The following is a 144,179-nucleotide window of genomic DNA, read 5'->3' as shown; positions in this document are numbered from 1 at the left end:
AAAACGGGGAAGAAGATAAAGAGGGGGAGGCGTAGAGAGAGAGGAAGGAGGTGAGAGAAAATTATATGGAAATGACAAACAGAGCACATTGAACAGGCAACATCATCAAATTCATTATCTTCAGAGTGTCTGAGTGCAAGAGAGGGTGCGTGTGTGATTAGTGCGTGCATGCGTGTGTGTGTGTGTGTGTGTGTAACTGTGGTGGGGCTGACTCTGGAAACAGTGTCGCACCGTTATGGAGGACTTCCCAGAAGTGTTTCCCTGTTTGAGTAGAGCTTTGGTCAGTTTCCTCTGAGAGACGATCTGAAAGAAACAGAAACGAAGAGTCCACAAAAATCAGTGTTTCTCCTCAGAGGGACAAGCTCGCCCTGTTCGTGTCACCCTGGTGTTACCTCACACTTCTCCTTAATACTAGCATACAACTGCTTACTTTACACATCCACTGGACAGAAAACGGCACGGCAGAGTCACCTTTCTCGCCACCTGTCTAATGTAATTTTCTCACTTGTCGTATCCCTGATCTGCCAGCTCCTGGGCTCTTTTCAACAATTGCTATTTTGGGCCGGCCAGGTGTTACACAAGCTATAAGTGACCGCTCAAGTTCACACGGGGAGGTCGGTGAGTGGGTGCATCAACCAGATAGGCGAACTAAAACAATGAGCTTGATTCTAGGTAGGATCTGCAGTGCCATCAATGATTTCAAATTACAGGGAGTTACAGGGAGTCATTTGATTCAGTGTTAATCCAAAGTGCTAAAGGGAGATTTGTTTTGGGGGCTAATTACTGGAATGTCTACTTCTTTCATTTGAGTGTATCTTTATGTGTTCAGGTTTGATATACAAATATAAAAAAGGCGTGAGATATTTTTTATTTTGAAATGAAATATTACAGTTGACTCCAACTTTATTATTTATAAAATACATTCTCGGCCACTTGGGGACAGTAAAAGCAAGCTTGTAGACACAATGCTGACATATTATTTTTCAGTTGATATGGCGTGTTAGAAACAGTAGCCTTTTTATCATTAATATTCATTTGGTACAGTATTTCTGGACAACAAATACATTTATTCACTTTCTTTTCGACTCTGTTTTTGGTCTCCACCAATATGTGGCTCTTAAGATTGTTGAAAGATTCTATAACGAGGCCCACTGCTGGGATGGGCAATAATTCTCAGCAGTTTTATCACATTAGTAGTAATGTGATCCATTGCTAAACTCTAAATATTGATTGAGATGCATTAAGGACCATATGTCTTGTATAACCGCTCACATGCTGTCTGTGGCGATATCACTGACACAATGACACAACGCATCTGTGACATGGCTTCCCCCTGGCTAGTGATGACACCAGCAAATAAACACTCAATTTTCACAACTTGGATTTCTATAAACAGATCAGTTACTACTTCTGAATCTATCATATGTGCTCCAGGTGCTTCTTATTGCATTTATATAATGCTGGCTTTTCTTAACAACACTTTGGATCGATAGCAGCATCCAGAATGTTGTTGTTTGGATGTTGGCGGCATGTTATCCTATTTCAATAAACCTCGCAGGCTCTCGCCTTCAAAATCCCTTTTGTCCGAGTCAGTTATCTCAGTTCTCCCAACTATTGTAATTCCACCAGCTTTATGCTGCTGACAGCGTCTCTGACAATGGGAGGTGGACACAAACACTTTAATACTTTTTGGAACTCTTTTGCTCTCTATTTCCTTTTTCTCAGCGTGACTCAGCTGGTGATATCCTGAAATCAACTTGATAATAAGGACTACTGCAGTTGCAATATTTTTTCTTAAATGCTCTTGGATGTTAAAAGAAACACTTGAACAACACAAATCTTTATATTGAGTACGACTAGATTATAAAGAAAGGCAACAACACCATTACATGAGAGACAACACCCTATGTATTAGCGTATGCACATATAAACACTTTGAAAAACTAGTTATCAGGGCTTTACGTAACTAAGGACTCAAGGACATCGAAAGATCAGTGAAAATACAGATAGTGACAGTAGCCGACCTCAAGTGAAAAGATCACATTAGGATTCCATCCACGTCTAAAGTTAGCCTCTCTAATCATAAAGTTGCTCTCTCGCCTTCATTGAAGTTCACATTACCTGATGCAGGCATTTAAAATCCCAACAAGCTCAGTCAACTTTACAAAGGATTATAAGCATGAGCCTGACGTTTTTACACTCTGCATTTATGCCTGCATAGGTCTCACAGAGATGTCCATGCTCTGCACTGGTAAACAAAACACTCATACTGTCAGGGATATACTGGTGAAATGCAATTTGCTGGTTGTGAATGCATTCACCGATGCACATAAATGCACTCTTGTCATGCATTCACCTGCAGAAGCGTGCTCTCATCGTTCACAGTTTAGATGAGACCTCCATACTCCCCACACCACTTAGCTTGTGCAGCGACCTGGCTAACATGCTGTTTCACATACATTTAAATAAGCCTGGCTTCTAGGAGATGTTTGTTTTGTTGAGAATTGGTAGAGTGGAGGGAGACAGTAATAGCAAGTTAACATGGTGAGATTACAGTAAGTGTCCAGAACTCTGCTAAAGCTTCACCTACTCACCTTTGTGTGCACTTATCTGTCATATCATGCACTGTTTCACATTAGCTCCCCATCTAGTCAAGCACTGACCAGTCAAAAAGACACACTGACCTGTCCCAAGGTGCACTCCATGGCTCCCAGGAAGTCAGCGTCGCGGAGGCCATTGTTGCCAGAGCTGATGTCATGAAGTTCAAAGCGGAGCCTCTGGACCTCCTCAAAGTAGTAATCCACCAGGAGGATCTTGGAGAAGACGGGGCTGCTACTGCTGCGAATCACCTCTGTACGGTCCACCTGCAATCGCACATGTGCATGCAAGTGCACAGAGGCAGGGGTGCATGGACACACACACACAGCTCCGGGTTAACCTATAGTTCGTCCACGGAATTATTGGAATCTAAAAGAAGACAGCTTCTTGTGGATTTACATTTTCTCAAAATCACAGGGCTTTGACGGCCAAACCCCAAGAGGATCATGTGAATGACAGCAGAGTTGGTCAATGAAAAAAGCATCTGGTAGGTCCAAATGCAGTTAATACAATACTAAACTGTCAAATTGATTTATATTATTATTTCCATATGCATCCGTTTCATTGTTTTATTACTTTCTATGTCCAATTAAACATAAATGAGTGAAGAGTGTTATAATGTAATTTATTTGATATGTCAACTCTATTATTAATCACAGTTTTTATTGCCTAATTAAATATAAATGAACTGCTTTATAACCATTTTAAAGACAAGGGACATCTTTCATACAGAACACCTAATTACAAACAACTAAATATTTTATTATTATTCTGTTATATACATATATATTCTGCACAGTTTCTAATATTTTTCATAGAGTAAAAGTCTTTGTGGAGTTTCATAAAACTGTGCTACTTTATTGTTGGTAGTTTCACTTTAAAATTGACTTTTTATGGTCTTTCAAAAGTAGACTGGAGTATGAAGATTTCATTCAACATCCAACAGTCACTCTGTATTGATTGTGAACGTCAGAAGATTTTTTTGCAATGAAGCAATTACAACAAATAGCTATTACCACATTGTTTACACGTATCAACTTGAGGACTGGGAATATGGATTTTGTTTTTGATGGCTAACATCGCACAAGCTGTTTGAGAACACAAAGAAGCGACTATCGTTGGAACATTGATCTCCCATTTTCTTCTCTCTAACAGCCTGATGCAGAGAGAGGAATAGAAAGCCAAACAAAAGTCTGGCTCAGCGCCTATCATCCTATCCAAGACTAGCAGCAACAACTGGGTCCCTTCTATTGTTGATAACCCTTTGACACACACACGCACGCACACACACATACACGCATGCAGACACAAAAGTGAATGGCACACAAGCAGACCCAAAAAACACACACACACAAACAGATTTGGCCTTTTTCTCACACTAACCTCAATAGGCTGGCATTGTATCAAAGCAAAAAGAATCATGAACATATATATATATATACACACACACACACACACACACACGCACACACACATACATACATACATACATACATACATACATACATACATACATACACACAGCCCAGTAGCTTGAACACTCTCAGCAATTATCCAATTACTGCCCATCAGACTGATTCTGATGGACAGTGATACCATTTGTCCATTCCCACACTCCCACTAAGGAGCTTATTGTAACACACACACACACACACACACAAACACCAGTGCGCTGTACAAAGTAGCTTTTTGTGGAGTCTCCAAAGACAGAATAATGCTGCACTACTTTCTGAGCGCTAGTGGAAATCCATGTATGTGTGTTAGAGTGGGTCACTAGCAGTTCATGTGTGAGGATGTGTGTTGCATGCGTGGGTGTATGTATCTACATATTTCAAAAGGAAGACAGTGCACTCAGCATACGTCTGTCTCCCGCAGACATAAGGGAAAGGGAGGAAAGCCGCACAAAGATCCACTTCATCCTGAAATTCCTCTAGATTTATCTTTTCCCTCATGCTGTGTTCTCACAAAGTTCAGCCAATACGGGTGCTACTGCCAGCGGTGAGACTGCAGTGGGAATAAGATGTTTCTTAAAGAAGAAGGTTCCATCAAAAGTCCCTGAAAGGGCAAGATGGGTCTTTGAGACAAAAGGAGGAGAAGGGGAACACTACGAGCAAAAAGCATCGTCAGTTTTCCATTTCTTTTCCAATTTCAAGTACTAAACAATCTATGTTGTCTCCATCTATTTGAGACCTTTTATGTGTAAAGTGAGCCAAAAATAATTGCCCATGATTCCAGGAAAAATCAGTTTGGTACATTATCATATACATCATTATTTTCAATATCAAAAATGATATGATACGATATTTTTAATACCAGACAATTTGTTTTGGAGAGCTAATATCAGAGGAGAAACAAAACCAGCACACTTTTCATTTCAAGGTGACAATAAAAGCATTGGGATAGATAAATACAGTCTGCACAACAATCTCCAAATGTTATGATTTCCGTTGCCTTCTGTGAGAATCAGCATCCATCATTTATTAGAATCAAGCATACCCCGTAGCGCAGTGTGAGAAGGTTCGCAATGCAATCACAGCTCTGCTTGACAGCGTCGGTCCTTAATTGCACACGATCATTTAGTCAAACATGAATTCTATGATGTGCCTGATTAATTTCAAGTGTTGTCTTCAGAGAAATCCATAAGGAACACAACACTGAGAGCTGATGCGTAGAGTATGTCTGGTACATCAGGTCACGGCCGATGGCGCAGATTGTGAAAATCTTGAAAACATTTCCTTTCACTGAAACTGACGTTCGAGGTTTGTAGTGGAAGCAACATGCCCTTCATAATTTAAAGATAAATGGTGTATGAAAAGCTTCAAAGGCAAGAATATTATATCAGGGGACTGTTGGAAAGCTTTTATGCCAATCAGTTCTATGGGCTCTACAGCAAATGGCTAAATGAGTGTTACAAGCAAGGACACTTTGACTGATGTAACCATTTTACTTTCATTTGGGTGTTTATGAAACTGTGTCATAAAAACAAGTTTTTCTGGACTGGAGACACACTTACTCCCACTTTATCCCACCCCATTACTGTACCTCAAACCACTGCCCGTGCGACTGCATCTTCAGCACCACGCAAGGGTCTGGTTTGGAGAGAGCGTCGCGGTCCGAGATCCCCCGGCAGGCCACTCTCAGCTCCACTTTGGCCAGGCATGGGGAGCTGATGAAGCCCAGCGTGGCCTCTGCAGACTCATAGATGTTACTCATGCTGAACACACAATCACACACTGAAAGGAAGGAAAGAGAGAAAGAAAGGGAAAGAGAGAGAGAGAGAGAGGATAAAAGACAGGGTTACTTTCTAAAGATAGATTGACAGACAGATAGATGAACTGTTGTTTGCTTTCACATGAGCAGATGCAGTGGCCCTGACTAAGCAGAAAGCACTCAAACTGTTCAAGGTCAGGACTCTGGAGCTACTGAATATCAAGCAAGGTCCCCAAATACACACCAATGCACACACATACCCTACAGGATGAACACCATTAACACGATTAAGCATATGCATGTTAATGCAAACTCGCATTCGGATGTATGTACACATTCTGTATACACATGCACGCACACACACACACACACACACATGCAGATACAAGCTCTGCTGAGTAACCAGAACAAATTGGCAGGGTTTCTTCTCAGGTTTCCACACAGTGTATAATGTTCACAGTCCCCAAATAGAATACTGTCAGCATCTAATCGAACCCGACAGACGTTTTTCCCCGCGATAATAGGAAATGAATAGTTAATCATGGAATTAGTTCAAATCACATTTTACAGTAAAAGCTGCAAAGACAGTGAGCCCCATAATCACAATGAGGGCTGAAAATATCTGCTGCTTTTTATTTGTTCAAGGTGAGAGCTGTTGTCGGCCGATTCCAACACAAAATCCAAATACTCCTCTAGGTGTTAAACTATACAACACTTGTTAATTAAAGGAGTTTTTGTATACAGCAGTGACGATCAATATGACACACGCGTGTCAATAAAGTTTCATGTGTTACAAGGGACAACGCTCTTGATCTGAAAGGCCCTGCACATCCATCAACCTCCTACACAGGTGATTTCAATTATTCTGCTTAATTAGGCCTGTGTGGGCATGTGCGGACTCAGCTTGATTGTCATCTCCCTCCCTCTCCTTTTAGTTTTGCTGCACCTGTTCGAGTGAAGCGAACACCTTTATAGTTCTTAATAATACAGGGACTCTTGTGCCTTGATGTAATTCCCAGCATAATTCCACCCACCTGCAACCTGACCAGAGATATTAAGAAGTACTGAAAACACCAGTGTGGGTGTGCAGGACCTTCAAACAGCGTGCCTAGCTTGATCTAAAGTCTAAAGTGTTTCGTTTTGTTAAACATTTATTTACACTTTATACCTCATCATTCATCTTTTGTGCAGACACTTTTGAGTGAGCTTTAGGTGGAATTTGTTACCTTTAGAAAAAGCCAGGCTATCTGTTTCCCTGTTTTCAGTCTTCATGCTTAGCTGAGCCACGCATCTCCTGACTGTAGCTCCATAGTTAATGGAAAGATATGACACTACTATCAATCTGTACAGTACAGAACACTTTGTACGGGACAGTAGATAGTACACCTAAAAATGCATCAAAGCATAATCAATAACACTTTAATGACCTTCCAACATGTGCTCTTTACTCAAAAGCCTGCCCAGTATGCAGCATGATCCAGTTGACACCACCTATAACTCTATTACTATTACATTGGAAATTATACATTGCATATATAATTAATCTCAAAATGCATGGCTCCATTTTCCCAGCCCCGTAATGTACATGGAGAACTGGGCTGAAACATCGGGTAGCCTCAAGTCCAGTTAGTTCAAATTAAAGGATAACCGCAGGTCGGATGTGCTAGAATGGTACAAACTGAATATTAATGCAGCGGTCTAGTAGTATCATCCTTAGGGAGCAAAGCTCTTGGAACTGGGTCTGACTCTGACCTGAATGTCTCTCCCTCTCTCTCTCTCTCTCTCTCTCTCTCTCTCTCTCTCTCTCTCTCTTGCGCTCTCTGTCTTCCATAATTCATGTTCCATGTGTGTCTTGGCTGCGGTGATTATTTTTAGCTAAGCTCACTGAGTGGCCGGTATACAGACAAACAAGCGTGGACAGAGCCACAGGGCAGGTGTGTGGCATACAGCAGAGACCTGTGTGTAGGTGGCAAGCCGCTAGTTTGTTTTCTGCATGTGCCTCGATGCGTGGTGGTGACATGTCTGCATGTGTGTGTGTGTGTGTCTGTGTGTGTGTGTGTGTGTGTGTGTGTGCGAGAAGCAGCAGATGCCTGTCTGTTCGGGTGACAGCAGATGACATTGATAAGTGAAGGAGGATGTGGACAATTTCTACAGCTACTGTAATCTGGGAGAGCGGTGTGCCGGATCTGCCATCACAGTACAGCAAAGCATCAGCTGTCACATGTGTTGCACATTGCCAGAGGTGACAATGAATTTTCAAATCACACTTCGTCACAGGATCTTGCAATAGCTTTGTGACGAGAAAAGGTGTTTTGGAAAGCTGACAGCTGTTTTATTTTACATATTTACTGTAATACAAATCAAATGCATTGGTAAGGAAGGATTACGTATTTTGGTGTTTTTCCCTGATTTGTTCAAAATTATAAACTTATTGAATAACAGGCCATTTCTCAAATGTTTGAGAAGAAACATGGCTGCAGAAAATTGCAATTGTTCACTGCGTTACTGTCGATAGAAGCTACAATCACCGGCATAAACATGCAAATTTCAGATTGAAAGGCTGAACGATTTGTAACGAAGTGTTTTGTGTGCTCTGAAATTTGTGTGTAAATCAAAATAATACCCAAACAAAAACCAGAATAGTAATGATTGATTGGTGGGCGGTGTAAGATGTCTAAAAGTCATTCGAAGGATCCTCACTGTCAGCTTCTCCACTCTGTGACAATCAATCATGCTTTGGAGCTTGATTGCCATGACCCTGGCCTAGTGTGTATTTGTGCAAATGTGTGTGACCATTCACCTTCGTGTGTGCACGTGTTTAGATTGACTGTGGCAAAAGTGACATTAATGATTTATCCAAAGGAGGGTTTATAACATTACATTACTAGAATTGCTCGGTCACATATTGAATATCAGACAAAGGGGAGTAACATCACCATCAAGACACAACACAGGCAGCAAAAACTAAAGAACTATATGTGGCATGTAATGCAAACCCTATATGGAATATTCATCAGTCGACACCAACATGCTCAGCTGAAAGAGTGCACAGAGGAAAGGCGGCTGGGAGTGAGAAAAGACAGAGTATACTATCAGAAGTGAAGCAGTCTGGTGCTGCGAACTCGCAGTGTTATTAGAGCTGACACAGAGAGAGAAGCAATGAGAGTGAGGGAGACAGAGGTTGTGAGAGGGGGGGATTAGAGGGATGGAGTGAGAGAAGGAACTGGAGAAAGGAAGGCAAGTGAGAGTGAATGAAGCAGAGGGGCGAGAGGAAAAGATAGACAGAGAATGAAGCAGATCTTCCTCTCCCATAGGGCTTATCTTGTTTTGTAGCTCTCCAGCAAAGATAAATGAAAGCAGAGGCTTTCTAAGAGTAGCCTACGAGGTATTTTACAGTATTTTCCCAAAGAAAGAATCTCTCAAGTCACTGTGGATTTCATTAGAATATGCTGTTGCCTGATACGTTGTAAAAATTATAGTTTTAAGATTTATTTTATTCTACAGAAGAATTTGCCTTAAAAAATCCACAAAGTCTCACAAGCTGTTAAACAATAAATATGACACATCGGGCAATAATCGTCTGGTTTCATTATATACGCCTTTTACTTATAAGACAATCCAGAAAAAAAATGTCTAGTGCAAATGTTTGGAAATAACCTCCACAAATCTCATGCATCGGGTGAGCCATGCACTATCCCTGCTGCCTGCTCCTATCTCCTGCAGAGAGAAAACTCACCTCAACGACCTGGAGAAAAGATCCGAGCAGAGCCGATGAACTTCACTGCCGTTTAGCCTACTTGACAATCACGGATGCCTCACCGCCTCCGGACCCATCTCCTTCTCCTCACTCTTTTGTCTATATGTTCTCCTCAGTCCCCCTATACACTGCAGAGCTCGGCCGGTTTTTGCCGCTGACAGTCAGAGAGCTGCTTTCTAATTCCCACAGGGCGAGCACGGTGAGGATGCACTCCGCGCGCCTGGGTTTGCTGTGGGTAAAAGATGAAGAGGAGGAGGAGGACGGTGCGCCACTTAACTAGAGTTTGTAATCCGCTGGCTCCATCGGGGGCCGCAGAGAGCGCACCGTGCCCAGGGACCAGCGGCCTCGGAGCACAGTGTATCGGCGCCATCTCGTGGTTGTTGCGGCGAACTGACACGTGCAAAACGGATTTTCCGGTTCTCAGTTTTGATTGGCTGCGATGTGCTTCAGCGGTTTTATAATAGGCGATGACCGCACACCTGAGACCACTTGGTACTTATTAAAGTTCACGCTGTGCCCACCAGATTCATTGGTTCAGATCAATTTAAGTCGTCTGAACGTATGAAGCTTTTTTTGCTGCTGTAATTAAAAATGAGAGGTTCTCTCAGTGCTATTTTTAATGATATTGTTGGTTTTATCATTACTAGTTTCATGTGTATTAGTTTCGAATTGTTTTGCTGATTAGATTGGTTGGCTACTGTTTTATCATCAGATTATCACCCACAAGGGTTACATGCAAATAGATGTTGATTGATCTTCAATCTGTGCTGAATGTGCACTGACTTCTGATACTCTCTAAATGATAGTAGCTGCTTAACTGCAAAACTACGCTACTTTAGATTAATATGGCTGCATTACTTTGGATTGAATAATTTATTTTACTCGTTATTGTCTAAACCTGTTGTAAAATCACTGGTGCTCTTAATTTCAACTTTTAATATAGTCTATGCATAATAGTCAATTTGAAGAGCATCCAATTCCTACACGGTATTACAGCTTTATCTCAATCCTGAAGGCTTAGGCCCGTTGCCATATTCTCCAAACATTGATTTATGAGGCAGCGATTTTAAGAGGATATTTAGTCTGAATCGGATTTGTGCGGCTCCTATGAAAGCCCATTTATCCTGATTTATTCTGATAAATCGGCAGGGACAAGCATAGGGCACACTGTGGCAAAACTATTTTATAATAGCTTATAATTGACATAAAATCCTGGGCTTTATACCACCAGACTGTTGTGTTCATTAGGCTGCGTATTTCCCAGTCCCAATTTACACAAACATTAGCCTATATGATGTTAATACATTAATTCCCCCCTTAGCCTATTCATCACATACTTATTTTAGATAAATTAATAATGTACTGTGGACTCTCTTCCTGTATAGTGGTGTGTGTGGGGGGGGAGTCGGTCCAGATCTGTCACTTTGCGGGTGAGATCATTTTATGTCTGGAGTGAAGGACCCCAGCTTTGTGCGGGCGGACCACGCCCCGGCCCCGGCGAGCGGTGCACCACCAGGCTAGGGTTAGCACGCAGCGGCTACATCCGGGCGCTCTGCTCGATATACAACAAGCCCTGCGAAGATGGCGACTTCAGGGAGGAGTGCATTATTATCCTCCGCCTCAACTGGATCTAAGAGCACACTGGAGAACTCCAACCCAGAGGAGGATGACGGACAGGACTTATGGTGGGCGATACGTTATTTAAGACGGGTTATCATGAGCAGCGTTTGCGGGCGAGCAGGGGTCCATTGTGCTGGGGATGAGGATGGTTTTGACAGCTAGCGTGCTAACGAGGCTAGCTTAGCATCAGCACCAGACTGTACTGGTGACACCGCAGCACCTAGCTCGCTAAAGCTACTCGCTGTCAGTCGTTGTGTGTTAATCAATGAAGAAGCTTTGTTTTGCCGTGTTGTAACGGGACTGTTGTGTCTGCAGGTCCACCATCCTGAGTGAAGTGTCAACCCATTCAAGATCTAAGCTACCGTCGGGGAAGAATGTCCTGGTCATGGGTGGGTATCTGTGAATGTCTGCAGTCTCCTGTGCTAGCCAATGAGCGTCGTTAGCTTCGTCTCAACCTGTTAGACTTAATTCTGCTCCATAGCAAAGCTAGCTTGCTGTGGACTGATGGTGCTTTTGTGTTCAAACCCTGGTAGCGCCTGAGTCGCCTAGCAGAGAGAGAGAGAGAGACAGACAGGTGTGTGTTTTGTTCTGCCTGCACAGACACACACACGCGCACACGCACGCACTCCCCCATCATCTTATGAGAGAGAATCGGGCCGCTTTGAAACACTGCAAGTCATTCTAGCATCCACTGATGCATCCAGTGATGCTAGTAGCAGCTAGGTGGAGATGATGCTGAGGGGATCAGATACACCATCAGCCTGTGTGTGTGTGTGTGTGTGTGTGTGTGTGTGTGTGTGTGTGTTGAACGAGGCCACGGGGCTCTATGTGACCGAAGCACGAGAGGGTCCATCACCGTCTCGCTCTGTCCTCGTGTCCACACGCTGCATACACTACACACCCGACAGGGATAATCCGCAGCCTGCTACTCATTCCAGCTAATCAGCGATTTGGTTGCCGTCGTGTGGCTTTACAGCCATTTGTCTGTTTTGCTCTCCGTGTCAACATCAGCGAGCTCTGCTTCATGATGCAGCGAGTCCTCCTGTCGACATGATACGGCCCAGTGCAAGGATTGATGAAGCCTTGACCTTTACTACATACACAGTAACAATAACAATGTCATGTTGCCAGCGTTGAGGTTAGTAATGATGGCAGGAAAAATGCAGCTACAGTCCCTTGTTAATAAATATATAAATACAGGATATTATGGCTGTTTGAGCCTCCATGAAAACAGAAAACTCTCCATAATGAAGCTGTGTGGCTCTAGTCAAGTGGATTGTTTACTGTATATATATGCTCCACACATGTGTTCAGTTCTCAAGCGATGAGTTAATTAATCAAATAGGTAATTGACAGAAAATAATCCTGCAAATATGTTGCTAATTAATTAATCGCTTAAGAAAAAAATGGTAAGGATCTGATGCATTCTTTTGTCCCTTTTGCTGGTTGGGGTTTAGGAAATTGTCACTATTTTCAGGCGTTTTGTAAACCTAGTGATAAATGAATCAAGAAAGTAATGTGCAGATTAATCATCAATGAAAATAATCTCTAGTTGCAGCCCTATAATTGTGCAGTTGTGTGCAATGCTAGTTATGGATGGTGTTTGGTGCACACTACATCCTTTCTCTTAACCCTGCAGTATGTAACTACAGCTCAGAGCATGATAGCGGCAGCAGGATGCATAGACAAAGGGTACACCTTCAGCACTGGTGTGGTGTGTTGGCTTCAGCTAATATGCCACTTAACATGCTTTTACATGTTCCTCTCTTTTAAACTGAAAGATGTTTATGGTATAAGTGCTTAACTGCAATGTTATTATCACTATAGTAGTGGAGGCCGGCATGGACGAGGCTACAACCCATCATTTCTCTACTACCCATTGTTCTGCTTTGTACTGATTTTATGTGTGTGTGTGTGTGTGTGTGTGTGTGTGTGTGTGTGTGTGTGTGTGTGTGTGTGTGTGTGTTTAGGTGAGGTGGGTTCGGGGAAGACCGCCTTGGTTGCAAAGCTGCAGGGGGTTGAAGAGTTCATGAAAGGGCGTGGCCTGGAATACCTCTACTTCAGTGTCCATGATGACGACATTGATGGTAACCAGCAGTGGCTTGCAGTTCATTGACCAATAAATGTCTGAAGTCCACCACAGAGTACGTCTGAAGTAATGTATTTATATTGATGTGTCCTGTGTGTGTGTGTGTAGACCACACTAGGTGTAACGCCTGGGTGTTAGACGGAGACCTTTACCACAAAGGTCTGCAGGGAGTAGCCGTGCCAGTGGACTCGATCGGCAACACGTTGCTGCTGATGACGGTTGACATGTCGCGGCCGTGGAATGCTCTGGACTCGCTCCAGAAGTGGGCGGCCGTTGCTAGGGAACACATCGACAAACTCCGGGTCGCCCCAGAAACACTGCGGGAGCTGGAGCACAGACGTGAGTCACACTGACCGATGAATTTGAAAACAAATTGTGTATATATATATATCAAGGGTTTTGTCCCATTTATGACAACGATATGCCACATGTTTAAAATTATAACCCACGTTAATGTTGTTTTTTGTGTGTGTGTGTGTGTGTGTGTGTGTGTAGTTGTAAAACAGTTCCAGGAGTACACAGAGCCAGGAAGTGGAGAGGATGGCACCCCACAGAGGAGGAGTGATGAGGAGGAGAGTGTGCTGCTGCCGTTAGGAGACAACACACTCACACACAACCTGGGAATACCAGTGGTGGTGGTCTGCACCAAGGTACACACTCACGTACTCACTGCTGGCTATGAAACATATTTAACTTTTACCTTAAAATCCTAATTGGACTCTGTGTGCTGGTCATTATTCTGGGATTAATGAAACCTGTGTGGAAATGTTCAATCATTTCCAAACGCAATGGCCCTTGTGTATATATATATATATTTTTGAATTGCATTGCATCTACGTACACACATTCACCTGTCTCTGTCCTCTACTTATCTGACCTCAGTGTGACGCCATCAGCACGTTGGAGAAGGAGCACGACTACAGAGACGAACACCTGGACCTCATCCAGTCTCACATCAGACGTTTCTGTCTGCAGTGTATCCTTCACTGAACATTTCTGCTGTGAGCCAATAAGTGCACAAACAAAAGTTTATAGTGTCGGGGGGGGAAGGGGGGGGGGGGGGACTAAATGAATCTATTGGTCTCGGAACAGTCCACGCAGGGGTTTTAATGGGGCTGTTGATCAATACCGCTGACTGAAATACGAGGCCTTCGTTCACATTTTGGCCTGTTCTCTCCTCACGTCCAACTCCTCAGAGATGAAGGATGGCGATACAACTGAGTGACTCGCACTACAAGGTGTTTTTTTTTTTTTTTTTTTTAAAGGCCAACGGCAAAGTTCCCAGCAGTATTGTTATTGCAGTACTTTGACCATTGTCCGCTGTATCTGAAACATTGTTGGTATTGCTTTGTTGCAAAGAGAATTCCATAAAAGGCATGCGGTAGATTACCTAGTACTGCATGAAATAGTTTGTTTTTCAGAGTCTCCAGTCCATGCTGAATGAAAGCGGTATTCGATTTTCAAGTGTTATTGTGTTTAAAATGAGCCAAGATTACACAGCGCCTTCGTTCTTTCAACTTTTGTGTGCTGCTCGCCAATTAGTCTAAGCTAGAATATGTATTTCTGTAGTGCTACTGTTATTAAGAGATGCAGGTTTTCTGTCTCTATGCTGTTTAGTTTTTGCTCCTGTATTTAGAAATGGTGGAGTTCAAAATATCCTTGACGGCCTTGTCAGACGGGGCATCTCTGGTTTACACATCAGTGAAGGAGATGAAAAACCTGGACATCCTGTACAAATATCTGGTCCACCGACTCTACGGCTTTCCCTTCCACTGCCCGGCACAAGTGGTGGAAAGAGATGCCGTCTTCATGTAAGCCTGCCTTTGTGTGTGTGTGTGTGTGTGTGTGTGTGTGTGTGTGTGTGTGTGTGTGTGTGTGTGTGTGTGTGTGTGTGTGTGTGTGTGTGTGTGTGTGTGTGTGTGTGTGTGTGTGTGTGTGTGTGTGTACTAGGACTGTGGGGCCACCTGTATTTGGTTTGTAACCCTTCCTCTGCCCTCTCTCAGTCCATCAGGTTGGGACAATGAGAAGAAGATCGCCATTCTTCACGAGAACTTCCAGACAGTAAAAGCAGACGACAGCTTCGAGGAAGTAATAGTCAAACCGCCAGTCAGAAAGGTACAGCTCCTGCTAAAAACAGCGAACTTTGAAAGATCCTCTGAGGCGAGCTAAGCTTACAGCGCTACAGATTGATTACCGCTGTAATAGCATGTATCATTACCTTCTGCATCATTTTCACAGCCAATGCGCCAAGCAAGTTCCCTGCAAGAATGATGAAAGTTTTATCCAATCTAGTTTAATAGATGTTGTAGAGCTATAAGGAAGGACTGGTATTTTTTTTTTTTAAACTCTTGTCTTTTTTTCTTGCTTGTCACCAGATTGTACATGAAAAGGAGATTCAGGCCGAAGATGACCAAGTGTTTCTGGTAAAACTCCAGGTCAGAAAACGTTTTGGTTGTGTTTATGCCAGGTGTTTAGCAGCTTGTCTGTACTCAATAAATCAAATCTCACTTGAGGGTCCTGATATGTTAATTAAATACTAATTAGAGTGAATGTGCATATTGTGCTCTAATTTGCAGTCGCTGCTCGCCAAACAGCCCGCTGTGACAGCAGGGCGACCAGTGGTGAGTGCTCCTTTTTTTTTTTTTCTTCTCTAGTTTTGGCTCGTAAGATAAAGGAACGCTCCCGCCGATGTCCGTATGTGTGAAACAATCTGTCGTCGTTCACAGGACACCACCAGTCGAGCACCCACCGGCTCACCCAGGACGAGTAATCGCTCCGCAGCGGCCAACGTAGCAAACGCAATGCCACAGTCGGGTACGTCATGCATTTCATCACTGCAGTGCGCGTGTGTGTGTGTGTGTGTCTGTGTGTGTTGTGTTTAAACTCTGGTGTCTCTATGCTGCAGGTCAGACCAGTGAAGGTGTGTTGGCCAACTTCTTCAACAGTCTACTGACAAAGAAAGCTGGTACAGGGGGGCCCGGGACGCCAGGTGGCGGTAACAACACTCCAGGAACAGTACGCAAGTCAGGTGAGAATACACACGAGGCTGTTATATAGCGCTGGTGTTCAAACGTTTGTCATTCAGCATTATCGTTTAATGCCATTTTCAGTTACCTCTCATTACTTGGCTTCTTTTTGGTTTCAACCTGCCATCCTTCATTTTCTCTTTAACTCTCCTGTCCTCTGCTCCAGACATGAACACAACACATGGTAAAGAAAATCATAAAAGGGTCTTGAGTCTAAGCAAACACCCATCATCGTTATGCCTGTCTGTAGCTCTGTGTGACTGTCTTTTCATTCCTAACTGTGTTGTGCAATCTCACTGGTAACATCACTCCTAATGTGTGTGTGTGTGTGCACTAGTCAGAGGATGTTGGCCACGTTAAGGTGTGTGTGAGAGAGATATTCCTCGTTTATTATTGCTTGTGTATGCCATTGTTCATTCTCAGAAGCATCCCTATATTTCCTTTGACCCTTTCGCTCCCCATGAGCCTCCAACTTTCTCCAGCAACCGAGGAGGAACATTGCCAGGCTCAGGCTTCCTGTATCACCCATGTACTTCTTGTACAAAAACACATGGACTTTACTGTGGGCTGTAAATTACTGTCTTTGTCTCGTTGCATTGTGGGTGGTATGTGCTAATGAACGACGCTCTGTGTTACCGCCGCCCGAAGCTCCCCGCTCACCCACTGGCAATAGTCCGCAAAATGAGGCCGAACAGCCTTCATTTGGACATGCCACCCACATTGCGACGATACAAAGAAGGTTGAAAATTGCCACAATTTCCCTTTTTAACTTGTTTATTAAGATTACTAGATTATGTGACAGTCACAAACTTCTGACAACTGACATGTTGGTTCATGAGATGATCCTATGGCTAATGAATTACTTCTGCATTTTAAAACCAACGAAGTGTTTCAGTTTGTTTTTTTTGTGACTGAATAGGTGTTTTAATTTCATATTAGTGGCATCTTCCAGAACTATGTAAAAAATCAGAGCTGCACTCTTTTCTTTTCACGAATTTGGCCGGGGCGGGGAAAAGTACCAGTCATGTCAGGATCATTTGATTGACTGATGATTTAAAGGCAATTGCACCCCTAATGTTTCTCCTCCTAGTGCCCTGTCACCATTCTGATCCTTCACTTTTTTTTTTGGCATGCTGCATTGCATTTCTCATCACTAACATCTGCCACAGACATTGCACATGATTCTAACTAAGACTGGGCGATATGGGAAAAATATATAGCTTGATACTTTTCAACATATTAGCCACATGCTATGTACTGTATACCCAATATTCAGTTATTCTCTGTGAAATGATGTAAGGTTTTCAGTTAACAATGCAACTATCAGACATGCTCAATATTACAGTAACTACAAGAATAGATGCAGTAGATCACATTTGTACTAACGTATGAAACATACAGCTGAGAAAAATTGCAGGCCTGTCATAACATTTGTCTCTTGCATTAAAGGAATGTTTGACATATTTTTAGTGCAATAAGAACTATTGTTTGTACAAGATGGGGTAGAATATGATCTCATTTGTATCATTACAATAGGAAATCAACTTAATTGCAATGAATTTGGATGTAATCAATTTATTTCATACTATCTAAACATCAAAGGAATTACATAAATAACTATTTATAAAAACTAATCCAATTGCTGAGGTAAAGTCTTTTACCAGCTCTCTATCACAGTATGCAATCATCCGTCCGTTATCATACTGGCCTTGCACCTCAGATTGCTGAAACCAGTCGAGTCTTCTGAAATATTAGTATTAGATTAGAAAAATAGCCTAATTAACAACACTAAATCAATACTTCACCCAGGTCTTATTTTAACCATGTGTAATTGCCTTTGTGCTTATTGCATTGTGACTTAACCACGCAACACTGTGTCTAAAATGTTTGCTGTGAAATAGCACCAATTCGTATGAGTCTACCCACACTTGATGCAGGTTCGAAGCTGGGCCTGAGCGACGTACAGGCAGAGCTGGACCGCATATCCAGCAGGGAGACTGACTCGGACTTGCCCAATGCCAACGACACCCCTGCCGCCGACGGCCAGGACACATGAAGACCAACACACGTCACCCTGCTCTCCTTCTCCCCGCCCCACCTCAGTCACCTTCCGCCTCCGTTGTTCTTCCTCCCTCCACTCCATTACAGAGATGCGGGGAGAAAGAGGGATGTAGGCACACAACTTTCCCCCTCCATCGTCTTTCACTTTCTCCTCAAGGAGAATAACTCACTCTCTCTTCACCCCAAACCGCTTTTCCAGCACCTTGTTCTCCTTCCCCTCCTCTCTCCTCTCCACCTGGCTGTTGCGCTGAGGGCGAGCATTTGTCACTGTTACATACAAGACTGTCTGTTACATGAGAGTAAATGGGTATGGGTATGGGGGGGGGGGGACCAGTTGGGCTGTGGAGGTCGGGATGAGAGGAAGTGGGAGGTGGGTTGAAAAAGATTGATTGCAGGAATGAATAAGAGGGAGTTTTATCCATCCATTTCTTGAGATGGTTGGTGTTTTTACTGTAGGAACTGCTGAAGGGTGCATGTTGAAGAAACTGCATTTTGGTTTATCATAGGGATAATTGTGTGTTTAATGTATGTGGGGCAAGTCACACTTGGCCAGAGGAAGAGACTGAGAACAACAACAACAACAAAATGCCTGAAACTAAATTGCAAACAGTCATGTTTTTTAAGATGAAGGGACGTACATACCAGTATTCGTGTGAATGTGTGTGTGTGACAGTGAGTGTGTGTGTGTGTGTGTGTGTGAGTGAGAGAGAGAGAGATGCTGAGGCAGATGGAGAGAAGGAAGGGAAGTCATTCAACCTAGACCTGTATGTCGAGAGATTTTTGGCTGTTTGCATTACAACCAAAAGGCAAAAACATGACTATGCTCTTACACTACAAGCTCTTAAAACAGTGCATACACTATTATTATTACAGCAGCACTGTCTTGATAGACTACTCGAGCCAAACATGACGACAACAAACAAAAAAATACTTCAGATCAAAGTTCAAACTCAAGCATTAGTCCTGTGTAGAGAGGGTACCCGGGTCCATCATGCCAACCCAGTTCTACGATTGGCCAAACTTCCCCTCGTGGTAGATACTGCTCAAACCTGTAGATAACAGACAGTGCACTGAAAGGGGAGGGTGGTAGAGGGTAGGTGGGGTAGCTGAGCTTTACATGTACAGAAAGAAGCACTAGTGATTCAGTTCCATAGTTACTGCGGGCGGGCGGGCGGGTCGGTGGTGGGTGGGCGGGCAAGGGAGTCAGAACAACGGAGGGTCACACCAAGAATGTACAGTCATTGTCTCGCTGATTGGTCCTGTTATTTCAGAGCTCTGTGTTGGCGTTTGTATAATCAGTCAAATAAAAGGTGTATTTATTCGGATTCATCCACCTGGCTTCTCTTTGTTTTTATTTTACCAGTCATTCCTCTTCTCCTCACGCTGAATGAAATGTAATATTTTGTGATGGTGAAGTGTTAGAAAGGGCTGATTTATATTCAGTATATTTACACGATCCTCTAGTGTCTTGTATCAGAATAATTCCTCTTGATATCTTTATAAGAATACTGTTTATGTACAGCTCACGTCAATGTGTCAGTATTTTAATGAGCTCTAAGCAGATAAATATGATACATTTCAGATTAGTATCATTAGAAGACTGGAAATAAACTTGCATGACTGATTGCAAGGAATAACAGACTAATTTTGCCTGATAGATCAAAAATGTGTTAGAAAGTGTTTGCATGACTATCATTACCAGGAGATGTTGGACTGTCTAATTTTCTGACGGTGTCTTGCCGGCATGCAGTCGTGCTTTCTATTATCTTTTGTGCTTACTCTGCAGCATCTGTTATGACTTGGGTAAATGAAATCGACTTGCTCCTCTCTCTGCCACAGCTGGAGACAGTGGGTGAGCTTAATTTAGTTTTATCCTGAGGGTTTGATGTTGGTCCCACATACTGACAAAAGAAGCAGAAACTAATGAAAATCCATAAGCACTCGCTGAAATAAATCACGTCACACTTCCATTCGCTCTGGCAGCATGTGGTCTGCGTTATTTCTCTTACTCTGATATTATTCATACCCCTTGCAGGCGTGTGACTGAATATTTGTATCAGCCTACTACACATTTCTGTCACTGTTTGAATGATATAAATAGAAAATATTCCAACTGATTGTGATATAACATAAATGATTGTAACTTTCCGTTTCTATTTCATGCGGTATCAGTGATACTGATATGCTTCCCTATACACTTTGGACTGTGACCTGTTCTACTCCATGACACGCATCAGACACATGAACATGCGCTCGACTTTGTGTGACACTTTCTCTTTTGTTCGTTTTTGTTTAATATCAACACATTATCTTTTCATATAGCTATACAAATATTTCAAAACATGTTTTCCTATTGGTTCTGTGTACTTAATGCAGCTGAAGTAGATGCACAAGATGCATGTTATTCATTTAAGTGGACTGATGTTACACAGTAAGGTGCATTGCAATTTCATTACAGCTAGTCTGTGAATAATTGCCCAAAATGGAGATGCATAAATAAGCAATGTTATACAATTTCAAGAATAAACATATAGGCAATGTGTTTTACCCTTTTAAAACCACATGTAGCCTATACACCCAAGTATGTCTATGTTTTACTGTCCGCCTTCAATCAGTTAGTGATAGATTGAAGTTTTGCAGTTCATGTCACCACAAAAGCAATTGTAGAGACAATGGATACAATGGAGGAGTATCATGTTATTGTGGCCATTGCAGGTCCCCCCCCCCCCCCCCCCCCCCCCCCCCCCTACAATCAATGATTAGTTTTTAAGATGGGCTCTTTGTGTTTAATGGGATTGGATTATGGCTTTCTATCGAAAAATGAGATTCAATCATCGTATTTTACAACTTGATATCTGGTTTAACCATGTGGTCTATGATTGTTCCTCCCCATTTAACCGCTGCAGTTTATCATTAGCAAAATGTCCTTTGGTTTAACTGTGAAGTAAAAGTATGAGAAACGTGGATGATGGTTGACAAGCACCTTTCATGTTTGAATTGAATGTGATATATGGATGAATGATATAGCCCTGTTTGTGTCTCTGAGTAAACTGCATGTTAATTAACTCCATCTATAACATCACAGCAGCTCATGAATCACATTCCATTCCAATGAATGCTCCTCGCCCTCCCCTATCACACATCTTTCATTTACGTGATTCAAAAATGTAAAAACTGACAAAGGCCGAATTCCTTTTAACATTACATGACATCAATATCTGCCAACAGCTGTGAAATATCAGTTTCTATGCTAAAACTTTTAGTTAAAATGGCGCTCTATTTTTCCGAGTGCGGCAGAATACTGTATTTTTTCGCCCCCTCGCCATCTTGATGTGCGATCGCACAGGCGGAAGCAACATCTTCGGCGGAGCAACAGCGGGTGTGGTTCGGACTTCTACGGGTGGTTCACCTAGCAGCCCTTTTCCTATTTCCAGCCAAGAGAAAGGACAAAAATTCCCCAAAAAGAACCACGGAGGAGCCGCTTGACTCTGGTAAAGACACTATGTTTTCTACAGCTATTATGTAACGTATTCACCGCGCGTCAATGTTTGCCTCACCAAAGAAAATCATCTTTGGCTTGGGAGGGGGCTCCGGTGGGGTTTTCTGATTTGGCTGGCAGCACAGCAGGTTTTGTACGGTGGCGCTTTGGATCTACTTTTCATACGTCCTGGTTAGCTAAGCTAATCAAACCAGAACTAAAAAAATCGGAGGGTTCTCTTGAAAGTCACGATTTGTGCAATGAACCGATTTGTAAGGACGATGACTTAGAACATCGGATGCTTCTCGTGACAAGTCGGTACAATTTATGCGTTTGTGAGTGAAGCCCTAAACTGTTTGTTTATGTTAGCTAGTTAGCTAACTAGCGGTTAGCTACGCACGTTAGCTTAGCTTAGCGAGCTCTCAAGGTAAACTAACCAACCTGTTAGCTATAGCATTGGTGGCCAATACACGCTAGCGCTCCTGTCTTGAATCATGTCCTTTTTAAAAAAAATGTGTTTATTGGTTGATGTAACCTGTACAGTTAGATGGGGTTTTAGTTTTGATTAGGTAGCTTCCTACTGAGACACCCCACGAGAGGAGGAGTCATGGAAGTGATTGCGGGTAGTTTCTCTCGCTGGAAACCCAAGCTGCGAGGTCGGAACTTGGCCGTGGTAGTAGGGGGAGGGGGAGAAATATGCCTTTGATGTTCTTTGCCGCTGAATGGTGAATTGTGTTCGTGCTGGCCTGGAAATACCCACCACTTTGCTCTCTCGGCTGGAGGTGGAGGCTCGGCATTTCCCCTCCTTAGCTATACGTTAGCAAGACAAACAAGCGTCTGAATCACAGGTAACGCTAGCGCGGAAGACAGCGGACTTATTATTGAGACCACGTAGGAGAAAACGCATGAACATTACGATTAGGTTTGGCTCTAGCAAACAAGAACTCAAGGTTGTGAGTTGTCTCATTTCCCCCCCTGTGCACTTGTTTCCTTTTACGCAGACATATCTGCTGTGCGGGCTGAGGGCAGGCAAGAACAATGGCTACCCAGTGTAAGTATGAAAAACTTTCACATAAAGTATTTCCATGTTGATGTGAACAGAGTCCGTTAACACTTTATTTTGTATGTACACAAGAGTTTACACAAGAGCGTCTCTGTAGATAATTACATGAAATAACGTAATCCTTGTGGAAGTTGGAAAAATGGGAGCTAGGCGAGCACATGTCACAGTATCCCAAGAAATGTATATCGTGTTTCATCTGAGTTTATTCTCCAAGAAAAAAACTTGGGAATTAAAAGAGGAATTCGATTTTTACATACTTTTAAATTACGATCAGTACCTGAGGGCATCTGGCATGGAGGAGCTCAAGCTTTTTCTTTCCTTGTTGTTCCACTTTTTTCCTGTTTGCCTCAACAGAAATAGCGTGAACTAACCTCCTTTTAATTCTTACAACTCCTAGTTGCATTAACTCAAGATTACAAATGTTAAATTACTAAAACAGTTCACACTACTTTAAAAAAGTATTTGCATAAAACAGGCAACTGTTTAAGGTAAAGATGACTCGTACTCAGTCATACCCTTTGTTTCACCGAATTTCTCCCCTTTGTGTAGCTGATCTGATGGAGTTGGACATGGCAATGGGAGACAGCAAGGCTGCAGTGAGCCAGTGGCAGCAGCAGTCCTACCTGGATTCAGGCATTCAGTCTGGAGTAACGACCACAGCACCATCTCTGAGTGGCAAGGGAAACCCTGATGCTGAGGAGGATGATCCATCTCTCTATGACTGGGAGTTCAACCAGCCCTTCACTCCTGAGCCTACAGGTATACGAGATTATGCATATATCATGATGGCTGCTACGGCATAAATGGTATAAATCTATGATCGACATTGTCACGATATTCATCGCCGTCTCGCATTACTTTCAGACATGGAGGGCTATGCCATGACCCGGGCCCAGCGTGTGCGTGCTGCCATGTTCCCAGAGACTTTGGAGGAGGGCATTCAGATCCCACCTACCCAGCTGGATGCTGCCCACCCCACAGCAGTGCAGCGCCTGGCAGAGCCCTCCCAGATGCTGAAGCATGCTGTGGTCAACCTCATTAACTATCAAGACGATGCCGAGCTGGCCACTCGTGCCATCCCTGAGCTTACCAAACTGCTCAATGATGAGGACCAGGTATGTGTCCTAAGGAGTGAATCATCACATGAAAACACTCAAAAAGGCAAAAATGGTGCCTGCTGTGTTACATCCTGTTCTAAAACATGCACCCCTGTCTGTCCTAGGTCGTCGTGAATAAAGCTGCTGTAATGGTGCATCAGTTGTCAAAGAAGGAGGCGTCGCGTCACGCCCTGATGCGCTCCCCGCAAATGGTTTCGGCCGTTGTTCGTGCCATGCAGAACACCGGTGATGTAGAGACGGCTCGCTGCTCTGCTGGCACCCTGCACAACCTTTCCCACCATCGCGAGGGGCTCCTTGCAATCTTCAAGTCCGGAGGCATTCCTGCCCTGGTCAAGATGCTCGGGTAAGAAACTGGAGGAATTGTGGCGCTCTTCACGGCATATGTGCCGTATCAGTATCCACCCGCCCAAATGGTCAATAACTAGCAACCGGAATGCAAAGAAGCTGCCTTTAAAGTGGTTTGTGTTGTTTCTTCTTAGCACTGAATCAATGAATGGCAGCTATTGTGTGCTCGAACACCATTTTACAGACTTTGACTTTTTAGTTCGTCCCATTGGCCACTAATTGGCATCACATGTTTGTTTTAGGCTCAGATGTTATGTTAATCACATAGGCCTTTTTAAGACAATGCCAAAAATGTGTTCATTTTCTGACTCGTTCTCTCTAGCTCTTTCTGGGGACGACTGGAAACAGTTAAAAAAACCAATGTACTAAGAGCCCATCAATCATGATTAAGCACATAATGAGTCAAGTGCAAAAGAAGACAAACGGTGTTAACGTTATACCTTTCACTGAGCATTAGTCTGATTCACCAACTATCAGCTTCAACTAACTAGCAAGTAGACTAACAATGTCAAATCTAAGCTGACTCATCACTTTGCTTGGATGTGAGAAAATCACCGTCAAATAGTGGCTACCCTCTAAAATAACTTGCTCAAAATCATCACCCACCAGCGACATTCTCAAAGAATTCTCTCCAGCGTGACCCATTTGAAGCGGTTAAAATGTCCTCCGTTCTAACTTTTCTCTTTGTAATCCCCATGAAAAGCCAGAACATACAGCCACAACACTGAGTTGGCTGGCAAGTTCCAACCTGTTGGATGTCACATGTGTGTGTTTGAATTTGCACCTGGGATCCTATTACCACACTTCAAATGGAGGATGGAACAGTGGTGAAAGCCTGATTTTTTTTTTTTTTTTATTTTAATTTTTTTTTTTAAATAAGACTACAAAAATGTTTCTCTTTTCCTTTTTCAGCTCGCCGGTGGACAGTGTGTTGTTCTACGCCATCACCACGCTGCACAATCTGTTGTTGCACCAGGAAGGGGCAAAGATGGCGGTGCGCCTGGCTGGAGGACTCCAGAAGATGGTGGCCCTGTTGTCTAACACCAATGTCAAGTTCCTGGCAATCACTACTGACTGCCTGCAGATCCTTGCATATGGAAACCAGGAAAGCAAGGTATTGGAAGATAAACATTCATTCTGTTCGGGTTTAGATGCCCCCTGACGTGTGTGCTGACTGACAGCAGTTCGTAGCACATCTAAACATAAACCTGTATGTGTTTTTAGCTGATCATTCTGGCCAGTGGTGGTCCTCAGGCCCTGGTCAACATCATGAGGACCTTCACATATGAGAAACTGCTGTGGACCACAAGCAGAGTGCTCAAGGTGCTCTCTGTTTGCTCAAGCAACAAGCCTGCTATCGTAGAGGCTGGTATGTACAGACAATGGAAACAATACAATGAAAAATACATGAACGTCCTGGTCTACATTTTCTAATTGTGGTTTGCTACCATGGTGAACTTTGCCTGATGTAATTGTTTGTTGTGCTTTGGCTTGTGTGTGTGTGTGTGTGTGTGTGTGTGTGTGTGTGTGTGTGTGTATAGGAGGCATGCAGGCCTTGGGGCTTCACCTGACTGACCCCAGCCAGCGTCTGGTCCAGAACTGCCTCTGGACTCTGAGGAATCTTTCAGATGCTGCAACTAAACAGGTACAACTCACACAGATGCTAATGTACATTCAATATGTATGAACAGAATGACCGGAGCCTCTATTTGGACAGTTGGCCCACTCATAGAATTCCATTTAATATAAAGTATTAGATAAAACAAAATGCTAAATTATTTAGGATGTATTCATTCCTCACCCCTCATTTGCTTTCTTTTGTCCCGTCCAACCCGTCCTCTGCTCTCTCCAGGAGGGAATGGAGGGTCTTCTGGGAACCCTGGTCCAGCTGCTGGGCAGTGATGACATCAATGTCGTGACATGTGCTGCTGGCATCCTCTCCAACCTGACCTGCAACAACTATAGTAACAAACTCATGGTCTGCCAGGTGCGTATTATACACACATTAGGCCGCAAGTCTGCATGTCTGTGGGGTGTAGAGGGTTTATTCTTAGTCTTATTTTACTAACCTGCTTTCCACCGACTGATCCTATGACGTGCTAGGTTGGCGGCATTGAGGCTCTGGTGCGAACCGTGCTTAGGGCCGGCGACAGAGAAGACATCACAGAGCCAGCCGTCTGTGCCCTGCGTCACCTGACCTCCCGCCACCAGGATGCTGAGATGGCCCAGAATGCTGTGCGCCTTCATTACGGCCTGCCTGTGGTGGTCAAACTACTGCACCCTCCGTCCCACTGGCCACTAATCAAGGTCACTAGCCATCTCAGTTTCTCTGCACCTAGACATTCTTTTAGATAAACATTTCATATCCTGACATTGATTGATTGACATGATTTAATTCCAGCTAACTAATATAGATTTAAATCCCCCCCTATCTAGGCTACAGTTGGTCTGATCCGCAACCTGGCTCTTTGCCCAGCCAACCACAGCGCTCTGCGGGAGCAGGGGGCCATCCCCCGACTGGTCCAACTGCTCGTCAGGGCTCACCAGGACACCCAGAGGCGCACCAGCATGGGAGGCAACCAGCAGCAGTTTGTGGTGTGTAACCAAGCCAACAACCCTTTAAAGCTTTCTTTATTTGAACATATAGAGTTTTTTACATATTTGACTTCAATCTTTCCCGCTCCCAACACACACAGGAGGGTGTGCGTATGGAGGAAATAGTGGAAGGCTGCACAGGAGCTCTGCACATCCTGGCCCGGGACGTCCACAACAGAATTGTCATCAGAGGGCTCAACACCATTCCACTCTTTGTCCAGGTGAAACATTAACCCCAATCTTACTACAGACAAACATTTCTCTTGATTTATTTTTCCGCTACATGTACGTCAACAACTCTTTCTTGCCTTTTATCAAACCTCTAATCTTTCTCTCTGCTATTCACTGTCTGTAGTTGCTGTATTCTCCAGTGGAGAACATCCAGCGTGTGGCAGCAGGTGTGCTGTGTGAACTGGCTCAGGACAAGGAAGCCGCTGAGGCGATTGAAGCTGAAGGAGCCACCGCACCCCTCACTGAGCTGCTGCACTCCCGTAACGAGGGCGTTGGTAAGTATACGTGCACGCATTTTTGATTGTCTGTGTACTTGTGTAGACTACGTGTGCTTGACTTGTGTTGCTGTGTGTTGCCTCCTGTAGCGACCTATGCTGCAGCTGTCCTGTTCCGCATGTCTGAGGACAAGCCCCAGGACTACAAGAAACGTCTGTCAGTGGAGCTGACCAGCTCTTTGTTCAGAACTGAGCCCATGGCCTGGAACGAGGTACACGCATGTGTATAAATACACACACGCAAATATATAAACTCAACAATATCAGTATTCTATAGTAAACACTATATACATATTGTAAGACCTCCACTCGCTGACATAGGCTGCCTTATGTCAAACTTTACTCATGACTCGGTTTCCTTTTATAGACCGGAGACCTGGGACTGGATATGGGAGCTCAGGGAGACCCCCTGGCTTACAGGCAGGATGGTAAGTGCCTGTATTCTCCCAAATAGTTCATGGAATATGAAACTTAATTATATCTATATGTTGTTTAATGCCACCCAGCGATGACGGCTGGTCACGAGGCATTTGTTTAGAATACAACAACGTGTATCCTATTCACTAATTTAATGTTTTTTTTGTCTTTCCAGATGGAGCCTACCGGGCCTACCCAGCAGCCTACGGCCAGGACTCTCTTTTGGACCCCATGATGGAAGGTGCTGACTATCATACTGACACTCTGCCCGACCTGGGCCACCACACTGATCCGTTGCCAGACCTTGGCCACACCCAGGACCTGATGGACAGCAACCAGCTGGCCTGGTTTGACACAGACCTGTAGGATTGGTAAGACAGACTTCCAGAGAAAACGTAACTTGCAATATTTGATATAAATAGCAACACACTAATTACAAACTGTGTCCTGTGCTCTTTTGCAGTTGAATTCGGACAGAACCTCCATTGTGATTGGCCTGTATTGTCTGAAGCAGCATTATGATTGGCCTGGAGAGTGGTCGCAGGTAAAGAGAGGAATCAGAGGTCATGGAAAGTGCCACACACAAGAAAAAAAAAAAAAAAAGATGGTTTCCATTGGAATGTTAAAGCAAGTTGAAGTGGGAGGAAAAGAAGGGGTTAAAGTATCAGAGTGGAGTCACACAATGGAGCAGGTTTACCTATATGGATGAGTGCACATGAGATGGATCTTAAAAGTTTGAAACACATGTTTTAGCCTTGCCTGTATTCTTATCAGTTCTTTGTTTCTATTTTTCTTATTCTATTTTTTTATTTCTTTTTGTATTACTCATTCTCTGTTATGGTACTGACCCAGCTTGCCTTCGCACTAGCCATCTTCATTTTATCTTCAATGCTAATCATTTGTAATTTTTCTTTCTTTTTTTTTTTAAACGTATATTACATGTAGTGTTAAGTTATAGTGATATTATACAATGTTCCTTTGGTTTTTGGCCGAATGTGTAGAACACTAATAATCAGTTGAAATGTACTCTGACTTAAAGTGTAACATTGTGTAGTTTTTTTTATAATCTCAAAAATGGAGAGTTATGCATTCTTAATATGTGCTTGTTTAAGCATAAAATATGTCAGTGTCACAAATGTTCTAAAGAGGGAGATGGGAGAAATTGAGGGTGGGATGGGGATAAATCTAGAGACAAGTGTTTTATATACAGTATCACTGGTAGGTTAACAACTATTTTGTATGCTATCATTGGATGTCTGATAGAAAAGTCTTTAACGCTATCATTGGTGGTCTAATAAAACCCAGTTTTATGTGCTATCAAGGGTAGCTAGGTTGATGAACCAGTTGTAGTCCTGCTGTGCTTATTTTGGAGACGAGGTTATGACACGGCTGATCAATAAAATGGCATTTTATTTCATATAGTCTGCCCTGTGTCTTCTGTCCTTCCATGTGGTGATGTGATTGTTTGATAGACAGGCCTGTGTTTTTATGAAGGGGAGATTAATCTTGACATGAATTCAACTATTTCTTAATACGCCAAGTTAAAATGTTTTTGTTCACGGTTGCCACTCAACTTAAAGTCACTATCTTCTCAATCAAATATTAGTAAAGCAGACCTAGAGGGAACATCCAATAAATATGAGAGGATTTCAGCAAAATGTTAAAATACCAAAACCTGTTGAGCTTAGTGAGCTAAAAGAAAACAGCCTGGATTTCAAATATGAAATTCAATATGCCTCAAAGTAAACTCTGGATGCTAGTTAAGACATTTGTTTCATTATCGTTTCACCTCCAGTCAATAGACATTTGTATAATAGACGGTTCTGGTTGTGAAGTAAGGAAAACAGCAACTCGGACAAGCAGCCTGAAGGTACTTGATGTGTTTAAAGGATGGAGAGCATATTTTAAATCGCCTCAAATACTCGTCTAAAGGGCAGACACAAAGCTTTTCCAAACTCTAAAGGAGCTTTCACATTCGTTCAAGGTAAAGTATCTGGTGGGTAATTACAATAATATACCCCAGACACTGTATGAGCTCAAGTGTTTGATATTTAGCCGACACTCTGAAACAAGTGGAGATGAAATCAAATATTCAGATTGCTACAACTCCAGTCAGTAAGGAGCAAGAGTCATGGCTACACAGCTTCAACAATATCAGTGTTTTTAATAAGAGTTGAGACACGCTCAAGAAAAAGTTTGAAGTGGTCTATGAGAGCAACTCAAGGAGGAAAAGATTAAAGTTAATTTCATGCTATAGTGGAAGTTGTGACTTGTATTGCAATAACAAGAGCAGCTTTCTTTTGAGTGAAGGGAAATTATTTTTTCCTCAACATTTTTAAATTAAGAGTTCTCCGGGATGTTATATATATATAACAGTCTGTTTCAGTTACATGTCCATATTTGTTAAAGATTAATTATTCCATGTCCTTCAAAAGGTTTAACACAGAAACACACACAAAAAAACCCGGCTAAAGTACAGATTCTCACAGCTTCTTTGGAAGGAATCCTTCACTGCAGGCCTTTTATGCAAAGTGTGTATTCCATGTTAATGAGGTCTTTTCCTGAGTGAACGAGGCCTGCATTCTCAGGTAGGGTTGTGTGCACGATAGATCTTGTCCAATGTGTCCCCCGGATGTTCAATAGTTTAGTGATTGTAACCGTTTGTATTTGATTCATATATCTACAGATATAAATTACACTTTGTGGGCCAACCTTCATACCAGCATGATGACTAATATTAATAATAGTATTGAAAACAACAAAAAGCTTCAATTGTTTTTTATTTTTTATTCGAAAACATGTTATAAAACAACACAGTGCTGCAGAAAGCTGGTATGTCAGGTACCAAAGACTTTACAGCCAGAAACAGAGAGCATCATGGGTAACTGTGGGTACAGAGTAAGTGATGTAACGGCTTTGTGGGCTGGTGAGATAAGGAGCAGCACTGGCTCTTGTGTAGACAGGGAATGAGGACTGAGTGCACACATTCATCCTGTTGATGGGCTGAGCAACTCCATTAGCAGTGAGTCCGTGGTGTGTGCTGCCTCCTGCTGAGCAGATGGGGAAACTTCCAGATGAAGCTTGAAGGAGGAGAGGCTCCTCAGAGTCCCATCTGAAGCTCCTCGTTGTCCCAACTAGTCTGTGTGTGGACGGAGGCTGCTGCTCCACTCTGACCGGCACAGTGGACAGAGGAGAAGCTCTGGAGGCCCGAGCAGAGGGACTGTCTCTCTTCAGGAGGGATTCAATGGAGAAAGGACTGCTGAACTTCACCTCACATTTGATCTGAACGTCTCTGCAGGCTGCAGGTTCAGGAGATTGGAGAGCTGAGCAGTGCTCCGATGGTCTGCTTGTGTTCTCCGTTTCCACTTTGGAGGCCAACTCAGGGAAGAGCTGCAGGATTCCTTTGAAGTGACGACGCACCATCTTTGCTGTGATCTGACTGGGTTCTAGTTTCCAGTAGTTTCTCTTACTGTTCAGTGAACCAGGAACCACTGGAATCTGAAATATACAGAACAGGGTTATAGAGACAGAGGTTAAGTTGTTTAATGAAATAATTCAAATGTTAATTTGAAATATCAACAGTTTGGGAATGAAAACTTACCTTGACAAAACATTTGTTGGTTGATAAACAAGCTCTGATGTTGTTCTCAACAGATTTTCTGTCTTCGGAGATTAATGATGTTAATGGTGTCAGTCTGTCCATCAGCTGAAAAACATCAGGTGGAAATTAAGTTTTTGAAATCAGCTTCTGTGTTTCATAGCATAGTATTCTTGTTTATTTATTGTAAAACGTCTGGACTCTTTCTTACCTGACTAAAAGTGAGCATCTTGCCTGGAGCGCCTTGGAGGATGACAGCGATCTTAGCCAGGGAGGTGGTGCTCTTCCTGAACAGATCTGCCTGAGAGCTGCTGGCTGGAACAAAGAGAGGCCGCTGAGCTCCAAACTTCTCAGTCATTTTCTGCATCTTCTTTGTTGGAGTATCAGAGGAGTCAGGTCCCACACAGAGTAGTGTGATCACGACCTCAGGTAGAGCACTAGTGGACCTGAAGTGGTCAGGTCTGGATATAAGTCCTCTTGGGACAATAAGACATTAGAGGGTGTGCACTGCAGCTTAATGGGGACCTTTTGTTACTTTAATGAGGTGTAAATATTGGGGCGGGACCGAAGGTATTCAACTATGCAAGTATAATTTCTACTTTTGAACTATTCAACTACTACCAATTTAACTATCATCTAAATAATTTTATTTGTGTATAAGTTCCACCTTCTTTACTGATATTAACACAATTATTTAGTATTATTTCAGTACATTCAAACTAATATGACTTATCTTTAGTAAAGAGAGAAAATAGTTGTTTAAGAAATATTCTACTCTGTTCCTATTTCATGCAATGTCATCAGAACATCCATGGAGTTAAGGCTGTTATAATTCATTGAATGCTGGTATGAAGGTTGGCCCACAAAGTGTAATTTATATCTGTAGATATATGAATCAAATACAAACGGTTACAATCACAAAACTATTGAACATCCGGGGGACACATTGGACAAGATCTATCATGCACGCAGACCTCGTTCACTCGTGAAAAGACCTCATTAACATGGAATACACACTTTGCATAAAAGGCCTGCAGTGAAGGATTCCTTCCAAAGAAGCTGTGAGAATCTGCACTTTAGCCGTTTTTTTTTGTGTGTGTTTCTGTGTTAAACCTTTTGAAGGACATGGAATAATTAATCTTTAACAACTATGGACATGTAACTGAAAAAGACTGTTATATATATATATATATATATATATATATATATATATATATATATATATATATATAACATACCAGAGAACTCTTAATTTAAAAATGCTGAGGCAAAAAATAATTTCCCTTCACTCAAAAGAAAGCTGCTCTTGTTATTGCAATACAAGTCACAACTTCCACTATAGCATGAAATTAACTTTAATCTTTTCCTCCTTGTGTTGCTCTCATAGACCACTTCAAACTTTTTCTTGAGCGTGTCTCAACTCTTATTAAAAACACTGATATTGTTGAAGCTGTGTAGCCATGACTCTTGCTCCTTACTGACTGGAGTTGTAGCAATCTGAATATTTGATTTCATCTCCACTTGTTTCAGAGTGTCGGCTAAATATCAAACACGCAAGCTCATACAGTGTCTGGGGTATATTATTGTAATTGCCCACCAGATATTTTACCTTAAAACGAATGTGAAAGCTCCTGTAGAGTTTGGAAAAGCTTTGTGTCTGCCCTTTAGATGAGTATTTGAGGCAGGGGTCGGCAACCTTTACTATCCAAAGAGCCATTTTGCCCTATTTTCCACCAAATAAAATTCGTCTGGAGCTGCAAAAGCTGTTTGATGTCACAGTTTATAAAGTTTTATATATAGTTATAATATATATACAACAACTATAGTTTGTTGTATTTATGAAATTATAGAACAAGAATAAAGACACTTGTTGACATTGTATTGCTATTTTACCTGTTATAACAATAACAAACTCTTATGAAGAGGAGAGTTTGCTGCAGCAGTTGAGGAATCGCTCTTTTTCGCTCATCTCCAGCGTGATACTTTCCAGCAAATGCTGTGTGCTCGTTCTGGAAGCGTCTTTCAACATTACACTTTTTGTTGCTTGCACATTTAGAAATTATACTTGCATAGTTGAATACCTTCGGTCAGTGGTCCATTGGCCCCGCCCCAATATTTACACCTCATTAAAGTAACAAAAGGTCCCCATTAAGCTGCAGTGCACACCCTCTAATGTCTTATTGTCCCAAGAGGACTTATATCCAGACCTGACCACTTCAGGTCCACTAGTGCTCTACCTGAAGCCGTGATCACACTACTCTGTGTGTGACCTGACTCCTCTGATACTTCAACAAACAAGATGCAGAAAATGACTGAGAAGTTTGGAGCTCAGCGGCCTCTCTTTGTTCCAGCCAGCAGCTCTCAGGCAGATCTGTTCAGGAAGAGCACCACCTCCCTGGCTAAGATCGCTGTCGTCCTCCAAGGCGCTCCAGGCAAGATGCTCACTTTTAGTCAGGTAAGAAAGAGTCCAGACGTTTTACAATGAATGTTTAAGAATACTATGCTATGAAACACAGATGGTGATTTCAAAAACTTAATTTCCACCTGATGTTTTTCAGCTGATGGACAGACTGACACCATTAACACCATTAATCTCCGAAGACAGAAAATCTGAGAACAACATCAGAGTTTGTTTATCAACCAACAAATGTTTTGTCAAGGTAAGTTTTCATTCCCAAACTGTTGATATTTCAAATTAACATTTATATTATTTTATTAAACAACTTAACTTCTGTCTCTATAACCCTGTTCTGTATATTTCAGATTCCAGTGGTTCCTGGTTCACTGGACAGTAAGAGAAACTACTGGAAACTAGAACCCAGTCAGGTCACAGCAAAGATGGTGCGTCGTCACTTCAAAGGAATCCTGCAGCTCTTCCCTGAGTTGGCCTCCAAAGTGGAAACGGAGAACACGAGCAGACCATCGGAGCAATGCTCAGCTCTCCAATCTCCTGAACCTGCAGCCTGCAGAGACGTTCAGATCAAATGTGAGGTGAAGTTCAGCAGTCCTTTCTCCATTGAATCCCTCCTGAAGAGAGACAGTCCCTCTGCTCGGGCCTCCAGAGCTTCTCCTCTGTCCACTGTGCCGGTCAGAGTGGAGCAGCAGCCTCCGTCCACACACAGACTAGTTGGGACAACGAGGAGCTTCAGATGGGACTCTGAGGAGCCTCTCCTCCTTCAAGCTTCATCTGGAAGTTCCCCCATCTGCTCAGCAGGAGGCAGCACACACCACGGACCCACTGCTAATGGAGCTGCTCAGCCCATCAACAGGATGAATGTGTGCACTCAGTCCTCATTCCCTGTGTACACAAGAGCCAGTGCTGCTCCTTATTTCACCAGCCCACAAAGCCGTTACATCACTTACTCTGTACCCACAGTTACCCATGATGCTCTCTGTTTCTGGCTGTAAAGTCTTTGGTACCTGACATACCAGCTTTCTGCAGCACTGTGTTGTTTTATAACATGTTTTACAATAAAAAAGTAAAAAAACAATTGAAGCTTTTTGTTGTTTTCAATATGATTAGTAATATTAGTCATCAAGAGGATTAGTCCGTGTTAACAGCACACATTTTGACTTGTCTAGTGGAAAAGCACAGCAGTTACTAATAATCATGCCAATGATGGCTCTGTTCTATTCAAATGCTCCAGTAAGTTGTGACAGTAACTCAGTGAGTCAGTATACACAGTAAACTGTCACGAAGGTCCTAAAATATAAAGTAAATGTTATTTTGACAGACTTGGGCTTTCTGTTCTGAAATGACACATTTCCTGTCTTCACCACAGCCTGTGACTGTTTGGTCAATTTGTATTTAGAGAATAAAGAAGCTAGAAGAAAATAAGAATGCACCATCTCCCACAAACCGATCACAAGCTGTTTAATGTAAAACGTCTGTTAAGTATCCAGTATAGTGGTCAGATAACTGTCGTTGGGTAAAATGTCCAATATTTCCCTCTGAGATGGAGTCTATGTATGAAGTAGTTAAAAATGTAGCTCAAGTAAAGTACAAATACCTCCAAACTGTTTTCAAGCCCTGTATTTGAGTACATGAATCACACAACACAATGTCAAACATGTTTACTGTGTGTGTGGTCACCACACTGAATAACACAGTGGAGCTCAGATGAGGTGAAAATCACTCAAATGATGCCATAAGCTTTCAATTTAAAAGCAGCATTGTTCTTGTCGGAATCACCCACATTCCAGTGTTTTTCACCTTATTACAGTTGATGCCTCTGATGGTAATTTCTTTGTGGGGGGACAAACTGGTTTTGCATCCACTAAATATGTATTAAGTTTCCTTGAACAAAAAGTGAACTGGAATGTAGTGCAAACATTTCCACTTTGACGTTCTGTTCAGTCTGAAATGCTTGCTTTGGCCTTCTGGATGTGTACAGTTTTGGACACAAATAAAGGCATATAACAATACTTGCTATAGTGTTTCTTTTGTGTTGTATTAAATGTACCAATTATTTTGTTTTAACCGATTCAGCCTTTAAAATTGTGCAAATGTGACCAGTGATAAAAAAAACTGCTTGCCAAGTGTTTCTAATAACAGGAAAGGTATCGTCTCATTTGTCAAACAGCTTCTCTGCAATATTTACCAAAGAACTGTCTGGACGGTTGCTCGATAATACAATTCTTTAGATTTTCCATCTAGAATTCATAATGTTTTTTACACCCGTTGAAGACAAAGAACATTTTCATTTGTGACTGCATTTTATTGTTGTTTTCCTTGGTAGTGAATGATTCATTTGCGTCTCTTAGTGTTTTAATTAAGTTTCGGTTTGTTTGCATGTTACATTGCACACCAAATGGGGCAAAAACAACAACACAATTTCTTTTTTTTACATTTTATTAAAAAAAGTGCAGCAGAAAGCTGGTATGTCAGGTACCAAAGACTTTACAGCCAGAAACAGAGAGCATCATGGGTAACTGTGGGTACAGAGTAAGTGATGTAACGGCTTTGTGGGCTGGTGAAATAAGGAGCAGCACTGGCTCTTGTGTAGACAGGGAATGAGGACTGAGTGCACACATTCATCCTGTTGATGGGCTGAGCAGCTCCATTAGCAGTGAGTCCGTGGTGTGTGCTGCCTCCTGCTGAGCAGATGAGGGAACTTCCAGATGAAGCTTGAAGGAGGAGAGGCTCCTCAGAGTCCCATCTGAAGCTCCTCGTTGTCCCAACTAGTCTGTGTGTGGACGGAGGCTGCTGCTCCACTCTGACCGGCACAGTGGACAGAGGAGAAGCTCTGGAGGCCCGAGCAGAGGGACTGTCTCTCTTCAGGAGGGATTCAATGGAGAAAGGACTGCTGAACTTCACCTCACATTTGATCTGAACGTCTCTGCAGGCTGCAGGTTCAGGAGATTGGAGAGATGAGCAGTGCTCCGATGGTCTGCTCGTGTTCTCCGTTTCCACTTTGGAGGCCAACTCAGGGAAGAGCTGCAGGATTCCTTTGAAGTGACGACGCACCATCTTTGCTGTGACCTGACTGGGTTCTAGTTTCCAGTAGTTTCTCTTACTGTCCAGTGAACCAGGAACCACTGGAATCTGAAATATACAGAACAGGGTTATAGAGACAGAAGTTAAGTTGTTTAATAAAATAATATAAATGTTAATTTGAAATATCAACAGTTTGGGAATGAAAACTTACCTTGACAAAACATTTGTTGGTTGATAAACAAACTCTGATGTTGTTCTCAACAGATTTTCTGTCTTCGGAGATTAATGGTGTTAATGGTGTCAGTCTGTCCATCAGCTGAAAAACATCAGGTGGAAATTAAGTTTTTGAAATCACCATCTGTGTTTCATAGCACAGTATTCTTAAACATTCATTGTAAAACGTCTGGACTCTTTCTTACCTGACTAAAAGTGAGCATCTTGCCTGGAGCGCCTTGGAGGACGACAGCGATCTTAGCCAGGGAGGTGGTGCTCCTCCTGAACAGATCTGCCTGAGAGCTGCTGACTGGAACAAGGAGAGGCCGCTGAGCTCCAAACTTCTCAGTCATTTTCGGCATCTTGTTTGTTGAAGAATCAGAGGAGTCAGGTCACACACAGAGTAGTGTGATCACGGCTTCAGGTAGAGCACTAGTGGACCTGAAGTGGTCAGGTCTGGTTATAAGTCCTCTTGGGACAATAAGACATTAGAGGGTGTGCACTGCAGCTTAATGGGGACCTTTTGATAAGCAGATGAGCCGTTACAGCTGGAGGTGGAGCCAGTGGTCACAAAAAAAGTATATTTCTTTACGTTCATCAGCATGCACTTTGTTCACAATGTGAATTACTCACTAAAGAAATGAAATAACACAAAGTTTATATAAGTTTATCATATAATCTATAATTGCAGTTTCTTCAAACAGAAAACATTTAATCGGTGTAAAAAGGTGTAATTTACTGATATTCAAACCATCAAAGTGATGATTTTGATTCAGTTACAGAGTCCTGGTCAGTCAGAGCTGTACTCATCTTGAGGAGGTTGTTGCCAGTCAACTTGTTGTGAAAAAGGTCTCACTCCCATTCTCTCATTCTTTAACGTATAAAATCTTTTTTCCCCTCTGTATTTGATGATGTTTCACTTCCTAGTTTGGACCAATAGGCTTGCTCAATGATAGATAACCACCGTCCCACTCTTCTGATTAGTGTAACACAGTAAAGGTGTGTAAGCTAATGCTAAGCTAACCTTTGTTGGTGATTTTAAATACATTTTGCCATGTACAATAAAGGCATTTTAACTTTGCACAAACCTCACAGTGTGCATTGGATAATTATGTTAAAGGAGACACTATTCCACCCATGCATTGAGGCCTTCACATTATTAATCAAGCACGGTACCCCTGAAGCATCCAAAGAGCGCTTGTATATGATTACGAGAAAGGCCCAGCAGGTAGATTTTAAAGTAGATTTTTAAAGATGTAATGCACTCCAAGAATTTGCAGAGAAAACACATATATTCCAAAATCGTGACCGTTTTTGATTAATCTGGGGGTCCAATGAAGTTTAGACTGTAGGTGCTGGTTTAGGTCATTCTTTATTGGCTTCTTACACAGTCTAATGTTGCTATTTTTACTAAACAAAAAAACCCACTAGGTTCAGCAATGTAATCCAGAACCCAAAGCAGCTGAGTAACACAGTTTCAATCAAAGACAAGTGAAATCAGCTGGTCTTGTAATTGGTCAATATGGAAACCTGCAGACTCCGCCCTCCATCAGAGCCCACCTCTAAACTTGCTTTTAGACCTTTCAGCTCGGCTAATGTGTTGATGCATCTGAATGGGGATCACTGATGTAAATTACCTGTGTCATTATGTGGGACAAAGGGCAATAGGTTTACTTTGAAGCAGCGATGAGGGATGTGCAAACTGCTGGAATGTGATTAGATTGCTCATAATGTCGGTGTCATTCAGCTGCGTGTTGTGGATTATCAGCCTTTGAAAGGCTGAACAAATGCACCTTTATGTTGCCTCTTATAGCGATTTAAGACCAAATGTGAGATGGAACCTTGTAGTTTCAAGTTTATGTTCTAATTACTGGTGTTTAAAAAGCGCCACAGCATCGCAGACACGGAATAACGCACACCTGCAGATAGTTGACAATCAATCAGCTAAAGTTTGCCTGTTGCTCCACTGCAAACAACGTCAATGTGAGTGCTGCACATCTTACCAAAAACATTTGTGTGAGTTCACTTTTAAGTTTATTCAAACGTTAACTACTACAATACCATCTAAAGCTGAGAAGTTATCAATGTTAATCATTTAAAATGTGTTTTTAGAATTTGTTTAGATAATTTCTTTAAAAGTTGACAATGCTGTATATTTGTAGTAGTTTGTAGATTTAAAGTGGCTTCAATTGTTCCTTAATTTCCTCACTGCTTTGGACAAAACATTAATATATTAAATGTATATTTTAGTATATTATCTCCTGATAGATGTTTCAAATAGTGTGTATGCAATGTTAGACTTCTATTACCTTATTTGAAGTTTAGATATAAAGTCAGACAATTTAACTGCTAATGAGCAAAGAGGCAGCTCAGGCTTTCAGAACACCCATATACATGCTGATGGCCTATTTAAAAATGGATGTTACCGTGATTACTGGCTCCACCTCCAGCAGTAACCGCTCATCTTATCAAAAGGTCTTCATTAACCTGCAGTGCACACCCTTTTAATGTCTTATTGTTGTAGACAAACATTATGTCCTGTGTTTTTTGATTCTCAGGACTTGTATCCAGACCTGACCACTTCAGGTCCTCAAGTGCTCTCACTGAGGTCATGATCACATTACTCTGTGTGGGACCTGACTCCTCTGATTCTTCAACAAACAAGATGCAGAAAATGACTGAGAAGTTTGGAGCTCAGCGGCCTCTCTTTGTTCCAGTCAGCAGCTCTCAGGCAGATCTGTTCAGGAGGAGCACCACCTCCCTGGCTAAGATCGCTGTCATCCTCCAAGGTGCTCCAGGCAAGATGCTCACTTTTAGTCAGGTGAGAAAGAGTCCAGACGTTTTACAATGAATGTTCAAGAATACTGTGCTATGAAACACAGATGGTGATTTCAAAAACTCAATTTCCACCTGATGTTTTTCAGCTGATGGACAGACTGACACCATTAACACCATTAATCTTTGAAGACAGAAAATCTGTTCGCAGGATCAGAGTTTGTTTATCAACCAACAAATGTTTTGTCAAGGTACGTTTTCATTCCCAAACTGTTAATTTGAAATTAACATTTTAATTATTTTATTAAACACAACCTCTGTCTCTATAACCCTGTTCTGTATATTTCAGATTCCAGTGGTTCCTGGTCCACTGAAAAGTAAAAGAAACTACTGGAAACTAGAACCCAGTCAGGTCACAGCAAAGATGGTGCGTCGTCACTTCCAAGGAATCCTGCAGCTCTTCCCTGAGTTGGCCTCCAAAGTGGAAACTGAGAAGATGAGCAGACCATCAGAGCACTGCTCAGCTCTCCAATCTCCTGAACCTGCAGCCTGCAGAGACGTTCAGATCAAATGTGAGGTGAAGTTCAGCAGTCCTTTCTCCATTGAATCCCTCCTGAAGAGAGACAGTCCCTCTGCTCGGGCCTCCAGAGCTTCTCCTCTGTCCACTGTGCCGGTCAGAGTGGAGCAGCAGCCTCCGTCCACACACAGACTAGTTGGGACAACGAGGAGCTTCAGATGGGACTCTGAGGAGCCTCTCCTCCTTCAAGCTTCATCTGGAAGTTCCCCCATCTGCTCAGCAGGAGGCAGCACACACCACGGACTCACTGCTAATGGAGCTGCTCAGCCCATCAACAGGATGAATGTGTGCACTCAGTCCTCATTCCCTGTCTACACAAGAGCCAGTGCTGCTCCTTATCTCACCAGCCCACAAAGCCGTTACATCACTTACTCTGTACCCACAGTTACCCATGATGCTCTCCGGTTCTGTATGAAAAACTAATCTTCCTATTTCGGAGTTGCACTTTCTATGTTATACATTTTTGAGTGCACTCAAAAACTCAGACACACTTTTAAATCACACAAGGCCCATACATGGTCTCATGTGTTTCTTTGTGTTGTATGTTTCTTTTATTTGTGGCTGTAGAATCACCTGAAGCTCTATGATAAGCTGTGTATTATGGCTTCTGGGGTATTTTGTACATTCTATTTTTTTCTTACATTGTTTTTGATGTTTTTATCTGACCAAATGAGGGCAGCATAGTATTTTTTTAAGTTTATCTTGAAATACAATGTCAACACACCCTTGTATCAAACGGATGATTAAAGTTTTTTTTTTCTCTCCTGCATCATGGTGAGCATATTAGGTTATTTAAAATTATACTTATGTTTTCCTCCTAAACTCACCTGAAAGTTTAGGGTGTTAAGAGACTACAACATCTAATGCATGCCATAAGTAACTATTCTTAAAAACTACAAAACCATGCAAATTGGTGAAGTTGTTTAATTTGAACTTCAAACCCTGATTCCTGCGGCTGCAGTCTCTATTTAATCCTTGACATTTTACTGAGTTGACTGACCACCGTGACAAGGTTGAGGTAAGCAAATAAGTAATAGATGAAAGCTGTTTGCTCTTCTATTTGCGTCTGCACTGCAATGTACATCTGAACCATAACCTACTTAGTCCGTCTGAACTTCTTTAACAATTCACATTGAGCATTCCTGCACTACTATAGGAGGTAGAAGTTGCATGATGATTAATTGGGAGTTTGTGAATGCAAGCAGAATTTTAAGCCATATAGGTTTGTCATGATATAAATGCCCAGAGTCAGGGTTGACTAAGAAATCCAAAGCTATATAAATGTGTTTGCACAGTGGCTCTTTATATGCTGTGCTGACCCATTTTCAAACACAAGATAATGGGAGGCCATTTTCCATCGCCACGTCTTGCTGTCAGGTCACTGGGAAGTCATGAACACAGGCAAGGCAGGTATTTGTTTAGGACCCACTCAGTCAACATTTAAACTGCCCAAACAGGCTTGGTAGCAAGCGCTATGGGAGACTGAATAGTGGGATTACCTGATATGTTTAAAGCCAGAATGTCCAGCACATTAGACACAAGTTCACATTAAATGTTGCACATTTTTTTTCTTATTCCAGCAGTAGAAATCAAAGAAATGGATTTTAGGTTGGTAGTCTGAGGCTAAACTTCAATAGATTTAAATCATAAACCCCCACAATCTATAGAATATATATTTTTAAGATGATAACCGGCGCCGACTCTCCACCATTTTGAATCTCGTCGCCACAACACATTGGTGGTAAAAAGGCTGTAACTCGTATGGTGTGTTTCCAAATTTGAAATGCTAAGTGTCTCCGTGTTCGACTTATGAAGCAAATAACTCAAAAGATCTTAGGTCAAGTTTAGACGTTCATTTCATCTCCCTACTTGTCAGCCCTTATCAAGGTCAAGAATGTCTAGCAGATAACATCAGAGCATGTGATTCTTGCAGTCCAGGTCCATCGTGAGGGGGGAACTTGTCTTGGGCGAGGAAGAGGAGTTGGGTGAGCTCAGCATTTGGCGTTGAGTGCCCACAACATAGTTCCCCCCTGTGGGATTACTGGTGGACGACCTAGATTGCAACGCGACCTTCCTGCCCTCCGTTCCCCCCCCCCTCCCTCCCTCCCTCCCTCCGCTGACTGGTCAACAGAGATTACACTCATGGGGAGTAGAGTCTGGCAGTCAGACGGAGCGGCTGAGCATGTGATTGATGAGTGACACACTGAGGGACAGGAGACAAAACACTTTCTTCGCTGCTTCTCATATTCCTCTACTCTATTCTTCATGCTTTTGTGTCATTTACACATTGCCATTAATCCTCCAGGGAAGCCTTATATGGATATTTTATTAAGTCCTATTCTAGTGTGAAAGGGGCTTAGCCAGGCCCCGAAAGTCCCAGATTTAACACAGAAGATTTGAGAAAATGATACCAGGAGCTGACAATATTTCCATTACTAGCACAATCAGAGACACTGGAGCTTGTCTGTCTGTCCACTGTTAAGGATTAACGTCAGTCGCTGCTTTGTGTTTACTGACTGAGTAAACTGGTTCAAGAACATTAATCCCCCTAAATGCTGCATTGTGCAGTTGATCTCTCTGTGTTTTCTATACAGGCCACTACCGCTCTGGATGTCTCAGATTTCCTGACCTCACCCTGTGTACGAGGGTCTCTGTATGTATGTCTGTTTTTAATCGTACACTGTTTGTAAATTAGTCTCACAAATCCTTGACCCAAAGTTTAACCTTAACTGCTGTTAGATGTTAGACCTCATCCCTGAACCAAAATATGCCTCTCCTCTCCTTTCAAATAAGAATTGACCATATTGTGTACTGTCCCATTGCACGTGTGTGTGTGTGTGTGTGTGTGTGTGTGTGTGTGTGTGTGTGTTTGTGTTTGTGTGTGTGTGTGTGTGGAGGTTTCAGACTAATCTCTAGAGTAGACAGTCCTTCTGCAGCTTGTTTACATGCAGACCGGGAGACACCATAGGGACCTGCTTCACTGAGGACAAATGCACTAATATTAGCTCTCAAACTTCCATTTCCTCCCAGTTGACAGTGGAGACTCTAGAGTAATGAAAAAAATATATTGTCATTAATACTGAATGTCTCGTGCTTTGTACTATTGTAGAAATACTTCACAAAAATACAATTTAATTGATGTAATACATAGTTGCATGATGAATGTACCGGAGTAAAATAATATTTTCCTCTGAAATGTGGAGTAGAAGTGTAAATTAACACATAATTAAAATATATTAAGAAGTAGGCTACCTCACATGTGTAACTACATATTTAGCTATTTTACAATGAGAAATACAAATACCATAACAGTTCAATGTAAAACCAGGCATCACTGAAATACCATACAGGGGCTGGCTGCCTATAGGAGTAAACTTGTGTGTTGTTTTTTGTTAAAAGTACAGCAGATAATACAATCTCATTGTACTCCGTGCACTCATGCCGTAACGTCCTGCGTAAGTACCGGAGGTGTCCTGAAGGTGTGGTACTCTGACGTCAGAGGATAAACAAGGACCAGTCGACATCCGTTCACAACAAACAACAATCGGGGCAGTCACGTCGCGCTCGTCTTCCTCGTCCCGGTCCCGCCCTGCACCGCCCACAGCAGCTGCTGTCATCCCGAAACTACCGTGTCATCGGTAGCGCCCGTTTGTTCAGCCTGCGGGGCTGTGCGGCATTCACGAAGCGTGCATAAAAGCGACGTGCCAAACATGCAAGACTTTTGCGGATGACGCTGTTTTAGTTGTGGCTGTTGTTTCATTGTGTTAAATGCATATGATTTTAAACTGAATCATGTAACAGTAGGCTATATAAGCTTTATTGTTTGGTATTATAATCTCTATTCTCTTCATTGTCCATTATATCTGGCCCATAAACATTAGTTTTTCCATCAGAAATGTCCTTTTTCCAATACTTGAATTTAGCCTAAATGCTTTTAACAGTAAAAAGCCGTTTAAGGATTTACCACTGAGGTCAACAGATGCTCTCAGTGCCACAACATTAATGTTGTCCTGCGTGACCTAACAATACTTTTCATGTCATGTGCTTCTGAATCACACGTTCCTGTTACAGGCCTGTTGCATCGCTGTTGTTGTCATGCCTGGTTGTATCTATAGAGAAGGGCCACACAAAGACCCTGTGTGTATTGAATAACCAATTTCCCACCGGGGATCAATAGTATTTCTGATTCTGATTCAAGGTTAGGAGCGAGCAGATGTCAATAAACAGCACATATTAGTATTTTATTAAATGAAAAAGATCTACAGGATTCAGCAGTAGTCAGTGAAATTGATTAACTTTGACCTTTGCACGCCTCATAATTTGTCCATCTTTTATTATGCCTTTGCAATGATAATATAATATATTATAGTATGACACTCCCACGGCTCACGTCTGACATTAAGCAGTCGTACTTTTAATACTTTAAATACATTGACTGTTAATCGTTAGAATGCTGGGCTTTGACTTATAATGCAGTATTTTAACAGTGTTGTTTAGTTACTTTTTCTTTTGTGAAACATTTGAATAACTCCCCCACCACTGTCCTTTTCCTACCTCGTTAATTTTCACAGAAGCAGTATTTACAACAGTCCCTGAAGGCAACATTACACAGAGTGAATCAGCCCTTGTGCTGTTTACTTTGTACATGCTCTGTAAAGTGCTAGGGAGTTGATCTAAAACGGTTTCAAGTTCAGTTGAATTCTTTTTTTTAAAATCTATATACAGGTAGTAGTCTTTTATCTTCATATAACATAGAATGTTACTTAGATTTATCAAAAATAAAAAGAGCAGACTCATCACTGTAGTCTCCTTTAAATATGCCAATCATAATTTACAACCCTATTCACTTTAGAGTATGTTTTATCAGTTGTATCCACAGTACTGAGACATGTTTTATCCTCAGGTGGCTGGCAGTGACCTTTGATTTATAACAGCGATAGTAGGATTATACTATCTGCTTTTGAAGACGGTATTGTTTGCTTATCCTCAAGATTAATAAGGAATAATTAACAGCTAGGCTATCTGGGTCACCAACTAATTACCTATTAACTATTAAAAACAACACAGACAGTGAAGTAGGCAATGCAATATCACAGCGTTCCAACCTTTCCCCAAAACAAACTGTCAAACTTTAAAATGCAGTTTTCACTCCTTCGACCAGTGCAGCACGGTTTAGCCTGTACTGAGTTAATCAACTGTTAGTCTTCATTGACCGTGACTGAATCTGTAACTTTGAGGACACACGGTCAGTCAAAACATCCTTCACATCCGACACATTCAGTCTTGCAATAGTCTCACCAGCCCTACCTGCCCGACATCGCCCCTCAGGTATCCTTTCAAGAAGTGGTTACACATTTTGGGAAATACGTTATTTTGTTTCAAAGTGTTTAAGTCCACAAGCCCTGTTTATTCCCACTGTGTGTGACTCCTTGCCCCTCCCTCCTTGACAATTCCTATTTCTATCAATGACCCCTCATCCACAACATACCACCGTTCCTTATATCTCTTCCATTGAACTTCCTCTCACCCCTACCTCATCAGTCCAAAAACAGCTGTGTCCACTGATTATATATTAACCCCGTTGTTCCACAATTCATCAACTTATTTTCCTGTGTGGAGGACGAGTAAAAACACAGTCCTCACTGCGACACAGCAGGGGCTCACACAGCACAAACACAAGTTCATATATCTGTAGATACATTTTAATCTAGCACGGTGCAGTCGTAGCCCCACCAGCCAACGTCCTGTCATCCTGACCTCACATATTTTCCTCAGGAATCAAAACAGAGGCTTGTTCGGTGCAGCTTCCACGTTAGTAAGCGGTCCAACTTTCTTTATCCGTGCAGGCCGACCAGCTGCTGCTGGAATCTGTTGCTCTTGCCTAATGGAAGTGCAGAAAAATAACTTTGAAAGTAGTCGGGATTTCTACATGCATGGGAAAATAGACAACGCGAAAGGTATTTTAGGGTTACAGGCACAATGAAACAACACAATCAATCTGTTGACAGTGTAACCAAATTACATTTTCATCTATAAGGGTTTCCTGGGTAGCACCAACGCCAAGTCAGTGCACAACTACAGTAGAGTATTTACACATGGCACCAACTGAGAGCGCTGCTCTGGCTTTGTTTGAGTAATCAGTACTGTGCCTGGGCATGTTTACTGTGTCTAAAATTAGTGCTGGTGATAAAGATATTAGAGCTATGGACAGTGACGGTGGCCATGGGAGGATTAGGTTAGCTCACTCTGTGTTTATCGTCTTTTCTTATGCAACACAGAATGCGCTCAGTCAGATGCATGCTGGTCATTCATACAACCATGCACCATCCCCTTTTGTGCTGCATAGCAGGATGGTGACTATTCCCCTTTATCCTCATGATTTCCTGGATTTTGGAGAAGCATTAAAGGCAAATGTCAGATTGTCACTTGACTGCATTGTAGATAAATATTTGCACGTAATCAGTTAGACAGCGTGAATACACCAATGAGTACAATTTAATTCATGACCAGTCTAGTGCCTTTGTTTCTTTTTTTTTCTTCTTTTTTTTAACAGGCAGAAGGTTGTTCATGTCCTTTGTCTGGTAATAAGAGACTTGTTTGTCTCACTGCTTTGTGAATGTGTCAGCTGACTGTCCCTGTGGTAATGTGATCAAACTGTCTTCAAAACAACAAGTCTGATTTTATTTCTTTATCATGGTTTACATGTTTTCCAAGATTATACTACCTAATGAGAGCGTTCACATTTTGTTGGTGTCCGGTTAGTTTCACCTTTGCCTCCATGAGCTCACAGACCAAACAGACAATGTTAGTAAGGCTTTACTGTTTAATGACGACCGTTACACACCACAGCCTGGTTAGTCACTCAGTAACAACCTTATCAACATCAAGAGAAAACAGGACAGTCTTATCATATAGCAGTTAGTCCCCCTTATAAAGATAATCAATAGTCAATATAGGCCAGGCTGGGGAAAACGTTCCATCAGAACCGTGTAGGAGGTGACACCGCCACTGCTGGTAAAATCACTTTACAGCCTACTAAAAATCCACATGGTTTGTTTGTCTGGTGGCCTATTATATGATGCAATAATTACATGCCTGGGTGCTGGCTGTAAAAAGATCTCTTTCTAAGATAGAAAACCACAATATATAGCATAAATAAATTAGATGTGATAGAAAATGTGATGTACATTTTAATAATTTTCTTTAGTTTATAAAGAAAAGGTTTTACATTTTGGGACACATGCTTCTTTACTCTCTTGCTGAACGTTAGATGAGAAGTTTACCGGCTGTTAAATGTGAGGCTGAGGACTTTACTTTTTGTACATTTTAAATAACTTAGACACGACGTGTTAATAATGAGCTTCAAATATACTGGTTGGTGGATTCGGTTACTTTAAGAGAGAGCCATGCTATCTGTTTACAGAAATAATGCTAAGCTAAGCTAACCGGCTTGTTAAACATACAGACATGAGAGTGGTGGCTGGCTAACAAGAACACACAAACTGCATGTAATGATTTATCTGGACTCGCCGGGTAGCTTTGGAAAGTTGAACTTTTCAACCTCTACGTTAACTTTACAAAAGGTTTGTAAAGATTTACCACTGAGGTCAACAGAGACTGTCTACTCACTGAAAATACAACGTGGGAGTATACCTTTCTGCATTGATCACATATTCTCATCACCTCACAAACCATTTACTACGTGACCTACCGAGACATTTCATGTCATGTGTGTCTGAATCATACGCTCCTGTTAAGCCTGTTGCATCACTGTGGGTGTCATGACTGGTTTATTCTAGAGGATGGGTGTGTGTATTGAATAAAGGTGAAGAGGAAACAGATGTCAGGAAACAGCCCATAACAGTATTTTATTAAATGTAAATACTTTTGCTGTACAGGATTCAGCAGTAGTCGGTGGAATGGATGAGATTTGAAGTTTGAACTGAGTTTTTTATTATCTGCTCTGTTTGCCGTGAACATTGTGGTCATGAACTTAGAGATCAAACACACTTCAACTGGGTGACCGCTGACTGGCAGAGAGGAGATACTGAGGGGAGGAGACAGTTTCAGCTAGTGCTATCTCTGGCTGTACAGTATGGGCCTAATAACAAGACAAATTAAAGACAGAAAACAAAAACAGAATCCCATTTGCTGTAATGTTACTTGAAGATTTCAATGTTCAAAAGGTATGCTTCTGTCAGTCTGTTTTCTGTACGACAGGATGCCTTACCACATCTATTGACTTTTCTTTCTTTACATAACACCTATCTCCAAGAAATCACTGCATAATATTACTAAGAATATTAATAGCTTAATTTGCGTAGTTCTTAGAAAAAATGATAAAAGAACAAAATGATCAATTAGAGGTTACTCAACAATAAGGGCATTCAATAAACACAGAAATAAAGTAGGATTAAAATGGTAAAGAGAGGGAATGAAATAGAATATAGTACTAAAAGATCAAACATTTGATTTAAATTCAGACTAAACAAGTATTGTTATATCATGTTTGAAGGGATGCTTCAAAAAGCTATGAGGACCCGAGGAGATCTGGCTTTATCTAATATGCCTTATAAAGGCTGCCATTTGCTCCCACAAACACTGCAATCAGCCAGGTAAAAGTCCACTGGTTTTATCAGGTATTGAGACACTCTGTGACCCACATATGCTGCACTAAATCTATCACAGTTGGCTGCCAAATGCTATCTTTGTTTCACAATGATAGCTGGACAGGAGGCTGTAGGGTCACAAACTCGTTGACACACACACATACACACACACACACACACACACACACACACACACACACACACACACACACAGATGTATGTAGTGTTTCTATTAACGACCAGAGAATATCTCTGACTTCCATCCATTAGCATTGATCCCCATGTTGCGCAACACAAAGTGACTGAGCGTTACATTAGCGTAGTGGTTATATGTTTCCCCTCAAACGCGGCTATTGTCCGACGTGTTCCTATCGTGGGCCTCACATTACAAGCCCACAGTGCGGCTATTGTGTCTTGACAAGGACTTTTCACGCACTCAGTTGCCAATACAAGCACGTATTGGCAGAGTCACAGTGTAACTGTCAGCCTCTTGCAGGTGTGGAAATTTCCACTGCACTGTAGTACAAGTGTAGCAAGTGAAACAAATGGATCTGGGATCACCAACAACCTGCTTAGAATATGCTGAGGCCTACAGTTACACACACACACACACTCACACGCACACACTATCTATTAGAGGTCACTTGTAGAGAGGATTGGTGAAGATAACCTGTCTTCACCTCAAACTAACATCTGTACAGCAGCACACACCACAGCGAACCATCTCTATTGTGGCATTGATTATTGCTTCTGAAGGACGAGCTAACTTTGAATAGACAATATCGGTGCGCTATCAAGGAAAAGCGGCCTCATCCAAGGAGAGGGAAGGGCTTCCCTTTGTACAGACTTATCTTCTCTTGGCCTTAAATCAAGGTTGCAGGCCTGGCTGCATTCCTAACTCCTCAGCCAGAGCAGCCGACAGTGCTCAAACCCATCTTAAAAAATATCAGCCGCGTGGAGAAATACCATTACGACTCCGTTAGAGTGTGGTGAACTATAGTTTACAGTAGGCCCTACACTGATACAAAAGAGGCAAACAGCCGTGCCAAGATTCCTGTCCACACCCTGCCAGCTCATTGAGGAGAGAAGAAGCTCTGTTATACCAAACTAATTACCACCTAACCATGAAAGCATCAAACGTGTCACATCAGACACAGTGGCGATGCACACAGTGTGTGTGTGTATGGGGGGGGGGGGGGGGGGGGATAATGAAATTCGACACATCTTACTTCCAGTTAAACTGTTCTTGTCAGCACCCATGTGAAACAACAACTTCCAAACTCCATAGTAAAAAAGCATAAAAAAAAAAAAGTAAATGTGGCAGTTTGGTAACGCTGTAAGAGTTTGAGGAGCGGGGATCGACCTTCGAGTGTTTTCACCCATGAGTCGCTGCTGTCATCAGCTTCTTCATCATGCAACTGCTAGAAAGAGTCAATCTGCTATCAATCCCCCCAGATGCTGTTGCCCAATAGAGAGAGCAGCGGAGAAAATGGGCCGGGCTGCACGCCCCCAAGGCTTTATAAAATTCCCTCATACATCCGCCTTGCGCCGCACGTTATAAACAAAGCAACGCTTCTGTCTCTGCAACAATTTGCAACAACTTTTTGTGGACTTTTTTTCATCTCCGGAGTGTTCATCTCAGGACAATCACACGTTTAATCCAGAGGTACGTTTCTGCTCCAAGTCATGACTTTAGTTCAATGTTTTCGTCATTTTATAGGTAAACTAGACGCTCAAATTTGTTCGTTTCGCAGCATGTCTGAACATGTTGTTATTCCTGTTTCGCTGTGCAACTCCACTGAAATGCAGTTAAAAAAAAATGATGCTGTTTCAGCTCGTATGTGCCAATTTCATTTGACCACAAGTTGTAGAAAAGGAAAACGCACAGAGCAAAACATGTATTTCAGAATGTGTTTAGATTTTTGTGCATATTAAGGAAATGTAAAACAGTTATTTTCTGTGGATAAACTTTTTGGGATGGCATGTTAATATGTTTTTTAATAAATGGCTAAACTGCATACTAAAATGATGTGGCATGCAGTTGTGTATATTAAGGCAGGGCGCACTTGTGTGTAGCGGGTGCAGGAACTTGATCAGAGATCAACATGCTTTTCACTCAGTGACACTGAACGCGCACACGCACGCGCACAAGCAGGGCGCTTTTATGCCAAATGTTGCAAATATTATGAAAGCCATAATTGCATAACAAATCCTCTTTGTTTTCCTTGGTATAAAGAAAACAATCAAACAAACTGCATGCGTGTGTGTGTGCATGGGGGAGGGGATAGTGCCGAAGTCAAAATATGAAAAATGATGTTTATTGACATATTTCAAAATATAAATAAAGCATCTCTCTATTGGTTGTTACGACAAAACAACACCGTATCCTGACCTGCTTTAGGGCTGTTTAGTTTTCCAGCTAATTCTATACATTGTTCTATACAATAAACAGCTGTTTGTACTGGAGACTGTGTGATCCCCTCAAACCAGCCTGACCCCCCACTCACTACTGTGGCAGTGGAGACACTCATTTTGATATCTTTCACAATCTGAAAATGTAGGTCTGTGACAGCTTAGTCCGGCAGGCCTGCTGCCGCCATGCTGATATTTCAGAACCAGGGATTTGACAGATTAAGCGAGTTCCCAAAGATTAGGGAAGCAATCATTGTTTCTGCAGATGGAAGCCACAGACTCGTGGATTTAAAACTATACGGAGAAAGGATGGCCTGGCCTTGATTCTGGCTCCCTAATATTGAGACCCGCTGTCCAAATCTAATCAGTACATATGTTTCTCTCACAAGCAAGCAGAGAAAGAGTTTGCGCTCATGTGGTTTTGTAACTTGGATGTCCTGGCTTAAAGAAGTGTGTCACATCTCTGGATTTACGGTGGCAAAACAAGCACTAATGTGTTACGTAGAGGCCTGCATCAGTGTTGTTGTTTTACTCTGAAGCTCAAGCCACATTATCTCACTTTCAAGTGAAAACATTGGATTTTCAACAAGTCTGCTTTTCAGGATTCAACATATAAAACCTAATCCTGAGAATTATGGTTGTTGTCAACACTTGGAAGACTAATGGATTATCAATTGTCTGTTAAGAGCATGTAGCCATGTAAAAGCTTTATTATAGTGCATGTTGTCATGGGACTTCATGTTTATTTTCAAATCTTGTTTCAGAAATAGTGAAACTTTACTAGCCAGTATTTCACAGAAAAACATACCGTTTGTATTCTTTGTTATGCAGCTGATCTTGGGTTAGACATTGGATCGTCCTGAGCATACATATATCCTCCCACTGTTTCCTATTCACGATTGCGTAACAGTCTCACTTCTGCCAGGCCAAAGCTGTGTCAGTGAATAGTTTGTTTTCTTCCCCACGGCCCGACATTTTCTAAAAAACACACACACACACACACACACACACACACACACACACACACACACACACACACACACACACACACACACACACACACACACACACACACACACACACACACACACACACACACACACACACACACACACACACACACACACACACACACACACACACAGTTTCAATAGAGAATATGCATGTAAGAACTGGTTTGACTCGGTTGAAGACAAAGTCTGACTGTTGCCAATGACACCAAACCAGTTTTGGAGTGAAGCCAGTTTAAAGAGAGAGCCCCCTGCTGCAGCAGCAACATAAAATCCCTGTGAGAAAAAGACACACTGCAAAAACATCACGTTAGGGCTGCACAATTAATCGAATTTTTATCGCGATCACGATTTTGGCTGCCACAATTAAATGAGCATGATCGTCGGCGATATTGACGTTTAAAATGCGTGCTCTGCTACATATCAAATCAAGCGCTTGCGTCATGTCCTGTCTCTACATGGCCCCCCCCCCCCCCCGCCGCCGACGCCGCTAAGGTCCAGTATCCGGTTCATACCCAGTAGCAATGTTTTTGTCATGCCAATCATTTGAAGTGTCCAGACGGCAGTACTCATATTTTAGTGCTTGGGATTAGGGTCCTAAACTAAAACCCCTCCCTCCCTTCCTTCGTCTTGGACAGGTGAAACATTAGCTCAGCAAGGCAAACAATTGGAGGAACACCTCTGATATGTAAACAGCAGGTGACCTAGTTTTCTCAGCCTGCTGGCCAGCCAGGTTCTCCCTGTGCTGCCAACCTGCTAACAGGTGGTGATGGTGTTTGCAAATAGGCTTGAAAATAGGCTTAGAGGATTCCCCTATGTTGATGCATGCACTGATTCTCCCCCCCCCCCCCCCCCCCCCCCCCCCCCCATTTTTAAATCTTTAACGGCCTGAGTAGTTTCATTTTTCAACGTCATTAACATGAGTTCTCTCTCATGGCTGTGGAATCTCAACGGGGGCTGATCTCTTGTCCTCTTCAACAAAGCTCCCGCAGTGCGAAGGCGGCCATGTTTCTGGAGGCCTCGGCAGAAAAATGAACTTGTTGTTTGATACTCCTCTTCCCCTGTGCTATTGTGAGATCCGGCTGGCTCCGGTCTCTGTTCTCCCAGTCAGAGGAGCGGGTGTGTATTTATGTACGCGTGAGTCCAGAGCGAGTTCTGTCAGACACGTCCACATTTGAAATGCAATGAAAAACGTCCTCTAAAAAAAACCCACTTCCCTTCGACGGCCACATTGCCGTCCTGTAGGTTGATGTTGATTAGTTTACAAAGACCAACGGAAAGACAGAGCGCACAAAACAGATGGAATGAGTGTGGAAAGAGCAAACATGGCAACTGCAACCAAGCAGAAACCAAGACAAACAGAAAAAAGGGACAGAATACTGAGAGAGAGCTAGAGAGCCAGCAGAGGCATGAAAGAGTATGCATCGATGGAAACAAGGGTGTGTGTGTGTGTGTGTGTGTGTGTGTGTGTGTGTGTGTGTGTGTGTGTGTGTGTGTGTGTGTGTGTGTGTGTGTGTGTGTGTGTGTGTGTGTGTGTGTGTGTGTGTGTGTGTGTGTGTGTGTGTGTGTGTGTGTGTGTGTGTGTGTGTGTGAGCGAAGGAGAGAGAAGGGCAGGCCCCTGGCTCTCAGGAGCCACCGGAGCCAGTGGACAAAGAGGCCTTTTAACTGGCTAATTTGATTTGCATGCAGAGCCTCAGCCTGCCTCTCCTCCAGCACAGCATCATGACCCACAGCACAATCTGACGCCTGGCATCTCTTCACACTCCCCCTTTCCTTTCTTTGTTTTTCTCCCTGCCCTTTTCAGTCCATTTCTGTTCGTCTATAACTGTGTTCTTTGTTTTTTTGAAATATCCCAAATCTTGAAACTGTTATCAGGGAGGGATTGCGTCAGTCTTTAAAAAAAAGCATAGACGGTTTGGGCCACAGCACAGTATTTTATGTTCAGAAGGGTGATAATTACTCAGAAGACATCCTGTCTGCGTGTCTCTGTTGTGGGCGGTTTAGGTGTGTCCCAATATCTGGTCCGCATGTCAGTGCAGATCACAGCGCCAGTCTCTGAATGTTCCTTTTGTCTATGCATCTGTGTGGGTCTGTGTGTACGTTCAGGTCCGTACTGGTGTCGTTTTATGAGCCTTGTGTAAAACACGCCCAAAAGTTCAAGCAACATGTCATTGTCTGCAAGTCAGCCGGCTATCGCCCGCCAACCTTTTGCCGCACCTTTTTCAAAGAGGTTGGCGTAACGTTATGACTTATTGAAAAGAACACGCCTTTGGGAAGTTTGGGAAAGGCAGGTATTTTACTAAACCTTTTTCCCACACATCATCCATTATAACCTGAAGCGCCTTAAGGCTCAAACACAGGTTGAACCAGTCACTCACAAACTACTCTGATCTCTCTTGACACCCAGGCTCTGCAGCTCTTCGAAATGGACGATATCCAGGTTGTTGAGTCCAAACCCCTGCTGGTTGACAAAGAACTGCCGGTATGTATCCTGAACAGAGGAGAATAAAAAGCTTTAGTACACTGTCGCTCAGCTTTGCATGATTTGTACCTGGCGAAGTTGCTTGTGTGGTTCGTTAGTACATCGGTGGTTCAATCAGATTCAGTGTTTAGGTTCTGTTCACAAACAAATACACAAACGTGATTTTTAAATTGCTAATTGCATATCCCTCCTTTTTAATTTCTGACATTAGTCTGTCAACAAAATCTGAGCCACCAAAGCAACATATTTCTGTGGATTCATTATTTTGTGGACCTGGATTTGGATCTGCACCAAATATTGATACTATTAAGTATCACACTAATTAAATAACTGAGAAATAAATGGGTCCATGAAGAGTTTTCCAATCATGGCCAGCCACAGGGTGAAGATATGAAGTGCCCTGATCGCTGCAAAATGCTAAAATCTCACATTGCTGATGTTCTTCACCAGATTAGATTTCATTTTAATAAGTAGGTTTAGTCATGAATTGGTTTGTGTAAAAGTTGTGAAGGTAGTCTGCTGACCTTTGTCCACAACTACAAAGTTGTGCGTTTGAAATTGTACTCCGTGCCTCATATGACAGAGGTCATATGGATGGGAAAATACATTCAGTGACAGGATGGCGCCCTCGGGATATTAGATTATAGCATGTTACAATATAATTGCATTAGTTTTGTATTTTCATCACTCTGTTCTTTCCTTGCAGGGCTTGAGAGAGGCTGTGCAGCAGCTCGTTATCAAGGTACGCTCGCAGCCGCAAGAAATAAGATCCAGCATTTATCATTCCCACCAGTTGTAAACCCAGCTTTATTGTTTGAAGCTTGTGTCGTCTCAAATTACTGATTGCATGTACAGACCGGATTATTCTATACCTTATTATTTTAGCTTGTTTGATACCATCTAGAGGTGGATCAAAATAAATACGTTGCCACTAATCAACATAGCTGTTGCAGTGGCTCATCCATCACGGCGGTGACCTTTCATCTGCTGTGATTTTTATCAGGACTGAAATCTTATCGGGCCCTCGCTAATTCAGTCGGGTACTGAGAGTGATGAGACACACTTTGGGCTAGATAACACAGCCACAGTGCATCGACCCTTTCTCGTGCCTCTCCAGCACATTGACGCACACATTTTGAAGGGTATATGGGTGCTGCTGAGTCTGGGGGGGGGCCTCTCAGCACCTCGGACAGCGCTCCGACCCTCACAGTTAGAAAAGACGTAGAAGAAGTTGCTGACCTTAAAGGTACAGTTTCAGTCTGAAGTAAATATTCTTTAAAAATGCTCCGACTGAGCCGTCTGACTTACTTTTGTGTCACACCGACAGTTTAGACGATCTGAAGTATCCAGGGCGAGATGTAGGATTAGTTGACGGTGACAATATTGCGGGTTTACTCCTGACATTCACAGTAAATGCATATGTAGTTACACGCCAATGTGGTGTTGCAGGATTATTTCGCCTGTGTAGCCCACGTGTTTGGTTGTAGAGGGGGGAGGTGGGTGGAGCGAGGCGAGGTGAATCCTTAGATGTTTTTCTGTCCGCTAAATAGGTTACATACCGCCTTGGATGTTTTTCTAGGGCAGTCAAAACTGGTTTGAAAACAACCCAATACGTCATCTTGTAGACCATGATGTCGGGTCACAATAGGGCAGACTTTCTTTAGGATGTAATCTGCATTCAAAAAGTCTGATTTCAGAATGCTGTTTTAGTGAAAAATCATTCTTCTTATACACACAAATCTTGAGAATTAACAGCATTCAGAGTTGAAGCTTTTATATTGAAATACGTAGTGTTATGTCAGTATTGTTATTAGCCTATTAAATCAATCACTTACTGTTAATGGAGTATTTTTAGTGAATGTTTTTGACTTTCATTAAAAGTCTTTGTTAAGCTCTTTGTAGCCTTCGCTGCCGCGTTACATTTTCGTTAACGGTTCCTCAGCTCAGCCATTATTTTGGAAACGTCTTCCCCTTCCCAATTCATTCAGCATGTTTTCCCACTGATCACATGTACTCATCATGTCAACACAGTAGCCAATGCCACTCTGTCTGACATTGGTTGATCCAATTTAGGGATCTCTCCATCTAGAGTTAGCTTGTTTTGACCAGCCTGCAAGGCGTCATAGGAGGCCGGGAGCTTAGGCCAACTGGTAAGTAGGGGGGCTATAAAGCTCTCAGAGCAGAACTAAACAACTTCAGAGTCTTACTCACGTTTGGATCTTTCAGAGGCTTATTAGCGTTTGGATCTATAGCTCAGGGAGCCACTGCAACTACACATTTTGAGTAGCGAGCAGAGCTTTACTCCTGCAAACATGGTTCTGGAGGATTCTGACGTGGAAATGATCGTTTCTGAGATTGAAGTCACTGTGAGTAGAGAAAGGCGTGATTGAAACGTTTGCACTGAGTAGTTTCAAGTGCATTGACGGATTATGCTCCCTGCTGGAGTTCTAGAACAGGTGTCAGTGCCGATTAGAGAATAGTTTTATATGTCTGATAGTTTCCTCATTAGGAACGGACTGGATTTAAATATGTGGAAAATCTTTTAAACGGCTTTGGCAGTTCTGTAGTTTGTTTGGTAACTCGATTTAACAATTCAAAGAAGAAAAAAAACACACAAAAACAAACACATTATATTTTAATGGCATGAAGAATATTTTGAAAACTATATGAAGCAATATTAAAACATTTTGTGAATGAATCATTGAACATGAAGTTATTGTGTTGTTAATTGGGACATATATTTGCGTTAAACCGATGTATTTTTAAGTGCAATGTAGCGGTGGTAAATGTATAATGTGTAATGTTTGATATATCCCTCTGTTGCTGGACATGATGTTGAGGTGCAACATTATTCTCATCTTTTGTAGCTTCAAGATGAATCTCTTGATATGTTTACTTGGAATATTGGGTTTTTTTCACACTTTATGCTAAGTTTGTTCATTTATTTTCTGCATCTGTAGGAGTCTGATGTGGAGACTCCTTGTGGAAGACTCCACTGTACAATGAAGGGGGTTCCCAAGGGTGACAGGCCAGTCATCCTCACCTTCCATGACATTGGACTGAACCGTAAGCCTGGCGACCCCTTCAGCTCAATCTGAGTGAAAAATCTGTTGTTGTGCCTGAAGCCTCGGGTGTTTTGAATTACCGTACCACGTGGGACCAGATTAGGTTCACCAAGATAACTTTGTATTGTTAAGTTTATTACATTAGAGTATCTAAACTCTTACTGATAGTTTTTTGTGATGGTGTCAAATATTGTGGATGAGGCACAGCATCCGCATGTCGTACAAAACAAGTCTTGTTCTTCGGTTACGTGAGGTCATTTCTACTTACCAGTCAAGTATCACTTATCCACCTCCCCCCTCCCTTTCCTTGGACTGTTTTTTTTTCAGAAAAAACCTGCTGGAGCACGCTCTTCAACCACGAGGACATGTCTGAGATCATGCAGCACTTTGCCGTCTTGCATGTTGACGCCCCCGGGCAGCATGAGGGAGCTAACACCTTTTCCACTGGGTGAGCCAGACAAACAAGCAGTCACAAACACACACACACACACAAGCACTTAATGTATGTCAAGCAGGCTGTGATCTTTGACTCGACAGTTAGATCCCTGCGGATGGACTTAAGACGACCTAATTTGACAAATGTGTTGCAGGGACGGGTTATCTCGTTCAGCCTAATCTCTGCTTTGATGGTGGGACTTTGCTTCATGTCAACGCTACTTGAGCTGAACATGATATGAAAACAGATGGCTGTTACAGGCTGATGTCAACAATACAGACCAATATAGACCAAGGATTAGATAGTGGTTATTATGAAATTGTTAACCATTAATTTGAAACTATGTGCTTTTTATTTTCCAGCTATGAGTACCCTTCCATGGACCAAATCTCTGAGGCCCTCCCACTGGTGATGAAGCACTTTGGGTAAGTTGAGCTTCAGTTTTCACATGAACTCTTCACACTTCAATTTAGGATTTTTTCTAACCTGTTGTTCTAACAGTATCCTTGTGTGTTTGACCGCAGGCTGAAGACCGTTTTAGGAATGGGCATCGGAGCTGGGGCCTACATTCTGACCAGATTCGCTGTAAGTTTGCCCCCTTCCCCTCTCAATCACACTTAATAATTACGAGTTTTAATCATTTTAGGATTAACAGAGCCAGCTAATGTGCTGATTTTGGCAATATAACACTGCCTATTGCTTGAGCCTGCTGAGCCATAAAAGCCTCAGGAATGTTCCAACTAACATTGTGCACAGTAGGAAGTCTCACTCTGTTGACACAAGGCTGACAGAGATACAACTTTTAACTCCTTGCTGCAGCCTTCTCTGTAAATAAGCTAAGTGTCCATCATAGGACAATATATATACTTATTTTATTTAAAATGTATTTAACCAGGAAAGTCTCCTTTTAACACACAATATATCACAAACAGAATTTAATCCTGAAAATACCCCCCCCCCCCCCCCCCAAACAAATATATTTAGCTAAATGCAGCATTGTGGTTTACAGTAATACATCACTAATATCATGTTGTGCGTGTGTTTTTAGCTGGACTACCCGAACATGGTGGAGGGACTGTTGCTCATCAACATCAACCCATGTGCTGAGGGATGGATGGACTGGGCTGCACACAAGGTAACACCCATTAATAACTCAAACATGCACATATAAAGACTGAAACATCGGCAGAATTTTGGACTGCCAACAAAAATATGAGCGCTGCATTAAAGCTAAATGTTTTCACGTCTGATTTCAGATCAGCGGCTGGACCCATGCCATGCCTGACATGCTCATCACCCACCTCTTTGGAAAGGTACAGATTCACAGTTTCTATTTCTTTTTTTGCTACAGAGCAGTGTGATGATGTCTTTAGGTCTCAGTGATTCAAACAGACTTTGTGTTTGGTTGCCTCAGGAGGAGATCTACCACAACCATGACCTGATCGGAACATACCGCCACCACATCACGAATGACATGAACCAGTTCAACCTGCATCTCTTTGTCAAGTCCTACGAAAGGTAAATAAAACACATCAAAGTCGGTAGACTAGAAAAACACTAAGTAAAGATCAACCAAAGATGCAACAGGTTGCAGAATCTTAACTTTTCATGAACAGAAACATGAAGATTTTCTGTAATGCATGTCTGTCTCTACAGTCGGAGGGATCTGGAAATTGAGAGGCCGATCCCAGGAGGCAACATCAAAACCCTCAAGTAAGTCGTCATCATTCAAATCACAATGTTATATTGAATATTACATTTTACCAATGCTGATTTGTTATGCATGTGTCTCCCTTATCCAGGTGCCCTTCACTGCTGGTGGTTGGCGACAACTCTCCTGCTGTGGAGGCTACGGTGAGTTGAGGCACAATCTCGGTCGTCGCAAACTTGTGCTGGACATGTTTTTATATTCCGTCCAGTCAACTGTTCAAAGCCCAAGATGTAAGGTTAGATGCTTAAGGACAACTGTATAACACGACGTAGGAAACAACAACGTTAGGATCAGAAATCAAGTGACGCAGAGTAGTTTTAATCTGTTAAAGGTGAAAGACTGCTTTTAGCTCAGGGAGGCGCCCCAAATCCCCCAAACCGCATTAGATTTTCAAGCATTTATGAGCCATAGCCGGCGACTATAAGTGATACATTAAAACCTTATTTTTAACATTTTATCTCACATTATTTTGCCATAGCAGCTTATATATTTAACCTGCAAAATATGATTGCTAATTTTGTAGGAGACTTAACTGAATAGATGTGTTTTATTTGAACCCACAGGTTGAGTGCAACACCAAGCTGGACCCAACAAAGACTACCCTGCTTAAGGTACGCAGACCTGTTTCTCCGCCCTCTCGCCTCGGCCACCTCCTGTCCCATATTCTCATTCAGATTATAATAGCCTTGATGGAAACGCATCGGCTGATTAGATTCCAGTGGCTCAGCATTTACCTGGTGACATATTAACCAGGGGTAGGAAAGCTGAATGTGTCCTCAGAGGCGACGTGCGTGGCATATCGCTTCTGAGGACACAATCTGCTGAACTGACCTACTTGCGTTTGGCCCACGGCAACCTTTTTTATGATCCACAGCTGAAACCAAATGGCTGCTAGAGCTCAAATGGGTACCATTTATCGGGGTTAACTGTTCAGGGTCTAGAGGATCACTGATTGGAGGTAGCAGGGACAAGGTGTTTGACGTGTTCAAATGGGACGTGTCGAGTGCAATGGGGGGGGGGGGGGGGGTAATGGCGCGTGTCCACTGCTGTGCGAGTGTACAACATGCTAAATGCTAATGGCCTCTTTTGTGCTTTCCCTCCTTTCTCCAGATGTCTGACTGTGGAGGCATGCCGCAGGTTGACCAGGTGTGTATGTTTGTGTTTGTGTGACAGAAAAGCTTTGCGAGACACTGTTAATGCTGTAGCGCAGGCTATGCGGGGCTGGATAATCGCCGCAGAAAGGGTCAGGTGGACGTGTCGATGACATAAGAAGGTTGCACTTAAGAGCATTAGCAAGTGGCTGAAATGAACCACAGTTGTCAGGTTGTAATCCTCCATGCTGCGCTGCAGCTGCTCATAGCAGCTGCCATATCGCAGACCCTGAGCAGTGAGCTGCTGGATGAGAGATTGAGTTTGTCAATGTTATGTAAACCAAGTGTGATGATTAATGACAAGCGGACTAATTATCTCCCTACTTGTGTTTTTTTTTTTTCTCTCTGCAGCCTGCCAAACTGACAGAAGCTTTCAAGTACTTCATTCAGGGAATGGGATACAGTACGTATTCAGTACATGCAGTATTTGTACTTAATTGACATGCATCTCACAGGAATGTGGAGGTTGAACTTACGATTCTTGTAAACAATTTGAAAAAAAGAATTGTACTCAAAAGCCCTGGCGCCACGAGTGTGCAGAGTCCACCCGCATTCTCCTGTTCAGGTTAATACATGACCTATGTACTCACGTTATCACTTCAACCTAAGGTCAACTCCAAATGTTTGTTGTACTGCAGAGTGTGCAATGAACAGCAGTGGAAGAAGTAGGCAGATTTAAAGTAGCACCGCTCAAGTAAGAATGTTGCAAGCATAAAGCATGTCAATATTATCAGTCAAATGTCATTAAGGGATATTCTGGTAAAATGGTTTGTGTCAGAGTTATGGTGTTAATGTAAAATAACATTGGATATTCAATGCTGATACATAAACATATAAATAACATTTTAATGTCTTATTGGTCGAAGTGGAACTGATTCTAGCTATTTTTTTGTATTTTGTATTTTGGTTTGTATTTTGTAGGCTCATTAGATTTTTTTTGATTCTGCACAGTAACAAATAGTGGAGTAAAAGCGACATCATTTCACTCTTAAAACATAAAATCTAAATACTTAAGTAAAGTACAAGTACCTCAGAAATGTAATTAAATGAACTTGGTTTCTTCACAGTAGCACTAGAATAATCTTTAGTCAAAACAGTGCATTTACTAAATCCTCCTCCTCCTCCTCCTCTCCCCTCAGTGCCCTCTGCCAGCATGACCCGCCTGGTCCGCTCCCGCACCGCCTCCGGCTCCAGCGTCACCTCCTTCGAGGGCAATCGCTCCCGCTCCCACACCAGTGAGGGCAACCGCTCTCGCTCGCACACCAACGAGGGCAGCCGCAGCCGCGACAACCAGCGCGGCCGCTCACACACAGGCGGCTCCATGGACGGCACGGCCAACAGCAACGTGGACCAAGCTGTGCCCAAGTCCACCGAAGTGTCCTGTTAAGTGACCCGTCACTCTCCAGGCACCCAAACCTCTCACCGTCCCTTCGGCTTGTGCTGCGCTGCCTCTAACTGACACACAGACACACGCATTCCTCTGCACATACACTACACACCGATGTCGAGAAGGACACTAAGATAGCATACCTTGTATTATTTTTTAAAAAGCACAACGGACACTCACCTGTAGACTATTCAGTGCAGGCGAGATGCCCCAAATTTGAAAATACGATGCTTTTGAGTGGGAGGTCAGGGTCAACTGTATGCCTGTTTTGTCATTCTGAGGGACTCACACACACACACACACATCTGAACAGAAAATGCTCCTGAGCTCCTCGGTCGGGTGAGTGTGTAGTTAGGGGCACCGCAGCATCTTGGGACACCGAAGCGGAGAATGTCGGAGAAAGCTGTGGCGAAGAGTACACCAGCTTGTACATGAATCTCTCATAATCTCTCATGCATATTAAAAAAAAAACGTTTTAATTTCTGCATTCCCGCATCCCATTTTTACCATATTGACACAGCTTTCTCAAATATACCTAAATGACTGTATTCTGTTCTCACTGTAATTGTTTGATTTATTTTGTATTTTCCATGTTTGAAATGTTGTTTGTACGTGGGAGTACATTTGTAGATGTGGGGAGAGAGAGAGAATATGGCGCTTGGATTAATAAAAATTATAGTTTTTCTCAAAAATTGCAATGTAACTTTGAAAATTAATCGACAGACTTCAAGTATATCATGTTTATACAGCAAATAATAATGTTTCACCATGCCGATATCTATTACCCTTGCGTTTTTTCACAAACATGTTTTTTTTAACAATTATACATCTGTTTTTAGTACATTCCAGTGAGGCTGTATGCTTTGTCATGAATCAAAATTCAAAAGATTTTACATTGTATGCTTTATTAATGGATCATGGCTTCAGACATTCATTTTTTTTATGATGATTTGTATGCAATCAAGCACAATGGAACAAAGATGTGCCATGGAAATGTTTTTTTTTTTTTTAGACGTGATGCTCCTATGTGGTTGTGGATTTTTGGGTGAGTGAAGTGATCGGTTCATATTTTAACATGAGAATAGCCATAGAACTTACCCGACACCTTCTTCTCCCTTATTTTACTTGCACTACAGCAACATTTAGCTTTGTAGAACACATTACACAGCTTTGTAAAGCTGTGACATACAACCGTCTAATGCTTTAGGAAAGCATTAAAGTGACATAACAGTTTGTATTTATTAAAAAAATGACAATAAAAAAACTTGTAACAGATCTTCCCTGATTGTCATTATTGAATATTTGGACATGCGGTCCTAAAATAAGGCTTTGTCTTTGGCACCTCAGTCCATTTCTTTTTAACATTTCTTATAAAGTAAATTTCAAGAAATATAAAGGAAAACATCTAGAGTAAAGCCTTATCATCTCAGTTGACGTGTGAGTTTAAAGACAGACAATGTCAACTGTTATTGAAAGCACGTCAAGAACATTACATATGTTATTTCATATGCAAAAAGCTACATAAATAAATTAAGCCTTCACTATTACATACACTCACGGGCTGAATATTTATATATATATGCAAAGCAGTGCTTCAAATATTCTTCAAAAGCACATCATGCTTTATGAATCCAATCTGGAGACACATATGTGTTTCATATTTACAGATTTTTCCAATAGGAAAAAAAAGACCGTAAGAAAATACCTTGTACATAATCATACGCATCACAAATATAAAACATTGCGTAAGAAAGAGAAGCCAGGAGCAAGTCAGGATCCTCCCACAGGCAGAGACCGGGATTGCCACCTGTTAGTTCATGACTTCTGAGTGACCATAGTAACTCTCCAGCTCGGCGAAGATGTCGTTGGGGTTTCTGCAGCTGAGGTTGCAGAAGCAAGCCTGGACCCACAGCATCTTCCAGGTGAATCCTGTCCCGTTAGGACACTCAAACTCCACGTCGATGGTTTTGGACTTGTAGGGGATGCAGCAGCGCTCGTCTGTGCAGACGCCGCAGTATTTGGGCCTGTACTGCTTCCTGCTGGTGCAGCCAGAGATGGTGAGGTTTGAGGGCAGCTCTTCCCTGTAGACGTTCAGACACTTCTTTCCCGGCTGATGGAGGACGGGAGTAGAAAGGTGTAAAGTTTAGGAACCTTTTGAATATCCAGTTGTTAATCATGCACATCATCGTTCGACTGCTTGAGACATTAAACAGAATTACTACCTTGATGTGTTTGGTGATGTCGACCTCACAGGGCCGCAGGTTGCACAGGCGAGACTCTTTGACCAGCTCACACTCCTCGTTGGCGTTAGAGATCCTCAGGGACAGGCCGCGATCACAGCTCTTTGAGCAGGGGCTCCATGAGGTAGTCTGGGTAATGCAGTTCTTGTGCCAGCTCCTGGTCTCAGCTGGGGAAGCTGGAAGTGAGGTAAATAGATCATGTCTACAAACTGCTACACTTAAGTTTTTTATACAGATACCTCTTAGTTCTATTTCAATAAAGAACTAATGATTACAATAATGTTAAAGGATGAAGATATCAACATAAAGGTTTAAACTGACGAAAAAGAAAAGTAAAAAAGGCCAGAAAACTGTTTAAAAGTTTTTGAGAAATGTACTGATAACACAGAGGGTCAGTTTGAGGGCCAGTTAAGGACAGTTTCTATATTTGTAATAGTTTACCAAGAGAAGCACAGGAACCGTCTGTTTTTAATCTAAATTACCTCATAATCTGGATCTGATCCCTATCCTTATGCAACACAAAGACATCTTCTTTCACATCGATCCTCCACAGCACTGCTGCAATAACACGACACTAAACTTGACATAATCCAAAAACTGGGTGAGGGCTTCCACAGGAAAGGGTTGGTCTGTCCCTGCACACACACACACACCCAAACCTCAGGATCCTCCTGGACTACAAACTGTCCTTACATAAATACAGATGTTTGTGCTGCCAATTATAAACACAGCTGCAGCTACAAATCAAATCCAATTGTATCCATCTGTTATTGAAAAACAATATTAATTCTTTCTTCTACAAAATGTAAATGAACAATATATTATGAGAAATATCCAAAGAATTGAAACTATATAAGGTTAATTTTGAATACTTTGCATTCCCTGGCCTCTTACAACTTCTTACATGTACAGTATATTCAACTGTAGATATAAAGTTATTCAGAGAACTGCATCTACAATGATATCCTCCAGATCCCAGTCCTTCAAAAAGCCTCCGGAATCTAAGAATGAGTTTACATAACCATGCTTTTAAAGCAGTGACAATGCTTATTTTAAACAACCCACTAGTTTATTCCTCACTAGCGTTACCTAGTTTTTGTGTTCTCTTACTATACTGGAAGCAGCCCCTTTGATTTAGCTCGACTGTGAACCGTGACGCATTTCAGTGGGCTGAAAAGAAATTAGGGGATTTGGCAGGGCTAATGGGAATTTAAAAGTTTGAAAGATAAAGCTTAACTTCACCAAGTAATAGTTTACCCCCCCTTGTCCTACCCTCTACTGCGTGTCGTGGTGCCGTCTTGCGCCCTCTTTTGGGTTCATCACAGATCCATTGCTCACAGCATTGTCCCCTGACTTTGACCCGGCGTGGGGTTTGGCACCACACCCGCGGCGGTTGGGACTCTGTGCACAGCGCCACACAGCCGATGGCACCGTTCACACACACACACTGGTATTTACAGCTGGGCTTGAAGCTCTGCCCGTTACGGTAGATCACGCCATCATGCTCGCAGCCTGTTCCCACCATATCTGGCAGAGAGAGATGACAAGCAGTCACATATTATACAGACATGCAAACCCTTGGAAGCTATATTAACGTCATAGCGTTCATGATCCAAATAGTTATGAATGATTTCTGTTGCAGACCGATATCACACAATAGCAATGCTGTAAATAATGAAATGGTAAATTGTAAAATTCATTTTAAAAAGTGACTATATTGTAATGTACAACCCAACATTCTCTATTTTAGTGTGAAAAATCAAATGTCTAAATTACATTTAGCACTAAATGTGAGTGATACATATTAAGAATAATATAATACCAATAATGTTTTGCATGTCAGTGAGTTGGATATCATTTCCCATGTGTGAACAACCCCAAACATATAGAGAATGCAGGCGTATGATGTCAACAAGTCACTTCCATTGTAATACAAACCACTTCACATGTGTGGACATGCAACTGTTATTGTATTGAAGTGATTTCACTCAGCAGGATATCCCATCGACAGCAGCAAACAGAGCTGTCAAAATGCCTCATGCAACTACTGAAACTGAAAACCACGACCGGAAGAGGGGAACAAATGGCTTGTATCCTGCAGCCTGTGGTGCCAAGCAGACAACCTTATTAAACTGCATCAGTATTCTGGTCAAGTGACATCTGTGTTGTTGCTAGGACAACCGGCATTGATATGGCAGCAAACACCTGCTCTACAACAAGTAGCCTACAATCTTGTTCCTTTGCAATTTGTGCTGCGGTGTACACAGTGAGCCTAAAATACATCAGATAAACAAACTACAGCCTGCTGTGTAAAACCTGTTGTTTGTTTTGTCGGTTTCGGTGAGTGACACTTACATGCACACACTCCTTTTTCGTACCTAGGCTTGTCCGAGCTGTAGTCACAGTACAGTCCCTTGTGGTAGTCGCATGTGTCTGCCTCGTTGCACACCTCGCCAACCTGACGGGCGCAGGCCTTGCAGCAGTCACAGCCGTCCATGAGGAGGCTCACGCCCGGCGGACAGGCCGGGGGGACCTTGGGGCAATCGCAGGGCCACTTGCAGTACTGTGTGCGGTTGTACAGGTCCGCAGCTGGGGATGTGAAGGCTGTCGCAGGCGGCATGGCAGTGGAGTTCTGGGAGTAGGCCTGGAGAGAGGAAAGTGGGTAAATTAAACCTAAAAGATAACTTTCTTAAAATAAATGCAGTTTAACCAGGCAATTTCATTCAAATATAATGTTTTTGTTCACAATATGACCATTGGCTTCTTATAATGAATGCAACATCATGAATGAACCCTCAAATGCAGTATTATCTTTGGTCACACAAAGTTAAACACTTCAGCAGCTACTCTTTCTCTGTCTGTGCAAAATGAAAATGCCATCTTTTATTACAAAAAAGGGTATTTGGGTTCATGTGGCGAGGCAATATTCTTAATATTCTTAATATTCTTAATATCCTTAATCCTGAATTCTTTCATATCCTGCCCTGACAAACACTTCTGTTTCACTGCCTACATGGGTGAATCACACGGCCTGCTAATATCATGCTGAGCAATAAATCAATTAAGCCTAGAAACATTAATGAAAAACCCAGTGGAGATAATCTCATTAAAGCAGTGACATAGTAAAGTCTTGTTTGTACTTAACACTCTGGAAGTGTTTCATAATCATATTTAAAATCTGCAACTGTGCTGAGCTGTTAAAAATCCTGCCAATGAAACTTAATCACCCCCCACACACACACACACACACAGTTTTGACTTTTACAAGCTGCTCTGTGAAGCCAAGATCACACAGTAAACAGCTCTGTGGTTCTTAAAAGCAGATGTTCTCACTGAAACAGGCCACATGAGCCACATTAACAGCCTAACAATTGGAAGTTAGTTTTGGACAGTGGACGCACCAGTCTTTTTTTAAATTCAAAACCTGTTTTTATGACAACAGATATCTCTTTTTAGAGGTCAAATTCAATTCCGCTTGTTTTGAGAACACAGCGTGCTTGAAAAGAATGTCAGAAGATGGTCTCTGGGTCACCGTTCAGTGAGAGAGACACTGAGGTTTGCTTATAGGCAAAGAAAAGTTCACCAAACTATACATCCTTAAAACTAATATGGAGTATGTCAATTTTCACTTAACACACATGAGGTAATAATAAAATGACAGCTTTAATTATTAAGACACATTGAAACTGTCTAGGGAAGCAAATGATCCACTGGGGGTCCTATACTCATAAATTATAATATCATCCATATGATCAGAGCAGTTAGTTCTTAGTAAAGAACCCCCCAAACACACACACATGCACACTTAATCCACAATTAATTGTGAGGAAACATGTTTAATCATCTCATGCAAGTTGTACCCCGTGTCATATACCTAGTTCTCTGCATTTCAATGGACTAATGGTCATATCAATAACTGCTGCGCACAGTGCTGAAAGCTGATGCAGATGAATGAGTTATAATTAGGGCCGTGCCACTCAGCCATTCTTCAGCCCACAGTTATCAGGCTAATTATCAGAGAGGGGGGAACAAACAGCTCAAAAGCTGTCCATCACTCTAACAAAGACGGAGTGGAAGTTTCATAAGCTAATTATGAAAACATAGGGTAAGCCTGATGTAATCATCAACATGAAATCGTTATCGTTTCTGACTAAATGCTGCATGATTTTATTTTTACAGTGTTTAATCTCTGTCAGGGAAAGGGTGGAGTAACGTTTTCAGAAAACTTGACCAACACTACAAGCAGAGAAAGACGCTCAAATAATTAGGTGTAACAAAAACCTCCAATATCATCATCTCTTTGAATGTTTTTCTACAATAGCTGTCATATTTTGGTGATGGCCAAATAATGATTTTCTTTCTTTTCTGAAAAGGACTGATGACCCTCCTTCCTCAGCTGATTTAATCTGTTTCCTCCTGTCAGACCAGATGACCTTTGATTTGTGCACATGGACGAACCCTTCCTCAGGGAAGTGGGAAAACATTTGAAAAAGGAGACTTTTTTCCAAAAAGGCCAGTAGGGAAACTATCACTATGGTATTGTTTTCATAAAATCCCCCTCAACACATTCTGTGACATTTAAAGGAGGAAAAATAACTTTAAACGGTTTCAAACATGTTCATACTTTAAAGAATGCTGGTAAGAAATGCATTATCAGGCTACTACATTACGTTTCATTATCAGCTGAAAGGATAACAATAATATCCCATATGAAATAATGTATTATCATGGTCTAGATTTTAAATAAAGTAAAACAAACATAAATTACTTTCCTTTGCTAAATGGCTTTAAAACTGGCAAAACTGCATTTTTGTGTAATAAATCACAGTTTGTATTTCTTTTTTTTCCAGCATACAGTAATTAAAAGCTGAGCCACAGACTGATACATATAGATAATAGCGGACTGTGGAAAAAAATAAATGAACCCGTTAAAAAGAAAATCCTATATAACCACGAGGTGGCACCAAAATAAAACAAACGAGGGGAAGTGAAGCGGTGGCCACTGTCAGCTTCTCAAGTTTAACTCCGGAATGAAGATGACAAAACGACGTCTCTTCAGAAACATGTAAAGAGAATTATGGGTTCAGTTTGGTCAGCAAATCCAATCAAGCTTACTTTACAATAAACTCATTTTTTGATGTCACATTTATTTGTTATCTCCAACGACGCAGTTCCCACATACTTACCACTATGCTACCACAAAAGTCCTTATATGGATTAAACAAATACTTTAAATTCTTTGTAGCAAAAGCTTTACACTGAAACTGTCAAAAGTCAATAAAACTTACTGTGAAGATCTAGAAACACACTATATGTCATTATGGGAAGTGTAAAGCTTATGGTGTAGCCTGGAACACTGACTAATGGGCAATACAGAGATGCACATTTTCAGAATAATGTTATCCTCTGCATCCTGGATGAGAGCTCAGTATGCAGACTTCTCATTCAAAATGTACAAAATCTATCCTCCATCCCACCTGTTGAATCCCGGCAGCAGTTAGAATCCACACCAGGAGCCAACTCATCACTGGTGATGAACTGCAAATGCATTGACTCCTGAATTAGTCCCGTCTCAAACGCACGACACGCCGCTTTCCGCAGGTGAGCAACATCCTCCTCGTCCCGCCGCTGTCAGCTCCGTGCACCTCCGTCTGCGTCCGCACCGGGGCTGACAGCTTTGTTAAACGGTCCGGGCTGACGTAAGGTCTGAGAGGACGAGCCCCGCATACTTCTGACAGGGGGGACGGTTTCTTCCCTTTCCCTCCGCTCCACCTTCACCCGCTCCTCCTCCTCAGCACTGGCAGCCCCGGTGGTTAAAAGGCGTGTCTGGAAACCCAAAGACACCCAGGGCTAGGTAGAAGTCCCCACGTGTTACTCACATGGCAGAGTTATAGATTGCTTTAATTTCTTCTCCCCATGCTGGCCGTGAGAAATCCCGATTAAGCAAAAATGATGGGTGACAAAATCCACAGTTTTCATTAAAAACTTTATAGAGCTTAATTACATCTTTCCCTCCACAGCAAGTCTTTAAATGTGCAGAATATATGGGCATGTGAATGACAAACACATTCACTGCACATCTCAACATTTAGCTCACAATGTCACAGTGGGCTTGATTGTCTTTCACATGTTGTATACATTTGGTTTAGATGCCACTTTTTAAAATCTTTGTGTACTTTATTGTATTTATTGCACTGGATTATTGATGATTTGGAACAGTTTCACTCAAATCAAGCCCCAACGTGTCACTGACGTTTCATTAGCATCTCGTCTCATCTGAGCTCATCCGTATGTATCTTAAGGCCACTCAGCTGTAGCCATAACATGAATTATGTGCACTGCACCCAAATGATTTACACAAAGTGAATAAATACACCCCGCAGGTGGCCCACCAACAGTACCTATTTTAAGGCTGGGTCTGCGTCTGGTGTGCAGATGTTCAGTTTGAGTCAATGACGTCATCTATCTCAAAGTCTGCTACTTTGCTTTCCTTTCTTTTTCTTGGAAATTGGAAAGTTTCTCTTTGAGACGCAGATGATTGCCATACGAATTCCCCTTTACCCTGCTGTTAAAACATATGGAAAATGTCTTTTAGTTCAGTAATGCTAAACCTTTCGAGTCAGTGGTCTGCTGATGCAGATGTCACCGAAAATTATCTAAACTCGGTGAGAATTTTAGGCATCGTTGGCATCAGAGAGAGAGAGAGAGAGAGAGAGAGAGAGAGAGAGAGAGAGAGAGAGATGAGATGAGAAATGAGCACATTGTAAAGGAGCAAGGTGCCCCAGGTCTGAACCCCTATTATTTACAGGCAGTCCTCTAAATCCCTGTCAGGGAGCTGTCAGCCTCTGAGCTGATCTGAGCTGATCTGAGCAGTACTTCTCTCTCTGCTCTGACCGAGACGACCTGATCCGACTACACAGCACAATGTACCCACTCTCTCTGTCTCTGGTGCTCTCGTTCTCTCACGCTCAGTTTCTCTCTTTTCTCTTATTTTTCCATCTCTCTATCTTTCTCCCACTTCAATCCATTTCCATCCACCAGTTCAGTTCAGTTCGCTGGTATATTTGAAGTTTTTTTTATCCCATGTACCCTATTCCATCTAATATATAGTACCATTCTCTATATTTCATTCTATAGAGATTGATTCTCTTTTCAAATTATTATTATTATTATTCCTACAGCATTGTAATGTTTTTAATAATTTCCCATTTCAGCACACCAAACCCTCTCGGACTAAATGTAGAAGTCTGAAGTCTTCTTAAGACGGCATCAGTTTTCACATTTTATTCTATTCTGTGTTCTAAGGAAGTCAGTAACCCTATGTGATTCCCCTTTCCATAAACATACAAAATTGGTAAAATTGGTAAAATATGTTTTAAAAAAATTAAGACAGATCGTGAGCTGGATAACTGACTAACAAATCACTTTAAAGGTCAGTGAGCTCATATTGAGACAACCAGAAATGGAAACAAAATGTAAAAGTAGAGCAGTTCTCTCATTCATTAACGGAGACTTAAAAACAAAACAAATCTTCATTCATAATTTTAAAGACTAGGTCTGTCTCTTTCCATCTTTCTTTAATCCGATAACATCGCTCTGTTTGTCTTTTTCAAATTGTCTCTTACATACGAAAGGAAATTGTCGTCCTCCACTGAAACAATACAGAGACAGGAAAGACAAGTTTAAAACCACAGGTGGTATCATTCACACTCTGGCATCTGTCCTCCATTTTCTGGTCTGATACGATTGTAGTTAGGGTTAACTGCGAGGCTTCACGTGGACCTATGCATCATTAGGTGACGTCAATCAAAGCAGCACTGCGTGCCAACTTGTCTGTGTTATTCATGTCTCTGTTGTGGTGCATTTGGCAAAAATATGTCATAATGAAAGCCATGCAGGTCTGAGGCGACTTTGTTCTCACATGAAGTGGATATAGGGCTCAGTTTGTCAGCTGACTTGAATTCCGAGTCTTTAATGATTCAGTCGAAGTTTAAAGGTGAAGGTTGTTTAAGGGAAAGGCTTAACAGGGAGTGAGAGTAGAAACAAAGAGCTCATTTATTGTCTTAAAGCAAGAGTTGGACATTTAGGGAAAAACATTCATTCGCTGTTTTACCAAAAGTAAAATGAGAAGACTGACACCACTCTCACCTGTCTGCAAAATATGAAGCTAAACCTAGTAGGTGATTAGCTTAGCTTAGCATAAAGACTGGAAAGGGGAAATAGCTAGCCTGGCTTGTTCGAAAGGTCACGAAACTAACTATAGTACTGTAATCAACATGGTATTTCGTGTTAGCTGTTTTCCCTAAGAACACGTCTTTATGCTAAGCTAAGCTAACAGGCTGCTGGTTGTAGCTTCATATTTAGGGTTGCCTTCTGATCATCTTACTCTCGACAAGAAATCAAATAACCGTATTATCAGAACTGTCAAACTATAGAGTGCTGCAGGAATGACGTAACCTACTTTTGTAAGCCAACCCCGGAAGTTAGCATTGCGCTGGTTCCCTTGACAAAAAGCTTCTAATACTTATACGTTTTGTTCAGCAAGGTAATCCTCCCAAATAAACAGAACTTTCATGATTTTTGAAGCGTGAATGCAATCGGCAGCAGTAAAAAGCTAACATTTTGCTAAACGAACTACACCACAGTCGTATGAGCGCGAGAATACACAACGAGGCTGTCTCATTTAGCCACTTGTTAGCAACTGCCTTTTTATGACTTGTATTTTATATTGTAGAAACGTAAATATCTTAAGCTTGTGTAAACCACAGACATGATTTAAGGCTCATTTCCGGGTTTTAGGACTCATTCCTGCAGCACTCTATTCTTATCATCCTCTTTAGGCCTTTAGGAGATCCCTGCATTTATTGGGTGGAGAGCTGCAAACACTGTAGACATGTTTCTGTCACTCGTTCATTCTTATCAATGGTGAGCTAAAAGTTTCCGCTTGATTTGCATAAACTGTCTGGGTAGAAACATGCAATACTCATTGAAACACTGTGTCACCCTATGTTAGTATGTGCACCGCTCGACTCTTTGGATGCATCACATTCCTGTATGTGAGGCAGAATTAACCCGCCTGAGGCTCTGTGCAGTATATCTGTGAGGGTAAAGGAGCCAGTAAAGCACTATAGGCACAAAAGTGTGATAGATGGCCTGATTACGGGAGCTGATCATCTATGACTGGAGTCAAAATCCCCTCATTAAAATCCCCTCAACTCACAGAGAAGCCTTGAAGTCAAACCTTGTTTTGGAAATCTTTCGAGCTTCAAAGTCAAGTGTGGTCGGTAATCCTCCTTAGAATGGGAGAATGAATTTACAACACCTTGAGGCGACCAAAAACTGCTGAGGTGACACATAAAAAAAGTTCCTTCACAGCACACCACTAGTGTGGGAAAAGTCTCTGCAGCTTTTCCTCTGCAGCTAGTGGCCTCAAATTAGACTGTTAACTTCTTTAAACAGCAATCTTGCTGCAAAAACATACTGATTATATTTACCGGTAAATGGAAGTTTGAAAGTTAATTAAGTGCAATGCGTTGAAATTATTTGAATATTTCCCAAATTAGCAAGAATAACTCAAACAAAAAAAACTGAAGAATGTAATTTGTGATATTGTGATAAATTGTGATAAAGACATTATAAGCAGGAATAGCTTGTCATTTTGGGAAATACGCTTATTCATATTCTTGCTGACAGTTAGAAGAGAGTTGCAAACAGGGCCCTTTGTTACCTCGAACAGAGCCAGGCTAGGTTCTTCACCAACATGTCCAGACAGTACGTTCAGCTATATTTACAGTACAGACATGAGCAGTGCAACCTTCTTATCCAACTCTCAGCAAGAAAGCTTAGTTGCATGTTTCCCAAAAATGTCAAACTGGATTGAACTCTGTCAGCCATATGTAGGCCTATGTGCTTAAACTATATGAGTGGCTTGTTTGTGTGTGTGTGTGTGCGTGTGTGTGTGTGTGTGTGTGACAGAGAAAGGGCATGGCAGACTGTGCTCAGACCAGTCCAGTAATTATACTGTCTTTATATAGCTGTGGTCTGAGACTCATGGACTGAGGAAAACATCTGCTGGGCTTCACAGATATGAGAAACCTACATGAACTTAAAGCGGTGTAATAGCGGTGCGATTTCTCATGCAGCCTTGCTGTAGATATTTGTTAACCCATATTACCATCTAATACTGTGATAATTAAAGATATATATGCCCATAAAATTGTTGGCACAGGCCAACAGCACATAGTTGCAGTTCAAACAAAATGATGCCACTCAGTCAGCTATTTAAACAGTTGATTTATTACATGAAATGCTCCCAGCATCTTTTATATGAGTAAGGTTGGGTGAACACAAATTAATAATTGATGCATTCCTCCATTGACATATTGCACAACTGTAGATGATTCTCCACCTTTAGGAACTAACAGTTCTTGAACAGAGATGTTTGTATAAAAGACAAGTTTCCATTCATGTCTGTGTTTGTCGTTAAGTGGAAAATCCTGACACGTCCTGCAAACATTTAGTAAGTCACGACCCTGCCAAAAACAACTTTTACTTTAGTTTATTCCAATGCTGTCGACTCTGTGTAATAGGCTATATAATGTCTATCATTATTCTCCCCTAGCAGCTGATTTCCACTGGCTGACCCAGCGAGGCTGGATTCATTGCTTTGGTGAAACATTTTTGTCTGACATTTCCTTTTCTTTTCAAAGACCTGCTTTAATATATCTTCTGTCTGCAGCTACACACCTAGCCAATAACAGATCAATCAGGGCAGTGTTAGTCTGACAAAACCGAGATAGAAAGTTCAAGGATGCAATCTTTATTGTTGTAGTTCTGGCTGGTTTGGCTTGGATCTGCAAGAAACTAACACCAGCCGACAAAGGATTCATACAAGCTAGATACAGGGTTTGCCAACAGGATGGAGTTTAATCCAAGAATTAAAGAATATGTCAGTGGTGCGCTGGTTTTCATGATATCAAAACATCAACATCTGTGTGAAGGTAACTTGAGCTGAAATTCCTCACCTCACATCAGCCTTGTCTGTGATTTAAGTCCAGGCTCAGGCTCAGGCATGCCTTATGTGAATGTATTGCACATGCTGGTACTGTGCCAGCCAAGCATTATCCATTAATACAGCGTGTGTGTGTGTGTGTGTGTGTGTGTGTGATAATGTCAGAAGGGATGCCAGTGCCAGTGTATGTATGAAGATAATGTGCTTTGAACACACACTTGTGCAAAGGTTGTGGCTCACAACTCACAATTTAGTGGAGCTTCTTGTTGAGCCTCTAACACACTGTGCCTGCAATCGAGCTTTTGTGCTGCTTTGTTTCGCTTTGGCAGGCGAGAGGTGCGGACAAAGCGAGGGACTTAGGATGCTGCGGGATCCCAACTGCTCTAAAGATCATAACTTTAAACCAAAGCTGTCTTTTAGTGCGTCTGTGTGTGGGTCAACAATAAGCAGCCCAGTGAGGCGTATACGTTTCAGCTCAGTATGGCTTTGGCTGTAATTCAAACCAAACACAGTTCCTTTGTGCAGACTTTGACTTTTTCAAAAACACAATCATATGACTGTTTTCGAATATGTCTTGGTTAAAAATGGCTGCTTTGTTGAGGTCCTGGTATTTCTTGATTGCATGAGCCCAGCCTACTGTAGGAATGCTTTGTCTTAGGGTGTTTAGCCTGGCTGACCTGCTATCTCTAAAGGCCTTGCCTCAGGATGTGTGATTTTGACAAGCGTCCATTTTTCAGTCAAGAATAAGCCCAAGGTGCTATCTGATATAATAGCAGATAGCAGATGGGTACACAGCACAGAGATCAGGTCTCTGCTGAGGGTTTTCAGCAGCTGTTTGCCACAATCCCTCTGGATCCTGTGCATATCCAAATGACTGACGGGGCTAAATGACTTGAGGCATTCTTAGACTTTAATGCCAGATCTATTTCTTCGTCAACTAATCCCCTCAGCACTCATGGAATCAATCATTGGCACTTTTGCAGGTATTTACCTTCATTCTGATACGATCAAGTTGATGGTTTGAAATAACAACATTTGAAAGGGAGGAAGAATAACATGCACCATCAGTAGCACGAGGAAAAGTAGAAGAGAAAAATATATATATAGAGTCCAGGATGCCTTATCTGCTCCATCTGAAATGGTAAAGGGGAAACTTGGAGCCATTGTGGCCGAACGGATTTTCTTAAAGTGAAGCCAAGCCATAAACGAGATTTAGAGTTGAGCACATCGCTGGAGAACCCGCTACAGCCAAAAAACGCACTTTAAAAATCGGTCTGGTTTATGCAATCGCAACTCCAAATCAGCAGGGACCAGTTGAAAGTGAGACTGTATGACAGGGCGTCCTTTTATGTCTTGCTCCATCTTTATGGAAATGTATAAATAAGAAGACTGTAAAGCTGTCAGCAATTAGCCCAGATAGCCTCAGTCTTGATCTCCTGACCTTTGAAGGCAAATTACTCACTGGGATGAAAAACAACCTGCACACAGTGGAAGTCTCTTTGGTGGCGTCTGCGCTCGACCATGAAATATATCTCGACACAAAGTCAGTGTATTGTTGGGATCGGATTCCCCTCAAGGCATGTGGCTGCTGACAGGTAATGCATGGAATCAAAGTTTGAATTTGTTTTTGATTTATCACCTTGGAGACTAAATAAAGTACTCGAGGGAAATACCCTTGACTTTGATGAAGGAAGTTGAGTGAGCTGAGCGCTGGTCAGTTCAGGCTTGATACCGAACACAGATGACAAGGTGAATTCCAAAGTTAAAAACATCAGACAGGAATGTCAGGAACGAGGGAAATGACAGGAATCACGTTACACATATTCAGAGGTGGTTACAGGAATGAACACCGGGAAGCTCCCCCACAGGAGTACAGAAATGGAATTATTCTCATCATCATTCGTTAAATCTTAAAAGTAATAATAATAATGAAACTACTACTACTACTACTACTACTGCTAATAATAATAATGATAATAATAATAAACCGTAAAATCTGTTGAACTTCAGTTTTTGGTGAATAGATAAAATGTACAACTATCCAATTTTTGGTCATTTGAAGTTTTCTAAAGTGTTTGCTTCAGAGTTGAAAGTCAAAGGTCATGCAGAGAATAACATCATTGCACTTTCACAAGGCCGCTCCTCTTTTTAACTTGAAATTGTTTTTTTCCTGCACATTAAAGCTGCATTATGAGCCTCCATACAAAATATTTCACATTTTGGTCAAATAAGTTTTCATTACAGCTGTATTAAAAAATCGTATCTACGTTGTGAAGGATAACTGATAATCAGACACCAACTACAAGGTCAACTCAAAGGATAGTTAAAGCTTTTGCAAAATAACAGCTACTTTGGTCACAAGAGACAATAACAGGATAGCAGAAGGTGCTAATCTAAAGTTTGCTAACATTAGCTAACATTAGCTGCCATGAGCTACTGTTCCTACCAGACCAGGTAAGGCTGTAGCAGCAAAACCCTTGGGACGGGTTTTATTGCTCATGAATTCAACTTATAATTTGTAAGAGGGGGACTTTGCTATTCATATTCCAAAAATGATCGTGTCACTGTAAAGAAAACAGGAAATATGCTTTATGTTAAGTTGTGCCTTCAAATAGGACATTTATATCACATTTGGACCTTTCTGTGTTGCCAGCTGCATGGCCGAGATCACAGTCTGCATTTCAACCTGTTCTGTCTCACATCAAACACACCAATATGTGTGACATTGAGCTTCCCTCTACAGAAAATCGACATCCATGACAGGATCTATATATTCTAGCCAGCAACCTTAGACATTCCTGGTTACAGTTAAGAACTACCGGCAATTAATTTCACGGTTCCGTTGTGGGTTGTTTCTCAGAAAGTAATAAAGCAAAAGACCTGCCTGCAGTGCCAGCAGGAGCTGAAAGATTCCAAACACCAGCAAGTGGAAAAATATGTTTCCTTTATTATGCAAGAGTTGCTTGGATTTGCTTTTCCTGAAGTGATATATCATCATCAGCTAGTCAGGGCCCAGCTGGTGAAATACTTTAGTGTCTCTGTGTCACATCGTCACTTGTACTGAGATCAATGAGTAAAATATCATTTGATGTAAAATCTTTTCTTTAAGTAAACTAACTGATAAGATAACTTTTATTATATAACTTGTTAAATCAGCTAACTTGACTCTACATGACATTATCTGCTCAGGACTGTGAATTATTACGTTCCACCAGTTACACGTAATGTCACTCATCAACGTTACATGTTTCCAGAGAGAAGACACATGCTTACACCAAAGCCGACAACAGCATTAAAGTATTTTTTAAGATCTGGCTCTGGAGCTTTTTGGGGATCTTAAAAACAGCTGTGTGCCTATATGTTTGTAGGGGGGGGGGGGGGGGGGGGGGGGGAATGCACTTTCACAGGTGCACAGTGAAAACATGCATCATGAAAATAGCTTGCTGGCATATAATGACTGGGTAATACATGATGACGCAGCGATAAACGGTGTAAACTCCCATCTGGATCGCTGACGAGAGATCGACTGCGTCCACCAACGCAGACTCTCATTATGGGCTTTGCCGTGCTGGCTGGCAAGGTAACCGATAGTTACCCTGCCCTGTATGTGAAGGCTGGCATTATCCTTGATGTGTGTGCGTTTAAGCGTGCTTGTGGAGGTGGAGGGCGGGGCTTCCAGAAGACACAGGTGGCCCACATGAAATCCCTGATAATAGAGCTTGAAGGATGCTCTGACATTAGGAACACTTTCCCTCTTTGCAGAGCACACCTTTGGGGATTTCACTGCAGAGAGACTTGTTAGTTTAATGGCACAATTAGTACAAGTCTGCTCCTCCTCCACTAATGGATGCACAATGTCAAATCTGTCCTGGAATAACCTTACTGACTTTGAGAATTGAAGGGGCTCTCCAGAGATTTTACACATCAAAGTCAGTTTACTCGTCACGGGGAGTCCTACTCAGCCAGTGAAAACAGTTGTATAATGTCTCCTGTGGCTCTGGGGGGAGCTTTCTTCTGAGAAAGTAACCCTGACATGTTATTTCGGCATCTATTGTATCAATATTGTCCATTCTTCTTTAAATTTGCCACTGCTTGAGCAAGTGTGTCAAAAAATAAGAGAAGAGGGGTGTATCTGTTTGCAGTGCAGCCAAACAAACTCATATTGTATAGTTAGTAGCGCTATTAGCGTTATTAGCGTTAGTAGCGTTATTAGCTTTAGCGCTAACTCCGGTGACAAATACATTGGGTTTTCTGTGACTGCTTCATAATAAAAGCCACACCTGTTTTGCTAGTTGAGTGCTTTATAATGTGAAGCAGCAAATGTTGGGTTCGCAAAACTCTGATATGGCTTTGTTAGAGTGTAAACACCTAAAAACAGTAACACTAGATTACATGCTGCATCGCTTCCGGTGAATCCCTCATGCATGTAAAGCCAATTTAAAATCCAGAGTAGCAATGACGATCTCCGCCACAAACAATGAAAACTACTATATAGTGAGTTAATTACAGACTGTAAATGCATTAAATGGCTATTGCTGAAAAAAGGCTGACCATAAATACTAACAAAAAATGTGTTTGATTGTTTGATTTCAGACCAGTATATGAATGAGAAGGAATAGTGGCATCACATGTTATTTTGCGATGATAGTCCAGCCACAGTTCTCCTAAGTACCTCCACTGTAAGTGCCACCACATGGCCCAGTCCTGGATTTTATTAATGGTGGTCGTGGTTCACAGTAATGTCAGTGATGTAATTCTTCTGAGTAATATTTTCCAATACACAGCAGTAAAAAACCATTAAGTCAGGTCTCATTATTGCAGCAGACTGGAATGAATGTTTCAGGTCTGGAAAGGTTTTCAGGTCTAAAAGTTGTTGTTGTTGATTGAAGAACTTCCATTTTGCTTTCCAGCCAGAAAAGACCAAACAGAGGACAACTTCACAGCCCTGTGCTCTCTCCCCTCACAGACTCTGCTATAATGATGTGGTTTGCAAGTGCAGGCTCTGATTTCTTAATGCAATTTCATCCAATTATGTTACAATTACAATCACCAAAATGATTCTGCTGAAGTGTGCCCGTGGCTAAAATGCTATGTTATTATAGTTATTTTAAACCTCTAAATAAGCAAACAGGAATAACACTGCTGACAAAATTCATCTGAGGATTATTCTCGAGAAATATTTTTGAAAGCTGAGAGGAATGCATTAATGGGTGTGAGACGCAAGGAGGGCGGATACTTGTGCAGATGGGTTTTGGTGGATAAGATGATCCAGATGCCTGAATGACCACATTACATTAATGATTACAGGCTAACTGTTGGAGGATTTGGGGTTCTATATGTATATAATTTTGCTTCTAAGTCTGTGGCTAAAAAAGCAGCAGATACATACACGCTCACATATAGCAACACACGCCCCGTTCCTTTCAATCCTGTGGTTTGGAGTCCAGTGGGGTCAGTCGTGCTACTGTATTTAGATACTACTCATTACAGTGAGAGAACACAACAACTGCATCAGGACTAACTATCGGTGTCCGAGCATGCGGAATGTGTATTGTTTTTTAGGAAAAGAGGAACTGTGGAAAGATTCATTATAACAACACTCACCTCTCTTGCTTCCACTCCCTGCCAAAGAGCCTTAAAGGCAGATGAACCCATCTTGATTTAGACTTCTAGAACAATTATAAGGGGAATTCCTTACAGTCAGTAATTTTGTAATTTTAGACAGAGGGCGTGGAAGTCACTTTTCCTTGAAACGTTCAAACACATCCAGTCTCCCACACAACAGCCAATGGCAACGGTGGCCAACGTTAGCCACAGGCGGAGAGCATCTGTCTTTACATGAGGTAGAGAAAGACTGTATTGCCCCGAAAAAGTGCTTTCAAATCATCATCTTCAGAGTTGGAGATTAGACTTCTCCCAACATGTTTTATAAACGGGCACTGGGACATCAATCATGCAGACCTCTTTCACAATTATACACGTGAGGAAAGTCTCTGACAGCTTTACTGCCAGCGTAACATCTGCAAACACCTGCGGCACTGTTTTTATGAACATTTCATTCACAAAAACATTTGTCACAAATGTATTTTTGTATTCACTCAAGAAGACGCGGATCTATAAAAAAGATGATATTTGAATTCATGGTTTTATCTGTAATGGTGATGGTGCGTGGCAGCTTAATGCCAATTTATGATTTAATCTCTTCCTGTTTGTTAGCTGAATAGCCTATAAGACGTTATTCCTGCCATTTGCCACATAAACACCTGTCTAATCCAATCATAAACAAGCGTTATTAATACAGGTCATTTAAACGGGAGGGAGTCTTGATCAATTACCTTAACTAATTGGGTAATACGTTTCTCTTCCCTGTGTAACAAAGAGTCCATTGAGCTGGAGGTCAGAGTGAACAACCTCACTGGTTTAGTTTCACCTGTGTTATGTCTGCTAGTGACTCATTTAAAGAAACACATGGCCCTGGCTCAGTCAGTGACATGAGCCAGGACCTGAATAGAAAAACTGAAAATAAAAAGCTGTGTAGTCAAGGAGGGAAAATGATCCAGAGTGAAGTAATAGCTTTCTATGCCTGAATACTGCATATTTAAAAACCTATTAATCTTTTTCCTACTCAGTGTCTATTGCACGTTATATTTGTTTTTCATTTAACCATGAAATGTAACTTGATACGTTTACTCATGTACTGTACTTCTGTACTTGCCCTTTCACTAAAGTACAGGATCTGAATACATAATACACTGACTTCTCCTACCGCTGTCATTTAGATATATGGTAATAAACCACTTACAAATGAAATATACAGTAAACAAAAGAAAAAGTGGAGTGAGACGGTATGTTTTGTTTTTCATTTGTTTTGTAACGTGGCTGAACCAACAGTTCCCAAAAGATCACAAAAGAAGATGGAGACATTTCCCTCTCACATGTCCACCAATAAATACAAATCTACTTTAAAAACGTTCTAAAAATGAATAGAACTGGCCACAGGAAATGTGGCAAATTCTTGTCTGTGAGCTCTTCACACCGTCACCACACACAAGCTACACATTGACCTTGTATTTATTTTCATCGACGAGGAAGACTTCCTTCCTCCCTTCCAGCCACAACAGTCAAGAGCCCTGGCATCTGACACCAGCCACCACCCAGCAAGCTACAGCAGCTGCTTTCTTTCTACAACTGGCAGAAACAGTCTTTGGTACAGCCTATAATGAAAAGGTGTTGCAGTTCAGTTTAGAGATGATTCGACGTACAACTCCTGTGTTCTTCCTCTGAGGAATATGTATCTCTCAGAACTGACTCTCTCTCACACGCACAAACACACAGCAGGAAGCCAACAAAAGGAACTGATAGCTCAGTGTCTTCACCACAACTAATACGACTTTAAAATCTCCACAGTGACGCCAATATGAAAAGGGTTTGTATGATAGTCCTATTAATCTACTTTTAAATCCCCAAAGATGAGTTTGCTTTAATAATGAGACTGATCGCTTGCTCTGTCTCAGTTTTTGTTGTCTTGCATACAGAAAGGAAAGGTGCAGCAGATACAGGCCCAATGGTCTGGAACAGACTGATCCAGGTTTTAATATGGAAAATATATGAGCTAAGTTTTCCTAAGAATAGTTGAGTGTGTCACAGAGGAACATTCTTATGTAACAAGGGATCTGAGGTAGAATACTGTGATTCAAATACAAAAAAAGCACATTTGTGGAGCTGAGATAAGAAATATATGTGTGCTGAAGAGGGAAAAAAAGCGAAATAGATGTGAATGAAGGATAATGAATCACAGGGCAAGCAGGAGTGAGACAGGGAGTGAATGGGTTTGTCATTCGTCACGAGTGAAGGTGGAAAGGAAAGTCTGGATACAACTTTTTTTAACCTGAGACATGTGTAGCACCAAAGAAAATCCCCACTGAACATTTTTTTTGTGAAATCAGCAGCAGTGTGTCAAACACCCACGGTTATAATACATCATGCAAAATACCATAGATTCCTGACACACAGAACATGATCGTTTAAAGATATACATGTCATACAGAGTATGATGAACGGTCTCAGAAGGTCATACATCTGAAACTGAAGGGGGTTTGGGTTCCCTAGTTAGAACTTCAACTTTATTATTCTGCGATACTTTCAGACGCCAAACACAACAGCTGAAATAAGACCAACACATTTCCAGTTTCACCTCTGTAGATAGAAATGTGAGAAATTCACCAGTTTCTGTCTCAATCACTATTGTTTTCCAGTGTATACGTAGCTATCACTAAGAAGAGTTTATCACATACTTTTTCAGACCAGCAAATTACCACTATGCTATCCCTGACACATTTAGATAACCACAGTGGCAGCATGTCACATAAAATGTCTGGGTGTCTGAGCATGAAAGCTGATAAAAGCTGACTTCCTCTGGGCCAAAAAGGCTATAGTTCACAGACCAAAAATAACTTGTGTTAAACATGTCCCGACAGTTCCAATAAATATAATTATTTCTTTGTTTCCGGTGGACTTTAAGAAAGAGGAATTCAGTTTTGTTCCACTGATGACACAAATAGTTTAAAAACTTAAGCACATACTATTACAGCTGTGAAGGAGAGGTCTCTGAATACTGTTACCTTTTGCACATCTCAACCTAGTTCACTGACAATATGGTCAAAATGTTCTTTTAATTCACGTTGGGGCAGCAAATAACACTTATTTCTTTTTTCATATGTATCTGCTAATTATTGTTTTGATTAATTGAGCATAGGAATAGTTCTCCATTTTGGGAATTAAATGAGCAGACTGATGACACTCTTATGTTTGTACGGTGAATATAAAGCCAGAGGCCAGTTAGCTTAGCATAGCACAAGGCCTGGAGACAAGGGAAAACAGTAACTTCAAGTTGTAAGTCCCAGTAAGAAGTCACTATCTTCCAGGAACCAGTAACTTCCTGTGGTCTCTGCTGGTTACCCAACAACTAGTCCCAGCCAAGATATAGTCTTAACCCATCCTAAAACCAAAGCCCGATATGTGTTGTGTTAATTAGAACATTTTTAGAGGCGCTGAGGTAGATTTTGTTAGTGTTGGAAAGAGCTCGCTGTGGAGAGTTTTACTTCTAAGATAAGCTAACCATCTGCTGGCTGTAGCTTAATATTTAAAACATAAAGGTAGTATCAATCTTCTCATCTTACTCTAGCAAGAAAAACAATATTTGTGTATTTAAAAAGAGTTTGGAGTTTTACTTTAACTGATCCATAGAATGTCAGAAGATAATGAACCCAAGGTAAGAGTCCGAAACCCAACGAAATTCAATTCACTATCACATACAACAATGAAAGGCCTTACATCTGTACATCAGAGAAGCTGGGTCATGCTTGGTATGGTATAAATAACTCAAATTATGAATCAATAATCAACTGACTAATCATTTCATCTCTAATATATTTTCAAATATCTCTGTGCTTCCCATAACAGCAGAAATTATCTCTAAACAACAGCTTATTGGGCATTAATACAATAGTTTTGGGTTGATCTCTAGACATTACCAAACATTTTTACATATAGCCTACAGTATGGCTTTCAGTTACTCCAAACACCATTAGAGGGCTGTTATGTGTGCCATGATCTGTTGTGTGTGTTTCAACAACACTTTTGCTGGCCCTCTTCCTCATTTCAATACAGGAAGTGAGTTTGCAGTCAGATGCAGCGCTGTCGCCACACTCCGTGACAGGTCATTGCTGTTAACTCTTAAGAACATGGTACTTCTCTAGTCCTGGGCTCCACGGCTCCCACCATGCCTCGTTTGGACTATCACCTCTCTTACCACACTTGATGCCATCACAGCAGGCCAGCTATAGGTTCCACAGGTAGGTGTCTACCTTTCATCACATCATCAACTGCTTCTGCCACGCATAAGCTCATAGTTTCTGCATTGACGGGACAGTTATTTCTCCATACCGGCCAACTGAACGCTGTGTGATGTTACTTAAGTGTATCATCACTGCGGCAGGATCTGTTGAAATGCGTAATATGAATTGCGCTTTGCAACTTAGGAACAGTATTTCACAATATATTAATTCAGGATTATTAATAGCTGGGAGCTGTCAGTACACAGAGATGTCGCAATGGAAAATTGATTGTTATCTGATGTAGTCTCGGCTTCCCCATTCTGCAACGAGTGTGTCAGTTGAGATCGTTAAATGGTCAGCTTATAGGAAGTTAAAAACCTGGCGGTGCAGCAGCAAAGAGACGTTTAGTGGTTTAAAAAACAACGTTTGGTAGATGAGTGGAAATTGGTTGGTACATTCACAGTATACCTGTCTCTCTGCCCTGACTTCAGGCTGGAGTCTGGTCCGTCTGGAGGATGGGGAATATCTTGCGAGGCGGGAGTTCCACGGTCAAAGTCAACACAGACAGCTCTTTAAAAGGTAAGATCTCTTAGATTTTTTAAATAACATAATAGTATTTTGCATAGTGCGGAGTGAAATCTTTCACCACTGCTCTCAGCAATTTTGAGAGCAGTGGTGAGATGTCAAGGTCTCCATCTACATAAAAAAAAGAACAAATAATTGGCAATCATTTCAGAGGTTTGGTCTTAGACATCTTTGGACTTTTCCAAATCATGACGTCTGTGCATCAGCATGTGGCTGTGTTTGTAAACACTATAATCATTGGGCTTGGCAGGTTCGGACGATGACATGGTGGTGGTGCTTCAGGACTACCCGTCGCCTGAAATCAGCGAGCCCATCTACAGGATGGGGGAGAAGCTCAGACTCCTCGCTCAGTACGACCATGTTTTTTGCATTCTTGATTAAAAAAATAATCTGTGTTTTTTCAACCGGATGCACATTTGGTAAACGGAAGATCTCAAACAACTTTGAGGAAATAAAGTCTAATTTGTAACTTGAAGCTCTGAGTTTACAGTATAGAGAAGTGTTCACACGAAAAGGTCAGTTGTTGATTCCTCTTATCTTCTTCGTGGTCAGGGAGGCTTACTGGTGGAGAGTACGCTCTGTCCAAACACAAAAGGAGAACTACATACCCAACAGCCATGTGGCAAAAGTATACCATGGGTAAGTAGAAATATACTGACACTGTCCTCTGAAATCAGCCTAGTTGATCTGCCTAGAAAGATTTGAAATATCTTTTTCCACTACACTATCTAAGATCTTAGGAAGGGGGAGATGTTAGTAACTGATTGTCATGTGTGTAGGTGTTGTCATTGATAACAATGAGATTTTACTGCTACGGTATAAAACGTGTGTGTGTGATGTGATCTTCAACTCATAGCTGGCTGTTTGAGGGGGTCGAGAGGCAGAAGGCCGAAGAGCTGCTCTGTCTACCGGGGAACAGAGTGGGCTCCTTCCTGGTGAGGGAGAGCGCCAGAGAGAGAGGTGAGTACCGCAGAGTTCACAACCAAGATGAGTTCTTGTCTTGTCGAAATCACGAGTCAAGAAAATGGTGTTCACTGATATTTCCACCCGAACACACACATTGAGTTGAGGATTCTTGGGGAATTTGACGTAATATAAAACAGTTGAGATATTATCTCATTGGCTAAAATTAACAGAGTTTCAGACCCGGGGTAACCACATTGTTCAAGGCCCAAGCATCTAATTTCTGGCAGGGGATCTTTGATGCACGTCATCACCATTTGCTGCATAATTTCCGTCTCAGAAACAGCCTAAAAAAACCCAACAATAACAAAGGACGAGCTGAAAGAATTGTAATTTTTTCGAAGTATGATTATTCACTTTATTGCTGAGGGTTAGTTCAAAATAGTCAAGAATAGTATCAATCTTCTCATCTAACGCTGCAAGAAAGCGCGGTCATATCATGATCTGAATCTTTTCTGCTCTCATAATGCAAAGATCCACAGTGGAGGGAGATGCGCTCGGCGGTAAAGGATCGGCATTCACGTTACTTCTGCTTTTACTTTTTCACAACACTTTCAATACGAGTCAGTAAATAGTTATTGACGTTTTTTGGGGGTTCTGGCTGAATTGCATTGACCTGATACCATTGTGTGTTTGTTTTCTAAAACGGAGTAGCTTGGTGTCATGATTGAAATATTTCTGTGTCATACCCTCAGGTCTGTATTCGCTCTCGGTGAAGCACAGGATCGTAAAGCATTATCGTATCCTCAGACTGGACAACAGCTGGTACTACATCTCCCCTCGACTCACTTTCCAGTGCCTTGAAGATATGATCAACCACTACTGTGGTGGGTGGATGCAAGAACACATAGATAAAAAACAAAACACAGTGTCCAAAAGGAAACAAGCATCACGACATGTAGAGCCATACACACACACACACAAAGAGTCAATCACACGCACTTAAGCACCGACAATAATTTATCATGTTCTTAATATAGAACTCTTTCTTATCAGCGACTTTCGCTGTATTTCCTGCTCTGACAGGAGATTTTTGTTAACAAAACAGGAAATGAGATATAAATATGAATGCTCTATAATGACTACTGGTGCATACTTAGCGAACAATGTTGTAATAGTGAACGTATTCTTGGCCAATATGTATGAAGTTTGGTTAGTGTTTCTGCCTGAGCAGTAGAGTGTGAAAGTAGCAAATTATGCAAAATGTGTTGTGTTTGTTTGTGCGCTTGTGGGCAGTATTTTACTTCCTCTATCCTCGCCTTTTTCAGACTTTGCAGATGGCCTGTGCTGTGCGTTAACCTCCCCCTGTCTGTCAGGAATGACCCCTCCATCAGACGCATCTCCTGGAGCTCCACCTGTAGTCATGCGACGGAACTTTGACTGGAAGAAAATAGACAGGTACATTAGAGGCTCTGGGACGATGTGTACCAGCTTTAATCTGTCAGCATGACAGTTTTATGTAGATGGTTATTAGGTGTCATCTGATTACTGGTCTTGTACTGTCAGTCCAAATAGCAAAGATCAGATATTATGTTTTGCGTATTACATGAAGGATAAGTGTGAAAAATTACCATTACAATTTCAGTCCAACATGACTTTTTAAAATTGCTTGTTTTTTTGTTTTGTCATTTTTTATCATATAAGAAAAAGAAAAGCAGTAAATCCAAACTGGAAATTGATATGTTTGGCATTTTTCTCCTAAAAGATTTCTGAAACAATTAAGCGAAGATCAAAATTCATTTTCTTTCACTTGGCTAATTAATGAATTAACTAGTCCTTATTGAATACAGATATTCAAGCAGATCTGTGATGGATGGATTGCGAAATCCATGAGACGATGTACATTATATTCATATTTTTTTCACAAGTGAACAAGAAAATGTAAACATCAAGATGCTATGTTGTCATTAATTAGTTCATCTTCTCCCTTAACAGCAGACAGCTGGTCAGCACAGACAGCTGCAATGACAACATGGTGAGCTACGGAGTCAGAAACAGCATCGCCGCCTACCTGTCCTTTTCTGGGAGTCAGAACCCTGCGCAGACGAGAGCAGAAAGCAGGAAGAAAAAGAGTAAATCTGTTTATGCTATCCCTGAAAACGGCCTCGGAAACATTGACTATGAAGATGACTTCTAGAGAGAGCAGCGAGGTTCAAGAGACTGGAATACCTTCAAGTGCACGGCAGCACAGGGCTTCCTTCTCTGAAATCCACCACCTTTCTACTGATGGCAGTGAAACAAAGTTTGTGTTTAAGCATCCCAAACATTGCAGTGTGATAGTTTCTAATGTGAGCACTTTGAAATACTTTAAAGATAACACAAATTGCATGACCACTTCCACTTTGACTCGGCCAATAAGACTTTATGGAGTTGAACTGGACGATGGTGCAATTGAACTCTGATGTGTATTCTGCACATGAAATATGATGACAGGGAGACCTGAATGCTATGGATATTGTTGGCTAATATTAATGTGTATAGTGGCTTTCAAACTATTTTCCTCTGTTCTTAATAAATATTATACAGTCAAATGGTTGTGACACCAACTTAAGCATGCATTGATTATTTGCTTGATTTGGCCACTTTGACATTTTTTATAAATGGTAATGTTGATGTGGAAAATGTTTTAGAAAGCAGTATTTATAAATCCAGGAGATATAAAGCAGCATTAGCAATGTTTTTGTCTCCACCAACTCCAGAGGGAAATGTTTGGCTCTTTATCTATGCTCCACTATGTACATCATTCGGTAACTTTGTCTGTTAGCCATTTGGTGATGGGCAGGAAGTGCAAAGGTTTATCAGAGCTTTCAATAAAAACAGCTGCCTGCTGCTGCTGACATTATGCAGCAGGCAGCTGGTTGGAGAAAACCAAAGCAATGCGCTAAAATACACCAAAGTTCTCCGTAGAGCTAATGGGAACTGGAAGATGGGTGACAGGTCGCAGTGGGTTTGTCATCATGACATACTTTCACATTAAACATTGTTATTTGAATAATTGAAAGTGCAACTTTAAGTCTAAAATATTTGGCAGAAGAAATAATCACTTGGAAAATGATAAACCTCACGGAGGGATTCACAATTCATTCCTGAGAGGAAAAAAACTGTTTACGGAAACAAGCCAAACTTTTGATGTATGTCTGCTCTTGCCAGTGTGACATTCTCACTAATTTCACATTTTCATTAAAAGACTTAGCACCTGCTATTTTATAAGATAACAGATAACATCTTTGATAGAGGAATGTAAACAGTACACATTTATCACCACTGCAGAATACTTCTTTGTGCCAGAAAAATCTAAAACAAATTCCTCCTCTTACACTTTCTTGTTCGTGCCTGAGCAACTTCCTCTTCTGTTTTTAAGACCTAAACATTTTTAACCGCTAACCCCAAAGAGCAGAATGTGAAAACATAAACTTGGGCCTAAATAAAGAGAGCAGCATTTGTTGTTATCTATAGCTTTCTATTCTTTGCTGGTGCATCTGAGTCAGACAGTGTAGCACGATAAAAATGTCAGAGAATACGAGCAGAAGCATAGCAGAGTCAGTTAGTCAGTGGGGAAATGTTAGATACATGTTCTACGACTAAACAACTTGTTTCTTCAGGCCTTGAAGAATATTCAAATGAAACAGTCTCAGAAGCAACAAAAATCACTTCCATCACTTTACAATATGTTAGGAGGCATTTTCATCATCACCAGTTACCATCAGTGGATGTGAAACATGGCTACTGTGTTCACTTCCCTATTAAAATACACAGAAAAGGTATGTTGTCTTAGATCAGTTGGCAACTCTGCAAATCAAATTGTTTTGTTTTTATTCATTCAAGAGACCAACTGTGTATGACTAGTTAAGACGAGGTCAGCACTTTCATCTCAGTTAAAAAGCAGGACCATTTAATACGTGTTTCCTGGTTTTAAATTCTCGTAAAATACCTGTAACGGATTGGGAGAGAAGTCAAGCAATGTGTGTGTGTGTGTGTGTGTGTGTGTGTGTGTGTGTGTGTGTGTGTGCTGAGTGGAACAATCAGTGATGCAGACACACACACATCTGGTAGCCTACTGATGCACCATGCAGAGACTGCTGTCCAGTCAGCATTACTCACTCCTCACATCAGGCACCTCTCTGGAGTCCAGACCACGTGGAACCAGCCTAAAAAAGACAGAAGGTGGTGGTCCGTTGGGTGAATTTTCTGTTGGTGTAATTCATTGACAGTTTTACTCAGATGTGCGTTATATCTGGGGTAAAGCAACGGGTGAAGTTTGAGAGTTTATCTTGAATCAGAATAAAAGCAAAGTTGTGGGAAATATGTTTTTCTTATGTATTCAAAATAAACTCCCTTTGACCGATCTGTTCATCCATATATGCATCTGGGAACATTCAACAAAAAAACAACTCTTCCCTGAAGTCATTCAAGCATTTACCGTAATACCAATGCAGATAAGAAAGACAATACTCCCTCGCCCTGCCAATCATCACACATCTGGTAAAAAACAAAGGCACTCAGTGGGATGAAGAGCGGAAGAATTACAGCTCAAACTCAACAAAAGCAGACACCCGCCCAGCGCATGCTGTCTTACGAGAAAAGCCTGAGTTCAAGACAACTTTATGATGAGACAAACGGGGTTCCAAGTTGAGTCCCTTGTTCTCCATGTGCACTTAGTTTAATGCTACAGTGGATGTAAGCACCAACGAAAACACTTGAACAATGCCCTCTGGCCCTAGATTTTTTTTCCCCCTGAACTAAAACAAGAAGAGGAAGAAGAGTTGAGGCCCGTCCATGTCTCTTTCTCCAGGAATGGGATCAAGGCATGGAGAGAAGAGTGGGATAAGTGAAGGAAATTAAGAGATGGAGGGATATTCTTCTTCCTCCAGTCTGTTTTCTGTTAATCAGGCTCTTCTAATCTCGCCACATCCTAGCTTCTATCCCGAGGCCCAGCTGTACAAACCTCTGACTTCACCACTTCTGCACTGTATGCACGTTGCAGCCGAAAAACATCCAGATAAATGTTTGCTTTGCTCAATCAAAAGCGCATTCTGTACTTTCCCTTCTTGTTCATTAAAACTGCTGTTCTCCCCCTCTCCTGCCTCTGCCCGCATCACATGAAACTGTGCTACGGTGGAGATGTCTTGGTGATCATCTTGTCGGGTTTTCGAACCAGCTCTTGTATAAAATACGAGTCGTTTTTGTCTTTTACTCTGCTTTTAGGAATCCTATAAATAGTTTGAGTGTTTCCTGTCAGTAAACCTCACTCTATGAGCTGTTTCGTGCAAAAGATGACACTATCTTTATCGCTGACCACTTCCTGCAGGTTTAGAATAGAAATCACTCTCGAATACTGTGTCAATACAGCCCCAAGATGGACACAAATATGTTAGCTGCAGAATGAAAGATAATTATGACTTTGTTTTTCTGAGAGACGGAGAATTCATCCCCTCGTGCAAAAGTGACGGTAATGGTAAAATTTATCCAGAGAAATTCAACACATTAACTTCAGACTGCTTTTGATAATTTTCACCAAAGCAGTGAAATAACCTCCCCCAGCGAGCACTGTCAACAACACTGAGTGTTTGCTTCAGAAACATGAGAATATGTGCTTTAATCTTGAACCAAGAGCCTCAGCCAATACACACAACCACGTCTGTCCAGAGAGCCAAAGAGAGGGAAAACAAACAAAAACCGAACGCCACAAAAAAAGCTCCAAACGTCCACGTCTTTGCCAAGGAATGGAGTGTTCTTATGTGACCTGCTGAATCTGTGCCTGCTATCATTTCTCAAACCATTTCTTGCACAAGATACTGAGGAATGAGGCGGTGACGTTCATTGAGCTCATGAATACCTTTTTACCATATTAGGTTACATAAACAAAAATTGAGACAAGGAAAGTTGAGTTGCGTGGGTACGCATAGTTGTGTTTTTGTGTGTTTACGTTGACATTTTACAGGTTTGTGCAATGACCTTTTCTGATTGTTGCAAAAGGAAACTTTTACTTGCTGCTTTATAGAGTGACCATGATAGAGTTTAACAATACAGGATAATTGTAACGCCTCAGTGGAATGCTTTGAAACCTATTTTAAATAGGAAAAAAAACCCTGAAAGAATATTTTTTAAGAAAACAACCAAATAAATCTGGCAAGCTTCAGTCAGGCAGAGCAGAGGCATGAAGGAGTTTTTTCAAGGAAGCAGTTGAAGGGTGGCTGTTTGGATAAAAAGGAACAACCGGGCTCCGCTGTCATTCAACCGCCAGCTGTGTTAGAGCTCAGAGCATCCTGCCTGCTGCTACGCTACAAGAAGAAAACAAGACGTGGAGAGCTCCTCTTGGAGAAATGTTCACTTTCCATGAGGAGATGTTTGCCACATGGCTTCTTACAAATAACTAACACAAGCAGCACCGTGTTGGCACTTTCTAATTATAAATTGTTGGTAAAGCTAAAGGAGCCCAGTTGGTGACTTAATATATATGCATATATCCCTTCCAGTGTCTCATAAAAACATCCTGTTAAATTTGATTGCTTTGGCAAAAGAAAGCATGCGGTAAGAATCCAAAGCTGTAACCTCTTAATACCTGTAAATTATTCCTTGCGTGTGCATGTGGATTTGGCGTCTTACAGTGTGCATGTTCTTTCCATTGCTCTGAGCTCCTGTTGAACCCCATTCGTCACTGGAGAATGACAAGCAGAATGACAGCTATGAACAAATCAGCATCAGGAATGAGACTGAAGCACTTCGTAGTCAGTGACATGAAAGAAGACAAGGCGGGCAGTAACGATGGATGAGTCACGAAGACAGAAACTAATACGTGTTCGATGCAACCAGATCTGTTAGAGTCTCTCAATCATTGGACAAACTGACAGGCAGCAGTTGAAACAAAGCAGTTTAGACCACTTCCTCTTGTTTCAGAACTTCAGAGGTCGAAGTGGCACCACTATCGGGCCATCCTTTTGAGGGAACAATGAGAGACTTATTTGGCCTGCACACATTTTTCTATCATTATGGTTTCGCATAACACCAACAGTAATATGGGAGCATTGTGGCTCTGGGAGAAGAGTCCTGCTCTGCAGCCAGGGACACCTAATCCCTTTCACTCACACAGTTCCTGTAGACACACACCAATATTTAAGATACTGATAGCTTTTTTTTATCCTTTATCAGAGGCAGATGTCTGCTTTACTGGCTCTGGTCATGCTCTCTGTCAAGCACTGTGTTGCTAATGCAAACAACTGTATCTTTACCAGCCGTGGTTGTGTGTGGCTGGCATTGTTTTTTCATCCTATGAGTCTGTGTGTGTGTCATAATGGCAAAATGTGGTCCGGGAGACTCCTACCCTAGCGGGAACCACCTGGGGTTTCTGTTCTGCTGCATGTCAGCACATTCACTGACAGCAGCCTGACCACTTTATGATTCCCAATCTAAACTATTAAAGAGAGAAAACAGATCACTGCAACACCTTATTTGTTGATCAGTCCACCAGGGCATTAATCACAGTCTGAGTCCAATCTAATTATTGCCCTGTGACAAAAAAATCACAATTGACAGCCCTTTAAAAACATTACCCCAAAATTAAGGTTATTTAACTGACACCTGCCATACACACCAGTGATTCAATCTGTTATATGGCAAATGCAGGCGCGATGCTTTCCAGGAAAAAGATGAGCAGCATCTCTAGCTGCAGCATGCCTCTGTCTAATTTCCCAGACATCAAACGATGAGATACTGTGGGCGAGCCTGGATTACGTGCACCATTATCTCCACCAATAAACAAAGAATATCTGAAAGTGTTACTGATAGCTTGTCTGCATGAACCACTTCTGAAAAAGAAATCCCCCTCACGCAATAATTCTTTCCATCTGCATTACAACACAGAAATATCTCCTCGTAAAACCCAGCTATGCGCCACGAACCAGGAAATCCTCAATTCTCTGGTCTGGTATGAATACAGTCCCGTCACCCACTTGAGAGCTTCTCTCTTCCCTTATCAGGCTCTTGTCTGGCACTGAAGACCGGCTACGGAAATACGCTGGATGACTTCCATGTGGAGGGAGAGACTGCTGAAGCCAAACAGGCAAACAGCGGGCCAGAGAAGAAGGGCCGCTCGATTCAGCAGCTGACGTGGAGCTACGCTTGCATCACACACACACACACACACACACACACACACACACACACACACACACACACGCACACACACGCACACGCAGAAGCATGTGCAGCTGGAGACACTCAGAGTGCCTGTCTAAGAACCAGTCAGTGAACCTGGAAGTCAAGTCTTGAAGAGGGGGAGATGGAGCACTGTTTTCATTCAAACAAAATGTAGTTAAGGCTTGGGAATGTACACAGACTGACAGATTCATGTAGGCAATGAACAGATTGATAAACACAGATGCACATGTCTTGCTGTGGTAGATTTGTTTGGAAAAAGTCAAATCACAGCTAAAGCTGTTGACTCATATTAAGGATGGCCATGTTTATTGGAAATGCTTGATGCAAAATTGCATATCCATGAGATACTCCCTTTGTGTCCACTGTTTCCACAATGGTTTTGTGTTTCATCTCTGAATTAATTGCAGACCACGGCCGACCACAGACGGAGGAGTAATGGAAAAACTCATTACGATGGGTCTTGACAGCAAACCTTTCCAAGTCTTGGTAGTGGTGAGCATGGAAACTGTGCCCCCAAATATCAGACACATCTCTCTCTCTGTCTCTCTTTCTCTCTCTCTCTCTCTCTCTCTCTCTCTCTCTCTTGTGATCTCTTTCTCTCAATTATGTGACCAGGATGAAGTCATCGTGCCAATGCCAATCGCTGAAAAATGTTCACTAAGCATTCAGTATGTGATTGGTCTGGGTCACTCTTGCTTCCCTTCTCTCTCAGACCTCTTCATTACATAATCCACTCGGATGCACACTCAACACACTTACATATATATCTGACATCTGGGAGAATCATTAGAGCTAAGCGGAAAAAAAAGACATATACCACAAAAATGTAGCAGTTGATCATTGACACACATATAACAACTATATTATGTTGTTTAACGGGTTTACACATAAACAAATGCATCTTCATCAAATGTGAAAATGTTGAGCTGGAGATAATACTTTAGTTTAAATATATGGAGATGCACACACATCATGCAGAGGATTTGCATTTGAATAAACTTTGATGTTGTCTGAGGAGTTTGAAAGTGTATCGTCAAATCACATTGACTATAGAGTTTACTGCAGTTTCTAGCGGTAGTAGGACATCTAGTGGGCAAAGTGAAAATTGCTCTCAAAATGTGTCCCAGGTAGCAACACAACTTACACAACAGCATGAACATGACCCTGCTACACTGCCCACACAAATGCTAATGGTAACATTTGCTGTGGGCAGTTATTGACCTCTTTTTGTGGTTATTTGTTCAAACACTTGTTTCAATGAGATTTTTTTAACACAGACATTGAAAATGTCCTCAAGGCTGGTGTGAATTTAACAGCAGTTCGAGATTCAACCCTGTTCAGATCAATTAAATGATTCATTGGGTGGCTCTTGTTTTATGACTGTATTAAAATAAAATGTAAAAGCTGTTTGATATTTAATTCTCAAAGTGGTCCCCCCTCTAAGTGGACTATTCAAATGTTAATTCAAATTTGAAAATTCAAATGCAATATTAACACTGGTGTCCATTTAGGCATGCATTATTTAAAACAAAAATGCAATTTTCTAACAATTGAACTACTACTACTAAGTAGTAAACTTAGAGAATCTCAAGATTGGTTAGAGACCCAGAAAAGCTCTACCTATTGAGATCAGACTGGCGTTTACATGTTTACCCAAATAACACATACGTATGTGGAAAACGATCATGTTGTATTGTGGAATTACATTTTCATTTTCAAGTTTACATTGTCATTTTAAAAGTGAAAGCTTTCTTATCAAATTCACAAACTCAAAGAGGCGGAAATAATCTCCGGAACCTTTCTCCTTTTAAAACTGTCGGATTCGTTCTAGGGACGGACTTCCCAGTGTCACACCAAATGCTGTCCGTCACAAAGTAGTGTACACATTTCTGTAAATCTACTCTTTCGTGTTTTGGTTCTACAACCTGTATTGTGAATACTTGTCATGGACTGTTTGGAGCAGAAAGACACAGAAGCGACGGCGCCGTCAGTCATCGAGCGATATTACACACGATGGTTCAAAGCCGGTAAATAACATCACTCAACTGTTTCTCGTGCTGTGTTAGCTGCCCGGTGGCTAATCGGGCTAACGTTAGTGGGACCTGAGATCTCCGGGGAAAGAGCACTAACGCTACATTTTGATTTTTTTTGTTTTATTCAGATGTGAAGGGGAAACCGTGTGAGGACCACTGCATCCTGCAGCATTCAAACAGGTAATGTTAACAGCAGCACCGTGATGGGTATCCAGTGAAATCCACACCAGGTGGTGATAATCACAGAACGAATAGTCATCTTAATAACTGGTTATTAGATAGAAACTGCTATTTCGTGGGACAGATACTACTATACTGTTCAGTGTTGTTGAGACTGTTGTCTTGTACCAGTGTGGTGTTGTGGTAGTATTACATTATATTGATAAAGATTTCTAAAATATTGCTTTTGAGTTAACAGAACATTTTTTGTGTGTGTGATTTGCATCCAAAGTTTACCTCAAAGATTTGTGTTACTATGTTTTAACTTGATATAATCCACACTCTGTGTAAGTGACTTACTGATAATGTTAACTTTGTGTGTGTGTGTGTGTGTGTGTGTGTGTGTGTGTGTGTGTGTGTGTGTGTGTGTGTGTGTGTGTGTGTGTGTGTATATATATATATACACAAAGTTTTTTATATATATATATATATATATATAGAGATTTTTTTTTTAAGGCTCACTTTTCTTCTTATGTTTCTTCTGCAGACTATGTGTTGTCACGTTAGCGGAGACTCACCCAATCCTTCAGAATGGACGAGCAATCAAAAGCATCAATTACCAGATCAGCAATTGCTGCAGTCGGCTGAACAATAAAGTGTCTGGGAAGTCTAAGCGGGTAAATTCACAATGACTAATAAAGCTACAGATGATTTTGGTCTATGCACATGAATGTGTACTTGTGTAGCGCCACGTCACATTCTTTTCAGCTTGGCCTTAAATGCCCGTCAATCATTTGTTCCCATTGTAGGGGGGTCAGTTCCTTACGGATTTCGCACCTCTGTGCAGGATAACATGCACAGATGAAACTGAATACACAATCTACAGGTGAGATAATGGTTTCGATTTTCTAGCCATACGTTCCACATGCTTGTCTGTCATGATCAGTCACACAGTCTGTCATCTGTATTTAGCTGCATCCGGGGCCGTCTTCTGGAGGTCAATGAGAGTATTTTAGAAACACCTACTCTCCTGCTGGAAAAGGTAAATGTATATCTTTACACAATAATGTTATTATCACCTGGTTACGATTGTCCAAATAATGTAATGCCCTCTTCAATAAGCCCATACATTCTATAACACTTTGTTAAAATAAAATTTAAAAAACACTGTTCAATATCATTTATAACTAGATGACTGTTATCGTTTCTCTCCCACAATCATTGAAGTGTCTTCTAATCTTATGAAAACAAATGCTTTAATCGTGCTTTGTCTTGTCAAATCTAAACAGCCGTTCACTGAAGGATACATTGCCGTCATCTTGCCAAAGTTTGAGGAGAGCAAGAGCATAACGAAGAACCTTCTGAGCAGAGAGGAGTTCGAGAGCGTTGTCTCCAAACGTGCTGTTCCCCAATCTCAACCATCATGACTGAGCTCCACGTTCCTGCCTTTTTTTTTTTTTACGTCAAAAGTATTCTGACTCTCATCGGGTTAAGACTGAGGACGTTCTCCTTGAGAGTGACACTTGAGTGAGGTCACTTCAAAGGGACTATTGCACATAATGCAAGCTGTGCACTATGCCTCTGTACTCGTACGTTGTTTCAGGAAGCACCCTGCGTTCAAGTGCTTCATTTGTTTTGTCTCTTTCTAATTTGAAAAATGAGGAAATAGAGGAAAGCATGATGATTTACTTGAAGTCTGTTTGTTTAATATCCCCCAACTAATCAGTTTGAATTTATTTTTCTAGAATGTCAATAAATATAACCAACAGGGATTTAAGAAAAATATTGTTTATTTTGTTTGTGTCACTTTTATTAACTTTTCAATTGTCAAAAGAACAGATGGTCCAAAACTAGATCGAAGATTTCTTCACATCTGGAGCGCAACTACAATACCCAGCATCCTTAGCTGCTCTCACACTGTACAGAGCATCTCTAAAGCTTAATGTATGTTATTCATCTTAGTCATTATCACACCGCTCATCTAGTACCAAAGTCATTACCTTAGGATACATACTGTATGTGTGTGTGTATATTTATAGCTATGCTTCAAATACCATATATCATTTACATATTGGCCTATGAGGCAGCTTCACAATGATAGTCTTCATAACAAGTACACTTCAAGGCTCCATTTGACACAGGTGTCAGTTCAGAATTATGTTTCAGTTCTTTCGTTAAAAGAAGTGTCTGTATAACTACACACAATATGATTTAATAACAGGACAGCATAAAGTAAGGTCCTGACAACCCCAAAGCATCTGAGTGATACACTTTTATTTTTATCACCTGACTTTTTGGAGAAACCAGGCCCATCCAGTGATGTAAACTGGAGGTGTAAGAGCTTTATATTTCACACTAGTAGCAAGCTGAAGATCATAGCTTATTAATGACAACAATCATATTTGGCATTAAATTGTGATTTTGTTAATAACATGGCTAACATTCCACGGCAAACGGTATGGAAAGTAGTCATTAATCATATGGTGTGGTTGACGTTTTAAATACTTATTTATCCAAGTGAGATGAATAGAATGCCAGGACACGATGTACCACTATATCTAATATTACAGAAAAAGTGTTAACATTACAAGCCTATGACACGACGACCACAAAAGAGACTCAAACACAAGGGTTTGGTGATGATCGCATCATGCATGCCCCCCCCCCCCCCCTAAAATTTGGCGAACATGTGCAACACGTTTACAGTACACCACGAAGCAATTTTGACTTGTAACACAGAGGCACGTAGTGAAGACAGATGTATGGCTAAGCTGAGCATTAAGAGAAGTTCTTTCTCTGATTCTGATCAGTTTATCAACTCAATATCCAGAGAATCGATAAAAGTGAGGATGCTCACAGCAAGTGGCAAAGTCATAGTGTTGGCTGATTGTCTCCATCTTGTGGACCGGTGTGGAACCGGCGCTTTAGGTAACACATCTACCCCGGGTTCAAACTTCCCCTGGGCACAGCAAGCTTGGATCTGCTTTTTTCCTCTGTAAACCTTACACTTCATCATCCAGACGACAGATACAAACTCTAAATGACCCGAGGCATCCATCTTCACCACATACAACTGCTCTAGCCCACTCATTGATGGGTGCGTGAGGATGAGGGGAGTAAAGTACTTCCTGGAATAGATGTTCTCCAGAAAGGGGAGGTTGGCTATGTGCTGAGAATAGGGGGACAGTGGACCTTTCTCTGGGTTATTTGCTCTCAAGGAGGTTAAGACCGGCCATGTGTTGCTCCAGAGATTTGGCACCAAAATTGCTGTTCTTGTTGTTAAGAGCTCCCTCCTCTTTGACAGGTGTGGATGCATCCTGCTTCTCTCTCCAGTTCTGCGGGGAACCCAGGCTACTCCTCTCTGATTTGTACTGCAAATGGACACAGAGAGGAGAAGAAATGAATGGAAAGAAACAAGATATGATGAGAAATTAAGTATGTTTTTTTTGCTGTTTTATATACTTGCAAAAAATAAAAAAAATAGAATGACGGCACTTTTAGCTGTTAAATACAATGAAAGCTCCTATAATTAATGTTTCATATTTATAGTGGATGCACTTATTGATGAACTAAGTGTAGTTTCCGTCAGCTTTGTTGGTGGAGACCAAAAACAGGTTGAGCATATCAACTAAAGGTGGTATATGTGTGTTCAAAGTGAGCTTCCACTGCCCCTAAGTGGCCTTAAAATGAGTTATTGCAAGTTTAATCTTATTTTCTAGGCCTACATAAATGTTTCTGAGCTCTTTTTCTTTTAGTGGATTTCCATGTAGCTTGCTAGGCTACTTACACGTGCCAGTCACTAAGTCATGAGTCTTGTTTAATCACCTTTCTGGTGAGCTTGTTGCAGGGTGGTAGAAGGGAGAGAACCACCGTCAAGATACCTCTGGTTGTCTGAATGGATGAGTCCACCTAGAGGCAAAGAAATACAATTATTACACACTAGTTGAAGAGGGGTAGCATGGACAAAAAGCTTAAAACCCAGCAGCCAACACACGCACATCAGAATATAACCCCGAACACATTCTTCCATTAGAGACGAATGATAAAGTGAACATCAGGAGGAAGAGACAGAGATGGGAACCAATACATATCAAAGAGATGCTCGTTAATCAGCAATGGACGCGCTATTCTTTATCCCGTCCGTTTGATTACAACCTTCGCCTTTATTACAAGGTGACCTGAGGCAGCTCATCCCTGCCCAAGATGCTCATTAATTCCCCACAGACATTCATTAATCTAGCGCCCTGCGTCCGATAATGGTGTTACTCGCAGATCACTAAAGCGTTATGCCGTGGCCAAAAATGAAGTAACGCAATCATGCTCGATTGTGTGTTCAGTGAGCAGAGTGCTTCATTGACGCCCGTCTGTTGTTGGGGGATGTAGTTTTGAAGCTAATTATCCCTTTAAGAAAAAAACAACAGTAAGTCTGCTCTGCACACTCGGTCTAATTTGATGTCTTCTAAACAAAACAGACTAGGGGCAGAAAGAAGTCATTGTTTATTTATTATTTAAGTATACACACAAACAAACACAAAAAAAGATGAAGACACGCAAGTGTAGTATGAGTACCTTCTGGAAGGTGGCAGTCTTGCCCTGTACAGGAGTCTTGGCTCCCATCTGCAGCTGTTGGCATAATGCCACCATTTTCTCCATCTCTGTCATCACCACAGACTTTTCCTCATCAACTAGCTGGAACCGAGATGAAGACAGAAACAGAGGGAGAGCCGGTTTATGATGGCATGTCCAGGTTTATCCAGGGACTCTGGGTTGATATGTACAGCCACTGATAGATGCACTGGACTGGATTTACAGTGCTCTCATTCAAACACAAATCAAATATCACAAAAAGCTAAAAATGAGGGTGAAATACATTCAAATATAGTTTGATGTAATCCATCAGCAACAGCCAGGTCATGATCTACTGCTTAAGTCTGTTATCCAGCTGGGCTAATCCCTCGATCACAGTCACGGGGGCCATCAATCTATTTCTGTTACGCCACCAGCGACCTAAAAACACAGGCTCTTTTATTCAGCGTAGCAATACTCATGACAGACAAAAGTATATAAAACCTCTTAAACCTCAATTACAAAAGAAATGCTCACGCTAATTTGCATAAAGAACTATGGGAGTGGAGGGTGAGACACAGGGACTCCATTAGCACCAGTTTTTTTGATGTAATTAATCGGAAGGCGTGAGGCAAGTTGAAGCGCTGGGCCTCCTGATTATGAATTAGTCCTGTGCGGTAACAGTCAACTCCCCCACCCTGATCTCCTCCACACATGCACATGTGCACAAACATACCCACCCACGGACCCGGCAGTGACAAATTGCAGTCGTTAACGGCTGTCAAAAAGAGCCATTTAATTACACTTGGAGGACCTGTGGAAGAAGTTGGGCAAGAGGAAGGAAGGCACTGAGGCTACGTTTGTTAGTTGGATCTCCACTCAGAGAGGGAAAGAGGACGGTGAAAGTGTGTGACAGCCTTAATTTCCGGCTCTTGCTGTGTGATTTATAAGGCGAACCTGGCACCGCGGCATGCCAGAATGGGCGATACGGGTGTGTATGTGTATGAGAGGCGTAACGAGGGCGGGGGCACAGGTGCCTGTGTGTGTGTGTGTCTGGATATTGATGGGTCAGCAGCTCAAATGCAAAAGAAAATAAACAGTTTTCTTTTCTCTTTGGCTTTAGTCTTTAACATGTGTGCTGACTGAGCTTCATATCACTATTCGTTTGTCAGATTCCAGCAGAGAAGCAAGAAAATATGGTACACAAAAATATACATTTCTTGATTTTTAGTTTTATGTTCTACTGCAATCATTTCGTTGCTGCTTTTACAAATATTCTTCCTCACATTAGATTTATTTTCATAGTGCTTAATGTGCAAACACATTTGAAAATGGCTTTTATGAGAGTACATCGTGATTTGGTATTCAGCCTTAAACTGTGTGTGTTCAAGAGAGAGAGAGATTTATTGCATTGGTATTTACCTGAGTGGAAAAAGTGCGGAGAGATGAGCACAGCTGGAGCCCCTCTTCAGAAAGAACCTTAAAAATGAGAAAAACGTTCACAAATACAGGCAAAACTATCATTATTTTAACATCAAACAGAAAGCCGTTCAAAAGTTTTTTTAAAAAGAGAAAAAAAGAACAGTGTACTTTTTCTCGGCTCTTCTTATCAGCCATGCCTTCCCGTCTTTCCCCTCCCGTTCCTCTTCCTCTCTTATCTCCCTCGCTCATCCCAAATGAAACAGATCCCGGCTGCATTTTCGACACTGATTCTACAAATTACTGAACATTCCCAATTCAATAGATACTCGCCTCCATGCAACCTTGTTTGTTATCACCTCACGTGTCCGACGTGGTCAGGAACACACAGCACTATATTTCCATCATAATGATAAGTCCTACTAGTCTTGCCCCATCAGATGCGAGGGGGAAGTGAGCGAGGGGATGCTGGCGTTTACTAATCTATTGATCTGCCTGCCACAGTATAACTTTGGCTTAATAAAACAACAGATGCATTCATTTGCAACTTCGATAAAACGGGAGAAAAAAAAAGAACAGAAGGTGGAGAGAAGGAGAGATTCGCAGATATGGATACACATACCTCAGCTTGATGAAAAAGATCGAGTGTTGTTTTCAGCAGCCCCTCCCCTCTGGGGAATCAATATGGGAAAAAGAAAATGAGGAGAGGAATCATGGACGAAATAAATGGATGAAGATTAAATACATCTACAGCAAACAACAAAAACTGTGACTTAGATAAATCGAAATAATTTAATTGTCAAAATCAATCATTGTCATGTCAACTTTGTCAGTGCCTCTAACTATGCCCGGTGAATATCGATAGCTGGGGGCTCAAGAATCTCATTAACAGTGAGCCTCTAAAGAGATTCATGTGGTACGCTTAAGAGGCTTTACCATATTGAGCTCTGAAATGAAAGCCGTCGGAGCATGTGAATGTTTGAAGGTAGTATGTTCGGTCACCTGGTGAACAGATACATGTTGTATGCCATACTGGCCAGGCTCTGGCTCTGTCGGACAATGTCGTGTTCCTGCTCCTCCCATTTCTCCACCTCCGTGTCCACGTCTGACGACAGCAGACGGAGCTCCAGACCCAGCTTGGCCAGGCTTGTCTGCTCCTGCACGCACACAGAAAGACACAAAGAACTATGACGGATATCATTTGAGAAAATGTATATTAGCAAACAAGGTATTTTCATTTGTTAACACCATAAGTTCTATAATCAGCATAATCCTGCTTCCTGTGGTGGTACAGCATGTGAAAAACTGCCGGACCAGCACAAAAAAAAACATCCGAACACCATCAATTCTTCAAACGAGTGGCACAAAGATTCCGGGAGATGATTATACTGCTGTCAGACGTGTCGTGATGTATTGTGCCGAAAGCTAGAGGAGTATGGTGTATGCTACCTCTGCGTCCAACTTGACAGCCTTGGCAGTCTTCAAGTTAGCTGAGTGTTTCTGTGGGTAAAGAGAGTGGTATTAAAAAGGGGATTACAGAACATTGGATCAATGGAATATTCATGAGGATGGATGTTGTGATACTCACTCCGGGTCTGGGAAGTGACAAATAAGATCTTTTGTCTCCTAGGAGAAGAAAGTAATTGTGATTATCTGAACACATGGTAACAGGTAAGGACTAACAAAGCCATCTAAAAGATAGCTCCATGCCACCGCCAACTAAGTGGCAGTTTACAGCCATGTCTGTCCAAAACTTCATAATTTGATCTTACTAAACATTTGTGTCGACTCGTCATAATTAGCATATGAAACTTAAACAATGGGCAAAAACGTGTTTTGTGAAATTTTAAGACGTTCATCTTTGAGTCAAAGTGGGCGTTTGTGCCAAATTTGAAGAAGTTATCTCCAGACGTTCCTGAGAGATCGCGCGTTCACAAGAATGGGATGTAAAGCTGTTGCCGGCGCAGAGTTTTAAATATAGTAAAAGCTGAGCTGCACTTAAAAATACTGTTTTATGTAAGTCACGTTCTTGAGGGCAACCACCTCGTGGATATATTCCAAAACATCTTTCTCCTGTCTTTGAGATTCCTCAGGCTTACAGTGTGTGAAAGCACAGGGTTGATACAAACATAGATCTGTGTGTACATGGACAAGTAGTAAAGTAGATGCAAATATACACACAGTCACACAGGCCCGTCAGTGAGGAAACAAACAACAGATTCGTAAGAGTCCATCATTTGAACACTTTAGGTAACTGGCACAATAATGAATAAGAGAGCGGGAGTACAGAGGAGGAATGAATGCATGGGTGGTTAATGGCATTGACATTTTTCCTCTTACAAAATGCTTCCCACAGTGTATGATGATACATTTTTCAAAGATATGTGCTTGCTTTGCTAGAAAAAAAAAGGCTATTGAAGTGATTTCAGGGGCAAAATGATCACCAAGGTTTTTCATCAGAGAATGTTATTCTTTAAGGCTAAAATGCCAGTGAGAGCATATTTTGCCTGTATTCTCTTCTGCGTCTCGCTCTTCCTGAAAGGCTCTCTGATCCTCTCTGATGTATGTGCTGCTGACCCACACAAATGCACACAGGAATCCATTACCAACTGAAGAAAAACGCACCTCGCCTGCCTTCAAAGACGTCGTTGATCTCTCTCAGCAGCAGGGCCATGTCACAGAGCTGCGAATCCCAGGCCTCGCAGAACACCTCCAGGTTCTCCTTTGCAATCTTACTGGACGGGTGGAGGGCCAGCGTCTGGGCTGCCGAGATGATCTGAGTGGGAAGCGTGTGAAGAATTGCGACATGAGAAAAGCTATATTCAAATAAATAAAGTTGGGGCAGTTAACTAGAGAGAAAAACTACGCAATTACAGTAAAAGACAAAACGAGGCTTATAATTCAAAACACACGGTAGTAATTTTCAATTTAATCAGCTGCCACTGTTGATCGAAAATACACCAAAGGGTCTTCCTACTAGTGAAATTGTCACAGTCTGGCTCATGCTCTCACGTGAGACTGGACTGTGTTGCATTTTTTTGGTGTTTTGGGTCTTCTGTATGGGTCAGATTTAGTGTTTCCTGCTTTTATTTTGAAGTGTACTCCTCATGTGTCTTGTCTTGTTTTACTTCCGGCCTTTTTTGTTTTCCCGCCTTTGTGATCGTCTGCTCCGCCCTCATTTGTTTCACCTGTCTCTGCTCAGCCCTGTAGTCGCCTGTGCTGCGGCTCACCTGTTCCCACTTCCACATTACTCAGTCTCCATTCATACCAGCCCAGTTCCTTTCTTGGTTTGTCTTCGGTTTTGTTTGGAGTTCTGTACCAGTTTGTCTGTGGCCTTGCCTGCTGTTTCCTGTCTGTTATATTGGACTCCAACTTGCAAGCAGTTTGGAATTAAATCATTGCATTGTTAGTGCTGGTTCCTCGTCTTTGTCTGAATTTGGGTCCATCCCCTGTGACTGCTTCCCAGACTGTGACAGAAATTCAAAACACAAGACTAGAGGCTGCTATCTGTTTCAACCCGTTATTTAATACAGGAACTAACAACAGACGATAACTAAACCAAGTCATTAATATGTGTCATCTCTCTGGGCTGTGGCTTATATAAGCGGGCTACTGTTCACTTGGTTCTTCTTTAATCAACACCACCACCACCACGGCAAGACAGCATTATAACACCGAGTCAACTCTCTGGGTTCACTCATTAGCCCCCATAAAACAAAGACAGGTAGGAAATAATATGACCCAGAGGAAGCAACCTAAATGTTAACCATAAACAATAAAAACATTACACAACAAGTAATTTAAGCTGCCCAAAAAACGTGTTCGGTACCGAAGGTTACTGCTTGTTTTCACCAGTTAAGTTTTCGCTGATATGGTCAAATGAATTAAGCATTGGGTCGTGAATGCTTTATTATCAACCTAGTATTTTTTTTACAAAATAAAAGGATTACGGTTGAGGTTAAGTATATCTCTGCACATTTTTGATGCATGACTCGTCAAATCAAATATCAAATATATCTGCAATACAGTCGGGTTTACAACCACAGTTGACAAATAACAACTTTAAAAAACAAACACGAGTATGTGTGTGTGAGCACACAAAAACACACATCCCGCAGTCTTGCCCTACACTGTAGTATTTAATAGCCAATTACCCTCTGGGCCACCCCTCTATTACTTTGGGGCGACACAGACACATATCCCCCCCCCGCCGCCCCACGCTGCAGTGTTATTGATTGGTTGACCTTTGAACTAGGAGTGCTGCAGAGTCATGCGGGGCCTGACATTCGTACCGCAGGATGGGAACATTCTACATTGCTGGATAATTACTGGCATGGATGGTTTCCAAGAGCAAACATAATTAGATAGTAGACTAGGTGAACAGCATGTTCTCAGGTGTAGGAGGTAGACTCAGGAGACATGAGGCAATTTGTCTATTTTTCCTGGCATGCAGTTGAATCAAATGAAATGGGTTTCAGGTTCAACCCTAACCTGTGTCCCTTTCTAGAGTGATCCTGTCTCCCCGGTTTTCGGCCAGTCAATGAGTTATAACATCAATCTAACAAAAACAAAAGTCCCGACAGAACGTGTTTGGCTGTTACCTGTGGACCAATGACATGGAAGGTCTCCTCGGCGTGTATGCAGGTAATCTCCAGAGGCTCTGTCCCCGACACGTGGCACAGTAGCCGACAATTCTGAAGTCAGAGACACGGGAGCAAAACAGGTCATTGTTTGAAAGTCACACTGTAGGAAATGGATAAATGTTCTAACTCTATGTATTTCTAACAATTTAACACTTACTTAAAAGAACACAATCATTTTTTGTAAATTTACATTATTTTCCAAAGAGTATACCTTCCTCTTACATAATGTATCTCTTCATACTGTACTGTATGTTCCGTTTGTTAGGGCCCCTAACAAAGACACAACAAGTGTTTGCATAACAAAGTCACATGTGGACTTTCATTTGGTTGAGGATTAGTCTCCAAATTCATTCATTTCAGGCTGTTTGTGTTTTTTGCAACTTTGCAACTCATGGCCAACTAGCTTTTTCACTTAGAATTTTGCAGACGAATCTAGATTGATAACTATAAAAAAAGTGAACTTTAAACTCCACAAAAGATTTCCTCGAGTGTATTGTTTGCCCGTTGAACACCTTTACTAGGTGGCACTACTACAACACACCTCCCCCTGCCTCCCTGCTCCCTTTGCCCCCACCCCTAACCTACCTCCACCAGCTGCTCCTTCTGCTCAGTGAGTGTGCGTGAATACTCCGCCACTGCGTCCAGGTTTCCCTCGGCGCCTGCAGCTTTGAGAGCCCGCAGAGGCAACTGCTCCCCATGAACTTTGAGCAAGTCAGAGGCACGAATGACTGCCACCTTATGGAGCTGGAGGAGGAATCCAAAAATTGAATTACAGGACGGAGTAATGGAGGCTGGAGCAAACACAAAAGAAAGAAAGATGAGTGGGGAGCAATGAATGAGGGTGGAATTTGAGGAGGCAAAGAAAATAGAAGAGGCGCAGAGGGGACACAATGGCATAGTTGAGTTCACGGATAGACGGCGGGTAAGCCGAAGAGCGATGTGAAGAAGGAAAGCGGGAAACCAACCACAGAGGCAGAACATCTAGTGAGAGACATCTCAGTCATGTCTGTGTCTCTCTGTACATCTACTCAGACTCAGAGGGGCAGACGGGCAGAGCAGAGAGAGACTGCTGCTCACCTCGCGTCTGAGGTCACTGACGCTCTGGCATGTCTTCAGGATGGCCACCTCCATGTCCTCGGGGGCTTCTTTGGCATGGACAGACTGCTGCTCCAGTGAGACAGAGAGTGGAAGAAGGGAATACAACATGAGATTCAACATGGTGTTACAGGCCCACACACAAACCTACATTATTATCTGGAAGAGTTTGACAATAGGAAACAACTGGATTGGAAAATGAACTTGGGCTCTTAATAACATGTTTTTTTGACTTTCCAATTAGTGACCTGTTATGCTCCGAATATGCAAAAAAAAGCTTTGATTCAAAATAATTATTTTATTAAAATATTGTACAACATTTTTCAAAATGTCATACTTCCAGACCCATGAATCCAATTGGAATGAAAACTATATATTTCAGCTTTCAACGACACGAAGCAAGACCACAAATTGGACTGTGCAGAACACCCAAGAATATTTACACATTCAGATGCGTTCGCTGCAATTGCAGTTCTGGTCTTTTCAATTCTCCGGATGACCTTCTTTTGCAGAGGGTGGATGAGGCACTACTGTACAACTACGTGGCAGCAGTCTCTTTGTCCGCTCTCAACACACTGAGAAAATGTACAATGAGAAACTGAAACATAACGACTTGAGTTTCAATTTTCGAAAGGCCAAGGAGACAAATCGCAGGTTTCTCTCTCTCGACTGAATGAGCCTTGATAAAAGCGGGTATTCAGGTTGGTTATTATGCTCAGTTGTTCCAGGAGGGATGTATGAAAAGAAAGTGAGTAGGCAAGAAGTCTTGAGAGTCTTAATGTGTGACGGCCTGTGTAGCATGCTGTGTGTGTGTTGAACAGACACTGTCTGCTATATAAAAAGGCACACACAAGATATTAAATATTAAACCAACATCTCTTCTTGTTTTGCATCTCATTATCATACTTTTACAAGTGTCTTACATACGAGGTACTTATTATTATTCATATAGTAGCATATATTTTTATGAATATTTCCGTAGGTGTATGAGCATCTGTGCACGCGGGGCCCGCTCGCGCCGACATACCGCCTCAGCCCAGGATTGCACCAGCTGCTGAGTGTCCTGGCGCGCCAGCTGGCACAGACCTAGGATGGCCTGCCGCTGCTCGTGGCTGGTGTAGGCCGAATCTGTGAAGTCCTCTGTCCGCTCCACCAGCGCCTCCAGCTGGCTGCCCATGCTCTGGGGGGACAAGGAGTTCAGGTTCTCCCGCAGGCACTCCACGCTGGACTGCAGGAGGGCAGGAGGAGGGTTGGGAATTAGGGAGCAGATTGAGGTGGCAACACACACACACACAAGAGTTTTACGAACCAAAGTTCTGAGGTGAGAAAAAAAGCCGTCATTTATTATCTCATTATCTTTATGCACATGACCTCGTCATCAAATAAATGGGTCGCGGGTTTAGCCCAGGAGTCACCTTGGACCATCAAAGGTGGACAATAAATAGTGCAAACAACATCTCAAGTACACAAACATGAAAGCTAATGCGTTCTTTCTGTTTTATCCTTTTGTTTTCTTTCAAAAATCTATTTTTAACGGTCTCTGTTTATGTGTCCTAAGATGACAGGTTTGCATAAGCTTTGAGCTTAACTCTGACATTAAGAGCTAAGAAGTCATTTATTAAAACCAATACACATCCCTGGGCCCTTTCATTAAAACACCGCAAACTGGAATAGACCCTTTCAAAACCTTTTTTGTTGTTGTTTTTCTTTCATCTGCCAGTGAACACGGAGGAGGGAGAAGATTAGACTACGGTTTATGGTGATTGACTGTGTGACACAACCGTATTAACCAGATCATAAAACAGATACAGAGTGGGTCGGGTCCTACATATTGATTCTCAGAGTTACAATTGAAGCACACTGAATGCTAAAATGTTTACACTTAAACCACAAATCGACAGCCACATCGAGATCATTTGAGGATTCTTGTTGAAAACGATGGTCTTTCTTATTAATATGAACAGTTTATGTTGCCGGCTTTTTTTGAAAATGGTTTCTGCCCACAAGAGGATCATCACTTAACTACACGGACACCTTCACTAAGTCCAATTTCTGGCCCTACCTTGAAGTCCTTGATGCCGTTATAGATGCTGACAGGAAGGATCTTGTTCTCCCCACAGCTCCGCGCCTCGGTGACTATCTCGATGACCTGCTCCAGGGCACAGCGCATCCGGTGGAACACCGCGTCCTTGTTGATCCGCGCCGACTCGCAATCTGGGTGCCTCAGGCAGGTCTTTGGAAGGAATTCCATGTGAAATGTCAAAGCTCATGCCCTCCTTTACTCTCTTCAACTTCTAGCCCTTTTCATGTTTTACCACCATGATTATTCACTCTCTTTTTGGTGTTTTTTTACGATATTGTGGCATTGAGTTTTGTGCATTACCACCGATCGCAGTATTTGAGAAGCCTTGAAATTAAATAAACTTGAGAAGGCCGTACATCTTTAAACTGGACATAATCTATAACCCTTGCCCAGAGGTCCACTGTCGGTGCACAAGCTGTTTACCTTGGAAGCCGTGAGGAGCATCATGGTGCATTTCTCCAGCACTGCCCTGGCTGCTGCCATCCGTGCCTTCTTCTTCTCATCCTTCAGGTCCTGCAGCACACACACCAGATGGTAATGGGTGGCTTTACTTTGGTTGTAACTTCTAAGAACTCTCTGGGTGTCCAAGGGACAGAAAGCCTCAAAAGTAAGCAACAAATCTCTTTCATGCTGGTATGAAGAGACACACAAATGTGACACAGATTCCTCTCCAAGTTTACACACGCATGAAAACTTCCTCGGTTAATTATCTCCTAATAAAAAGAGATACTACGAGTATACGAGTATAGGAAAGAAGCTGCAGCGTGTATGACCTGCTGCATCCCCATCCATGTACTCCACATGGAAATAGACAGCTCCAATTTGGTATTTGGGGATTTGGAAAAGGCAGCTGAATCAACTCCTCTCCCATTACTGTGCCATAGATCACAAAGACGATGTGATTATCTGTCATTATTTTTGCCTCTGTGCTCATCTGGCTTCAATAGTAGAAGATGGTAGATTTTTCTAAAGAGCTGAGTGCTTGTGCATGCGTGTGAATGTGAGTGAATACAACAAAAAAAGATAAAAAAAACAGGGTGGCACGTGAGAAAAGGGAGCATTAGCTGCATTGGTGAGAGACGTTGCATGTGTTTCAAAACACGTGCGTCCAAGAAATTCAGAAAGAGGGATGGTCGATCCGCTCTCCCTCTCTAGATATTGCAACCGGCGCACTTTACATCAGCTTCTGCAGGCAAAGCACTTTAGCTGCAGAGGCTGAACGTATGCATCAAAGAAGGATTAGCAGTCTTTGACAGAACAAAGTTAAAGACCCTAAGTTGGACGGTTTTTCTAAAGCTCTCGGCAGAAGTTTTGTTTTGCAAATGTGCTGTACCCTAAGCTGATATATTGCTGAGAGCAGGGATCGCTGGAAGCACAGGTCAATTTATATCAACAATGAATCGTAATGTAAACAGTGTTTGAGGAGTACGAGTCACAACTGATCTTCACATCTCTCCGATGGATTGAGACATGAGTTAGAGAAATTAAAAGATACAGAAAAAAATATTTGCAGAAATATGAAAAGCCTGAAGAAGCCTTGTTACTTCATTGTTTGATTTCTTCAGATTTTTGGGAGGAGTAAATATTTGATGCCTGAATTATTTATTTGTTCTGGGTTTGCCTGCACAGTGTAAGAGCTGCATGTTTCACAGTCCAATTCCACCACCTGCTTTCACATTCAGAATGCCATGTTTAGAAAAACCCACGGCTTGTTAGAAGATTACATCTACACGAATAAACCAAATGTCCTCTGTGTTGCAGGAATTAATAGGCAAATAACTGCATGTTCACAAACACAATTTTCATATGTTAGACCACATATTTATTTAATTTATTGAAAGAACGTTACATCACACTTAAAACCGAAGAGATTTAGTTTCTTCACATGCTACTCACGTTCTGTCTGTCTCCGGTAAGATGGGCAAACTCCACCATCTCGTTGCCAAACTGGCTAAAAATCTGTACAAATTCCTGGAAGGTGCTGACTCTTTCCAGATGGTCGAGGGTAACCAGGACCTGAGAGGAGTGAAAAGATCAGAGTGCCACGGTGAATGGCCACAAATGGACGTGTTCTTGAAATCCGTCCACACTCTAACAACCGATTCATACCCCAAGAGTGACGCTTTAACTTACAATAAAACCTACAAAATATACAAGTTATTTGACTGCGATTTATTCCATATTTTATATCCTATTTCTGTGTTACTCCAGATCTCCCTTTTGTAGTATTAACAGCTCAAAATGTGATGTAATTATATCTGTGATCTCCTAAAATAAAACCACCAGATTAAGTAGTTTCTAACCTGCAATTTACTTAATAGTAGTCTATGTAGCCGCTAATTTAGCTGCCGGGGGTAGGCTAGCTGGCAGCGCTAATGCAGCATCTTTTATTCTCCCCAGACAAAGAGGAAGGACGAGATGTAATTGTGTTTGCCATTAATGGAGGGGGGCAGGGAGCTGTCAACTGTCTGTTCAAACGAGGCTAACCAGTCATGATTAGGCTCCCTGTTTCCATTCTTGGCTCAGTCTACGGCTACATCCATATCACATTGTCTGGCTAAGAGCATAGCCAGGTACGATGAAGAGGGACGGTTTCTTGCTCTGTGTTTTTATGTGATCGCTAAATGTGCTGCTTCCCTTCAATTACCTCCAGAGTACTTCTTCAGAGAGCCAGTGCTTATCTACCGGGAAATAAAGGACCCAGGATGGAGTTTGCTGAGCACGTGTGTGTGTGTGTGTGTGTGTGTGTGTGTGTGTGTGTGTGTGTGTGTGTGTGTGTGTGTGTGTGCGTATTTATGTGTGGGCAAGAGAGACTAAGCAAGAGAGCTTATGCATGTCCTTAACAGGTTATCACATCTCACGTTTGCATGTCTCACCTTGTTGCGTGATGCGATTATCTGTTTGATGACGATGCGGTCAGCCAGGACCAGGACTTTAGTGACTGAAGAGAGGAGCAAGCGGGCAGCCTTCACCATCGCCGTCCTATCACTGAACACTGTGACAAGTCCGTCTGACTGGGCCGGCAAGGCTGATCCCACATCTGTCAGCTGGGCTATGGCATCACCTACAAGACAGGAGAGAAGGGTGCTGTGTGTGATAAGCTGCTCAGGCTGATATATTATGCTTGTGTATAGGGATCCGACTTTTTCTCTCCTGCAAAATGTTTCATTTACATACACTCTCGTTATCTGCCGATACGGAGTACTGATCCCAATCCAGTGTTCTTTTTCCCCCAAAATGTAATATCTATACAAAGCTTCCTCAAAGCATGGAGCTCACTGGGAACACAGACGACAACAAAAACACAATTTCTTAACTGTAAGTGGACATTCATACAACATTCTTTCTAGGCTTGTGCATATTTTGATTGTATTGAGCTAGACAGTTTATGAGACTTTTCTATCTGCCTGTCAGATGATTCAGGAAATGTCCAGTTGGGGAGGCCGGCTCAGAACATGCTGGAGGGTTTACATATCCCATCTGGCCTGAGAGCGCCCTGGGATTCCCTCTGAAGAGCTGGAGGATGTGACTGGCCAGAAAGACCTTTTGGCTTCTGTGCTTTGCTGCTGCCACTGAGATCTGGACCCAGACAAGAGGCAGAAGATGAAAAGATGGGTGGCCAACTGATATGCCCTCAAAATTAAGCCAGGCAACATTACTGCGCGATGTTCTTCCAATCTGCCACTCTTCACCTCTGGGAGAACATATGGTCCTAGACAGGATGAAATACTATATTCAGCACAGTTGTAGGACAGCTAGGCCAGCCTGACCCAAACACTACTGGCGTGCTTTTTGAGTGACGTGAGGCAACTAAGGCTCTCAAATACAATTCGCAAACATGCCAAGCATGAATTTGCTCTTGCATGAAATATGCAAATGATAAATATTCGTTCAGAGTCCAACTTTCCGTTTTCTCTCTTTCTCACCTGCTCATACTAGCCCCAAAAAGGGAAGAATACAGAGTTTTTTAAGCTAAAATCCCATCAGTACAATAGTCCCTATCAAGAGGAAAATGTCTAGAGTTAAGAGCGAGTGGGAAGAGGAGAGGAAATCTCTCAGAAAAATCGGGTCATGCTGCTCGGCTGTCTATTTGGTTAGGCTGGTCCTAAGAAGCAGCACTGACGGACTGATTGCATTTGACAGGCTGCTTTTCAGTGCCAGCCCTGTTAACCAGTTAAAACATCTGGGCTGGGCTCGCAAAGAACGCTGCTCAACCCCCATGACCCCAGCAGGGTGGAAAGCAGAAGGAGCCAACTCTCCTCTCTAAATGATTATGGACTGGAAGATGGATATGTTCATGACCTTAAATGTAAAACAGAGCTATCCCACTGGTCCTTCAGTTATCCGATGTACTCGAGACCTTTGTAGCCTCTGTCCACTGTAAGACACAGTTAGTTCCTTCATGGAAAAATCCTCCATCGGGTGTGATGAATTTGACTTTTTTCTGGATGATGAATTTATTATTCATAAGTGAAAACTTGAAAGGCTGATCCTTGATGTGTTGGTACAGCACATGCAGGCAGGTAATCTTGCGTGACTCAATGGATGGCAATGTCTGTCTATCTGTCTATTGGTTGATTGCAATGAAACTTGACACACATCCATGTTCCCCTTTTGATTTGTCCTACACTTTTGTCCAAATACCTTAAAAATGTAATGCATGCTAACAATGCAAACAATACCCTCTTTTTTACCAACTTATTGTCCTGCACCTGTGGTCCTGTATTTAAACACTCACATAATGTACCTGCTCTGACTTTATTTGATCTATAACTACCATTCTTATGTTGCATCTTTCTGAGAAAGAAAGAAAAAGTGAGACAGAAGCGCGCGGATGTGAGAGTGACACTGAGAGACTGAGTGAAAGAGACAGAGACGGAGATCCAACACCGATTGCCTTCGCTGACCTGCCTCATTGCATCTCTCCATCGCACTGATGATGGGTAGCATCTAATTAAACTAGAGCTTTCAACCTGCTTTTATTTCATTCAGTATAGCACACAAGGCTGAAGCCTGCCTGATTAAACTCTCCCTGTGGCTAGGTATTAGAGAAACACCAATCCTTCACTAGCTAGCCCTCTCTCTCCTGGAGAGCCTCTAAAAAGCCTTATTTTGTTCATCCTTGAAGATGTCTCCGTCATATTTAAAAAGTGGTCAGAGAGACAAAAAGTTTCTTCTTTTTTTAAATGCAGGGAACAGTTGTATAGTGTCTGTCAGGATAAGTGTAAGGGGAAACTGTAAAAAGAAACGCCTCCCTAAGAGGGAAATAAGAACTAGAATAAATTAGTCGCACAAGCACACACACACCCACACACACACACATACACATTTCACTTGGCCTCACCTATACACACACATTCACACGCACTTTTTCTCATCAGTCTTTTCTACTCCTCCCACCAGCACTCTCTTTGTCTGAGTTTTAGCCGTCTTTACAAATCAACGCTGTGTGAGGATTAGACGCTTTTTTCCACACAAGCTAGTTCCCCCAACATAAACCTATTATCACGGTGGTTGTGTCTAAATTCTTATCAATTGTGATATTGTTTCTGGTCTGCTCTGTAGAAAGGCTAAAAGAGGCCCTTGTTTTTGCCTGATAAGAACTACGTTTCCCAATATAAAAGATGTGTTTCACCAAGCAAGTGGTGTCAACTATCTAAGCTGAGAGTTACAAGAGTTTAGATAGACAGGAAGATACAGGGCTGACATTTGTCTTGAGTGTGTAGTTTTAGACAGAATTTAATGGCACAAATGTTAAAAGAAAGTGTAGAAACACTGAAAGAAACACATTCCTGACAAAACCATCACCTCTTCTTTCTTCGGTTCAATAAAAGCTGACAGTGCTGTGAAAGAGAGATCCACACATTCTTGTTCCTTCACACTGGTTGTCACTGTTTCCACCCCTCCTACAATCCTCTGTACCTCTTTGTTTCCCTCAGTTGTTTACTGTTTTAACCTTGATATATCCGTATACATCCATCAAACTGATAATCATTGCAGATTTGCACATTAGGAGAGGGCGGGGTTGCCAGTCTATCACCTAACCTGCATGTTTTAGAATAAGAATGAAACTGCAGAAATGCAGACGTGGTGAGAAATGTGAACTCCACACAGACAGGCCCAGCCAGCAGATTCAAAACCAGTAAAAAAAAAAATGAGAGGTCCTGACCTCAAGTGGAGAAAAACAGCCTCATTGTAACACACAAGTAATCTACGAGGAGGTGAAAATCGGGAAAACTACAACATCGTCAAGCTCGCTGGTGTAACTCCTCTGGTGTAATGCAGTCTGACAGCCAGGCTGTCCAGACAAATCAAAACGTGCTCAAATTGAATAACACTGAAGTCTGACGGTGACGCCTGATGCTTTCAGAAACTGTCACAGTTTATCTTAACAAATAAACACTGATAAGCCATGTTGGCTGACCAGCTAACACTCTCAATGGCAATTTCTGAACACCACGGCCGGTGCTTATGGCAGGAAGATACCGTTTCCACTACGAGGAGGCCTTTAGAATGAAGCACCACGTAGTTTTACGGCATTAATGTGTGACCACAAAATAAGCGCCGTCTCTATCTCGCCCCGAAAGAGAAACACTCAACAATGTGTTGAGTTTAAGGTCAGGAAATTTGGGGAAATGTCGAGTACATAATCTGAGCGAGCAAAAGAGGCCGACCTGCTCTGCGTGCCTCGAAGCAGGCTTGACCCATCTCATCCTTGAGCTCTTGGTTCTCTGTGGCGATGGCCTCCCCGACGGTGACAAAGCGCCCCACAGCCACGCTCACTGCCTGGCCCACCCTGTGTATGGCTGCCTGGGTACGCTCGGACTTCTTTGGCTTGTCTTTATGGTTGATCAGAGTTGTGATCTGCAGAAAAGCGAGGAGAAAGAAAAGGAGGGAGACGTACATTAAGAGACATTCTTTACTTTCGTTGGAGTTAGTTATCTAACCCTTGCAGAGTTAGGTACTTTATAGTTACTTTTCCATCGGGCCGTATAAAAGTGTGGAGGAGGATGAACGAATGCACAAGTTGTTGCATGGCTGAATATTGCCTATCTAGACTCACAACTTCTTGTTCGATAGTGTAAGTATCTGGGATTGCATCCAAACAACATCTTCGATAAGGGAGCGTGTTGAGTCTGGAGCACGTACTCCATTTGCTTATCGGGAGAGAGGAGTTTCCTGCCTGTACAGCTCCCAAAGGGGAGATAACATTTTGGGAGACGGCACATTGATAACCTACTATGCGTGTCAGAAGGAGATAAAGCGTGTCTACGGCACAAACACGCGCCCAACCTCCAACAGCTCTTACGAAACATTTAATGAAATTTGAAATAAGAGCAGCAACAAACACAGCAGCTGGGACATGCACGCATGTATTCTGTGACATAAGACAGTCCACCATCGGGTACACAAAAACACACACACACACACACACACACACTAAACTCAGGTGGGGCCTCTTAGTGATAATTGAGAGTATGAATTATGAATGGGTAGAGCCAATTATCATCAATTATTCATTGATTGCTTTCACTCTCTCCAGCTGTTATCATTGTGGGTGCCAGTGTGTGTATGCGAGTCAAAACAAATGGGTCAGGGAGCGGTGGGTGGTGATTTTAATTGGTCCACAGCTGCAGGTGGTCCAAGTGGGGAATCTGGAATCTTTCTCAGCAAAGTCTTTGTGGGATACAGAACACACGCTGGTTCTGATGAACTCAGCCGGCTGTTTGAACGAGCAGCATCCCCGACACAGGAACACGGTACATTTCTTTTGGATGAAAAGTGTTCGGATATATTTGACAGTGTGTAACACAACTAACCCTGAGATCTCATGGAAAGTTAACAGGATTGTTATAGATCAGCACCTGATAGATAGCACACACACACACACAATTGTGCCCAAATATGATATTGAGGTTTACATCTGGGTCCTTAGCTTTGCTTTACAATCAAACAAAATACAATTACCAATGCAGACTAATTACCTTTCAATCAATTGAATACTTGATCGTTTTATCATCCAAACAGTGTATGCGACAACTAAAGGGCTGTCCTCAACCAAAGAAATTCTTTGTTGACGAATACTTATTGTTATTATTAATTGTTTGCTCGATTAAAACGTCAGAAAAAAGGACCATCACAATACCCTGGAGCACATGGTGACGGGATTAATAATCTTGTTTTGTCAGAGCAACTGTCCAAAATCCTAGAAATATTAATTAAATGCAGCACAATGAAAGCTCAAGAAAAGCAGCACATTCTGACATTTGAGAACCGTAACCATCAAATGGTTGGCATCTTTGCTTGAAAGACAAAAAACAATCAAAATAGTACCAAAAAATAGCTTTCAATTAATTGTCTTTCGATCTACTCAGATGAAATCACGTTGTAGCTCTACACCTAACGATTACTTATGTAATCAATCTGATTATTTTTCCATCTATCAATCGTGTGAAATCTCTCAAACAATGGTGAAAGATTCCCATCACAATTACTTAAGAAATCGTATTTGTCTTCAATCGTGCAAATTCATGCCAATGGCACACCATACAAGTGACCATAAACCTGCTGCAGTACAAATCCTCCTCAATCTGAATGCTACAATGCTAAATTATCCTGAGTCAGCAAACCTCTTGGGCTGCAGCCCTGCGAGACATGACCCACATTAAAACTGTACGTCACACATCATCCACACTGACAGGTTCAACAAGCTTTGCTGAGTTTCAAAGTAATGTTGATGTTTAATGCTGCTTACGTTGTTTCTCAGGGCCCCCGAGCTCATTAGCACTGCGCACAGCGAATACGTTTCTTGTTAAAATTTACCATTATAGTAAAATACAGAGAAAATCCAATATTGTGTCAGACTTGGCATCTTCAGATTGTTGAGAAATTTAAATGAACTGGGGATGTGTAATATAAAACAAAGATTGCTTCCTGGTTTGGGAATACATTCTGCATAACACAGAAAGATGTGCTGCTAAAGTCCTTAAACAATGAAGGTCACATCTCTATATAGTATTGAAATTGGTTCAATCACAAAAAAGACACGTTCACTGTAATAAAGGCCCTCGTCAAGGATTTCTAATACGCACATTTTTTTAAATCATGAAAAAGAGCCATGAAGAAATAAGGATAGAAAGAAAAAGTTGATTCAACGAGCAAAAGAGTACATAGAAAAACAGAAAATAAGAACCTGCCGCTCTCATTCTCCACTATAATGACCTTTTTTTAATACCCGTCTCACTGTCACCTCGTCACTAACTTTCTTTCATTTAATTCTCTCCATTCTCGGAAAGACTGTTGTTCTGTAGCAAGATCCCGACCCTGAGAGTATCCATAAAGCACTGCTTTTGGTCCGTCACTTGTCACTTTCTTTTATCATCTGTCTTCTTTATCTCAGCAGTCGAGCATGATTCAGACCTACGTTATGAAATAGACTGTTGTTCAACATCAGGTGGCGTTCATGTTATAAAACAGGCTTGATAAAAAAATTCCGTGACGTAAAGTTTCGGATGATTCAAGCATCCGTTCTTGGCTTTTGTGGAGGACTCTGTGTCCTGTGCACAACTAAAAGTGTGTATGCATGGTGTTTTTATGTCTGCAGGGCCCATGCATGTCTGAATGCTGGGAAAGGAATGATTGTTCTCCCAGATGGCTTGTACATGCAAATGGGAGCTCTCATGAACACTCAAGCTGGCACTGATCCAGAAACCCGTGTTTCAGGGGGTCAGAGCATGAGAGAGGAACTTAAGCGTGTGCATGTGTGTCGGTACACAAACAGCAGCACTCCCAGAGTGAGGGACAGTAAGAGAAAGCCTGATTGCAGATCTTCCCGTGCAAAGCATCTTCCGCTACACTGCAGCAGATGAGCGGAGGGTGAAGTTCGTTTGACACTTTGTGTCTGTGAAAGACAAACAAGTGTGAAAAAGTCCGTGTGAATTACAAAGAGAGAGACAGGGACGGAGCAGAGGAAAACCACAGACTGGAATTTCCTCCATTGGAGATTACTAGGTGGGTACATTTACTGGGCTGTGCAAACAGGAACAGAGCAGGGTGGAGAGAACATAATATTGATACAGTGCCATCGCAGCAGAGAGGCCATTGTGTTTGTGTGTATCAAAAGGAACTTGAACTCAGTTTCATTTTGCAGAGAAAGAGATTTGTGAGTGAAAGACTTACAAAATAGTGAAGACTCATTTTTAAGTAAAACAAAAAAAGGATTTACTATTAGTGCTTGGTATCAAGTGACATTTTTGGATATATAGTAAACAAGAATACATAATGACCAGACATTCATTGCTTCAGATTATGCTAATCTATGGACCAGATACGCAGCGTCACTCCTTATAGACACCCGCTCAATCATTGAAGCTGCTCTCAGTTCGTTCGTCATCTCTCGGTTTCACATTCTCCCTCGCTATGCCATGCTGCTGTGCTCTGCTGCACTCCAGCAGTGTTCGAATGCCAATGAGCACTACCCAACCAAGAAGCATCCAAACCCCCACTGAGGATTTACACAATAGGAAATCTGTGACATAAGCTCAAATGTTGCTGTAGATGCAAATTCAGACCTCCAGCGGATGTGTTTATTGACAGGGCTAGCTGGTTGTCTCTCCATTGCTGTATGGGCATAGCTACACAGTGGTTTGCTATAAAGAGAAAGGGCTTTATCTACTGTCTAATATCATAAATGTGGGGCTCAACTTGGGATGTATATTCTGGTATATTTATGACAAATGGTCCACTTGAAGAATTTATCAAACAAACTCCCCGACGTCCCTGATTTGGGGGAAATGAAATATCTCCGGACATAAATGAAAAGCGTTCCCGCTGCTGCTACACACACATAGTTCTGCAATCTCTTATAAAGTGTCTCTCTTTGACTCTGCCATTAACACAGCAGAGGCTGTTCATCCCCTTCTTATTACTTACTCCTCTGGCACACAACCAGCCATTCCCAACCATCCACCTCACATCTCTTTGTTGTCCATAATTAGGAGGACAATTACAAGGCCATAAAAGCGAGATCAACTGCTTACTCTGAGCAACACAATACCCCAACAGAGCCCACCCATTGGCCAGCGGGAAATCTAAATTAACACCTCAAGGACACAGTGACCGACTATAAATCAGAGGGTAACAAAAGCTGGAAACATTTGTGGAGGCCTCCCATTGCTACTGAGTTTCATTGAATGGCTTTTCTTTTTGGGAGAAAGTTTGCTGTTGAGTCATTCTTTCTCTGTTTTTTTTTCTGTACTGATTCTTGGATAATTGTATGAATCTGTAGATAAATGGATGTGCTTGTGGAAGAAAAATCCAGTTTGCTAAAAACAGATCAATTAAAAGCCTCTTTCCCAGTGGCAATGATGCGTCATTCTTGTCATTTAATAACTGCAAAAAATCCTTCACAAAGGCGGTAAGATTAAAAGTGAGTGTGAGCAAGCTCATCCTTAACACACATTGTAGCCATTCATCACAATAATTCCGCGCTTGGCAACTGTTATATAAGACCTGCTTATTTGTCCGAATTACATCTCTGATTCCTTTAAGCTTTACTTAGCCTGCCGAGGAGAGCAACAACTCTAAAATAACTTTTTTTCTCGAGCAAAAAGATTGAACGTAAAGAATCCTAGCAAAGAAACTTGACAGCCATAAGCAGTCAAGCAATAACAGAATTCCCACATGTGTGGATGTGACGGTGTGAATCAAAGAAGAAACATTATCCATCCTTCTATCGTGACAGCAGAATTCTTTTTTATTTTTGTCTACTTAAGCGTGCGTGGGTGTGTGCGTGAGTGTTTACTTTACTTCATGTATATACAGTATGTGTGCTTGAATAACCGTGATGTTTATGGGAAGGAAATAATTGGACAGTATCTGGTGTGAAGAGGAGAAGACAACAAAAGAGGGATATTACGCCTGCATCATCTTGTCTGAGTGATGTTTCCTGTTTGTCCTTGTTAATGTTAAAAAGAATTTCCATTTGGGTAACTTTGGTAACCTCCTGTTTCTGTACACCTCACATTGTCGCTCTCATTACACACACTCTACAGCAAATGGATCACTTTGTTAAAGTAAACAGGAAAAGGAATACTTCCAGGTCTTATTTTGGCCCATTACAGTACAAAGGGATCATTGTTGCAGGGAGAGCTGCACCTAAAGAGACGAGGACAATGTTTGCCTATTCCATGTGGATTTCTCCTGAAGGTTTCCAAACATTGTGCTTTTGTCTTCCACAAAATCTGCTCTTGATGAAGCCGTTTTTATTGATGTAAGGAGAGACGTGGCTGGCTGTTCACTAAGACGGCAAAAGAGAGAGAAACATAAGAGGAAAGGGATGAAAGTCCCACAGAACATGCACTTTAATGGGAAATTCTTTCCAAATTGGCCGCAAGCAGATGGGAGTTCGATGCTGCGCTGGTCCACAGCCAGACTGGAGATGCAATACGAGGAGATGAAAAGAAAGACAAGGTAGCTTGGAGGAGAGTGGATACAGATCGATGGGGAGATGTGAAGGGAGCGGGAAGAATAAAGCGTAGGACGTGTCACATCTGCATCCCACTTTCCCTGGACTTCTTCCTTCCTCTAACACCATTCTTCTCTGTTTCAATAACTCCCTTCCCTGTGACTTCAGCAGTCTCCCTCCACAACTTCATCCATCTCTCCTCTAGTCCTCTGTGTGCAGTATTGTAACTGATTCAAGTCTGTCTCTAGAGCCTGGCTGCTGCAGTACAGTACAGTGTGATACACTACAGTAGCACGTTCCCAAAACAAGAGTGAAAAGGTAGCACGTCCCTAATTTCAAAGTCAAGGAGGACTTTTTAGGACTTTTTACTTTTGGACTTTGGGTTTCGCACTCAACTGTGAATCCCACTGTTAAAGCGCAACACAGTAGCAGCTTGTGATGTTTAAGCTCCATCCTTTGGGGTATACTGTAAAAAAAACAGGTGCAGTGAAGAGCAGAAATAGTAGAGCGGCTGCACCATCCAATTCATACACTGCAAAACATTTTAGGCGGAAAACATATGCCCTTTTATTACCCCCATGAATTTAGTTCATTTCTAGGGCCCTAATTTCAAGTGTGCAATGCACACAGGAAACAGCACATTGGTCCAAACTAATAAGGCCAGTTTTCTGGACACCGGTGCACCATTTGGTCATTACTGAACAAAAACATAGTAAAACATACTGGGCTAGTGGCCAATTTACACCCGTATTTTGCACATATGAGTCATGCCCTCATGTCGCAAAAGTAAGCTGCGAAGAGTCACAGAGTCAGCAGGCAAGCTTTCTGGTTTCCCTTGTTAAATTAGAAACACAAAGCAGCAGCACACCTTAGCATTAAAGCTGAGCTGAACCACATGTAGTCTTTTCTAGTCGTGCATTCTTTAGGAATTAGATTGCATATACAGAGCTTTTTTTCATTTAATACGCCATCAAACACACACACACACACACACAGCAAGTCTGTTTAAGGGGCCACCCAGAGAAGTTACAGAATTGATTTAACCTTTACACAGTTTCTAAAAACCTGTAGGCATTAACACCAGAACAAAACAAACCCGAGGCTTTCGATTGAATATGATTTTGCTGCGATTTAATATGTGGTTATTTTCTTACTTGAAGAAGTAAAGCTATCTGGAATGCACATTTATAAACAGTAAACATGTTAACATATCTAATGTGAGTGTGTGTGTGGGGGAGAGAAGGTGGAGAGACAGAAGGGATAGAAAGTGAAAAATAAATGTTTTATCAACCGACAGTAGTGAACCTGTTCCTGAAACAAGCTGAACTCAGATCCGTCTGATTCTGGAGCTTTATTTAGGCTTCCCTGAACCAGTGATACCCTCCTGACCTCCTACTAGTGAAGCTCGCTTCCTCTCTCTTCTTCATTCACACAAAAGACACACCTTTCTAGCTGCCTTTCCGGAGATAAAGAAAGAGACAGTGGCAGTGAGTTGGCAGTAGCGGCGGTAGCCTTTTAGGATGATTGAACGCAGGTGGTTTTACCGAGCAAGAGAGATAATTCCACAGAAAAGATAGTCAAATCAATGTGCGCCTATACAACCACAAGATGACGGGGATAATACCAGCTGATTGCCTAAGAGAGAGGCAGAGGGGGGAGAGAAGGGCACAGCATGCTGGGAGGTGATGGATGTGGGAGGACTACAGAAGCCAACAGAGGGGCACGCTGTCAGCCATGTAGTATAACACACAACCAGATTAGTATTCCTCTGTGTTTATGCCCAAAGGGCCAGCATCTTTATTACTTATGTCTCTTTGAGAGAGTATGATCTTCATTATTAGGTTAATATTGAACTTCAACTGCAGCTGCAAGAGAACACTGCTTTTCTATTGATTCCTCTTCTTCATCGCAACCATCACGGTGTTAGTTTGATAATGATATTATCAATATTGGACTTCCATTCCCGCAGGTGGCCCAGAAACACACGACTCCAAACGAATGCTCATGTTGCAACGTGTAAAGAGGCAAACGTGTGTTCACAACTTGGAGATGTAGGAATTTAAAAAAAGATAATCTGCTTTTACAGCTTGTTTCTGCTGATCCCAAGAGGGGGGAAAAACAGGGTTGCTTTAAAAATGTAGAATGATATGGACTCAATAAATTATAATATTGATTCATTTAATTATTATATTTTTGACATTTCAAACTGCTAGTGTAGGAATTTTGCTTGTTAGTCATAATTAGTTTTTTGATGCCGTGGCTCATTTTAAACAAAGCATTAAAATAATGATGATAGTACTAACCCTTGGTTAAGAACTCTCCCGAAGCGTATGTTAGCAGTAACAGTTGTTAAGTGGAATGGGTGACTTATTGTTATTGAGAGTGAGCTGTATTTGTTGGCTTTTGTTTCCTTTTCATTGTCATGTTTTTTTTTGTTCCAAGTTGCTCACAGCTGGCAATCATATAATGTGCTGAGCCAGTTTTCACTTTGTTTGACTAAAGTCTGGGCCGTGGATAGACTCGGTAAACATGGTGGGGGAGAAAGCGGGTGACATGTGACAAAAGGTCACAGATCAGAAGACGAGCACATGACGTGAACCTTAGCCCACTCGCTCGTGTATGCCAGCAGACATGCAGCCATCGAGACGGACAAGCACGCGACACTGATGGCTTGCAGACAGAGAAAAAAGGGCAGACGTATAAGAATATTTTGATTATTGATTAATCATGCTGATTATTTTCTCGATTAATCGATAGGTCGATAAAATGTCAGAAAACAGTCCATCCCAGTTTCTCAAAGTCCAAGTCGATGTCTTTAAATGTCTTGTATTGTCAGTTTAATATAATATAAAACAGAGAAAAGCAGACAATGTTCCATATTTGAGAGGCTGACAACAGCTTGGTGATTATTTTTCTGTCTATCGACTCATCGTTGCAGCTCTGACGGACAATAAAGACGTTGTAAACGCCATGAAGGATAGCAGTTGAATGAGTTCATATCTTCATCAGATTGGATCCCATTGGGGTTGCATGATGGAAGGGCCCCGCTTGGCTCAGCAATCAGTGCTGACATTTAGATATGAGGACAGGCAGGCTGGATCCACAGCAAACATCAGAGACAAAGGTTATCACTCACGAATAATAACTAGCTACGTGCCAGTGTGTGTAACCAACTACTCAAGATGGATAATGACCAATAATGGAGTATCATGTCTCTTAAGTGAGTCTGAATGACACACAGTGGGTCTGTGGTGGATGCAGTGGAGGCCGTTTATTTAAGAGCTGAAAGGAATTTACAGTCGGAAATACCAACACGAACGATTACTGGCCAGTTATGGCCGGTTAGTGTTTGAATCGTTTTATACTGACACCGATAACACCATACTTTTTAGTAGTCTATCTGACCAAGACATTCAGTGTCAACTTTTGGTACTTTGTGGTTTCTGTTACTTTGTGCTGCAGGCCTATTTCTGTCAGTACTAGAAGAGTATTTACCCCTAGTGCCAGAGCATGCTGTTCACATATCCGGACTAAAAAAACAAGCCTTGCATGACAAGCTGTGAAAACACAAACATTGATGTGTTCTCTTCCTCACTGTGGCAAAGAATTCCTACTTCTTTTTCAAAGGGCTCATGCTAAGAGCATGATGAAATATGTCTTCATTCCCACTGTGAATTCGCACCTCTTGAGTGCTGCACAGAAAGAGGCCACTAATAGGCATTGCTGTCTAACTAGTACAGGTATGTCCGTGGACACAGACGGTATTTTGGTTCTGCATGTGAGATTTGACCCTGACATTATTAAAAAGATAGTACATATGACGCTGGTTCCTTGCTCCTCTGACCGCTGTGTTGTATGCCAAGGCTGTGCATACAGTAGCTGCATCGCATGGCGCTGGAGTAGAGACAGCCACTGAAACACACACACACGCACACACAGCTTACATTCAGCAGAGCACAATACCTCTTTTCATTCCTTCTTGCTCACGTAATTCTGGGAGGGAGTTAGAGAGAGACAGAGACAGACAAAGGGAAAGTCAGGGAGGGGGGGGGTCAGCCAAGGAGAGGAGAGATGTGCCCTGAACACAACGTGACTGCCGGGTCAAACTCCCTCTGGCTGTCTCAACTGTTCACCTGCCTCTTCTCCGACGTCCCTGGGAATACTGAGGGGGTCAGCATCAGATACAGAGCAACCCGAGGCGGTGGCTCACCTGGGCCTTGAGACCCACATGCACCAAGCTTTCCAAACTGTGACTTCTCTGTGCCCTAACCATTTACTTTAGAAACTGACTGAGCGCTGCATGTTAAATATTATTTCTTTTCTATTGCGGTCATGACTCGGGTTGGGTATATATTTATGATAATCGTGTCAACACGGTACCCAAACAAGATTTTCCGAGTACCTTGGCTTGAGGAATGTAAGCATGGTTATGAGAAAATGTCTGATTTAAGAAGAAGTAAAAAAGGACTGAAGAAGAATTTAGCAAGGCTTTCGGTGACTACTTTCAATATTTGGTTAGTTTTCAACTACTCAACGTTTTCACACTTCTACTCAACGCTCAAATAGCGTTTACGTTCTGAACCCATTTCTTGCAACGACACTGTTATTATTCTTAATCACTATTGTCGTGCAGAACTGAGATTTCAGCTGCTTTCACTGTGCATTTTCATAGTCACGGCCATATTGTGATTCGCTAAATTGTTCTCTGTTTTGTTCTCTTTGCAGTTAAATCTCTGCAGGTGACTGTGACTTTCCTATTAAAGCTGAGTTGACATCTAACCCGAGTAGTCAACTGAAATGTTTGCTCCGGGCTCTTCATATGACTCACAGCGCGGCAAAGTGTCAAACACTATACTCTTTCTCTCCTGTTCCAGCTTTTGTCGCACCACGTTACAACAGCAAGTGCTGCTGCAGTGTGTGCATCATCATCTTTTTGTGTGTAAGGAACTCAAGCTTGGACAAATTAGCTGACTCACCAATTAGCCCCATGAATATAATGGAAAACCCAGATATGTTTTACTGAACGAAGCACATAAACCAATTTAACAATGAGTATATAAATCCAAATTATATTTTGTGCTGACAATTAAGACTTGCACCTGAAACAATGTAAAAAGTACATTTCTTTGAATGGAATATAAACCTAAAATGCAACAGCAACTCTAATGTTGGGTGTGTTTCTTACACATATTTGGAATCTGTTCTGCCTTCAGTTGCTTCCTCTGCAACTGCTGTGATTGTAAAGTGCAGTTGGCTTTATACTACAACAATCTTGACAGTCGATCGGCTCAACCTGCCCACGTGAATGCACAAAAGCCAAGACGAGACAGCAGAATAGATTGTAAGGTTGGCACACTGTAGACAAACCCAATAAACTCAGCTCATACTTTCCCAGGAACCATTCACTGTCAACTAAATGACAAATATAATCGCACTTATTGCCTGGTATTACGGTTTGGCATCGATTCCTTGGTGCTCTGCCACAGTTCAAGCGTTCGTAGCCTCCCTGAAACCTCTCAGAGACGGAGTTCCAAATGGAGGGATGGAAAAATGGCCCGGGGCTTCCAGATTACATATTTGTTATTGTTTCACATGAAGAGAAGTATTCATCTCCAGGGCTTGGCAGGCAGTAGACTGGCTTACCATTCATGCGCCATAGCGGGGTAGTGTTTCCACTCAGGAAGTCAGAATCTAAAAGAAAAGCAGAACAGGCTGTGTGCTACCTGTGTGCTTCATCATGGCTGTCTAAAAATAATGAGAAATCTATCAAGTCCTAAGTGGGCCCACTGAGGGCGCTGAACGGAGAGCTCCCAAGGAGTCACTCTGACCTGAGCTAGTTGTAGTTTACCGTTTTGACAAATTGTGACAAGCAAAAGCAAATCAGTCTTTACTAAAAGCAGTCATCCTTTATCAGCAGTTCCCATAATACACTTGTATTCAAATGCTTGGTTCCCATGTGGATGAAAGCTGTACTTGGTATTTGAGCGTTTGTATTATGGGACCCCCCCCTGACCTGGTTTGTTAGTGCACTGACAGTAACGCATAATCTCTCTTGAAAGCAGAGCATTGCTACAGTGTAATGAGTCCGGCTGATACGAGGTGCAGGAAGCCTAGAGGAACCAGCAGCAGCTGATAAGAGAGAATGATAAACCTGGGAGAAAAGCAGACGGACAGCTGTGATGGAGAGATAGACGGGTAAATGGCAGAGGGCATACAGTAAATAAGGGAAGATGGTGGACAGTTAAGACGGAGAAAAACAGAAGGCACGCCCGAGAAGAGCTACAAAGCAAAATGAGTTTTTACCAGCTCACTCTACTGTATCAAAGAACTTTTTAAGAAATTGCTCTCTTTCAGTCAAGAGTGACACTCAGGATTTGACGAGATGAGTCAGTGTGACCTCTGATCCAGCGGCCCTTGCCGGGGGGGGGTAGACAAACACAACACGGCTGACGATCGGTTTTTGCTCTGTTAACCACGATCCAAGGTTAACTAAGATGGGAAAGGGGAGCAGAGGGAATCGATCTCCTCTGTTTGCAGAGCGCCAGACCATGACTCAAACTACTGTTGTGGTGCACCGACCTCGTTTCTCTTTAAAACCCTCTACAGCTTCTGTTGGGCGAATAGTGAATGAGAAAAATCTGATTACGACTAATTTAATAACAATATTGAATTAAACAGCGCACCAAGAGGCACTATATGAGCATGATTGACAAGCAGCATCTTATCAACAACAAAAACAACTCACTTGCAGTTTCTCCACTGCTGTGCACATGAAGCCATTAGCGGTTACAGTTGAATTCCCTGTCTGAAAACACAGCGTCAACTACCTTTAATAAGCTATTTAAAAGTTATAGTTTCGGGAAAAATAGTTATGTATCTGACCATTCTTGCTTTAAGAATTTGTACGGATTAAACAAACACGAGAGCATGTTAAGTAGCTAGTGTGGGCGGATTGTTTCTCCTTAGGAAGGAGCCAGGCTAACTATTCCCCTTTGTTCACAGTCTTTATGCTGAGCTAAGCTAACCGGCTCCCGGCTGTAGATTCATATTTACTGTACAGACATAAAAGTGGCATCAACTCATCTTACTCTCGGGAAGAAAGCAAATCAGCATTTTTACCAAAATGTCAAAACTGCCTCTTATGAAGAACTGATTTAATCTCATTGTGAATGGTCCAAATATAAATATGTGACATTATCTTGTTATGGCTCTACAGAAAATGAGGGAAATCTTTCTTTCTTACATGATGCAGTAACGTTTTTGCCACTAAAGTGTGAGAAGAGAATTGTTTTATCTCACAATCAAAGGCTTTTAGTGAGTTGAAATGCAATACCTGATTGTTTATTAGGTTCCTTTTGTACATAATCGTATAGCGCTCAAAATCTCTAATTCTACCAAGATTCTGTTGTTAACATGGATTTTTTCTGTACTTGTTTTCAGCCAAACACAATACAAGAGAGGTGCTGTTGTCAAATAAATAGTAAATCAAGAAATGGAACAAGTTTCTTTAGGCGTTTCATAGGAGTAGCCCCAGCCTATATGCTGGAGATGGGCTCAGCCTTGCCCTCCCAGTGTGTGAGTGGTGATAAAAGGGATGCTCCTGGTATGGTGGGCGTCTGAATACCACTGATAACATCTCACTTTAAAGGTGTAACAACTAGTTCAGAGGCAGTGAATGTTCTTGACTATTTCAAAAAGATGTTTACTGCATAATGCCTTTTAAAAAACAACCGTTGAAAATAATTAGCAAGCAAAATCATAGTCTAAGGGAGAGTAACAGCGTCGCAGAGAGTGATGTAATAAACCTAAAACAGACAGAAACAACGTGAGATCCTGACAACACAATGAATTTTTCACTTGGATCTCACTGTTTTTACTTGGATCTAACTGTTAACACGCTGAAACCAAGACCGCCAGCCTGACAGCACAGACATCTTTGATCTGAGCAAGTTTTCACAAAACATCCAAGACGTAATATCAAAGGCATCTCTGACCCAGGCAGCGGGGCAATTCAGATGAGATCCCACCCATTTGGAAATGTACAGCGTATGCAGTTACAATTTTCTCCAGGCTACACTGGGCTCTTTGTTCCATAGAAGACCAGGTTATTTCAAAAAGACGTCTAATTCATACTTTTGCCTGTGAATACATCTTTTACAAGGATATATGGCAGTTGCTTAATTTGTAAAGGAAATATAACAAAGGGAGCAAAACAGAGCAGAAAAATCACTGAAACATCACATATTACATCCCTATGTGAGGTCTCCAATCTGACGTTGTTGTTGGTGTGCAACAACAGACCAACATTTGCAATGAATGAATAACAACATACAATCAACGACACACAAAGCCAATGTGCATTGTATTCTGGATTATGTCAAAAAACAGAAAAGCTCCTCAAAAAGCAACCATGGAAATAATTTTCTCCTACGAGTTGAATAATTTAGATCAGTCTCACCTTCAAACGAAACAAGGAAAAAATGTACATACGCTGTAATAAATCTTTCTCTTTGAAACCTCTGGACCCTGACAAAGATACAATGTGGCCCAGAGCACTGTTGCTACTTTGTTCTTGCCATCTGACGTCAAAATTTAAATATCCCCCTCCATGATTTCTTTGCTGTTGAAACTCGATAAGAAAGCACTTGAAAAGGGCAAACTCCAGCTCCTGATGAGGCTCTATTGTATTTTTCATTCTGCTCCTCAATTGTCTCAGTAAGGATCTCCAGTTAAGATTGATGAGTACCTGTATAAAACCCAAATAGGCGGAACTCTAAATTGATGCATCCTGTCAGAGAACGATCTCCACATCCATCATCGCCCAACACATTTTTGACGAAGCTTAATCCAGAAAAATCAAGACAATTCGAGCCCTCGTCATCAGCATCATTGGCTTGGTTTGTAAAACAGGCCTCACAAAGTTTTATCCTGAGAACAAAATACCAGTCTTGGGAGATTTCTACACTCCAAATGAAAGCGATGCACACACATTTGTCCCAGAGTCACTTTCTTGGCTGCAACATAGCGTGAAGACAACAGCCTGCTCCCACAACCTGCAGACACGAACACAACAAACGAGCCATTGGCAAGTCGCCCCCCACAGGTTGTCTTCACACTGAGACGTGTTTAATGACTGGATAATTATATAAAGTCCTCAACAGGATAATCCTAACTGCTTGCCAACTCAGCCTCGAAAACATTCCATCAGTCATCGTGATGGGTAATTACAAGTAATGGACAAATAATGGTGTGCGGTGAACAGTGTGTGAAAGTGGCTTAACCAGGCTCTGTGACAGCCTCCCACAGCGATGGCATGTTCTGTGGAGGGGAAAAAAAAAGAACGACATGCAGTGGCTGCTTGGAGGACGCTGACCTAATACACCTGACACAAAGGCACTGGCTTGCTTCTCATATAATAAGGCTTGTTTTTCTTTAATAAAACTGCAAAGTGAAAAAAAAGAAAAATGGGCTTTGTTTCTGATTCACCTATTGAGACACAAAATCAAATAAAAACAAAAGTGTCTGATATAAACCCTGAAATAAATCTCACAAGCTATCTCCACAATGTTTTGCCCTCCCAGTTTTTAAGCCTCTGAAAATTCCTCACAGATGAAAGGAAGGAGATGGGAACGATAAGATGTCAGGTGTGGAAGAAAGTTGGCCAACTATCCCCAGAGCGAGACAAATCCTCACCCAGAAGGAGGGAAAAAAAAGCATTTCTAATAATGTGGTCTTGGATGTTTTGACATTTGAGAAGAGAAGGATTTAAAAATGTGAATGACTGCATTAATAAATCAATGAAGTGTGTCAAACCAAACATCAAAACCCTCCTTGCAGAAGGATAGTGGCTGAGCAAGATGATTCATTGATGAAAGCGGTGAGCGAACAACGAAAGGCCAAGTTCAAGCCCTTGGGGGGGGGGAAGGCACTAACTCATGCATACCAGCCAGTATAGAGTGCGTAAAGGTCTCACCCTTTGGGACTGGGACTTTTGACCACAGCCGTGATGCCACTATAAACAATACATAGACACAATTTCAGACTGAACTCTATTACACATTGTTGGAGCATGAAATATGAGCCCCGTGAAGGAATGCAGCCCCCCTGACTTCAGACAGCATAATGGCCTGTGTTGTGACACACCAGCTCTTCCACGCATACTCACGGGGGGCTTAGGGAACATGCTTTCACTACATGACACATACCTATGTCTTCAAAAGACTAAAAACTAAAATGTACTTGAACCACTACAAGAAACGTCTACATATACACGAGCAGAAGTCCAATCCAAACAGGAATGCTAAGTCACATCCATATTAAATACTATGTACTCACAAACTCTCACATTCAAACACAAGCAACTCAAAAAGCTCCTTTCGGTCCATCCGATAACGGACACGCATGAATGTCCAGAACATCCGGAACATTATTTATAGAAGGTGAGTGACTTTAACTTATTAATAGGGGTTGACACTGCGCGTGTGTGTGTGTGTGTGTGTGTGTGTGTGTGTGTGTGTGTGTGTGTGTGTGCGTGTGTGCGTGCGTGTGTGTGTGTAAGTACACTCAGGCTGCGTTTCTCGGCTGGCTGGCCCCCAGCTTCACCCACCGGCTCCAGTCACCCAGAAACAGTGACAAGATAAGAGCACCCTCCCCATGCTGTATCGGGTACTTTCAGGTTATCGATCAGGGAAGAGCTCCACTAGAAATGGACGATAGGACAAATACACCAGCAATAGGCTGAATCTGCCGTTGATGGGACTTTTTATGGCCAGTGTTTTTTAATTGGCTTTTGAACTGGTTCACCTAATGAAACGATGGCTTCACGATGTCGTGTATTTTCGTCACAGTTGCCGGCCTGTTAGACCCATATAGATTGACCCCCCTAGCTGCCATATGAAAACCCAACTTTGAAATGGCCTGCAATAGTCTGGCTACTGTAAATATCTCTATCCTGCAGAGCATTTGAGAACAAAACCTGTTTGTTCAGAAAAAGCATACTACCACTGTGTAATACTGATCAGTATCAAGTTCAAATGATATTGTCCTATTCTTGGTACTAAGTCTTTTCACAATGTTTTGGATCATATCTGCTTACGATTGTGCTCGCATCACTGCACTGGCTGCAAAAAACGTTTCCCCTGAAGATACGTGTCACTCAGACAAAAGCTGGTAAGAACACCAGCATCTTGATTTAATTCTGTGTCAAAGAAAGGGACTGGTTACATGGTGTTCCCGTTGCCGTTCCTCAGAATAGGTGGGCCGACGACTATGTCTCAGTTTACAGCACATCAAAAAAAGATCCTAAGTGAAATGGTGAGGCTGAACTTTCCGTGCACAACTTGTAGCCTCTGGCTCTGGTTTTCCTTTGGCTGCATAATTAATGAGGCGATACGGGGACACTGGGCTCTCTGGAGAGATCGAGATTAAAAGGGGGGGATTAAAAGTGTAGAGAGATGTTGAGAAACTAAGCAAAAGGCTGAAGACAAAGAATTAAAGAGCAAGAGAATAAGGTGTGTGACAGGAAATCAAAACCAGGAAATTGGGCAGAGCCACAGAGGACGGGCGGAAGGCATACAAACAAGGTGCTATGCAGCATCTTACATACTGATGCTTCCGCACACCAACACCCTGAACTTACATCATAAAGTGACAGATTCCAGTGTGTGCTCAGTATGACTACTTAAAGTATTACTCTGCTGGGTTTTATAGACTCTACTATTGCACAAGGTCAAAGGTAACACACCTGCCAATGTAGTTTACAGATTTATTAGATAACTGCTAGCCAAACATTTGTCAATATTTGCATTGAAATAGTTTAGAAATAATTCTAGAAAGAGAGAGAGTGAGCGAGAGAGAGAGGTAAGAAGCTTGGAGTCACATAGTAGACTTTAAATATATTACATTTCTAACTGTTCTAAATTAGAAAAGATAAGGAAAATGTTTGGTATTCTGTGTTCTCCTTGTCCTTCACACTGTCTTTGTTCTGTCATGTCAAACCTCATCTCTTTAAAATAACTCATTATTGAGAGGGGAGAAGTTCAAAGACGCTTGAAGAAAGCAATTAACACATACAAGTCAGACAGAAGGATTCCTCTGTGGTACAGCAATGTTGCTGCTGGAGAGAGGAACAAACATGATGGCTTGGATGTACGCCATATATTTCTGTTGTATGACTACTATTCTATTCTATAGGAACCTTTATACTCACATCCAAAGCAAGCATGAGAGACTGAGAGACAGAGACATGAGGCAAAGTTACTGCGTGAGGTGAAAGGCAAGTAAGGGACTAAAAGATAGTCCAGAATTTTCTTCTCAGAGACTCATGATACACATATTTTGAAATTCACTTCATTATCGCCAATGTACATTGTGACTTAATTTCCATTAATAAGCTTAGAAGTTATACGTAAAGAAAACTGATTGACATTTTTCACCATTTTCTGACATTTTATAGACCAAACAACGAACCAATTAATGAAGGAAATAATCAACAGTTTAATTAAATGGAAATAATTAGTTAGTTGTAGGCCTATCTGTCTATACATCCATGGACACATTGCCATAGCGCTCTCAATTTTATCTGGGGGACCACAGTTAAACACACCTGGCAAAGAGACAATAAGTCACATTGGGGCACTATTTTAAAGGCACTCGTTGACACGTTAATACAATCTTGTGCAAACATTTTACCAATAATTTTTCAGTAAGGATTTGCAGAGCTTCCCTTAGCATGGCCCAGATCCCACATCGTGCATTGAGTCGCCTCGTCAATGTCCTGTGCTCAAGACTGGAATTATCCCCACATAGAGCCAAGAAACCGCCAACCGAAAAGCAATGGGTTACTAACAGCTGCCTGCCAAATACTGATCTGTTTACCTGTGGTTGTCCAGGCAGCAGACAATATAGATACGCTGTGTGATATCTCTGGCAATACACGACAAGACGAGTGGGAGGGTGCATGCCAACAAGATTACAGTAAGTGGGCTGTCCCTTCACACTCATCTGTCTCCTCTGTCCATGCAGCACAGTGCAGTAACACGTCATGTCCATCTTTGTATCGACCGAACAGTAGACCAAACAGTATTTTTGCTAACACATCATACCAGGTACATCCTTTCCCGTGACGTGCTGTTATTAAAATATTAGCTGCGTACAGCTGTAGACGGACTGGCACTGTTCACAGATGGCCTCTTTGCAACAACATAGTCATTAATGTCAATAAGTATGTCCTTGTCTATGCTTCTGGGCATGTTTTGTATGCATCTGTTTCGATCCGCAGGGTGCTCCCAGTGAGGTTGGATAACACAAAACACCAGGCTAGATTAGGCAACACATTCCCACTGACAGAGATCTCTTCCTGTGTGCTGTGCTCACACTTTGAGATGAGACGCCTCATCACTATCTTATCATCATGAACTATAAAAATAAATATACTGTAAATACTCACTGGTAATGGGCCAGAAAGCCACTTGATTCTGAATAAGAATGCCTCTAATAGCCTTTGCAGGCCTTCGAGGACGCTTTACTTCGGATACATAGAGGCTGAGCATTGTGAGCAATCATATGCACAGGGGGCAGCTGAGATTCATTAAATTGGATTTATGGCGATAACAGAATACAAATACATTTGAAAAATGCCATAGCAATATATATTTAAAGACATAATGTCCTGGTTTGTCTTTATAAGAACTCACTATCAAATGTTTTCTCAGGGACTATTTCTTTAGCAGAAATCTCAATGAGTGATGATTTAAAACAAATTAAACTAAACTGCATAACCAAAAGCCAGCAGAGGACCCTACTTTAAAGAGAACAGGTCCCTGAAAGTGTTTTCCATTTTCAGTTGACAAAGAATACAAAACTCTGAGCTTCGTAAGCACACTGGGCCACTGAGGCTCTCTGATAGTGGGAGAGATGTTTAATCAATACATTATCAACCAAACAGCTACAGCGATACGTCTTTGTCGAGGAAGAAGCTTTCTTTGAGACAATTAAAAGCGGTTCTCGCTATTAGCCACATCCTTCAGATACCTTGAATGGCAGAAGGTGAGAGAGCTTTTTTTCACCATTAAATGAACTCCGCTGTTCTCTCCAGGTGACTGATCCCTTTAGGCTGGGTTATTTGGAGGTTTCAGGCGCACACGCACAATCACTCACACACACACACACACACACACACACATACACACATAAACACGCACACACACACACACAAAAATACACAACTTTCTCATGTGGAAGTTTATTAGCGAGGAAGAGGTCAACGGATCGACATGTGAGACAGACCCTTTTATCGGCACTTAACAGCGATCAGTAATGACTCCCCTGATAGCAATAGTGAGAAGAGCGAAAGTGGGAGTACAAGGGGATAAGACTGGTCACGCATGCCGTTTACGTGTGTGTGTGTGTGTGTGTGTGTGCCAGAGAGATGCAAAAAAATGAGAAGTAGGAGGATTAGGGGAGTGAGGGTAATTATGAAAATAGAGAATCTGAATTCTAAAAACTGACAGTCAGCTGACTAATGTAACCACTTTACTAGAAAACAGGGGGGAGTTGACTGAAATTACATCTCATTTCAGTTTGATGACACAGGGCTGTTTATTGCCTGCATATACTACCTACCACCGAGCAAGAACTTGCCTTAGATCCTCATTTACACAACGATATAGTGTGAGTCAGGCTCACTGTGATTCATACTTTGTTTGAACCGGGGGGGGGGGGGGGGGGGGGATCCGCTGAAGCAAAACACGAAAACAAATGCTCTGCCAGTCTCTAAATCAAAGAAGCAAGATAACTGTATAGGCTAAATAATGAGTGTTAGTGTATACACGGGCCATTCCTTAAAATCGTCCTCTGGTCATGGAAAAACAGGAGGAATTGTGGCCTTGTGGTGACGATATGACTTGCGCTGAATGCGTTGTCAGACGCGTTGTTGTGAAGGTGACATGGTCATGGTGGCAGCAACACACAGAACACAAAAAAATACAGGCGCATACACACGAAACCTCAAACGGCGACGCCACAAGTTCATTTAGTTTCTGTCGTCCATGAACAAACAATTCCACATACCAGATACAAAGACACACAAACCACACTGGAATCCCCCACCCTTCACACACACACACACACACACACACACACACACACACACACACACACACACACACACACACACACACACACACGCACACACAATAAGGGCTTATTTTGTCTCATTCCCAGGAGGCTAGCATATTTTGCTCTGTGAGTGTGTATGCACACGCATGCATGCTTCTGACACACTGTAATCCTCAGGTGGTTTCACCTTCATGCCAGGGACCCATTTGTCTTCATTATCATCATACGGCTAGGAAGCAGATCCGTTAGGGCTCGTGGCACCAGTAATGCCTCTCTGTCCTGATATAAAACAACTTCACTACCTGGACGTTTGTCATGTCACCCCTCCACAGGACCAGGAGCTTTATGAGGGAAATTGTGCCCTGTGCCTCAATAAAAGTGCATTTCCCACGTTTCCAGAAAGACAGATGAAAATGTGACTGATGGTTGTGCTTACAGAGCTTTTAAGTGAGGTGTATGTTTATGAAGAGCATTTTTGTCAGCGTTTTATTTGAAGCGGAATTTATACGGCAAAATGCTAATCCTCTGAGCAAATCACATCCTAAAACTTGCCACTGAGCTTTTGTTTGGGTAATAAATACGCCATTTCAATCCAGTTTGTGAGCAAAATGAACAAGCTTTTTTTACCCACTCCTTTTTAAGATAAGATAAGATAAGATAATCCTTTATTAGTCCCGCAGTGGGGAAATTCACAGCACATCAGACGCAGACACTGCAAGCGCCACGGAACCCCTGGCAGCAAGGCAAAGTTGACACTAACAATATTGGACAGAGAACAGATTTTTTCCAGGCCCAATTAAAGTTGAAAATCTTTTAAGAAACTCCTGGCTTAGCCCTCCAAAGACATTACGGAGCCGGCATAGCTGTGTAATCACAAGGCCAGCGTGTCACAAGTGTTTAAATGTTCACCTGATCAAAGTCTCAGATATTACTTCCTTGCCCTTTTTTGTTCCCACACATCTTTACCTCAAAACAACACCTTTACACCTCGTCAGCTGGAGGACCACCACGTCCGCACCGAGGAGACACAGGCCGGTGTGTTTTTACTCGGAACACACCTCAATTATAAAAAAAACAGGAACAGAGCTGTTATTTCACTAATCACCACTTAAAAACAGGAATTGGATCTCAAGGAAAAAGCAGCCAGATTATCGCTAATTGCCTTCCAGCTGGCTGCAGAGCACATCACACAGGTAGGACACACAAACAACAGCAGGCACATTCATGTAGTTTCCCGTCCTCTCTGTGCGATACACGATACATTTATGGAACCACCACGAGAGCAATTCATTACCCCCGCCATGCCCCTCGCCATGCAAAGTACATTGGTATAGAGATGACTGTGGCAGAAAAAGGGTGAAACACATTAGTGAAAATCAAGATGAGGAGACTGCTTCTGTCAAATCAAGCAAGGGCCTCTACTGTTTTGAAAAGGATGAAGTGGATGATGGTCAAATTGATAGGGGATGCAGATAGAAAACATCCAGGTGGCCACATTACACAAACAGGACTCAAGAGACATTCAGACATCGTTTGGAAGAACTCTGTGTAGCACTAACATTAGGAATGAAGTCCACATTCACACTGACTGTCAGAAAAAACTGCTTGTGTGTATGTACGTATAGTGCAAGGCCGCGAGACTCCCAGCCCTATAATTACAGCCTGGTGGGAGTGAAGCTGATAACAGAGGCCTGAGGATATCAACGTCATGAAAGGAGAGGAGAGATACATAATACAATTTTAAAAAGGGAGATAGTGCGCAACATGATACCTTATCAAACACTGGCTTTTCTCACTGACACTGCTTTTTCATTTCCTCCTTGATAGTCATCTAATGATCCCTAAAACACATGGGCACACACACACACACACACACACACACGTTCATACAAAGCTGCTTTAAAAGAAAAGCCACACAAACCAGCCCCCACAGTGCGTTTACACTGACTATAATGATTCAATTATAACCCGTATAAGGCAATCCTCATTCTCAGAACCGTCACGTAAAGCCCTTAACTGAGTTATCGTACTCACGTTAAGGCTAATCAGAGTACCACAGCCGGCTTAAATATCAGTCTTTCTGACGACCACCGGTACATACACAAGTTAAGACAGATTTATTTTGGCATTTTGATTCTGTGTATGTGCCTCAACCGCCCTACCACAGCAAGTAATAGGACCATGTAAATGCAAGAAACAATAAATAGCTGCACGGTCCCTTCATTTTCCTGTTGTATTTCTATTTCCTATTAGACAGGATACCACACCTATTTCTGGAAAAGACTAAATGGGGAAATCATGTTATTATGAAACACGTTGCGCAACTATCGATTATTTTGATTATCAAAGAATCCACAGATAATTTCCTCGATTAGGCAATTCATTGTTTGATCTTAAAATTCCAACACTAATGCCCATCACAAGCTCCCAGAACTCGTCGTGGCAAAATGTTTTTGGTTTCGAACCAACAGTTATTCACTTTAATATTACAGAAGACAGAGAAAGAGTACTAGTAGATTACTTTGCTTTGCATGCAAAAACATGATTATCATAATTGTTGCTGTATCCATCAGTCGACTGATTGATTCATCTTTCCAGCTCTAGCAAGATGTTTTGTGCATATATGCAGTAATCTGTGTGCATGTGACCACACTGGCTGAAAAGCACTCACAGCAGGTGAAGCTAATGTACCGGTCAGTACCTGCTGAGTGACCGTCCTCCAGATGACATCACAACAACAAGACATTACATATGGAGATAACGGTCCTTGGAGATGCTGTTTCATTCAGCATTGCAGAGCTTTGTTGCTATGGGGACAGGCCTCACAGTGAGAAATAAAGAAAGTTAGGAAAGATTGTCCTTGAGGCCCACTATTCAACACAGCGGACTGTTACATGCTGAATGCCGTCAGCATACAGCACATTCTTCTATACTGCAGACCGGAGATCAGCAGGTCTTTCTCCCCGGGCAGGAGTGCACCATAGGTTTGCTGCAGCATACATATTATCAAGATAACGCAGAGTACAGCAAATGTACTTCATGCTTTTGCACAATATGACATCAGTGCTTACTATAAATAAACGTCTAATTACTATTGGCATCACAGCTATAACCATACCTGAATTTACCCTTGATTTCTCCTTATGTATAACCAAACTCATAAACTTTCTTTTTGGTGTACTTATGAATGCGTGAAAACTAAAATGAACCACATAAACAGAGAGCGCTTCCCCTCACGGGAGTCCTTTTTTTTAATAACCAACCCATTTTCATTCAGTACAGGATGACCATAAATCGTTCTGTGCACTGAGAGGGAGGGAGCAGGCTTTCAGTGTTCACAGCGGGGAGGACAGTGTCAGGGACCTTCCATCATGGTGTTGTCCAGACTCCGTTAAACCACCAGTGAGGCAAACAACAGGACATTTACAGGCCTCTTGCTCTTTACCATCACGGACAAGAAGAGGATATTAGCATTTATAAGACTGGTGGTCACTCCCCTATTCAGGAGATGCCACCCACCTCCCAGGAAACAACAGTGGAAAACAGTTCCAAAGCTAAAGCTTTGCAAAATGAATCATCTGCTGGAAATTAACAGCCTAAAAACAACATTAATGCTTAACAACCCTTTACAAAACAGCCTTGGAGTTTGCAACACTTTACAATAAAAATGATTAATTAACTCATTGACCTGAACTCTATTCTTTAAAGCCGGGGCTACTGTTTCGAGTGTGCAAGAGAAGAGTTGCTGAGTGAGTGCAGTTGGCTTTAAGTGGGCCTTTCTTCTACTTCTGTTTATTGAAAAACAAAACACGTGCCTCAAAGTGGCACAATTAGAGAAGTGGGAGTCACAGTAGCCCAACACTGGACTGGCACAGGACAGCACACAACTTCTGGGAAAACGGTTATACCCTCTTCAACAGTATTTCCTCTAAGTGGAGTCTGCTGACTACCAGGAGAGTCTCTGGTGATCTCCAGCAACAAAAAGAGGGATTAATATCACAGTGAATTTAATTGTTTTTTGGATGGCTGATCATTGGTTTAATTGCTCCCATTTTTTACTTTCCCCTTTTACAGTACAGTGTAGCCTGTTATGTAATGAAATAGCGTGCCAACTTCTGCCTAACAACAACAAAAACCTGTGTCTTTCGTCTAATTCTTATCTTACATCTTAAAAGTTTTGAGTTCGTACGACTTTGCTGCGTGCAAACAAAAACTTGTAACGACACAGTAGTAGGCTGCAATACATGTCCACTATCGATAACATCAGTGACGGGAGCGCAATGTAATAACCTATAGTAAATTCAACCGCACGTGGGACAGTCTTTAAACACAGCACGAGGTGAAAACATGCAGTCTCCGTGTCCAAACAGGTAAACACGAGAATCAAAGTTAGCCTCGTTGAGTGCGAACACTACTGGTGTTGTGAAGCCAAAGTGCTTTTTTTAAAGCAGGCCTCCGGGGGGGGGATCCGATACAACAAAATCAAACGCGTTTTACGTGCATAGAGTACTCACCTGCGATACTAGAGGAATAAGCGTCTGCTCCACCGAGCGAGTTTTGATTTCCAGACCGGAATCAAAGTTACTGTTGCCGCACGGAGATGAAGCCATTCCCGCCGAGCTCTCCCTGCCTGACACACACACTCTCTCTCAGACACACACACACACACTCACACACAATGCACGGCACTATACTGACTTTACTAAGAGCCTTTCCGTTGCTGTTTCGCAGCTTGCAAACTGGTGTAACGGACTTGCTATTGCACGCGGAGATTTCTGAATTGCTCACACAGTCGTTTAATCGAGTGGCTCTCCGCGCGCGTACGCCGTTTTAATCCACTCCGGCTCGGTGGTTGTGCCCGCTGAACCCGCTAATGTCCGTGTAGTTTACTCAACAACGGCAGGGAGCAGACTGCAGCACACCACCGTGGGCAACCGCACACACGCACCACAGCACACACATCGTTGCCACTGCTGCTGCGCTGGCTGCTCGTGTGCAACTCGAGGCTTTCCAAAAGTGCAGTTTCAACATTTTGCTGAGAATCGGGTGGTGATCATTTT

At 41.9% G+C, this 144,179-nt stretch overlaps 8 protein-coding genes across 10 annotated transcripts in view; 5 read left to right on the top strand and 3 right to left on the bottom strand.

Annotated features, from left to right (window-relative positions):
• The window catches only part of cpne4b (copine IVb), a gene marked incomplete at both ends in the record, with an annotated part of 16,044 nt that extends 10,233 nt beyond the window's left edge, over positions 1–5,811 (bottom strand). The window contains 3 exons of the mRNA XM_079175644.1: positions 232–303; positions 2,685–2,864; positions 5,641–5,811. Of these exons, the coding sequence (XP_079031770.1) occupies positions 232–303; positions 2,685–2,864; positions 5,641–5,811 (423 nt within the window). The remainder of the gene's footprint in view (positions 1–231; positions 304–2,684; positions 2,865–5,640) is intronic.
• Positions 5,812–11,135: 5,324 nt separating this feature from the next.
• dync1li1 (dynein, cytoplasmic 1, light intermediate chain 1) lies at positions 11,136–19,505 on the top strand. Of its 2 annotated transcripts, XM_079175466.1 has the most exons (14): positions 11,136–11,250; positions 11,501–11,574; positions 13,156–13,272; positions 13,383–13,613; positions 13,770–13,924; positions 14,157–14,250; positions 14,950–15,085; positions 15,278–15,389; positions 15,650–15,709; positions 15,851–15,895; positions 16,001–16,088; positions 16,180–16,302; positions 16,467–16,484; positions 18,238–19,505. In XM_079175466.1, exons 1-14 carry the CDS (start codon positions 11,147–11,149, stop codon positions 18,354–18,356), a joined length of 1,476 nt encoding a protein of 491 aa, XP_079031592.1. In that variant the 5' UTR covers positions 11,136–11,146; the 3' UTR covers positions 18,357–19,505. The 2 variants fall into 2 exon arrangements, with proteins under 2 accessions (XP_079031592.1, XP_079031593.1); XM_079175467.1 differs by lacking the exon at positions 16,467–16,484.
• A 2,218-nt stretch (positions 19,506–21,723) lies between these two features.
• Positions 21,724–28,558, top strand: LOC306707919 (catenin beta-1-like). Of its 2 annotated transcripts, none has more exons than XM_079175575.1 (17): positions 21,724–21,852; positions 22,841–22,890; positions 23,452–23,661; positions 23,767–24,017; positions 24,125–24,363; positions 25,278–25,479; positions 25,590–25,734; positions 25,907–26,010; positions 26,218–26,352; positions 26,469–26,672; positions 26,802–26,960; positions 27,062–27,181; positions 27,316–27,466; positions 27,557–27,678; positions 27,834–27,894; positions 28,059–28,254; positions 28,347–28,558. In XM_079175575.1, exons 2-16 carry the CDS (start codon positions 22,878–22,880, stop codon positions 28,247–28,249), a joined length of 2,307 nt encoding a protein of 768 aa, XP_079031701.1. In that variant the 5' UTR covers positions 21,724–21,852; positions 22,841–22,877; the 3' UTR covers positions 28,250–28,254; positions 28,347–28,558. The 2 variants fall into 2 exon arrangements, with proteins under 2 accessions (XP_079031701.1, XP_079031702.1); XM_079175576.1 differs by lacking the exon at positions 21,724–21,852 and adding an exon at positions 22,103–22,174.
• Positions 28,559–50,622: 22,064 nt separating this feature from the next.
• On the top strand, positions 50,623–64,021 carry ndrg1a (N-myc downstream regulated 1a). Its single transcript, XM_079176745.1, has 16 exons — positions 50,623–50,758; positions 54,922–54,996; positions 55,703–55,738; positions 57,957–58,062; positions 58,389–58,509; positions 58,860–58,922; positions 59,022–59,082; positions 59,546–59,632; positions 59,754–59,810; positions 59,912–60,015; positions 60,154–60,210; positions 60,300–60,351; positions 60,772–60,819; positions 61,319–61,354; positions 61,711–61,762; positions 62,499–64,021. Exons 2-16 carry the CDS (start codon positions 54,940–54,942, stop codon positions 62,744–62,746), a joined length of 1,185 nt encoding a protein of 394 aa, XP_079032871.1. The 5' UTR covers positions 50,623–50,758; positions 54,922–54,939; the 3' UTR covers positions 62,747–64,021.
• Positions 63,802–70,646, bottom strand: ccn4a (cellular communication network factor 4a). The gene is made up of 5 exons (XM_079176746.1): positions 70,464–70,646; positions 67,342–67,630; positions 66,259–66,513; positions 64,969–65,162; positions 63,802–64,856 (listed from the first exon to the last, which is right to left on the bottom strand). The coding sequence occupies exons 1-5, from the start codon at positions 70,509–70,511 to the stop codon at positions 64,557–64,559; spliced, it is 1,086 nt and encodes a 361-aa protein (XP_079032872.1). The 5' UTR covers positions 70,512–70,646; the 3' UTR covers positions 63,802–64,556.
• A 15,051-nt stretch (positions 70,647–85,697) lies between these two features.
• Positions 85,698–90,795, top strand: sla1a (Src like adaptor 1a). The gene is made up of 8 exons (XM_079176486.1): positions 85,698–85,851; positions 86,325–86,412; positions 86,669–86,768; positions 86,971–87,057; positions 87,275–87,378; positions 88,077–88,208; positions 88,650–88,779; positions 89,317–90,795. The coding sequence occupies exons 2-8, from the start codon at positions 86,349–86,351 to the stop codon at positions 89,516–89,518; spliced, it is 819 nt and encodes a 272-aa protein (XP_079032612.1). The 5' UTR covers positions 85,698–85,851; positions 86,325–86,348; the 3' UTR covers positions 89,519–90,795.
• Positions 90,796–97,415: 6,620 nt separating this feature from the next.
• abitram (actin binding transcription modulator) lies at positions 97,416–99,507 on the top strand. Its single transcript, XM_079175453.1, has 6 exons — positions 97,416–97,565; positions 97,700–97,751; positions 98,278–98,407; positions 98,540–98,616; positions 98,703–98,772; positions 99,020–99,507. Exons 1-6 carry the CDS (start codon positions 97,484–97,486, stop codon positions 99,155–99,157), a joined length of 549 nt encoding a protein of 182 aa, XP_079031579.1. The 5' UTR covers positions 97,416–97,483; the 3' UTR covers positions 99,158–99,507.
• Positions 99,508–99,538: 31 nt separating this feature from the next.
• ctnnal1 (catenin (cadherin-associated protein), alpha-like 1) lies at positions 99,539–143,948 on the bottom strand. Its single transcript, XM_079175451.1, has 19 exons — positions 143,634–143,948; positions 118,211–118,400; positions 114,413–114,600; positions 113,433–113,552; positions 111,960–112,049; positions 111,516–111,686; positions 110,481–110,681; positions 109,436–109,522; positions 108,944–109,102; positions 108,317–108,409; positions 106,341–106,491; positions 105,304–105,341; positions 105,165–105,215; positions 104,718–104,872; positions 104,338–104,386; positions 103,719–103,775; positions 102,300–102,419; positions 101,556–101,639; positions 99,539–101,101 (listed from the first exon to the last, which is right to left on the bottom strand). The coding sequence occupies exons 1-19, from the start codon at positions 143,727–143,729 to the stop codon at positions 100,934–100,936; spliced, it is 2,268 nt and encodes a 755-aa protein (XP_079031577.1). The 5' UTR covers positions 143,730–143,948; the 3' UTR covers positions 99,539–100,933.
• Positions 143,949–144,179: the final 231 nt, after the last annotated feature.

Source organism: Pholis gunnellus (assembly GCF_910591455.1).
Source record: "Pholis gunnellus genome assembly, chromosome: 16".
NCBI classification, from domain to species: Eukaryota; Metazoa; Chordata; class Actinopteri; order Perciformes; family Pholidae; genus Pholis; species Pholis gunnellus.
The sequence above is the reverse complement of the archived record's forward strand: the minus strand, read 5'-3'. Positions and strand labels throughout refer to the sequence as shown.

Bases quoted from the DNA above. Each gene is read 5' to 3' on its own strand.
- dync1li1 (XM_079175466.1), top strand. From the start codon at position 11,147: ATGGCGACTTCAGGGAGGAGTGCATTATTATCCTCCGCCTCAACTGGA. The intron at 15,896-16,000 runs GTGAGTGCTCCT...CGTCGTTCACAG, and splicing joins TGACAGCAGGGCGACCAGTG to GACACCACCAGTCGAGCACC. The intron at 16,089-16,179 runs GTACGTCATGCA...TCTATGCTGCAG, and splicing joins AAACGCAATGCCACAGTCGG to GTCAGACCAGTGAAGGTGTG.
- LOC306707919 (XM_079175575.1), top strand. The intron at 24,018-24,124 runs GTATGTGTCCTA...TGTCTGTCCTAG, and splicing joins TGCTCAATGATGAGGACCAG to GTCGTCGTGAATAAAGCTGC. The intron at 26,673-26,801 runs GTCACTAGCCAT...CCCCCTATCTAG, and splicing joins CCCACTGGCCACTAATCAAG to GCTACAGTTGGTCTGATCCG.
- ndrg1a (XM_079176745.1), top strand. From the start codon at position 54,940: ATGGACGATATCCAGGTTGTTGAGTCCAAACCCCTGCTGGTTGACAAA. The intron at 59,811-59,911 runs GTACAGATTCAC...TGGTTGCCTCAG, and splicing joins TCACCCACCTCTTTGGAAAG to GAGGAGATCTACCACAACCA. The intron at 60,352-60,771 runs GTGAGTTGAGGC...TTGAACCCACAG, and splicing joins CTCCTGCTGTGGAGGCTACG to GTTGAGTGCAACACCAAGCT.
- ccn4a (XM_079176746.1), bottom strand. From the start codon at position 70,511: ATGAGTTGGCTCCTGGTGTGGATTCTAACTGCTGCCGGGATTCAACAG. The intron at 67,631-70,463 runs GTGGGATGGAGG...TCCTCTCTCCAG, and splicing joins CTGCTGCCGGGATTCAACAG to GCCTACTCCCAGAACTCCAC. The intron at 66,514-67,341 runs GTAAGTGTCACT...TCTCTCTGCCAG, and splicing joins CGAAAAAGGAGTGTGTGCAT to ATATGGTGGGAACAGGCTGC.
- sla1a (XM_079176486.1), top strand. From the start codon at position 86,349: ATGGGGAATATCTTGCGAGGCGGGAGTTCCACGGTCAAAGTCAACACA. The intron at 86,413-86,668 runs GTAAGATCTCTT...TGGGCTTGGCAG, and splicing joins CACAGACAGCTCTTTAAAAG to GTTCGGACGATGACATGGTG. The intron at 88,209-88,649 runs GTGGGTGGATGC...CGCCTTTTTCAG, and splicing joins TATGATCAACCACTACTGTG to ACTTTGCAGATGGCCTGTGC.
- abitram (XM_079175453.1), top strand. From the start codon at position 97,484: ATGGACTGTTTGGAGCAGAAAGACACAGAAGCGACGGCGCCGTCAGTC. The intron at 97,752-98,277 runs GTAATGTTAACA...TTTCTTCTGCAG, and splicing joins ATCCTGCAGCATTCAAACAG to ACTATGTGTTGTCACGTTAG. The intron at 98,773-99,019 runs GTAAATGTATAT...AAATCTAAACAG, and splicing joins CTACTCTCCTGCTGGAAAAG to CCGTTCACTGAAGGATACAT.
- ctnnal1 (XM_079175451.1), bottom strand. From the start codon at position 143,729: ATGGCTTCATCTCCGTGCGGCAACAGTAACTTTGATTCCGGTCTGGAA. The intron at 118,401-143,633 runs GTGAGTACTCTA...GCTTTTCTGCAG, and splicing joins TTATTCCTCTAGTATCGCAG to ATCACAACTCTGATCAACCA. The intron at 102,420-103,718 runs GTAAATACCAAT...TCTCGGTTCCAG, and splicing joins TCCGCACTTTTTCCACTCAG to CTAGTTGATGAGGAAAAGTC.